This window comes from Lathyrus oleraceus, chromosome 6 (genome assembly GCF_024323335.1).
Source record: "Lathyrus oleraceus cultivar Zhongwan6 chromosome 6, CAAS_Psat_ZW6_1.0, whole genome shotgun sequence".
NCBI lineage: Eukaryota > Viridiplantae > Streptophyta > Magnoliopsida > Fabales > Fabaceae > Lathyrus > Lathyrus oleraceus.
This window is the reverse complement of record NC_066584.1, coordinates 71,918,449-72,062,627: the sequence shown is the minus strand read 5'-3', so window position 1 is coordinate 72,062,627 and position 144,179 is coordinate 71,918,449.

Sequence of the window (144,179 nt, the reverse complement as noted above, 5' to 3'; positions counted from 1 at the left end):
GTAAATGATTTCAATAGTTTTATTAGTATTATTTTTTTAAACACTCTTATTAAATACATTTATTGAAGAAATTAAGTAAAGTGAAATTTAATATATATATATATATATATATATATATATATATATATATACAATAAAAACAAAAAACATTTATATTTATATTTTAAAATTACAGTTATTTTTGGACAAAAAAGTCGACAAATTACAAAGATTGAGGGGTAATTTGAAGATGTATATACACACTCCATATTATACATTGTGATTACACACACTCCATATATATATATATATATATATATATATATATATATATATATATATATATATATATATATATATATATATATATATATATATATATATATATATATATATATATATATATATATATATATATATATATATATATTCATGCATCTTTTTTACGACATAAAACCAAAGAATATACACAACTATAAAATAGATCTTTCGTAACACCTATCTTGCAACGGTCTTTTTATTAACTGTGGTAATAATTGTTTTGACGCATTTTTTTTCTGGTATTTACTAAAAGACATTTCACAACGGTCGTAGTTACCAATCATGGTGAAAATTGGCGCTTGTTCATGAGTTCGAATCCTAGCACCTACTGTTTTATTTTTAAGCCACTTTTCACCACAATTGGAACTTCCAACCGTCATGAAATTTTTTAAGTCACTTTTCACCACAACTGGAACTTCCAACCGTCATGAAATTTTTTAAGTCACTTTTCACCACAATTGGAACGTCCAACCGTCATGAAAACTGGCGTCTGGTCACGAGTTCGAATCCTATCACCTATAGTTTTGTTTTTATTTATTAATTAAAAGACATACAACAACGGTTGTCTAAAGTAACCGTTATGATAGGTACAATTTTTTTTATTAAAGCAAGCGTGTTTATTGAGTTTCTTCACAATTCTCAAACAAATCTTTATCGTCTATTTAGTGAGTATCAATGTTTAAGACACTATCATTAATGATCCCTGTGAAACTTAAAACTTAGATGAACTTCATTCTCTACTTCCAAACATCTTCTTCCAATTACGACTCTCTATTTCTCCACCAAACCAAACTCGAAAACATTATTACTTCTATAAACAAAACTCAAAAACATAATTTCTTTCATTAAGAAATTTCATAACTCTGTCACCTCTTCTCCAACCTGAATGAGACAAAGAAAACAACAAGAAGAAGAACAACAAGAAAAACAATAATAACAACAACAACAATAACAACAACAACAATAACAACAACAACAATAACAACAACAAGAACAACAATAAGAGCAACAACAAGAACAACAAGAGAAACAACAACAAAAAGAAAAATAACAACAATAACAAGAACAAAAACAACTAACATTGCTAACTTGAATCCAAAATATGGTTATTTTAAAAAAAAATCAAATTTTGCAATTCATAAATTTTACGCCAAACTTTATGTTTTTGAGTTTTGTTTATAGAAGTAATAATGTTTTTGAGTTTTGTTTATAGAAGTAATAATTTTACGCCAAACATTGTGATTTGACTATAAAGTTTGGCGTAAAATTTATGAATTGCAAAATTTGATTTTTTTTTAAAATAACCATATTTTGGATTCAAGTTAGCAATGTTAGTTGTTTTTGTTCTTGTTATTATTGTTATTTTTCTTTTTGTTGTTGTTTCTCTTGTTGTTCTTGTTGTTTCTCTTATTGTTGTTCTTGTTGTTGTTATTGTTGTTGTTGTTATTGTTGTTGTTGTTATTGTTGTTGTTGTTATTATTGTTTTTCTTGTTGTTCTTCTTCTTGTTGTTTTTTTTTTGTTTTTTTTCTTGTTGTAGTTCTTGTTGTTCTTGTTTTTGTTCTTGTTGTTGTTGTAGTTATTGTTGTTGTTGTTTTACTGCTTTATTTTTTATTTTATTGAAAGACATACAGCAACGGTTGTTTAAAGTAACTGTTGTGATAGGGTGATACATACAACAATGGTAGTTTAAAGTAACTGTTGTGACAGGTAGCGTGTTATTTGACTTATAATCACGGTCGCACGACCGTGGTGGAAAGCGTCATACATACAATCACACCTTACCTCACAACGGTTGGTCCAACATGGTGGTATCCATTATCCTACCATTTTATAGGTATTTTTCATAGTAGTGATATAAAGAAATTTCTCATCATTTCAACTTTTTTCTATGCATAATCACAACAATTACACATAATAATTTTTGTTTGGTTCCATCTAGATACAAGTTTGATGAGGTCCAATTTAGAATTTCTAAAATCAAATTGGGTTGAGATTATTTTGGCGGTTTCATTGATAAAACCAATTGGGGTTTTTCCTCCAAGATCAATTGTGATTTGGGGGGTTTTGAGCACAAGATTTTGCAACAAGGATTCGGCTGAGGGAAAACTTTGAAGAAAGGAGTTTCTGTCAAATAAGTAGCGGAACCGAAGTGTTCAACATTTTGCAAAAGTTATTGGATATCTCAATTCCATTTGGAATTGGGGGAAGATGTACCCATAATGAGGATAATTGGGGAACCACCTAAACAAATCCCCGTGTTCTCTCTCTCTCTCTCTAATTTTTTTGAACCCATTTAGTGTGCAAATCTTCGCATATTGATAATTCCTTTGGTGTTGAAATATCACAAACTGTTCTTGTTAAGATAATTACAATTTTTAAACTCGCAATTGGATTTTCACATCAACAACACAAAAGGAAAATTCAACTTGATGTTTATTGCACACCAAGTGTTTGACAAATTATCATAGTCAATATTTATTTTCTCATCATTTTGGTACGATAATTTCATTTCATTACGGTTTAATACGCATGTCTGATTCTTCCTATAATGGTTTGGGATAAATAAGCATCGATCCGGAATCGTTTTCTCTTGCCATAGAAAATATTTTAAAAACATATTTTTAATCAAAAAATTTTTTTTTTCAATCTATTCACCCCTAGTCTCTATATCGTTTCCCTCATTTAACAATGTTTCCTTTGTTGATGCTCATACAAGTTACACATGGACCTACATGCTAAAATAGAAAAGTGACGCTCTCAATCCCTTTAAATTGTTCCAAAGTTATGTATCCATACAGTTTAATACACAAATAAAGGACATCCAATCAAGTTATGGAGGTTAATTAAGGCCATTAGTGTTACAACCATGCTACAACTATTGTCTTGAAGGGGGATATTAGTGTTATACATTATGATTATACAAATATGAAAATTAGTTAGGATAATGGGGGTTATAATAGGAAAGTTAGTTAGAAATACTAACTAACTTTAGCTCCAAGTAACCAACTATAGAAGGCGTGCATGATGTATATATAGCCACCTTCATGCATTGTAATAATTCAATGAATCATAATCACAACACAAGGAGATCTTGTGATTACTCTCTTTTTCTCTTTCTCTCTCACTCTTTCTTATTGATTCGTTCAACTCTAATACTCCATGCCTGCAACTTGTGTTAGATTTGCATGATTCAATCATAAAGAAATATATGGTAAGTTGTAAACAAAAAGTAGACAAATCATAAAGAGAGAGGGATAAAAATAAAATTGTGTAGATCATATATATGAATTTGGAAATATCGTTAAGGGTGTTCAAAACCGAACCGACCTAATAGAAAATTGCTAATAGAACTAATTCAAACCAAAAATCACATTTGTTTCGGATGTGTTTGAGTTATTTTCTAACGGAACCACATGGTTCATTTTGGTCTGCGGTTTGTATTTTACAAACCGAACAAAATCAAACCGAACCGCGATATGTTACAAGATCTTACTTTCCATTATATATTTTTTAATTCTTTAAAGAAATCAACAAATACCACTTGTATACTTTATCCTCTTTTTTGTATGATATTTATTTTAATTTATATATATAAAATATATTATTTATTTATAAATAATATTATTTTATTTGTAATGAAATTGCTATATATTTAATTTTATTTTTAAGATTAATTTATTAACGTCGATAATGATAAGATTAAAAGAAAACGGTTAATTTACATTACTTTTGTATCCCTTTATATATAGATTATTGATAATAAAATAGAAATTATTCTATTATTAAGTTACTAAAGTCACCTATATTCTCCTATATTCTATTTTAAATACTATATAATATAATATTTAAAATTTATTTAAGAATGTAATTTCACCTATATTCTCCTTTAAACATAAAATAAAATTGTAACACACAACTCATATTTATTCATCAAATTATAAATTTATTTTGACAATTATAAACTTATTTTAGGATAACGTATGAAATATTAAACAAAAAATTATGTCGTTTTATATATGTGTATGTATGATTCAATAAAAATATTGTACAAAATCGAACTAACTGAACTAATTCAAATCACATTGGTTTGGTTTATTTTGATTTAGTTTATTTTCAAAAACCCAAAACCAAAATAAATTGCACGTTTTTTCTCGTCGATTCAGATAACTTTTAAAGTCTAAAATCACACCGCGAACACCCATGTTCTATACTACTGTGCTAGATTTACTTGATCCAATATGAATGAGTTATTAGAAGATTGATAATGATATTGACCCTGCAATTTGACCACATTAACTTTTCAAATGAAGAAAAGGGGTTTGTTTTCATATGTTGTGCACATTGAACCAGAATTTCTCCTTCATATATGCTATATCACTTTTACTTAGAATTTCAATAAATATTAATTATAACTGTTTTAAAAACTATGTCTGTTTGGTGGTATAGTAAAATGCATAATAATTAAGAAAACATAGATATGACTTTATATTAAAACATCAATCATGCTTGCATGTTTAGTTACTTATCTGATAATACTCGGTTTTCTTTAGCATTAAAAAAAAGATAATACTCGTTTTTATGTTAATTTTTGGTGCCCAATTTACAAGTTTGATTGTTTCAACCTTCAAAGTTCAATAAAACCATACGGAATCAATACTTAGTCAACTTCAAAGAATATCAAATTTTAGCACTTCATGCAGAGATACTTTCTCTATAGTTGGAGTCGATTGTAGACCTTTGCAAGATGATCAGATTTCTCAAGAATTTGATGGACTTTTGCTACAGTTTCTTCGTGGCCCATCGAAGCCTTCAAGTCCCGATCCAATTCAGCCCTAATCAAAGAATATACTACCTATCAACCTTACTAATACAATATAATCTTAGTAAATGTTTATGTTTTAACAGCTCATCCATGTATCTATTTGTTGTTTTTCCTTATAAAGATACTTTTATTCACATTTTTTTACTTATGATTATTATGTAACAAAATTTCAACCAATATAAATATCATTTTCTCTTACAAATTATTCCATGACGTTGGCAGGCAGAGTATGTGGATTTTGCATAGTAGAGAAACGACTTGGATCAATAAACTCCTGATTTGAGACTTGACGACATTGGTTCCACTCTAATATTTAATTGTATTTGTTTTTTGAGTAAAAATCAACTTGAGATTTTCTTTAAGTTTCTTTTTATAAGATTCATTTATAAGGTAAGGGTTCAATAGACGTTTTTCATAAAACTGGTTTCAATTTTTAAAAAAAAATCAGTGTGTTTACAAAAATGGGGCAGAGTTTTATAAAATATATGTTAAATCGATATCACAAATTGCTCTATATTCGGAGGATACAAAGAAATATGAAATGATGAGAATTTTACATCATTAATAAATCAATAAAACAAATTCAATTTATACCGGGTGTTTAAATTGAATTTTACTAAGCGATCAACAATCTAACATTACAAGTTATTATTAAGAAATGTGATTGGATCTAATTCAACCCTACAAAACCGGTTGATAGAGTGAGGATTGTCCCCACTTATAAACACATGTTCAGATCATATATTGTCCAATGTGGGACTCTTAACATACTCCCTCACGCTCAGGACTGGACTTCTCATACCATATTGAAATACAAGAGACTAAGAGATATTTGAATAAACAGTGTGTTTTGAAGAGCACTACGAAGACTTTATTATATATAGAGAGATTACAACTAATTACATGATATAGTCGATGTGAGACTATTCTATATACAACTATTCTTAACACTATATATTTACAAATATCAACAGTTGACACTCGCACGATTGCAGACGTGACGACTAGGTAGAGGTAGCCATGATGATGATGACCTATGCAAAATGGTTTGAATAGGGTTGAGAGTTGTCTTGAAAACGTCATCTCTCTGCCATGTTACAAATATGATCGAAAATGACATTTTTTGGGGGCATTTGTTAGCCTGGGATTTTTGGCTCAGTGTTTCTATATGAATTTGAGATATGAGATGGATATAAATGCTAAGTGCAAATAGTTAAATCCCGATTTTGACATAAAGAGGACTTTCACAAATTCGACAATCAGACTTTTCAACAGAAATGATTATGCAACTTGAAATACGCTTTCAATAGCAGGAACGGTTTGAACCAATTCAAAAGACCAAAGACACGTGGAAACATATCAGAAGACAACAGACGATGTCGCGAGATACATGTCAAATTCGGAAGAGTTAATAGTTGTTGACAGTTATCGATGTACCTACTATATAAGTAGATTTTGATGTTCTAATGAGGGTTCACATTTCATTTTATTCTTTTTAGAACTCACACATCCAGGTCACAGAGATAAAGAATTTGTGAGAAATGTATGAACGTGCGTTCCAATTGCTCTAAATTCAAAGATAAAACCTTACAACACTATCGCACTTTACTTCTTTGAACTTTTACCCAACTATCCTAAATTCAAACATAAAAACTAAATTCAAACATAAAAATTTGCAATGTTATCACACTTTCTTAAACAATCCACACAAACATATAACTTGTTTACTAAAAACACTAGTAAACACGAGCGCAAACATGTTTTGCATGATTAAGTTTTTATCATTTTTGTAAAATCATATGTTGTTAGGTTTTATCTACTTAATGCAATTTATGTTTAAACATAGGTCTGGAATAAATTAAGTCATCTAATTTATCTTTCCGGTGATTATATCTCTTTATAACTGCTAAGAGTCCCACATCGGACAATATATGGCCTGAACATGTGTTTATAAGTGGAGACAATCCTCACTCTACCAACCAGTTTTGTAGGGTTGAGTTAGGTCCAACCACATTTCTTAATATGGCATCAGAGCCTTAATAGGGTTGAGTTCGGAACAGACGATTGGTGTCGGATGTGAGTCTCAATGCCTTTATTACCTCTCAGTGTCATCCCACTCTTTCCAAACTACATAAGTTGGTGCCAAATTGTGAGTCGTGTCAGCTAGGGAAACAAACTCGTGGTCAGTTTCCCAATCGAGTCAATAAACAAGCTTCGTCCCCTTTTGTTTTAGTTCACACCGATGTTTGGGGTCCCTCGCGTACTGTCTCTACTCTTGAGTCTAGGTATTTTGTCACTTATTGATGATTTTTCACGTTGCACGTGGTTATTTTTAATGAAGAATAAATCTGAATTATTTTCTATTTTTGAACAATTCTATCAAGAAATAAGAACTCAATTCCGTGTGTCTATCCGTACCTCAAGAAGTGACAATGCCCGCGAATATTTATCCCAACAATTTCAAAATTTTATGTCAAACAATGGTATTCTCCATCAAACATCTTGCCCTCACACACCTCAACAAAACGGGGTAGCCGAACGCAAAAATCGGCATCTTGTAGAAACCACTCGGACCCTACTTCTCCATGGTAATGTTCCACTTCGATTTTGGGGGGTGTTGTACTAACGACATGTTACCTTATAAATTGCATGCCCTCATCTTTCCTTAAAAATAAAATTCCTCATTCAATCCTTTTTCCTAATTCCCCACTTCATCCAATTCCTCCCCGAGTCTTCGGGTCCACATGTTTTGTACACAATCTCTTTCCTGGTCTTGATAAACTATCAACTCGATCACTAAAGTGTGTCTTTCTTGGTTATCATCGATCCCAAAAAGGTTATCATTGTTATTCACATACTCTACAATGATACCTCGTATCGGCCGATATTACCTTCTTCGAGTCGGTTCCATATTTTGAGTCCAGTCACGTAACTCCAAAACTCATTCAAGAAAGTACTATCACACCTTTCTGGAAGTTATTAATGTCTCTCCTACCATTATCCCCCATCAGTCTAGGGCTCCTGAACCTCCCACTTCTCGACCACTTCAAACATATCAACTTCGACACCCAGTGCATGTCATCCCAGTCCCTGAGGTCATACCTGTCCCTAAGGTCATTGCAGACTCTCCTCTGACGCCTCCACCATCACCGAATCTGATCCTACAACCCGAGTCCAATCTTCCGATTTCCCTTCGAAAAGGTATACGTCAAACACGAAATTCTTCTCCACATTATATTAATTTATGTTATCATCGTCTTTCCCCTTTGTAGTATACTTGTTTGTCTTCTTTGTCTTTTGTTTCTATTCCTAAAACTCCAAGTGAAGCATTATCTCACCCTGAGTGGAGGTAAGCAATAATTGATGAAACGTGTGCTCTTCAAAACAGTGGTACCTGGGAACTGGTTCCTCTACCCCATGGGAAATCTTTAGTAGGTTTTCGTTGGCTTTATACAATGAAGGTTGGTCCATATGATAAGATTGATCGATTTAAAGCTCGCTTGGTAGCCAAAGGATACACTCAGATTTTTGGATTGGATTATGGTGATACCTTCTCGCCTGTAGCCAAGATGACATCTATTATACTTCTTCTAGCCATTGCAGCCATTCAACATAGGCATATTCATCAACTTGACATCAAAAATTCTTTTTTTACATGGTGATCTTAAAGAGGAATTATATATGGAGCAACCACCTGGATTTGTTGCTCAGGGGGAGTCATCGAATATGGTGTGTAGGTTACACAGGTCTCTTTATGGTCTTAAGCAATCTCTGAGAGCTTGGTTCAACAGATTCAACACTGTAGTACAACAGTTTGGTATGGTCCATAGTGAAGCTGACCATTCTATTTTTTATTGTCACTCAGCCCAATGGTGTATTTACCTTATTGTGTATGTAGATGATATTGTCATAACTGGTAGTGATCAGAATGGTATACTCCAATTAAAACAACATCTCTCGAATCAATTTCAGACAAAAGATCTTGGTAAACTTCTCTATTTCTTGGGTATTGAGGTAGCCTAATATAAAGATGGTTTGGTGATTTCTCAGCGGAAATATGCTATGGATATTTTGAAAGATATAGGTTTGTTGAATGCTAAACCAGCTGATACTCCTATGGATCCAACTGTCAAACTACTACCCAATCAGGGGGAACCTCTATCTGACTCAGGAAGGTATAGAAGATTGGTTGGAAAGTTGAATTATATCACAGTCACTCGTCCAAACATTTCTTTTGCAGTTAATATGGTAAGTCAGTTCTTAAATTCCCCTTGTAAGGAACACATGGATGTTGTTATCCGGATTCTGAGATACATCAAATGTGCTCTAGGAAAAGGTATGGTGTATGAAAATAAAGGACGTACTCAGATAGTTGGATACTCCGATGCTGATTGGGCAGGGTCACCCATTGATAGACGATACACCTCTTGGTATTATGTACTTGTTGGAGGAAACCTTATATCCTGGAAAAGTAAGAAACAAAACGTAATTGCAAGATCAAGCACGCAATGGCAACATGTGAACTTATTTGGTTAAAACAGTTGCTCAAGGAACTTCGAATTGAAGAAGCAAGACCAATGACACTTATTTGTGATAATCAAGTTGCATTACACATTTCTTAAAATCCAGTCTTCCATGAGAGGACCAAACTGTAAGACCCCAATTTTGACCCTAAGATCCCTCATGGCATCATACCATTGCATTTGCATCTTGCCTCAAGGATCATAACATCTTGGCTCCTAACCCTAAGGTGGGAAATTTTGTGAGTTGGTTTGAGATCACCAACCATTCTTGAATTGTATATTATTGTTTTTCTTACTTTGTTTACTAACCAAAATCACAAAATATATGTCACTAACATCTTTTGTTTTGAAGCTTGAGCAATCATAAGATCTAAGGCTCCCAGGTGGCCCCATGCTCATTGAAATGGCTAGGAGAAGGTGAAAGCAAGCATGGCAATGGTTCAAAAGGCTCTCATTTATCATATATGCCTCCCAAGTGTCTCAATTCATCATTTTGATCAAAGCAAACCAAAGGGCTTGAGGCTTGTTTCCCAAGGAAACCCTAATTCATCTATTCATCAACTGTGCCTTGCTCATGAAGCAACCTTAACCCATGGTCAAATACAATCAAGGGAAGTGCTTCCATTTATAATTTCATGCATATTTGAGCTTATTTGAGTGTCCTAAATCATTAATTCATCAAGATATGAGGTGTGGACTTGAGAAGTTGATCAGTCAATTCATCTGACTATTTTGAAGTACACTGAGACCTAAATTTTGATGTGTTTGTAAAATGGAGATGACCCCAAGATAAAAAATGTTCTTAAGAACCATATGAACAACTTTCATGTTCATCAAAAATTTATTTGAAGCTTGGAGGGTCATCATCCATTTCAAAACGTTATAGGTCATTTTGACTGAAACCCTAATTTTGGGTCAACTTCCCAAGAGCATAACGCATTCATTTTTCATGATTTTGATGTGGGGTAAAATTAATTGGAAAATTTAAGATGTATACATCATTTGTTATGTTGGACAAAAAATTTCATAATCCTAAAAGAAATACATGTGATAATGCAAAACATTATAGGTCACTTTGGACCAAAGGCATTGAAATGTGAAAAAGTCCAACTTCAAGTGCCCATAAATTTCTCATAAAAAATCCAAATTATGAAAACTTTTGATTCCAAATTGACTGTCTTGAAACTATCTACAACTTTGATGTTGAAGGTTTTGTCATATGGAGCTTGCATCATTGAAACAGAAGGGCTTGAAGTTGACCATTTTTGGAAATTTTCACACACACATGTTTTGCACCTAGCACTTCATGATCAATTTTCACTAATTTCCCAATCCAAATGAAGTTTTGTTCAACATAAAAATTAATCCTCATGTGAAGAGATTTCCAACCATTACCCATAAGGCTATGTTTCATTTTTGGAAATGCCATTTTCAAAGAGAAGAACAATGGGGTGCATTTTTGGAAACCATTTGAAAACACATTGCATGAGCTCAATACACATCATCTGCACGTCCAAAATATATTTGCTGATGATAAGAATTCATTTCCAATTGGAATTGGGCCCTCCATGCGCCTGTACAGGCCCATGCATGGAGGCCCTTTCCATCCATGCACATGCTTTGATCATGCATACCTTCTTCATTTGCTATAAATAATGGTCCAAGGCTTCATAATTTCACAACCTGAAGGCACCTGTTATGCTGCACGAATCCCTCCATAACCACACTCAAAGGAACTCTCTCTTTCTTTCAAAAATTTCAGATCTGAATTTCAATTGCATTCATTGATTTTCTAGATCTATAATTCCTAAACCTTGCTCATCTTGATCCTGAGACTACACTGCAAGCATTAGCAAAGGAGAATTATACTCTCAAGATCCTCATTTCAGAGGTTTATATCCAAACTTGTTTTCTTTGAATCTCTTTGTATATAGCTTATTTCTTGCATTTGCTGGGTTGTTTGAAGTCCTCTCATCAGAGGCAATTGTTTTGTGCTTTGAATTTTAAAATTCCATCAAGTTTCAGTTGAACACCATTTTTTTCAAGCTCTGATTCCTCTCTCCATGGAAGCCTAGAGCGAAAATAGATGGCACGGGGGTGATGTACATCACCCCAGCTTTCCATTGCTGTATAGATTGCCTCATATGGTGAAGTTTTGATCTCTGCAACTTTCACCGGCGCCGGAGGTCTCGCCGGAGAAGACGGTGGTGTACACCCCCGTCTGGTGGCCAGATTAAATCATGACCACACGATCTTGTTTCCAGATCAGATATGAACCATTCCATGTTATGACTTTTTTAAAGGCATCGTGTTTTGCATTGACTTGGGTGTATGGTGGATGCGCGCATGTGGTCCATGTGATATGTCAGCTCAATTAATGAGCTCAATCCAACGCCTCCTGTTTTTTCACATTTTTAATTTCTGATTTCAATTATCAATTTATTTCTTTTATTCCATTTCATTTCAAAAAATCACATCTCACTCATTATTGGTCAAAAAATGTGAGACCAATTGCATTATTTCTCTTTTAATTTCTAGTTTCTAAAAATGATTTTTAATATTTTTTATTTTAATCATTTGATATTTTTTTCTGAATTTTCTCTTTTCTGGTTATTTTTAATTCATTTTAAATAGTTATTGATATTCAAAAAATACAAAAATATTTTGCCAACCTCTTTGAATGATGATGGATCTATGAAAAATATTCTCATCAATTTACTAATCAATTTGAGATTTATTTGAGATTTTAATTCAATTAGGTTATTTTTATGCATTTTTAATTTATTAAAAAATAGTTTCTGGATTCTAAAAATGCTGAAATTTTTTGTCAAACTTTGTTTGACCTCGTTGAACTTAGGATAATTCACTTGAATTTTTCAAAGTTGATTTGAAGAGAATTTGAAGTTTGACCTTTAATTGTTTATTTTAATTCAAGTATTATTTTAATTTTGAAAAATACCAAAAATATTTTATTTGTTTCTTGACCTCTAATCTTTATTTTGCTTTTGTTTACTAATGTTTGACCTTGATTTCATCTATCTTTGGTTAATGCTTGTTGATTATCTCATTTGATTTCCATTAATGCACTTTATTATTCATCTTCTTCTTCTTCTTCTCTTTGTTTTTTTTACCAATGAGTTAAAGATTGGTGGTTAGCCTTGATACATGGGAGGTTTAACCTTCCTTGATTCAAATCTAATTCATTTTGATCATAGATCAAGTGAACGACTTTGCATTAAGGATAGGTTGCTTCCTAATCAAGAAAAGAACCTAAATCAATACAAGATCATTTCTCATCTTCTTTTGGCATGGAAAGTTGTAGGAGCTTGATTCACGCATCAAGATCTCTAACTTGTGTTGTTGCCTACATTTTATTGACCGGCCTCAAATAGGTGCGACTACTACATTAGTCCACTTACGATTACTTAACATAGCGTTAAATTGCCTTATGGCACACTAATACTAACCACTAACCATTAACCATTAACATTTAATTCTTGCACTTTACATTTATGCAATTTACTATTCTTGTACATATTACTCATTTGATTTTGCCCTTTGCTCATTTGAGCACATGTTTATGTTAATGCAATTTTCCTTTTGCTCACTTGAGCACATAATTGTGTATATATTATTGTGCTTGTGTTTTTGTTTTGAGTGTTGTGGACCAAATGCAAAATGGACAAAAAGGACTTAGATTCTAGGATTTTCCCTATGCAAAAAATGGAGTAAAAAGGCCTTAATATTGAAGATGGATTAGAAGGACCAAATCTCTAAACTCACTCTTGTTCATTCTTGGTTTGCTTCATGGAACTTTTTGATGTGTGTGCTCTTTGTGATAGGGATTCCCATTTGAGCCAAAGTGAAGAATCATTGTCATGTGCATCTAAAGTGAGAGATACAAGAGCCATTGGAAGATTCCTAAGAGCTTTGATTGATTGGTTGCTTGAGTATACACTTATTTGCTTGCTTATTCCAAAGGATGGGAGCTACTTGGATCATCAATATGATCTCAAGAAGGGAACTCCATTTGTGGTTTTATTTCTTCTCCTTCATCTTTGTATGTTTAGGACTTAGCCATTCTTCTTCTTCCCTCCACTCTAACCCAAGCCAAAACTTTTGTGTAAACATTAACATTTGTTTTCAAACATTAGAAACCTAAGCATTATGCTTTTGATTTTCAAACTTTCTTTTCATAACACTTATTTTCAATTGAATCTTTAAGTCAACTTTGACCATGTTTTGTAAATACTTTTAATTGGTAAATATAACTCATTCAAATGCTTTTGTGGTTTCAATGGCCACTTTCTTATCAAAACTTTTCATAACCTTTAGCTATTAGGTTTGAGTTATCCTTGAGGTAGATATAATACTCACCTATATCCTTAGTGATGGACAATGAGTCTTCCATGCTTATTCTAGGGTTAACCCCCTCACTAGCATGTTGAAGCTATCCTCACATGGTGGATTTTGTGGTTTTAGGCTGAGTTTTCTCCCTTGGATAACAAAAGACCTTAAGGCTTTTGGACCAATCAATTCACCAATGTCTTTTGAGATTTTTACCCCGAACTACGAGGTTTTGATCCTAATCTTTTTTAAGATGGTACGTTGGCAATGAGTTTATCCATTCAAACACAAAATTGTAAATAATTTGTACATTCTTCTCTCATCTCCCCAATCATGTTTGCACAAACAAATTTTCACAAAATATCAACCTTACAACAATTGTGAAAAGGGCTCCCTAGGAGTACCTAGGATGTTTTGGGTGCTTAAAACCCTCCCATTGCATAACCAACCCCCTTACCCCGATCGCTGACATTTTTATTAGTTTTTGATTTGATAAGACTTCTCGATTTTTGTTCGTTTTCTAACCTTTCCTTTGGATAAATAGAAGTGCGGTGGCGACTCGACTTGTATGTTTTACTTTTGATTTAGTCCATAAATCTAAAGGTAACGAATACCCCGCTACACAAACATATTGAGATAGATTGTCACTTTGTCAGAGAGAAGATCGAGTCAGGTGACATCGTCATAAGCTTTGTCAACTCTAATGATCAATTGGCAGACGTATTTACAAAATTTCTGCGAAGCCCTAGAACTAATTATATATGTAACAATCTTGGTGCATTTGACTTATATGCTCAAGCTTGATGGGGAGTGTTGATATTTATAAATATATAATGTTAAGAATAGTTGTATATAGAATAGTCACACTTCGACTATATCATGTAATTAGTTGTAATTTCTCTATATATAATAAAGTCTCCGTAATGCTCTTCAAAACACACGGTTTATTCAAATGTCTCTTGGTCTCTTGTATTTCAACATCAACCATCATGGATTTGATTTCCAAGACCATTATAGACCACATAAACAAAATGTATTAATAAAAAAACCATTAATTAGTAATGATTTAATTCAAAAATTGAAACGACAATGTTTTAATTTCAAAGGGAAAACTGAAGAGCCTTATTTCAACAACTATATAACTTTTAGAAATATTAAATGTCATACCAAAATTTAAGTAAATACCTAATTTGATTTGGAATTTATATATATATATATATATATATATATATATATATATATATATATATATATATATATATATATATATATATATATATATATATATATATATATATATATATATATATATATATATATATATATATATAAAATTAAAATTTCCGCTAAAATTTAGAAAAGTTCAATTGTAAAATATATTAGGATTTAACGACTATTGCATCTTCTCTCTCAATTCTTCTCTTATTTCTTTTAGGTTTCAATCAAATTAAAATCTATGTTCCCATCTTTTTGCAACACGCCATTATGTCAAGATCCTTGTGGTATGTCTTTGGACTTATAATTATTTTTCTTAAACCCTCACTCTAATTTAGTTAGGTTTGTTTAATTTGTGTTCTTTGTAAATAAAATTTCATATCACTTTGATTCAAAGTTATAACAATATAATTTGATATTGAATATGTTATTTGATACTTGATTTCTAGGTATTGTTTGTTCTGATTAGTTCTTTAGCAAAAATAACATATTTTGATTTTCATAATAATGTGTTTTACTAATTTAAAATCTATTTGTTATTGATTGTGATAATTTTTATTTTGATTTGTTTTTGTAATGCACCTTCATTTTGTTTGTCATATATCTAATGTTTGTAGTATTCTAACAAAACCTAATAAACGATTTGTCAAAACTGAACCAACACGCGAGATATGAAGTTTTAAACATAGTTATGCAAAATTTATTTTCCTTATTAAATCAAATATAATTTATTTTCAATCATTTCATATTTGTAAAAAAAATGTATAGATAAAAAGTTTAGGAAATCTCTCGTCCTGCCATTTTGAGCTTTTAAACATTATTATGCAAAAAGTTTATAAATATTGTATAGAAGTAAGTTCGATAAATTTGTTTGAAATATTATTATAAAAACATTTAAGTTATTAATTAAAATTAAAATAAAATTTTAACATGCAAAATTATTTATTAAATTAAACTTATCAATTCATACAAAAAAAATTTGTCATTCTAAATTTATTTAATATTTAATTAATAATAAAATCAATCAATTTCATCTTTATTGAAATATTTTTTTTGTAAAATAAAATTTAATCAACTTTAATTGTTCTTAAATAACTTTAATTGTAATACAATTAATGGGAAGATAACATATTCTATCAATAGTATTATTCTATCAATATTATTTAAAATTCTTATTAATGAGAATATAATACAATTGTTACTAATAAGCTATCATTTAGATTTTTATTGTTATCAAAATTTGTAACTATGTTTATATCTTCAATTTTACTAATAATTTTATTTTTATTTTTATTTATATATATATTTTCTAATTCCTACACTTTTAACTTATTTATTGGGTAGAAAAATTGTTTAAATTTTTAAATACATATTTACATTTATTTTTGATAAATTTATCTAAAATTCTCTTTTTATAGTTTAACTAAAACTTCAAATATGTTATTTATTTATTTTTTTAGGTTCGAATTTCATATACAAAATTTTGAGTTGATATGATCCATAATAAAAATAAAAATTCATATAATAAATAAAAATTCACAAATAACTTAATTAAACAAATAAAAAGAATTTAAATTAAACTTGTGAGGTTAGATGAATAATATCTATTTGTCTTTTTTTAATAATTAGTTATTTTTTTCATATTTATTTTATATCTAGTTACCTCCAAACAAAATATAGGAGTGTGAAACATTGGACTTACACTCTATTTAATATATCAATGATTAATCTCATATTTAATTAGCCACATATATTTAACCTTAATTATTTCCTCATTGTAAAAGAAATTAAATAGAAACCAAAATAGTAATGATTATAATAAAAATTAAATTTTATTATTTTCTTTAATTTTTTTAGGATATTTAATAATAAATTTGATGACTATATAATGATGAAGCTATGGAAGCACTCATGCAAAATAAGATCTATAGTTAAATATATTTTAGGACCATCTTGTAATATATGTTTACTAAATATAATTAGATTTTTGTTAAATATTTTTTTTTTAATTAGGACTATGAGAGGTTATAACATTCTAAGAGGCTATATTATGAATAAAAAAATCTAATTTTATATCTATTAAGGTAAGTTAATTATCTTGAATTTATTTTACACTTCTTTTTTATAATAATTCATTCTTGAATTCAAATGAACAAATATGAAAAAAAGTTTAACGAAAACTAGAAGTAGTGGAGAGATTTTAACAATAAAATAAAATGAGATAAATGATGAGTTGCAGAATGCTAGAAAATCATTAATCAGTGTAAGATAAGGTTCATATACAACATAATTTTTTCATACAATTATTTCCAAAATTAATTTAATAGATTATATAGTTAAGGAGAGGTTAATGAAATAAACAATTCACATTAGATATAATAAACTGAATTTGTAGGATTTCAATTATTTTTAAACAAAGAAAAGGTAGAGAAATTATATAGTGAGGGATAAATTTGAGTAGATTATATCTGAATCTGTATGTATACACTCCATGCTACTGGTGCTAGATTTTCGTGATCTAATATGGATGAATTATTAGAAGATTGATGATTATATTGACCATGCAATTTGACTTCGTATCACTTTACGAAATAGTTGACTACACGTACTTTTCAAATGAAGAAAGAAAATGGCTTTGTTTTCAAATGTCCTGCATGCACATTGAACCAGAATTTGTCCTTGATATATATCACTTTTACTTAGTATTTCAATATATATCACGCTTGCATGTTTAGTTACCTATCTGACAATACTCGTTTTCACGTTTAGTTTTGTTGCCCAATTAACAAGTTTGATTGTTTCAACCTTCAAGGTTCAAACCAGACGAATTAATACTTAGTCAAATTTAAAGAATTTCAAATTTTAGAACTTAGATGTAGAGGATAGCTAGCAACATAGTCTCTATATATGTATGTCTTTTTGTTCTAAAACATATCATTCCCACCCTCAAATCTATGCACTTATTAGCAAATTAATAAACTTGTACGTCTTTATTAAATATATCAATAGAGGAAAAAGTACGTTAATACAGAAAAAGTGATCAAATACATGGCTTTCTCTTATAATACTAGGAGGATCCTTTTTACCGTTATCGTGATCATTTTTTTCATTATGGTCGTTTGTTCTCAACTTGGAGTCGATTGTAGGCCTTTGCAAGATGAACGGATTTCTCAAGAATTTGATGGACTTTTGTTACAGTTTCTTCGTGGTCCATCCAAACCCTCAAGCCCCGATCCAATTCATCCCTAAACAAAGAATATACTACCTATCAACTTTACTAATACAATATCATAATCTTACTTTCTCTTTGTAAATGTTTAGGTTTTAACAGCTCATCCATGCAGCCATTTGTTGTTTTTCCTTATAAAAGATTCGTTTATTCACATTGTTCTTATGATTAATATGTAACAAAATTTAAACCAATATAAATATTGTTAGAAAATTTATTTGAATCATATGGATGCTTAGAATAGTAAACAAATTACTTTTTTTTTTTTTTAGTATTTCAAACATTTTTTAAATCGCCTTAGAGTTTGTAGGCAGGAATATCCAAGATAATTTAGCATTTTCGAGTTTGCATAAGACAGATCAAAATTCGAATGTAGTGAAGAGAGTCTGAAATTTATTCTAAATGATATGTGTTTTTGTTATTATTTTTCTGAATCAGGAATACTCAATTTATAAGGCAAACTGGTGTTGCTTCATAAGGTTACGACTCTAGATGAAACACACACTTTCAAAAATATTTTTGCTAAATATTACATTATTTCGCCTACAATAACATTTTTCAAATATTGCACTATTTTGCCTATAATAACAGTTTCATCTTATGGTTGCTCCATGTAAATCTCCTCATCGAGATCTCCATTTTGGAATTTCATTTTGACATCCATTTGATGAACTATAAGGCCATGCAAAGAAACTAATGTAAATAATACTTTAATCATCGTCGTCCTTGCTATCGGTGCATATGTGTTAAAATAATAAAAACATTATTTTTTGTTTAAAACACATGGCTATTAATCTAGTCTTGTAGGTGTTTAGTGTATCATCATTATGATACTTCATTCTAAGCAACCACTTGCATTAAATGGTTCTTAATCCTTTAGGTAGATCAACATATTTCCAAGTATGATTTGACATTATTGAATCCATTTCATCTTTAATAGCATCATTCCAAGATAAGTCACTTGAAGTTACTTCTTCCTTCTAAATTTTAGGATCATCTTTCACTTCAAGAATAATAGGAATCTTACGAACAAAATTCTCATTATTTCTGTTGAGATATTAGATATAATCCAAATTGAGTTGTGTGGCTCAAACCTAAAGCTAATTAGGATTTAAGGTTTGAAAAATGGATCTTATTATTTTAATTTTCTAGAGTAGAGGTTGGATTGTATATAAAAGTAATGCCTCTCTAATTTCAATTAACTTTGCATTTTCACAACAGAATATGTTTTGTCAGTGTACTTGGGTACTTGGTACTTACTAATTATATATATGCTTTGTTTTGTTTATATATATATATATATATATTATATATATATATATATATATATATATATATATATATATATATATATATATATATATATATATGATATTTAGTTGGTTGTCATGTAAAGCTGATGTTATGTAAAGCTTTTGTTTTTGCGCCAAAGAAAATTAAAGCATAACATCAATTTTACATGACAACCAACTAAATATCATATATATATATATATATATATATATATATATATATATATATATATATATATATATATATATATATATATATATATATATATATTATATATATATATATATATATATATATATATATATATATATATATATATATATATATATATATATATCAAAAGCTTTGATGAAGGTGGTTTTGAAACGGTTTTCCTCCCAAAGTTTTAATTCCTTATGCCACAGAATCAAGCATATCTAAAAAATTTATTACACAAGGCATTTACTAGACCTCAAATATTTGTGTTTTGTTGGGATGCAAGTAAAGCAATGAATTTTTCTTTTTGTATTTCCCTGTAGTGAAACTAGACAAGCATTTCTCTGTTATTTCCCCTCCATTTGTAGTTCCTCCCAGCTTTCTAATCATTGTTTGTATGACTAACAAATCACATTAATTGATATAGATGGCTAAAAGGAAGAAAAGGCAAAGGATTGTTTTTCATACCTAATATTCTGATATGAAATTTGAATGTCAAAAATATATATATATATATATATATATATATATATATATATATATATATATAATATATATATATATATATATATATATATATATATATATATATATATATATATATATATATATATATATATATATATATATATATATATATATATATATATATATATATATATATATATATATATATATATATATATATATATATCAGTTCTACACCTACATAGAGTTAAAATTCATTGGCTGGATGGAAAACTATTACAGAACATGATGTGGAAGGTATTATTTTGATTATCAGTAGTATTGGTAACATATCGTAGGCTATACATTTTAAGAAGACTATTGATAAAATTGAGGGAAACTATCTTAGCGTCTTTTATTTATGACTTACTTCCTGATTGAGTTGATAAATACATAAAGCAAATACATGTAAAAATTAATGAGCTTGAAATGCACCTGGGAGTGCAACAAAACTTAGAATTTGAGTTTCAACGACTTAAAGCATTATTAAATGCAATAAAGAGCATAAAAAATAATGACGAGGAAGATTGTAAAAAAAAGCTGATGCTTGCATATTGAACTATTAGGGAAGCAAATGTTGAAAGATGAGTTTCAGGAAGTTCGAAGAGCATTTATTGGTGTACATGTTTTTAAAAAATAACTTAATTTTTCAGATTATTATTTTTTAAATCAATTTGAAATGGTATCTGTTTAGGTAGGGGTTGATTTACTGTATGTTGTTCAATTTATGATTCAAAAGGAGGTAAATAAGGTGTCTTTTGTATAATCAAATATCATCATAAATTTCCCGTCGGTTAAAAGTCTCAACCAAGAGGAAAAGTTTGATGTTGTAGTTGTTCAGCGTAATGCGCCATTTAAAAAATGCAAAAATGTTGTGAATCGAACTCATGGCCACATGTTTCACCTATGTTGGCAGGTCTAAATGAGGGGAAAATGACTAACTTTCTAGTTTTTTACCTAGGTCAGTGGTCTCTGTTGAAGAGTAGTGCACTTTTTATGACACCCAATTTTACCTTAGACACCCAACTAGGGTGAAAGTCTTTTTCCAATTGAGATGAAATGTGATTTTTATAGTAGTGAATCTAACATAAAAAATTAGTTTGGATGATTTAAATAATTTAATGAGTATTTAGTGTAATAAAAATCTAATTTTTTTCACAGGTTGAATCCCTCAAAACGCCAAAAGGCACCTTCACAATGCCAAATTATGAGAGGGGTTATATCACCTCGCAAAACACGTCATCACAACTTTTGTGTCAGGGGTTTAACCCCTCACAAAATTGTTGGGGGATTAACCCCTCACAAAAGTTATAGACAAAGTAACCTCCTTATTTATGCCACAGATTAGCACCTTGAACAAGAGTTGGCGCAATTGGGTGATGTCACATATTATTCTAGGGATTAACCCCTTGGAAACAATGTAGAACGTTTTATATGGGTTAACCCCTGGCAAGGTAGCGATATAATTTAAATTTTGTAGGAGGTAACCCCTCGCAACTTTTTAAAATATCTAAAAAATACTAATAGAATTACATTATTATAAAAATTAAAATAAATATATTTATTTTAAATTTTTACAACAATATAACTATAATAAATAAGCATTATTATAATAAATAAAATTTCAATTTGTAAATTTGTAAAAATAAAATTCAAATAAATATATCAAAATTTAAAAATAAATATTTCATAACTAAAATAAATAGTTCAAATATATAATCATTATATAAATAACAAAACAAATATAGTATAACCAACCAACTTATTCATCCTCCTCTCTCTCTCCTTGTGTACATTATGTTGTATTTGCCCACTAACACCTCCAAATTTGCTATCTCCGTCATACCCTCTAAACCTCCATATCTACCACCAGATGTTTGGTTCATCTTTGAGTACATAAATTGTTCAAATTTTTATGTGCGCTCATTTGCAACTCACAATGCTTCCTCTAACTCAAATTGATTTCTCCTTATTTCATCCTCCAACTCTAATTATTTCCTCCTCATTTCATCATCCAACTCTAATTGTTTTTTTCCTTATTTAATTCATTTATGCCTTTTTTGCTGCTTCACCTGGTGCCTCACTCTGTGATAAATTTCTCACAGTTTCTGTCATTTCTAAGGTTAGAATTGTCAGACGAGATGATGTTTCTCCATCATGCTCAATCACCTATCACATGGCTTAAAATTTATGGCCAAATTAAAGGAAAATGTATCAACCTAGCTAATTAAGTAGACAATAGTTAGTTAGAAAAACAATTAGAGGAGGGTATGATATTTTACTTATTTCTAATCTTATCCTTGATATATATATATATATATATATATATATATATATATATATATATATATATATATATATATATATATATATATATATATATATATATATATATATATATATATATATATATATATATATATATATATATATATATATATATATATATATATATATATATATATATATATATATATATATATATATATATATATATATATATATATATATATAGTCCATGTACTTCTTTGTATATCTAAAAAGTAAATTATTCATCAATAATGATAATCCTTTTTCTTTAGTTGAGATGTGATTGTTGCATCAACATGGTATCAGAGCTCAACGAGACCAATATTTCTTCTTCTCCGTTTAGATCTAATCTAAATATACCTCATCATTCACATTCTTGAACTAATTTTTCTTCCATTTTCATGGATCATTGAAGCTTTTCTGATTTTCCAAAAAAAATGCAAATTCCTACTATTTGCATCCGAATGAAAGCCCTTCACTGATTCTTGTTGCTCCTCCATTGGACAACAAGAACTACCACACGTGATCATGCTCAATGCATGTCCCGTTGATTTTTAAGAACAAGGTGAAATTCGTTGACAATACGTTTTCCAAACCAGTTGATTTTTATCCTCTATTTGCTCAATGGACTCGTTGCAACACCGTGGTTCTTTCATGGATTCAGCGATCAATTTCTGATTCGATTGCAAGGTTTGTTCTATGAATTGATATTACATCTGGTGTTTGAAAGAACCTCCGAATTAGGTTTTCACATGGTGATATCTTTCGCATCTCAGACATTCAAGAAGAGTTGCATTGCTTCCACCAAAGTACTCTTGATGTATATGAATACTTTACTCAATTTAAATTGTTTTGGGATGAACTCGACAATTATTTCCCTTTCCCCGTTGTACTTTTTCATTTTATTGTTCTTGTGGTGATGTTGATTCTGCTAAGATTTACCGTGAGCAGTATTATGTGATTCGATTCTTGAAAGGCCTCAATGAAGATTTTGCACACTCTAAGTCTCAGGTTATGATGATAAATTTGCTACCTGATATTGACAAGGTGTTCTCCTTAGTTATTCAACAAGAACGTGAATTGAACATGAGTATCACCATCTAATCTACTGAACCCACTATTGGCGACCTCCATATAAATGCTAATAATCCTTCTTATGGAAAGGGTAATGGTTTTCACAAAGGGAAGAGATCTCAATCTTCTAAAGGGGTTAACAGGGTATTCACTCACTGAAAGAGAACTAATCACACTGTGGAGACTTGTTTCTTGAAGAATAGGTATCCACCGGGCTATAGACAAAGAGAAAAAGCTTCGAATTCAACAATGCTTCAAATAACGACACTGATGATGTAGAAGGTTCATCATGCTTCTTTTCTAGTTTTACATAAGAAGAGATTCAAAGCATTCATGCACTTCTCCAACAGTCGAAATTTGAACCTGCTGCCAACTCAATCAATACCTTTTCCCTCTTCATGATTTTTTCAGTTATATATTCATTTATACAATACCAACAAAAATAAAATGTTGCAACATATTTTATTAAAATAAAAAAAAATTCATTGATATATTCATTCATACTAGCCTGTGAAAAGCCGCATAAATAAATAACTTATAAAAAGAAAACTATTGAATCAGTTTTTTATATTAGAATTGAAAATAAAAAATAGTTTTGTACTTAATTTTAAGAAGACAATGATTTTGGGGAAGAAATGAAGTTGGAAAGCTTTGGATAGAAATGAACTCTAGTAAATTTGGAACAAAATAGATTTTTAGAGTTCAAAGTATGTCAAAGATCTCAGACTTTGGGTTGAGTTTAACTCATCCCTACAAAACTGGCTTGTAAGGTGAAGATTGCTCTCACTTATAAATACAAAACATGACATATCTCTAAGCAATGTGGGACTAAATTCATCCTCAAACCCAACTCAATGAAGGTGTTAGACACTGCAATGAAGGCAAGTCAAATGTCGCAATTAAGGCGACTAGATGCGTACTGCAATTAAGGAAGAAATTCCAACACCCCCCTCACGCTTGAGCCTCATTGAGCCTGAAGCGTAGACGATGCGGGAAACTCAATAATTGATCTAAGATAGGCTCTAATACCATCTCAGAGTTTGTATTGGGCCTAACTCATCCCTACAAAACTGCCTTGTAAGGTGATGATTTCCCAAACCTATAAACACAACATATATCATATATCTAAGCTGTTGGGGATTGCAATGAACGTAAGTCAAAGTGCCACAATTAAAGAGAAAATTCTAACAAGAGATATTTCCTACCTTATTTTATAATGTTCAAAGCATGTTGTAAGACCCTAATTTTGGCCCTAAGATCCCTCATGGCATCATAACATTGCATTTGCATAGCCTCAAGGATCATAAGCATCTTGGCTTCTTCCCTTTGGGTGGGACCCCTTGTGAGTGGTTTGAGATCACCAAGCATGCTTGAATTGTATATTATTGCTTTTCTCATTTTTATTTACTAACCAAAAGCACAAAAATATGTCACTAACATCTCTTGTTTGTAGTTTGAGCAGTCACAAGGTCAAAAGCTTCTAGGAGATCCTTTGTGCAATGATATGGTCAAGAGAAGATGAAAGCAAGCATGGTTATGGTTCCCAAAGCTCTCATCCATCAAATATGACTCCCAAGTATCTCAATTCATCCTTTTTTATCAAAGCAATTCAAGGGGTTTGAGGTTTGTTTCCCAAGGAAGCCCTAATTCATCTAATCATCAACAATGCCTTGCTCATGAAGCAACCTCAACCCATGGTCAAACACAATCAAGGGGAGTTTCCTTAATTCATATTTTCATGCATATTTGAACTTATTTGAGTTCCCTCAATCATCAATTCATCAAGATATGAGTGGTGGACTTGAGAAGTTGGTCAGTCAACTCATCTGACTATTTTGAAATACACTGAGACCTAACTTTTTATGTGTTGGTCCAATGGAGATGGTCCCAAGAGAAAACATGTTCTTAAGGACAATATGAACAACTTTCATGTTCATCAAAATTTTATTTGAAGCTTGGAAGATCATCATACATTCCAAGATATTATAGGTCATTTTGACTAAAACCCTAATTTTGGGTCAACTTCCCAAGAACATAACTCATTCATTTTTCATGATTTTGAGGTGGGACCAAATGCATTGGAAAGATTAAGATGTCTACTTCAAATGTTATGTTGGACAAAATTTCATAATCCAAAAATAAATACATGTGATAATGCAAAACATTATAGGTCACTTTGGACCAAATGCATTGAAAAGTGAAAAAGTCCAACTTCAAGTGCCCATAACTTCTTCATCAAAAATCTAAATGAGGCAAAATTTAAGTCCAAATTGATTGTCTTGAAAAGATATACAACTTTTCATGTTGAAGATTTTATTATTTGGAGCTTGCATCATCAAAACAGAAGGGCTTGAAGGTGGTTCATTTTGACAAAATTCTCAAAGGCATATTTTGTACATTGAACTTCATGGCCCGTTTTCATAAAATTCCACACTCAAAATGAGTTTTTGTCCAACATAACATTTGTTCCTTATGTCAAGACCTTTCCAACCATTACCCACATGCCTATGTTTCCATTTTGCAGAAGGGATTTTCGAAGACTTGAAGTTTTGTGACCATTTATGCATTTCATGATGAATCTTCATGCACAAGCCAATGCCTTTCAATTTACACGTCCAAAGTTGATTCATTTGAGTTCAGCATGCAAAACCATTTGATTTTGGGCCTCACATGCGCCTGTACAGGCCCATGCATGAAGGACCCAATTCTCATGCACACGGTTTTCATCACACTCTCCTTGCAGCTCCAACTATAAATAGAATGCATTGCTTCACTTGAAAGGCAACCTGAAGGCGCCTGAAATGCTGCAAGATTGAATCCCTAGCCATACCTAAAGGAACAAACTCCATTTTTCTCCAAATTTTCAGATCTGAAATTCAATTGCATTTGGTTGAATTTTAAGATCTAAAGTTCCTAGACCTTCATCATTTGATCCATTGAAGCTTCTGTTTCCAAAAGGAACCAAAGAGAGTGACTCAATCCTTCACAATCCAAAGGTTTTGCTCGACTGAAATTTGCTTCGAATCTCATTATACTTTGCTCCATTTGCCTTGATCTTGTGTTGTCTGAAGTCCTCTCTATAGAGGCATCATTATTGTGTGTTTAATTGTTGGAATCGAGCAAGTTCAGTTGAACACCACAAAACTTCCATCTCTGATTTCTCTCTTGATAGGAATCTAGAGTGAAAGTGAGTGGCATAGGAGTGATGTACATCACTTCACCTTTCGAATGGTGCCTGGATCGTTCATTTTAGTTAACATTTGAAACTCTGCATTTTTCGGTCTCCACCGGAGCTCACCGGAGAAGACGGTGGCGCTGGCCACCGTCTGTTTGCCAGATCCAATCTGAGCCACACGATGCATTCTCCAGATTTAATCTCCACGCTCCATTGTTATGACTTTTATTTAATATTCATGTGACTCATTGACTGGAGTGTTTGGTGCGCGCCCATGTCATAGCCGTTTGATGATCCAGCTCAACTAATGAGCTTAGATCCAACGCGTGTGGATTTTCCATATTTTCATTTTCTGATTTTATTTTCTATTTCATTTTTTAATTCCCTTTCATTTTCTAAAATCCATATCTCTTTTATTATTGGTCCAAAAAATATGGGACCAATTGCATTATTTCTCTTTTAATTTCTAGTTTCTAAAAATGATTTTTAATATTTTTTATTTTATCATTTGCTATTTTTTAAATAATTTTCTCTTTTCTAGTTATTTTTAATTCATTTTAAATAGTTTTTGATATTCAAAAAATACAAAAATATTTTTCTAACTTCTTTGAATGATGATAGATCTATGAAAAATATTCTCATCAATTTATTAATTGATTTGAGATTTATTTGAGATTTTAGTTCAATTAGGTTATTTTTCTTCATTTTTAATTGATTAAAAATAGTTTCTGACTTTTAAAAATGCTGAAATTTTTTGTCAAACTTTGTTTGACCTTGTTGAACTTGGGATAATTCACTTGGACTTTTCAAAGTTGATTTGAAGTGAATTTGAAGTTTGACCTTTCTTTAATATTTTAATTCAAGTTTATTTTCAAATATTAAAAATGCCAAAAATATTTTGTTTATTTCTTGACTTCCAATCTTCATCTCACTTCTGTTTTTTATGGTTTGACCTTGATCTTCCCTATCTTTGGTCAACATTTGTGGACTGGTACATTCCATTTCACTTAATGCACTTTATTTTCTTCATTTCCATGATCCATCTTCTTCTTCTTCTTTTCTCTTTGATCAATGAGTTAAAGGTTGATAGTTAGCATTGATTAGGGAGGTTTAATCTTCCTTGATTCAAATCTAATTCATCTTGATCAGTTGATCAAGTGAATGACTTTGCATTAAGGATATATTGCTTCTTAAATTATGCAAAGGACTTAAACCAATACAAGATCATTTCTCATCTTATTTTTGGCATGGCAAGTTGTTGGAACTTGGTTCACTAATCAAGACTTCTAACTTGTGTTGTTGCCTACATTATTATTGACCGGCCTCAGATAGTTGTGACTTCTACATAAGTCCAATTACGATTGCTTAACATAGCGCTAAATTTGCCTTATGGCACACTAACCACTAATACTAATCATTAACTATTAACATTTACTTTTTGCTCTTTACATTAATGCAATTTATTATTCTTGTACATATTATTCATTTGCTTTTCCCTTTGCTCATTTGAGCACATGTTTATGTTAATACAATTTGCCTTTTGCTCACTTGAGCACATAATTATGTATATATTATTGTGCTTGTGTTTTGTTTTGATTGTTGTGGACCAAATACAAAGAAATGAACAATTGGACTTAGATCTTAGGACTTCCCCTATGCAAACTTGGAGTCAAAGAGCAACTAGGCATTGAGCCTTTAGAATGCTATAAAAGTCAAAGAGCAACTAGGCAATTGAGCCTTTAGAATGCTATGAATGTTGAAGAGGACTTTGAAAGGACAAATCTCTAAACTCCTTCTTGTTCGCTATTTGTTTGTTTGATAGAACTTTTTGATATGTGTGTTCTTGTGCTAGGAATTCCAACATTGAGCCAAATTCAGGAACCATTGCCATAAGCTTCTAAGAGAGAGAGATACAAGATGCATTGAGGATCTCTTAAGAGACTTGTTTAATTGTTGCTTGAGCTTACTATTATCTTGCTTGCATATTCCAAAGGATGGGAGCTACTTGGATCATCAATATGATCTCAAGAGAGGAACTCCATTTGTGGTCTTGTTTCTTGTCCCTTATCTCTTGTATGATTAGGACCTTAGCCATTCTTCTTCTTCCCTCCACTCTAACCCAAACCAAAACTTTTGTGCAAACATTTAACACTTGTTTTCAAACATTAGAAACCTAAGCCCTATGCTTTTGATTTTCAAAATTTCTTTTCATAACACTTATTTTGAATTGGACTTTTAAGTCAACTTTGACCATATTTTGTACATACTTTTCATTGATAAATATAACCCATTCAAATGTCTTTTGTGGTTTCAATGGCCACTTTCTTATCAAAACTTTTTCATAACCTTTAGCTATTAGGTTTGAGTTATCCTTGAGGTAGATGTAATACTCACCTATATCCTTAGTGATGGACAATGAGTTTTCCATGCTTATTATAGGGTTACCGCCTCACTAGCATGTTGAAGCTATCCTCACATGGTGGATTTGTGGTTTTAGGTTGAGTTTTCTCCCTTGGATAACAAAATCCCTAAAGGCTTTTGGACCAATCAATTCACCCACTCATTTTGAGATTTTTACCCCGAACTACGAGGTTTTGATCCTAATCTTTTTTAAGATGGTACGTAGGCAATGGATTTATCCATCCAAACACAAATTGTAAATAACTTGTATATTCTCCTCTCACCTCTTCAATCATGTTTTCACAAATAAATTTTCACAAAATACCAACCTTACAACAAATGTGAAAAGGGCTCCCTAGGAGTACCTAGGATGTTTTGGGTGCTTAAAACCTTCCCATTGCATAACCGACCCCCTTACCCCGATCTCTGACATTTTACTAGTTTTTTATTCGATAAAACTTTTAGGTTTTTTTTCGCTTTCTAACCATTCCTTTGGATAAATAGAAGTGCGATGGCGACTCGACTTGTATGGTTTACCTTAGATTTAGTCAATATCTCTAATGGTAACGAATACCCCGCTACACATGTTAGCGGTAATCCCTCACACATTTGTCCCAACATACAAATGTGTAAAGTTGGTAGCTTTTGACAAGTAGATCAGAGATTGATAGATTTGCGGGGGATATGCCTTGAAACAAACTACAATCGTCAAATTCAATTCTTCAAGACATGAGTACCCCTCGCATAATTATGAGATACGTTCTCAAGATTGATGCCTTACTGAGGACGCTCAAAAGGATTGTAGAAGTAATACCCTCTTGTTTCTTTAGGATACCCCACAAATAAGCATTTGTCAGATTTGGGCTCAAGCTTAGTTGAAACTTGTCGTTTCACATAAACTTCGCAACCCCAAATCTTCATGTAAGACATATGTGGTTTCTTACCACTCCATATCTCATATGGCGTCTTCTCAACCTTTTTGGATGGAACACGGTTAAATGTGTAGGCTGCTGTCAATAGCGCATGTCCCCAAAAGGAGTTTGGAAGATCGGCGTGACTCATCATGGATCGGACCATGTCTAACAGGGTTTGATTTCTTCTCTCAGATACACCATTCCATTGGGGTGTTCCAGGAGGAGTAAGTTGGGATATGATCCCACACTCTTTCAGATGGTCATCAAACTCTAGGCTTAAATACTCACCACCTCGATCTGATTGAAGAGTTTTAATATTCTTACCTAGTTGGTTTTGGACTTCATTTTTGAATTCCTTGAACTTTTAAAAGGACTTTGATTTGTGTTTCATTAAATACACATAACCATATCTACTGAAATCATCAGTAAATATGATGAAGTACTGAAAACCTCCTTTGGCTGGTATGTTCAGTGGTCCACATACATCAGTATGTATGAGGCCTAAAAGATCATTAGCTCTTTCACCTTTTCCTATGAATGGAGACTTTTTCATCTTTCCAATTAAATAAGATCTGCATGTCTCATATGATTCATAATCAAAAGAGTCCAAGAGTCCATCTTTATGGAGTTTGGAAATGTGTTTCTCATTTATGTGGCCTAATCGACAATGCCAAAGGTAAGTTGGATTTAACTCGTTAGGTTTCATCCTTTTAGTATTAATGTTATAAATAGGAATTTTGAGATCAAGGACATATAGTCCATTGCTCATTTGTGCAGTAGCATAGAATATATCATTCAAATAAATTGAGCAACAATTGTTCTTTATTATAAATGAAAAACTAAACTTGTCCAAACAAGAAATGGAAATAATATTCCTGCTAATTGCAGGTACATAATAACAGTTCTCTAACTGAATTATTAAACCACTAGGTAAAGTCAATACATAAGTTCCTACGGCTAAAGCAGCAACCTTTGCTCCATTGCCAACTCGTAGGTCAACTTCACTTTTTGCCAAATCTCTACTTCCTTTTAGCCCCTTCACATTTGTACAAATGTGAGAACCGCATCCAGTATCTAATACCCAGGATGCAGAAGTAGATAAATTTATTTCAATAATAAAAATACCTAAAGTTGAATTCTCTACTCCATTCTTCGTATCTTCCAGGTACTTTGGGCAGTTTCTCTTCCAGTGTCCGGTCTTACCGCAATGGAAACAGGTTCCTGCCTTTGCTATGCCTCCACTAGGCTTCAAAGCAGCAATAGTGGGTCTGGGTTTGGCACCTTCCTTGCCTTTCCCTTTATCACCCTGCTTGGTGGGCCTTTTGTTCGGTCTCTTTCCATTTCCGATCATCAGAATGGACTTCCCTTTTGACTTCAGATTCTGCTCAGCAGTTCTTAACATGGCTAGCAGTTCAGGAAGAGATTTGTCCATATCATTCATATTGAAATTTAGGACAAATTGACTGAATCTATCTGGCAACGATTGCAAGATCAAATCAGTCGCAAGTTCCTTCCGAGGGGAAAACCCAACCTTTCAAGGTTTTCCACGTACCCAATCATCTTGAGCACATGGGGACCTACAGGGGCTCCCTCAGCTAACTTGCCTTGAAAAGGGGCTTTTGAAACTTCAAACCTCTCATGCCTTGCTTGCTCTTGATAGAGCATCTTCAGGTGTTCGATCATATCGAACGCTGCCATGTTCTCATGTTGCTTTTGCAACTCTGAGTTCATGGTAGCCAGCATGAGACAAGCAGTTTCATTGGCATCATCGACATGCTTCTTATAAGCATCTCTTTCTGCCTTAGGTGCAGAACTATGAGGTTCCTCTTCAGGAACAGGTTTCTCCAAGACATACAACTTTCTATCATGTTTGAGGACAATCCTCAGATTCGGTGCCAATCCAGAAAATTTGTCCCAGACAATTTTTTCTTGTCAAGGATTGATCGCAAAATGTTGTTATAGGTGTTTGTTGTCATGGTAATCTACATAAGAATTAATGAAAATATAAGTATCAATAACATATTTAATTAGGCCTTTAATTAAATATGCTCCCACTATTTTACTCAAAACAAATGACCCTCATCATTTGATTCGAAAAATCCCGTTGAAAGATTTTCTAGTGGGTCGAGATCCATATTTCACTTTGTTCTAAGTCCGCGTAGGCGGATTACACAAAACTAGGTTATTTAGGTAGGAACTCCTTCCAATTGTATCTAATACAACTCTCGAAAATTTTAGTTGGGTGAATAACTCCTTATTACAATCCATCGTATGGATTATTTCCAACTCTTGCTTTTAAACATATATAATCTTATTATAATTTGTTTAGTTAAGTTTGACCCATTGTTTTAGCATATGGATATTACAATTATCCCATCGCACCTTAGTAATATATTACATTATCTGATACTAGTCTTGATGAGTGCTAAAACTTGGAAAGCATAAACTTAATATTTAATTTGAGGGAAATGCAATTATTCTGATCTCACCGGCTTATTTATCATATAAATCGTCTCTCACATGCAGCAACATACATTCACATGCATCAACATACATTCACATGCATCAACATACATTCACATGCATCAATATACATTCGCATGCATCAACATACATAATGAAACAGTTATGGCCCCTAGCGCAATTGTTCTCCCAAGCCAATGAGAGAACCTAAGCTAACCTAATAACGATCTAAGCTTCTCCAAGCAATATCTTCAAGGTTATCCTCCTTTGATCTTCAAGGTTGTCCTCCTTTGATATTGAATTCTTCTCTTTCTTTATAACATTACATTACATAAAAGAAACTCGTTTTACATACGCGGGATTGAGATGAGAAAAAAAGTTACATTAAGAGATTAAAAGGAGAGGCACGACACGCAGGTCGTATTTTAAAAACCCAAAACAAAATAAAGGAAAACTAAGGTCATGACCGATCACCACAAGACAATAATAATAAACACATTATTATTATTAATTTTAATTCCTTTAATTAATTAAAACCAAATTAAATTTCGGCGACCGATCACACTACGCAGAGTTAGCCGGGGGTCCACTGCCCGGTCAACACAACTCTTGCGCAGTCACAAAATAGAAACCCCTAGAATTCTAACTCTGTGAATGTGACGACCGTCGCAAGCATGTTACGACCGTCACGTCCAGCTTGTTACGACCGTCACAGGCCCATGACGAACGTCACGCGGCCAAAATAACAGAAACGCCTAGAATTCTGGATCTGTGAATGTGATTACCGTCACAAAGCATGTTACGACCGTCACGTCCAGGTTGTTACGATCGTCACAGGCCCATGACGAACGTCACACGACCAAAATCAGCGCTTTTGAAACAGTCAACAGACGTGATCCAACAAGCTCTCAATTCACAACTCCTTGACGGCACAACCCTTGTGCCGTCACTAACCCTAATGCACCAATTTTAGACCGTCAAACACACCTCAATTGTTGATTCAGTATGATTGATCAACAAGTCATTGCTTCACCATACTAATGTCGGATTCCGAAGCAAATGACCATTGATCGCTCAAAGGAAAACAACCATTAAGTGTTTGAATGAGCGAAACAGAAATAGTATATCATATATACCGTATTTTGCATTAGGATTACTTATATCATATATATAACTTGATCGATCTCAATTGCGTAACCTATGGACGATCGATGTATCGCTGCTTCACCATACTAATGTCGGATTCCGAAGCATAGTCAACATCAATCATCCAAATCATACACACATGATGCCAAATTTAACTACTCGTGTATTCTTTGATTCATTCTGTCTTTTAATCATATTATTACAGAAAATAAACAGCTATCTGATGCATGGTTTCGTAAGTGACTCTGATACCACTGAAGGAGATGGGCGATCCAAAACGCAGCGGAAATTAAATTTTTCTCCTTTAGTGATCCTTACGAATGGGCATGATCAGTGATAGAATAGTTACCTCTTGTGACGATTGAAACCTTTGGTGCAGATCTACGGAGCGATCACGAATGTTGAACGACGACAACGCCTCTACTCAGTCCACACGAACGGATTCCTTCAATCTCAGCGTTAGCTGCTACGAGTGAAGGCTTTGAGTGAGAGAAAGAAAGGGAGAGAAAATGAAATTGCAACCGCATTAAATGCTTCTGCAAAGGGTTCTATTTATAGAACCACTTGTGTGGGCTTCAAGATAAAAAGCCCACTTAAGTGTATGTGGCCCATATCTTATAATATGTCAAATTCACTTAAGCGCGTGGTACCTTATCATATTTCGTATTCTACTTAAGTACACTGTACCTTACGATGTTCTACAATTCACTTAAGTGCATCGTACCTTACGGTGTTCCTTAGTTACTCTATCTCTCATCAATCCGTCCTTTGTGTGTGACCCTGTAGGTTTTCACGACATTGACAATTATATTAAATCACGTATTTAACAAAATAAACAGTGAGCGGTATCTAGCAACACATCACTGCTACCCAAGACACGAAAATGTCATGTGATCTGACAAATCCTTTTGTGATAATACTTATGTGTATAATTACCCTTTTGCCCTTATGTCTATATTGAACACAAGGCATAGACCGTGTCATCCTTGTCCAATTCAATATTGGGCCCATAGACATATATCCTGTTACGCAGGATGGGCAAATTCCATCTAGGTCACTCATGTCCCTCAGCATGCTTCGTGGAATATCCATCAATTGTCTTTATGGTTATCCAGTTACGGACAATGTTTGATCAACAATAAAGCACTCGACTCTACATATAGGGTCCATAGTGGTTTCAGGTCGAAGGGTGGTATACACCATTATCACCATGAGAATAACTTATGACACTTTGCATAACATTCTATAGTATTCTCATAGCGGGTCAATCCAGTATAAATATTACTCTTAATATTCATACCTATGTTAAAGACTTGATAACTCCTTATCCATGATCCATGAGATGTGGTCATCAGTCTATATACATAATAGTCTTAATGCTTTAATGTTATTCCACTTCACAATAAAGCTCGACTACGGATACTTTAAGAATAATGTCCTTATGTTTAATGTGATCTCATGATTAAGTCATACTTGATACATTAAATGGACTACCTATTCTAGAGACTTTATTAAATAAATATAATAAAGAAAAAGCCATTTATTATTAATAAATAATTCGATACAAGTACCAAAAGTATTGACCTCTAGGGCTTACACCAACAGATATATGTTGAATACACAACAGGTTCTTGTTTCATTTTAGATTCATGCTATATATGGTGAAAATAAAATTTTAACATGGCCCAAATGGACGACCGAAGCCTCTCTGCCAAGTTTCACATTTATGTACTTATTAACAACTTAACATGGCATTTCGTCTGCAAATTCTCACTTTAAGTATTTGTTTTATTTACAATCTTTATAGAAGTCATGTATTGGTTTGAAAAATGGATCTTGTTATTTTAATTTTCTAGAATAGAGGTTAGATTGTATATAAAAGTAAAAATTAATGGCATAAATTAATGAGCTTGAAGTGCAACAAAACTTAGAATTTGAGTTTCAACGACTTATAGCATTATTAAATGCAATAAAGAGCATAAAAAATAATGACGAGGAAGATTATAAAAAAAACTGATGCTTGCAAAAAAAACTGATGCTTGCATATTGAATTATTAGTGAAGTAAATGTTGAATGATGAGTTTCAGGAAGTTCGAAAAGCATTTATTGGTGTACATGTTTTTAAAAAATAACTTAATTTTTCAGATTATTATTTTTTAAATCAATTTGAAAGGTTATCTGTTTAGTTAGGGGTTGATTTACTGTATGTTGTTCAATTTATGATTCAAAAGGAGGTAAATAAGGTGTATTTTGTATAATCAAATATCATCCTAAATTTCCCCTCGGTTAAAAGTCTCAACCAAGAGAAAAAGTTTGACGTTGTAGTTGTTCAGCGTAATGCGCCATTTAAAAAATGCAAATATGTTATTGCTGTGAATCGAACTCATGGCCACACTTTTCACCTATGTTGGCAGGTGTAAATGAGGGGAAAAATGACTAACTTTCTAGTTTTTTACCTAGGTCAGTGGTCTCTATTGAAGAGTAGTGCACTTTTTATGACACCCAATTTTACCTTAGACACCCAACTAGGGTGAAAGTCTTTTTCCAATTGAGATGAAATGTGATTTTTATAGTAGTGAATCTAACATAAAAAATTAGTTTAGATGATTTAAATAATTTAATGAGTATTTAGTACAATAAAAATCTAATTTTTTTTTACGGGTTGAACCCCTCACAACGCCAAAAGGCACCTTCACAATGCCAAATTCTGAGAGGGGTTATATCACCTCACAAAACACGTCATCACAACTTTTGTGTCAGGGGTTTAACCCCTCACAAAATTGTTGGGGGATTAACCCCTCACAAAAGTTATAGACAAAGTAACCTCCTTATTTATGCCACAGATTAGCACCCAGAACAAGAGTTGGCGCAATTGGGTGATGTCACATATTTTTCTAGGGATTAACCCCTTGGAAACAATGTAGGACGTTTTATATGGGTTAACCCCTGGCAAGATTGCGATATAATTTAAATTTTGTGGGAGGTAACCCCTCGCAACTTTTTAAAATATATAAAAAATACTAATAGAATTACATTATTATAAAAATTAAAATCAATATATTTATTTTAAATTTTTATAATAATATAACTATAATAAATAAGCATTATTATAATAAATAAAATTTCAATTTTAAAATTTGTAAAAATAAAATTCAAATAAATATATCAAAATTTAAAAATAAATATTTCATAACTAAAATAAATAGTTCAAATATATAATCAATATATAAATAACAAAACAAATATAGTATAACCAACCAACTTATTCATCTTCCTCTCTTTCTCCTCGTGTACATTAAGTTGTATTTGCCCACTAACTCCTCCAAATTTGCTATCTCCGTCATACCCTCTAAACCTCCATATCTACCACCAGATGTTTGGTTCATCTTTGAGTACATAAACTGTTCAAATTTTTATGTGCGCTCATTTGCAACTCACAATGCTTCCTCTAACTCAAATTGTTTTCTCCTTATTTCATCCTCCAACTCTAATTATTTCCTCCTCATTTCATCATCCAACTCTAATTGTTTTTTTTCTTATTTAATTCATTTATGCCTTTTTTGCTGCTTCACGTGGTGCCTCACTCTGTGATAAATTTCTCACAGTTTCTGTCATTTCTAAGGTTAGAATTGTCGGACGAGACGATCTTTCTCCATCATGCTCAATCACCTATCAGATGGCTTAAAATTTGTGGCCAAATTAAAGGAACATGTATCAACCTAGCTAATTAATTAGACAATAGTTAGTTAGAAAAACAATTAGAGGAGGTTATGATATTTTACTTATTTCTAATCTTATCCTTGATATGTATATGTATATAGAGTCCCTGTACTTTTTTGTATATATAGAAAGTAAATTATTCATCAATGATAATCCTTTTTCTTTAGTTGAGATGTGATTGTTGCATCAACATGGTATCAGAGCTCAATGAGCTCTAATGACCAATATTTCTTCTTCTCCGTTCAGATCGAAACTAAATATACCACATCATTCACATTCTTGAACTAATTTTTCTTCCATTTTCATGGATCATTGAAGCTTTTCTGATTTTGCAAAAAAAATGCAAATTCCTACTATTTGCATGTGAACGAAAGCCCTGCACTGATTCTTGTTGCTCCTCCATTGGACAACAAGAACTACACACGTGATCATGCTCAATGTATGTCCCGTTGATTTTTAAGAACAAGGTGAAATTCGTTGACAGTATGTTTTCCAAACCAGTTGTTTTTTATCCTCTATTTGCTCAATGGACTCGTTGCAACACCATGGTTCTTTCATGGATTCAGCGATCAATTTCTGATTCGATTGCAAAGTTTGTTCTATGGATTGATATTACATCTGGTGTTTGAAATAACCTCCGAATTAGGTTTTCACATAGTGATATCTTTCGCATCTCAGACATTCAAGAAGAGCTGCATTGCTTCCACCAAAGTACTCTTGATGTATATGAATACTTTACTCAATTTAAATTGTTTTGGGATGAACTCGACAATTATTTCCCTTTCCCCGTTGTACTTTTTAATTTTATTGTTCTTGTGGTGATGTTGATTCTGCTAAGATTTACCGTGAGCAGTATTATGTGATTCGATTCTTGAAAGGCCTCAATGAACATTTTGCACACTCCAAGTCTCAGATCATGATGATGAATTTGCTACCTGATATTGAGAAGGTGTTCTCCTTAGTTATTCAACAAGAACGTGAATTGAAGAGTATCACCATCTAATCCACTGAACCCGCTATTGGCGACCTCCATATAAATGCTAAGAATCCTTCTTATGGAAAGGGTAATGGTTTTCACAGAGGGAAGAGATCTCAATCTTCTAAAGGGATTAATAGGGTATTCACTCACTGCAAGAGAACTAATCACACTGTGGACACTTTTTTCTTGAAGAATAGGTATCCACCGGGCTATATACAAAGAGAAAAAGCTTCGAATCCAACAATGCTTCAAATAACGACACTACTGATGCAAAAGGTTCATCATGCTTCTTTTCTAGTTTTACATAAGAAGAGATTCAAAGCATTCATGCACTTCTTCCACAGTCGAAATTTGAACCTGCTGCCAACTCAATCAATACCTTTTCCCTTTTCATGATTTTTTCAGTTATATATTCATTTATACAATACCAACAAAAATAAAATGTTGCAACATATTTTATTAAAATAAAAAAAAATTATTGATATATTCATTCATACTAGCCTGTGAAAAGTCGCATAAATAAATAACTTATAAAAAGAAAACTATTGAATGAGTTTTTTATATTAGAATTGAAAATAAAAAATATTTGTGTAGTTAATTTTGAGAAGAAAATACTTTTGTGGAAGAAATGAAGTTGGAAAGCTTTGGATAGAAATGAACTCTCGTAAATTTGGAACAAAATAGATTTTTAGAGTTCAAAGTAGGTCAAAGATCTCAGAATTTGGGTTGAGCTTAACTCATCCCTACAAAACTGGCTTGTAAGGTGAAGATTGTTCTCACTTATAAATACAAAAGATGACATATCTCTAAGCAATGTGGGACTAAATTCATCCTCAAACCCAACTCAATGAAGGTGTTGGACACTGCAAAGAACGCAAGTCAAATGCCGCAATTAAGGCGACTAGATGCGCACTGCAATTAAGGAAGAAATTCCAACACATCCCCTCACGCTTGAGTCTCAATGAGCCTGAAGCGTAGACGATGCGGGAAACTCAATAATTGATCTAAGATAGGCTTTAATACTATCTCAGAGTTTGCGTAGGGCCTAACTCATCCCTATAAAACTGTCTTGTAAGGTGATGATTTCCCTAACCTATAAACACAACATATATCATATCTCTAAGGTGTTGAGGATTGCAATGAACGTAAGTCAAAGTGCCACAATTAAGACGGGAATTCTAATGGGAGATATTTCCTACTTTATTTTATAATGTTCAAAGCATGTTAGGGGTAATCCCTCACACATTTGTCCCAACATACAAATGCGTAAAGTTGATAGCTTTTGACAAGTAGATCAAAGATTGATAGATTTGCGGGGGATATGCCTTGAAACAAACTACAATCGTCAAATTCAATTCTTCAAGACATGAGTACCCCTCGCATAATTATGAGATACGTTCTCAAGATTGATGCCTTACTGAAGACTCTCAAAAGTATCTGAGGGGTTACCTCTCGCAAAAAAGAATTTCCAGAATTCAAATTAGACTTGTTCTAAGGTTATTCCTCAAAGTTCCAATTTTGAAATTTACCTCAACAGTTCCAATTTTGAGTTAAAGTTTTAGTTCTTTTTCTTATTTTGTCAGTTTTGTGTGTGTGCATAATTTATCAATTTTTACGATTCACAAATTATACGCTAAACATTTGTCGAAACACATGGTGTTTGGGTAATTTACTATGCGAGTCAAATCACAAACTTTTCCCACTTTTTTCAAGATAAATTTCCTTTGTTGATTCATGCGATGCGATAGCGAACAATCTATTTTACCATGCATTCCTGGATAAAATAACATGTCGTATACAAGAAAGTTGTTAATAGTTTATATCAATGAAGCTCGCATAATAAAATTTTGTTTGCGATCAATAATGTTACAAGTCCATTATTCAATCCATAATCTTTTCAAATTATCAATTAAGGAATATATATATATATATATATATATATATATATATATATATATATATATATATATATATATATATATATATATATATATATATATATATATAAATATATATATATATATATATATATATATAAATATATATATATATATATATATATATATATATATATATATATATATATATATATATATATATATATATATATATATATATATATATATATTACTTCAATAAATATTATTGTAAACTTTTTAAAAACTATGTCTGTTTGGTGGTAGTAAAATCCATAATAATTAAGAAAACATAAATCATGTCTGCATGGTTATGACAATACTCGTTTTGACGTTTAGTTTTGGTCCCCAATCAACAAGTTTGATTGTTTCAACCTTCAAGGCTCATACCATACGTATTAATACTTAGTCAACTTAAAGAAAATTCAAAATTTCGCACTTCATGCAGAGATACTCTCTCTATATATGTCTTCTTCATGTTCCAAACATATCATTCCCACCCTCAAATTTCAGCACCCATTACCAAATTAATAAACTTGTTGTACATCCTAATTAAGTATATCAATAGAGGCAAAAGCAGAAGGATCATATTTTTTAATTATTTTCTCATCGAAGTTAATCACATTAATACAGATTAAAATTATCATTGACATGGCTTTGTCTTATAACATAGGGAGGATCCTTTTTACCATTACCGTAATCATTTTTTTTATTATGGTCGTTTGTTCTCAACTTGGAGTCGATTGTAGACCTTTGCAAGATGAACGGATTTCTCAAGAATTTGATGGACTCTTGTTGCAGTTTCTTCGTGGTCCATCCAAGCCATCAAGTCCCGATCCAATTCATCCCTAAGCAACGAAAATGTATATACAAAAAGTTGTTCAAAATATACTACCTATCAACCTTACCGACACATTATAATCTTACTTTCTATCTGTAAATGTCTAAAATTTAACAGCTTACTCATGTAGCTATTTACTCGTTGTTTTTCCTTATAAAGATTCTTTTATTAACATTTTTTCTTATGATTAATATGTAACGAAATTTCAACCATATAAATATGATTTTCACTTACAAATAATTTCATGTAGCCATCTCATTATTACATGAGGTTTGCAGTCAGAGTATGTCGGTTTTGCATAATAGTAGAGAAACTACTTGGACCAATAAACTCCTGATTTGAGACTTGACTTCATTGGTTGGTTTCCACTCCAATATCTAATAGTCTTTGTGTTTAGAGTAAAGATCAACTTAAGATTTTTCTAAAAAGTTTCTTTTTACCCTTCATTTTGGAGTTTAAGCTTGTTCAAATTAAAATTGTTTGGATGATACTGATATAATTATACGCCAGGTGATTGGGTTGTTCTTGTTTACCCATACAGGCTATTTGTTAGAAAATGTGATGCAGTGATATAATTCAATCCAAAGTCCAAGTTAGTTACTTGGATGGGAAGTTAGCTACTTTTATATATATATATATATATATATATATATATATATATATATATATATATATATATATATATATATATATATATATATATATATATATATATATATATATATATATATATATATATATATATATATATATATATATATATATATATATATATATATATATATATAAAATGTAATTCACAGTATAGCAATAACACTTTTTCAATAACAACTTTTATTCTTTCTTTATTTTCTCTATTTTTCTTCTCAATCCAAATTACATCATCACTAACAAATTGATATTTAGAGTTTATATTTTGCTTTCTTGATCGTAAATTCAAGAAATCTACGTTGGTGGTCGTCTTTTCAGGAATCATGAATCGTATTTGCTGCTAAGATGAATGGTAGCAATGTATTCCCAATTCTCTTTCAATTCTTGATGGAAAAAATTGAATCCAATAGAGAAAACAGATACAATCATTGTTTGATTTTTATAAAATCCTAGAAGTGGTTGCTAATGACGTTCCTCAGCTTGCTGACAACGCAAACGATACTCAGAGAATCACTCACAAGGAATCTAAGATGAAAGATTTCAAGGTTGCATTATGTATTCAATCTGCAGTAGATACGTCGAATTTTTATCGGATTTCTCATGCTGAATCGGAGAAGGAGACATGGGATATTCTTGTCAAGTATTATGAAGAAGGTGAGAAGGTTAAAGTTGTCAAATTTCCAACACTGCGAAGGCAGTATGAGTTACTACAGACGAGAGAAGATGAAAAGATTGCAGACTATGTCTCTAAAGTACAGAATCTTGTTCATCTCATGAAAGGTTGTGGTGAAGTCCTAATTGATAAGATGATAGTTGATAAGGTAATGTGTACATTAAACTCTCACTTTGATCACGTTATCGTAGCCATTCAAGAATCCAACAATTTATAAACCTTGAAATTGGAAGATTTGGTTGGTTCGTTGGAGGCTCATGAGTTAAGGATTGTCGAAAAGAAAAGGGTTCAAGATTCGGTACAAGCACTGCAGGCCCAAACATGGAAGAGGCGTGGTGGTTCCAAGAAGTTCAAGGGCAAAGGAGACAAGACTCGTAGTATTAGGTTGATTATAGGGCTTCTGAATCTTCGAAAAGAGGATAAGGAATCTCATATCAAAAAGACAAACAGGAGAAGAAAAGTGTGCAGTGTTATAACTGTGAAAAGTGGGGTCACTTGGCCAAAAATTATTGGTACAAGAAAGACAAGGGAGCGACAAAAGGCAATGATGGTGAAGGAGAAAACCTTGATGTCGCGGCTGAAAAAATTACATATTCGCCATCATCCTTTATTTGTTCTAGGAACAGTGAAATAATGATAAAACATAATGTTAAGGAAAGACACTAGGGTTCGGGAGTCGGTTAAGTAAGTTGACGGTGTTAGGAACCCCTTACTTCCATTGTACTCAATGGGATCCTACTATAATCCTAGGATTAGTGTGTGTTTCTAAGGGAAGTTTCTTTATACCCTTATCTATTTATTTATGAAGAAAATGCTATTATTTAGAAAGTAATTGATTAACGGAGTTTAGACACAAAAAATATTTTTTGATTATCATACTCGCTAGAATGCTAAGACTTTATGAATACGTACCTCCACATTAGGTGAGGGATCAAAACGTTGTAGTTCTTCTAGAAAATGTTGGTTGGTTATTTGGTTGTTTTTAGATTTTGAAAAGGGTTTCAACGCATTAGAGGCGGAGAAATAATTGATTTTGAAAATGCATCAATGCACAGAGCAGAGGACTTAAATTTTGAATGTGTGGCATTGATTTTAGGTTAATTGATTAGTTTGCAAAAATATTAATTTAATTAGAAATTAAATTAAATGATATAATTGTATACATAATTGATTTTTATTTGAATTTTAAGCATAATTATATAACGAAGGAAAAAAAAGTACGATCTCGATAAAAACCCTGAAGAGCATCGCAATAGCACAATCGCTTCTTCCAGCCATTTCTCGGTGTATAAGCAAACAATGGTTATAAGAATATTGTATTGACAGTTGATTAGTGCATTTTGATGCACATTCTTCTACTATTGTACTTAGGAAAATATATAGTTTATTCTATTATTTTTATAATTTTAGTGTGTTTTTATATTTAAGTTTATTTTTGCCTTTATTTTATTTTCGTACTTTATTTTCAGCATAAATAGTTATTTAATATCTTGTCACTATATAGATCATAACTTGAGCTACGAAAATCGGATTGATGCGTTCTAATAGGCGTTGAAAAGTTGAGAGGTTAAGCTAAATGTTTCATGTTGAAGTCAGAAGTTTATTCAGAGTGAAGAATGATCGAATAATTCGTTTTAGTTCCCGACTTAAGAAAATACTTAGTTTTGGGCCGGTTTTGTATTTTTTTTCGGGTTGGGTGCTATTAGCCTCGAATTCCCTTGATTTATTTAAACAAGTTAGTAGTTTTAGAATGGAATTATTCAGCATTCATGAAATCGAGAATAGGGCATAAGAATACCATGGAGAGCGAATTCGCAAAGAGTTGATCTGTTGTATTCGAATTCCACTTTGAGGTTTTTATTAATTTCAGTTTAATTTATGTTTAATTTCAATTTCTTTTCAATTCTTCCTATAAACTTGTTTGCTTAATTCGATTACTTTCGTTGTCTTAATTCGATTACTTTCGTTTGCTTAATTCGATTTTTCTTATAGGATATAGTTGATTACATTTGATTGTTTCTATGATCCTTAACTATAATCACGTCAGCGTAGATTTTTCGTTATCATGTTTGATTAAGTCGTGTTTGCTTAGTTTGCGTCTGCTTAAATTTGTTTGCTTAATTCGGAAATTAGGAACATACATCATATAATACCAAATGTGCTTGTCAGTGGGTATTGTAATCAAATGGGATCGAATCCGCTAGGGAATTGAAATTATAAGAATCGATGATAAGTTGGAAATCGATATAACAGATTAGCTTATTTATCAATTTTTCTTTTACCTTTAATCGTCTTCGATTTAAATTATGAACTTTAAAAAACTCCTTCTTTTCATTCGTTTGGTTACAACATTCAATAGTCCTTGTGATATGACATTCGAGTGTCGCTTCCGTTTTACTATACTTTTAAACTCGTTTTTGACATGTGTGTGACAGTGGATCAACAGTGTTCAAACACTTATTGCACACTAGGAAATAAAATAATCAGCAAAACCTAGCCGGTTGGACCGATCTACTCTGATACCACTATGTAACACCCTAAATCTTATATAATATATTTTAAATAAAAATAATAAGAATAAGATGTTATTCCATCATAAATACTTCATAAATCATAAAACAACAAATGTTGCACAGCGAAAATTTATTTAGTAACACCATAGAACATGTCTGAATAGAACTGAATCAATACATCATTATCAAAATCGCATAACAATTCATTACAAACAAATCAAAGTAATGCAAACGAACGCCCTTTTCCCAATGTTACAGATTAGAGCATTCTTATTTGAAAACTAGAATATAGGGAAGATAAAATTCTGCTGAGAGGCATCAACCATCTCACTGCAACAACGAACCTCGGTCCTGCTAATCACATATGCAGAGCACACCACAAAACCAAGCAAACAATAAATGGGTGAGAATATACTTACATATACTAATGGTGAAAGTTTCGGCAAACAGTATGATAACCGGGAAACAATAATTCACTCAAAACATGAATGATAATCACGCAATCACAAACACAAAACACAACATCGAAATAACCATTCATCACAAGACACATCAATGTATGCAAGACTAATATTCACCAAATCCATCACCTAAATGCATGTGGTACCAAAGTTTTATGAATATCAGAGGTATGTTATTGATATCGTCCACCATCGTAAAAAGTCTTTGTCCCCTCAACTGAACTGACGATCCCCACCATAGGATCTGAGACATACCTCTAGTCCCTCAAATAGGCTAACGATTCCCACTATAGGATCTAAGGTCATCCAAAAATAGACCGAAGTCTCACCTAACTCCAAAATAGTACGAATGCATGACATATTATAAGGATTCAAACCAACATCCACAGAAAATCATCCAAACATCATCAAAGTTTGTATATTCACCAAAAATTGATATTTCATCATTATCACCATAACATGTTTCAAGTATGAACCCAAATGTCAGTCATAGTCCTCTAGAATAACATCGTAACATCGTTAATTCCCCAAAAGGATTTAATTAAATTAAATATAAGGTTTATACTTAATTTAATTTTATTATGAAAATTTTAAAGTTATCAAAACTAATATCATTAATTTTCCAACAAAAAGACTTATTTCAACTAAGAATAAGGATTTTGTTAGTTTTAGCTTTATTTATAAAGATTATTAGTATTCACTAGAAAGAGTAAACAAAACTCTGAAATTTATTATAATTAAAAGGTTAACCCTTATGGCATTGTCAAATGTCTTTAAATACATAAAACAAAGAAACTCTAATGAGTCTTATGAGATTTTAATCATAAATAAAATAAACAAATTAAATAAAATAAATAAAAATAAAATAAAACATAAATTGCTAAAATTTCAGAAAATAGGAAAACATTGTTTTCTTAACTTAAACGAGCTTAAACAGCTTAAAAATGAATAATCACTATATGGCATCCCTTTCTGAAAAGATACAACACGAGTTATTCTGACATTGGACGCCAAACTTGCGCAAAATTATGCTAAACTACTCTGAAGCGTGACTTCTCATTCGATACGTACAACCCACCCTCCCTCGGATTTTCCAAGTTTCTGCCTCTCAAGGTCGAATTCTTACAGCATACAGTTTCCAATGACAAATTCGCAAAAATTATGATTTTCCCCAAAAGATTAATTTTAGTGTTTTTACATAAAATATTATCAATTAAGTTATTTTCTTATGAAAAAAGGATTACGGTTAACAAAACGATCAAAAAGGACAAAGATTAACTAAATGATATTATTCCATTTTGGTTCAATCACGATCGATACTTGGGGTTTAGACAATACAACATTATAATTTCTTTATAACAAAATCGATCCTTGGGGTTTAGGGAAAACCCCATTGATCTTTATCATATAACACACATGGCATACAATATATCAAATTCATGGATTGTATCCCAACATTTCAAATATAGCTTATACAAACATATGATAAATAAAGGTATATCTACCTTTGGCGTTGGTGAGAGGGTAAGGAACCCTTTTCACATTGCTGCCTAGCCCACCTTATAGTAAGGAATCTCCCCTTACCTTATTGATTGAACTTTCAAGATCTTGATGTTCCTCCCTCTCCAAATCGTTGCCTTATGATCACTCCTAAAATGGTCTGCCCAGACTCAGATGCGCCGATTAGCGATATGCCTCAAATCTTAGTTTTTCCCTAACTCGCACACTCTTCCTTACGATATATATATAATGTTTAATCCAACATTAAGATTAATTCTCAATATTTAATCCCAAATAAAATATTTATTTAATTGATAAATAAAATAAAATAAATCTTAAATTAAATAATTATTCAATTAAGCGTCACACCTTTAATATTTAAACAAAATATTTATTTGATTCTAAAAGGAAATATATTTTTAAAATAAGGTGTTACACTATATTTAAATGATTAAGTAATTATTATTATAAACCTTAAATAATTATTATCGTTATTTTTAAATAATTAAATAAAATCTACCGCTCTCACCCAATTTTTTTAATAATTATTAAATTATTAAAATACACTCGAATACTCTAAAACATCATAAAACACACAAAAACACACCAACATCACATAAATAAATTATCAAATAATTTATAAAATTCTATAATTAAATAAAAACAATTTAAAAGGTTAGAGGCGTTACAGAAACCATCCTTGAACCACCTTGGTTTCCCAGATTAACCGGTGTTCATCTGGGTGATGAACATCAACATAGAAACGCTTTGAACCCAAGAACCCTAACCCTAAATCCTTAGAACCTTAACCCTAATACTATACCCGAATGAACCCTAACTGGGTTCTTATGAACCCTAAACCTGATGAACCTTAACCCAACCTTAACCTTAAATCCAGAAACACCCTTAGGCTACACATATTAAAACAAAATTTACATCAATCAATATTCCGCAATACACCCAATGCAACATCAAAACAACATCATGAATTAAAACCATATTGTCAGTGAACCAGAAAGCAAAAAAAGATACACACAAGCACGCATTGATAAAGGGTTTATGGCATACCTTTCCTGCAGTGTCCAACTTTAAACTGCGTCATCCACTCCCTTCTTTCTTTGTCCATCTTCTTTATTTTTGCTCATGTTCTTTTTCTGACTCTCACTAATCTCGTTCTCTTTCTTTTTGCAGGTAAAAAGATGGAGGGTTAGCTCATATACTTAGGCTTTCAATGTGAAAACCCTAAGTATCAAATTATTTGAAGCTTTAGTTGGGGGTTTGAGGCTATTGCACGTTGTTCTTAAAGTTCCAATTTTTCTTCTTTTTTCCATCCCTATTCTGTTTTTAGATATAGGTATTTATAGAATTAGAATTAGGTTTTGATTTTAATTCTAATTGATGTGTTTTAGGAAATTATGTATTAGATTGTTGTAATTAGGGAAATCTGTAATCTGATTGTTATTAATTTGATTTAGAGACTTTAGGTTTTTGGATTCTGATCATGTACCTAGTCCGGATTGTATCATGTAATGTACTTGTGAATGAAAATAGAAAGTTTTGATTGAAATTATGCTTTGATTTACCCTGTTTTCTCTTTGCGCGTGATTTAGGGTTTTTTTGGGGAACAAAATTGGAAATTAGGGGGATTAGATGAGTAATCCAGGTCATGGAATTGGGTCACCTGACCTAATTGGTTTGGACCTAGGTCTCATGTTGACCCAGTTGGACCTGGGCTTCGGTCAACCCATTTGACCTTCCCATTTAACATACAAACAAAACAAAACTAATTACCTCCAAGACTAATTAACCCATAATAATATTAATCAAATATTCTAATAAAAAATAATTAGTTTTAATTAATAATATAAATAATAAATATTAATCTAAACTAACACCTAATCTAAATTAATTTATAGGTTATAAATAAAACAAAATTTTATTAATTTAATCGTAATTAGCACAAACTAATTGATTTATTAATAATAATATAATCTACAAGTAAATTAATTAAAATTACCTTTATTTATTCTATGAACTAAACATTATCAATTAATCAAGATGGAATCAGAGACTTAAAAAGTCAAAATGGTCCCCCTTTGACTTTTTAGGTAATTGGGGTTGACCAAATGAATTATATGGACTCTGGACGTGTCAATTTCCTAGACCTTAAGTTAAAAGAAAGGAGGTCAAAGTTTGGGGTGCCACACTTGCACGTCAAGATTGAGATGATTATGACGGTATGGTGCTTATCGCTGCAGTTGCAGATGAGCATACAACATTATAACTTTTTTATAACGATCGATCCTTGGGGTTTTAAATAATACAACATTATAATTTCTTTATAACACAATCGATCATTGAGGTTTAGGGAAAACCCCATGAATCTTTATCATATAACACACATGGCATACAATATATCAAATTCATAGATTGTATCATAAACATCTCAAATACAACATATACAAACATATGATAAACAAAGGTATCTTTACCTTTGGCGCTGGTGAGAGGGTAAGGAACCATATTCATACTACTGCCTAGCCCACCCTATAGTAAGGAATTCCCTCCCCCCTTACCTTATCGATTGAGCTTTCAAGGTCTTGATGTTCCTCCCTCTCCAAATCGTTGCCTCACGATCTCCCCCAAAATAGTCTCCCTAAACCCAGATGCGTCGTTTAGCGATATGCCTTAAACCTTAGTTTTTCTCCAACTCTCAAACTCTACCTTACGATATATATAATGTTTAATCCAAGGTTAAGATTAATTTTCAAATATTTAGTCCCAGTTGAAATATATATTTAATTGATAAGTAAAATAAAATAAATCTTAAATTAAATAATTATTCAATTAAGTGTCACACCTTTAATATTTAAACAAAATATTTATTTGATTTTAAAAGAAAAATATTTTTTTAAATTAAGGTGCCCCACTATATTTAAATAATTAAATAATTACTATTATAAACCTCAAATAATTATTATCATTATTTTTAAATAATTAAATAAAATATATCGCTCTCACCCTAATATTTTAATAATTATTAAAATACCATCGAATACTCTAAAACATCATAAAATACCCAAAAACACACTAAAATCACATAAATAAATTATAAAATTATTCATAAAATGCTATAATTAAATAAAAATAATTAAATAAGTTAGGGGCATTACAACTCTCCCTCACTTAAAAATATTTTCGCCCTCGAAAATTACATGGCGAAAACAACTATGGGTAGGATTCCTTCATCCCACTCTCTAGCTCCCAAGTCATGCTACCTCCAGCAGGTCCTTCCCAAATGACCTTCAATAGAGTATTCTTTTTGCCTCACAATTGCTTAACCTCTCGATCAGCGATCTAAGCAGGATTTGCTTCAACGGTCAGGTTGTCACGAACTTGCACATCGTCCATCTAAATTACGTGCGAAGGATCATGAACATACTTCTGAAGCTGCGGCACATGGCAAACATCATGCAGATTTGAAAGAGATGGGGGTAACGCCACATGGTAAGCAACAACTCCTATCTTATGGGTAATCTGATAGGGTCTAATGAGACAGAGAGTCAACTTCTTAGACTTCAGAGTACGACCCACACCGGTCACATGAGTGTCTCTCAAAAAAACATGATCACCTTATCGGAAGAATCTTTCTTCGCTTATCATGATAGCTCTTATGTCTGCTCTATGAAGTCTTTATCTTCTCTTGAATCATTTTAACTTTCTCAGTAGTTTGTCAAACGGTTTCAGGTCTGAGTACATCATTCTCTCCAGATTCATACCAACATAGAGGAGTCATGCATCTTCTTCCATATAATGCCTATAATGGAGTCATACCAATGCTATAATGATAGTTGTTATTATATGTAAAATCAATGAATCGTAGATACTTGCCCCAAGCATCTCCTTGTTCCAAAACACACGCCCTCAATAAGTCCTCAAGAGACTAGACGCTCCTCTCAGTCTATCTGTCTGTCTAAGGGTGATAAGCAGAACTCAACCTCATCCTAGTACCCAAAGCTTCCTGTAAACTCCCCCAAAATCTGGATGTAAACCTTGGGTCTCTGTCAGAAACTATACACGAAGGGATGCCATGCAACTTCGTAATATTATCAATATATATCTTAGCCAACCTCTACAATGAGAAACTGATCTTAACTGGTATGAAGTGAGCCGATTTAGTCAGCCTGTCAATAATCACCCAAATAGTATCACTTCCCTTTGGGGTATTCGAAAAACCAGTCACAAAGTCTATTGAGATGTTGTCCCACTTCCATTCAGGAATCTCTTATGGCTGCATTAGTTCAGACGACTTTTGATGCTCTACCTTTGACTTCTGACAAATCAAAGAAGAATAAACAAATTGTGCAATGTCCTTCTTCATTCCTGGCCACCAGAACATTTTCTTCAGATCCTAATACATTTTGGTAGCTCTAGGATGAATGCCCAAACTGCTTCAATGACTCTCCTCTAAAATCATTTTCTTAAGTTCTGATATATCAGGTATACAAACTTTGTCCCAAAACTTTATAATCACATCTCCATCAATTCGAAAGTCTTCATTATTACTCTATCCAACTAATTATAAGCGATAAACCAATGTCACATCCAATTTCTGCTTCTCTCTAATCTCATCAAAAAAAACTACTAGTTAACTTCAGCATACCCAACATCACGCTATCTGAAGTCACTTCACATACTAAACTCAAGTCTCTGAATTGTTCAATCAAATATAACTCCCTAACCATCAAAGTTGACATGTGCAAAGACTTCCGACTCAAAGCATCTGCTACCATATTGGTTTTACCATGATGGTAATTCAAACCAAAGTCGTAGTCCTTAAAAAACTCTAACCATGTCCTTTATCTCATGATAAGTTCCTTCTAGTTGAAGATATATTTCAAACTGTTATGGTCGCTAAATACTTCAAATTTGGAACCATAAAGATGATATCTCCAAATCTTAAGAGAAAATACTACCGCAACCAATTCTAATTCGTGATTAGGGGGGATCCTTTCATGCACCTTCAACTGTCGAGAAACATATGCAACCACCTGTCCATTCTATATAATACTCCACCTAAATCCATCTTAGATGCATCACAATACACAATAAAAGGTTCAGTAGGATTTGGTAGAATCAAAAATGGTGAAGTTATCAACTTCTTTTTCAATGCTTGGAAGCTCTCTTCACACTGTATATCCCATACAAAAGCTTGACTCTTTCGAGTCAACTGAGTTAAAGGTAAGGCCAATTCTGAGAAACCCTCAATAAACCTCCGATAGTAACCAGCTAGTCCAAGGAAACTCCTGATCTCAGTAACTGTCTTTGGGGTTTCCCACTATAACACTGCATCTGCCTTTGAAGGATCCACCGCTATACCAGCATTGGCAATTACATGCCCCAAAAAACTGACTTCACGCAACCAAAACTCATATTTAGATAGCTTGGCATATAATTTCTTCTCTGTTAAAACTTGAAGCATAATACATAGGTGTTCTTCATGCTCTTCATCTGATTCAGAATAGATAAGTTTGTCATCAATAAAAACCACAACGAATTTATCCAAATACGGTTGAAATGTCATGTTCATATACTCCATGAATACACTAGGTGAATTAGAAACTCCGAATGACATTATCGAGTACTCATAGTGACCGTACCGAGTTCTAAAAGCAGTCTTGACAATATCTTCGTTCTTCACTCTAATCTGATGGTACCTTGATCTCAAGTTTATCTTGTTGAATACACATGCTCCAACCAGTTGGTCCATAAGATCATCAATTTTGGGAAGAGGATATTTATTCTTTATAGTAACCTTGTTGAGCTGACGGTAATCTACACACAATCTCATATTGCCATCCTTCTTTTTCACTAATGACACCGGAGCTCCCCAAGGTGACACACTTGGTCTGATAAACTTCTTCTCAAGTAGGTCTTCTAATTGCTTCTTCAACTCACCCAACTCTGCTAGAACATTTTGTACGGCGCCATAGATATATGTCTAGTATCAGGTGCTATCTCAATACTAAATTCAACTTCTCTTTCTGGTGGAAGATAAATAATATCGTCTGGAAATTGACACACTACTTGTAGCTCATCAATTATTGCTTTACTCTCTAACTTCAAAGATGCAAACATCGTGAATACTTGGGCTTCATCTTTCATTAGCTCCTCTAATTAATTAGCAGATATGAACTTGAAAACTTCCTCTTCCACATACTCAGGAAACAACACAGTCTTGTCATAGCAGTTGATATGAATACAGTTGGATTCCAACAAATTCATTCCCAAAATAACATCAAGATGAGTTAGAGGTAAGCAAACTAAGTCAACACCAAAGTTATTATCGTAAATCGTCAAAGGGCATTGAAAACAAACCAAAGAAGGAGTTACCGGCTCCTTAGCTGGAATATCGATAACCATATTATCATTCATAGAAGATACCATAAGGTTTAATCTTTTCACACAATCAGCAGATATAAAAGAATGGGTAACACCTGTGTCAATAGTAGTGATTAAAGGAACACCATTAATAAAAACATGTACCTCGAATGAGATTATCAATCCTCGAAACATCCCTTCCACTAAGATCAAAGAATTTTCCTCCAGATTTGACCTCCCGAGTCTTCTTAGGTTTCAGACAGTTGGTGCTAATATGCCCAGTCTCACCATAATTGTAACAAACAACTCCAGTAATCTTGCACTCATTAGCATTATGCCCAACTTTCCCACATTTGTAGCATGTCACAGCAGTACACTTTGAAGCACCATGACCAAGTACACTACATTTGAAGCACTTGATCGGATTAGCATCACCTCCCCCACTTTAACTCTTTCCATTGTTTTTGTTATTCTTTTGCTTAAAAATTTTATTGTCCTTACCATCTGGAACAACATAAGTTTTGTTACGACCATGGTTACCATTCTTCTTATCACTGTCACTTTTGTAATAAGTAGATCTTGCACGATTGTCTTCATCATAAATACAACACTTTTTAACCAGAACTAGAAATTGACGGATCTCTTGATAACCAATAAACTGCCTGATCTCTGGGAAAATTCCACTCTCAAACATGATGCATTTGGATTCGTTAGCATCAACGGTGTTGTATTATGGACAAAATATGACCAATTCTTCAAATTTTGCAGCATAGTCCGCCACTGACATATTCCTCTTACTCAAATTTAGAAACTCAATTTCCTTCTTGTTGCGAACATCTGTAGGAAAGTATTTCTCCATGAATGATGCTCTAAATACATCCAAGTTACCACGGTACCTGCAACCAGAAATCTCTGTCGTGCATTATCCCATCAGTACTCTACTTCGTCAGACAACATATGTGACCCATAGAGAACCTGTTGAGCATCAGGACAAGCCATAACTCTGAATATTTTCTCAATTTCCTGTAACCAAGCATGTGCACCCGCTAGATCATATCTACCAGTGAAGGTTGGTAGATTATTCCTTTGGAATCTGCTCAGTCCACAACCCTCACCACCATCAACCTAATTGTTTTGTTGAGCCTGCAAAGCTTGTTGTGCCTGACCCGAACACATGTCGCACACTAGGAAATAAAATAATTATAAAAACCTGGCCGGTTGGACCATCCTGCTTTGATACCACTATGTAACACCCTAAACCCTAGATAGTAGATTTTAAATAAATATAATAGGAATAGGATGTTACTTCGTCATTAATACTTCATAAATCATAAAACAGCAGATGTTGCACGGCAGAAATTTATTTAGTAACACCATAAAACATATCTGAATAGAACTGAATCAATACATCAATATCAAAATCTCATAACAGTTTATTACAAACAAATCAAAGTAATGCAAACAAACGCCCTTATCCCCAATGTTACAGATTAGAGCATTCTTATTTGAAAACTAGAATATATAGAAGATAAAATTCTGCTGAGAGGCATCAACCATCTCACTGCAATAACGAACCTCAGTCCTGCTAATCATATGTGCAAAGCACACCATAAAACCAAGCAAACAATAAATGGGTGAGAATATACTTACATATACTAATGGTGAAAGTTTCGGCAAACAATATGATAAACGAGAAACGATAATTCACTCAAAACATGAATGATAATCATGCAATCACAAACACAAAACACAACATGGAAATAACCATTCATCATAAGACACAATAATGTATGCAAGACAAATGTTCACCAACTCCATCACCTAAATGCATGTGGTACCAAAGTTTTGTGTACATCAGAGGTATGTTACTGATATCGTCCACCACCATAAAAAAGTCTTCGGCACCTTAACTGAGTCGATGATCCCCACCATAGGATCTGAAACATACCTCTAGTTCCCCAAGCAAACTAATGATCCCCACCATAGGATCTGAGGTCACCCAAAAATAGACTGAAGCCTCACCTAACTCCAAAGTAGTACGAATGCATGACATATTATAAGGATTCAAACCGACATCCATAGAAAATCATCAAAACATCATCAAAGATTGTATATCAACAAAAAAAATGATATTTCATCATTATCTCCATAACAGGTTCCATGTATGAACCCAAATGTCAGTCATAGTCCTCTAGAATAACATCGTAACATCGTTAATTCCTCAAAAGGATTTAATTAAATTAAATATAAGGTTTATACTTAATTTAATTTTATTACAAAAAATTTAAATTTATCAAAACTAATATCATTAATTTTCTAACAAAAAGACTTATTTCAACTAAGAATAAAGATTTTGTTAGTTTTAGCTATATTTATAAAAATTATTAGTATTCACCAAAAAGAGTAAACAAAACTCTGAAATTTATTATAATTAAAAGGTTAACCCATATGATATTGTCAAATGTATTTAAATACATAAAACAAAGAAACTCTAATGAGTTTTATGGGATTTTAATCATAAATAAAATAAATAAATAAAACAAATAAAACATAAATTGCTAAAATTTCAGAAAATAGGAAAACGTTGTTTTCGGAACTTAAACGAGCTTAAACAACTTAAAAATGGATAATCACAATATCACAGTGAGTTTGACTCTTGGGACGATTCCCTTTCCAAAAAGATATATTACGAGTGATTCTAGCATCAGACGTTAAACCCGCGCAAAAGTATGTTGTACCGCTCTAAAGCGCGACTTCTCCTTCGATACGTGCAACCATCCCTCCTACCTTAGATTTTCCAAGTTTCTGCCTCCCAAGGTTGAATTCTAACAACATACAGTTCCTAATGACAAATTCGCAAAAATTATGATTTTCCCAAAAAGATTAATTTTAAAGTTTTTATAGAAAAAGTTACCGATTAAGTTATTTTTTATGAAAAAGGGATTACAATTAACAGAACAATCAAAAAGGACAAAGATTGACCAAATGAGATTATCCCATTTTGGTTCAATCACGATTAATCCTTGGGGTTTAGACAATACAACATTATAATTTCTTTATAACACAATCGATCCTTGGGGTTTAGGGAAAACCACATGGATCTTTATCATATAACACACATGGCATACAATATATCAAATTCATGGATTGTATCACAACATCTCAAATATAACATATACAAACATACGATAAACAAAGGTATATCTACCTTTGGCGCTAGTGAGAGGGTAAGGAACCCTCTTCACAGTACTGTTTAACCCACTTTATAGTAAGAAATCCCCCCTCTTACCTTATCAATTGATCTTTCAAAGTCTTGATGTTCCTCCCTCTCTAAATCGATGCCTCACGATCGCTCTCAAAATTGTCTCCCCAGACTCAGATGAATCGTATAGCGATATGCCTCAAACCTTAGTTTTGCCCTAACTCCCACTCTCTCATACGATATATATAAAATTTAATCCAACGTTAAGATTAATTACAAATATTTAGTCCCAAACGAGATATTTATTTAATTGGCAAATAAAGTAAAATAAATGTTAAATTAAATCATTATTCAATTAAGCGTCACATATTTAATATTTAAACAAAATATTTATTTAATTTTAAATAATTAAATAAAATCTACCGCTCTCACCCAAATATTTTAATAATTATTAAATTATTAAAATACTCTCCTATACTCTAAAAATCATAAAACACACAAAAACACATCAACGTCACATAAATAAATCATCAAATAATTCATAAAATGATATAATTAAATAAAAACAATTAAAAAAATTAGGGGAGTTACAGAAACCACCTTGGTTTCCCAGATCAACTAGTATTCATCTGGGTGATAAACACTAACCTAGAAACGCTTCAAACCCAAGAACCATAACCCCCATCCTTGGAACCCTAACCTTAATACTATAACTGAATGAACCCTAATTAGGTTCTTATGAACCCTAACCACGATGAACCTTAACCTAACCCTAACCCTAAATCTAGAAACATCCTTATGTTACACAGATTAGAACGAAATCTACATCAGTCAATATTCCGCAATACACCCAATGCAACATCAGAACAACATCATGAATTAAAACCCTATCGTTAGTGAACTAGAAAGCAAAAAAGATACACGCGAGCACGCATTGATAAAGGGTTTAGGGCCTACCTTTCCTGCAGTGTCTAACTTTAAGCTACGTCATCCACTCCCTTCTTTATTTGTCCGTCTTCTTTATTTTTGCTCGTGTTCTTTTTCTGACTCTCACTAATCTCCTTATCTTTCTTTTTGCAGGTAAAAAGATGGAGGGTTAGCTCATAGACTTAAGGTTTCAATGTGAAAACCCTAAGTATTAAATTCTTTGGAGCTTTAATGCAGGGTTTGAGGCTATTGCACGTTGTTCTTAGGGTTCCAATTTTTCTTCTTTTTTCCATCCCTATTCTGTTTTTAGATTTAGGTATTTATAGAATTAGAATTAGGTTTTGATTTTAATTCTAATTGATGTGTTTTAGGAAATTATGTATTAGATTGTTGTAATTAGAGAAATTTGTAATCTGATTGTTATTTATTTGATTTAGAGACGTTGAGTTTTTGGATTATGATCATGTACCTAGTCCGGATTGTATCGTGTAATGTATTTGTGAATGAAAGTAGAAAGTCATGATTGAAATTATGCTTTGATTTACCTTGTTTTCTCTTTGCGCGTGATTTAGGTTTTTCTTTGGAACAAAATTGCAAATTTGGGGGATTTGAGGAGTAATATAGGTCATGGGTTTGACCTGGTTTACTGATGGATTTGGATCATCTGACCCAATTGGTTTGGACCTAGGTCTCATGTTGACCCAGTTGGACTTGGGCTTCGGTCAGCACATTTGACCTGCCCATTTAACATACAAATAAAACTAAACTAATTACCTCTGAGACTAATTAACCCATGATAATATTAATCAAATATTCTAATAAAAATCAATTAGTTTTAATTAATAATATAATTAATAAATATTAATCTAAACTAACCCCTAATCTAAATTAATTTATAAGTTATAAATTAAACCATATTTTATTAATTTAATCATAAATTAGCACAATCTAATTTATGCAACTAATAATCCTTTGATGAGCTATGGCATTGGTAAAGAAAGTAATGAGCATGAAGAAATTCCAGTTATTGAAATTTTAGTCACAGTCAAAGTCGAAGAAGACAATAGAGAGGGTGTGGATAGCACAAGCTAAAGACCTTAAAGAACCAGAGTTCTCCCACCAAGGCTTCAAGACTATGAAGTGGTCGATGATGATGAAGTCACAACTGATGGAGATTTGGTTCATTTAGCTTTATCTCCATGTGTTGAACTAATAAACTATAGTGAGGCTTTAAATGATAAACAATGGATTCAGTTATGGTCGAAGAGTTACAAACAATAGAAAGAAACAACACGTGGGAGCTAGTCGAATTGCCAGCACACACAAAAGCCATCAAAGTAAAATGGGTGGTCAAGCTAAAACGCAATGTTGATGGGTCGATTACAAGACATAAGGAAATATTAGTATCTCGAGGATTTCTTCAGAGAGCATGACTCGACTACTCTGAAGTCTATGCACTAGCAGCAAGATTAGTGACTGTCAGATTTGTGGTTTCCTTTGCATGCATGCAAGGATGGTCTACATTTAACTTAAATGTGAAATCAACATTTTTGAATGGTCCCCTAGATGATGTTGTGTATGTCACATAACCTCCTAGATTTGTGATACATGAGGAAGCAAGGAAAGTGTACAAGTTGCACAAACCTCTTTATGGTCTCAAACAGGCACCTAGGGCAAGGAACAAGAAAATCGACTCATACCTAGTTGAATTGTGATTCATCAAATGCAGGTCTGAGTATGATGTTTATGTAAAGGTCATGACACAAGATATAACCCACGTCTGCTTATATTTTGATGGCTTACTAGTAATGGGAAACAACGTGAAGAGCTTGTCGAAGTTCAAAGAGCTTATGAAGAAAGAGTTTTAAATGTCGGATATGGGAAGATTTTCTTATTTCTTAGGCATGAAGTTTCAAATGTCGAAGCAAGGTATGGTGTTACATCAAATAAAGTATATCAAAGAAATACTCAAGGATTCATGATGGAAGACTCAAATCATGCATCCTCACCTATCAAACCAAATCTGAAACTAAAGAAACATGGAAAAGATGACAAGGTAGACACTACTTTGTTTAAATAAATTATAGGATCTCTGAGGTATGTATGAAACAGCAGACCAAATGTATGTTTCTCAGTCGTATTGGTAAGAAGATACATGGATGAACCAAATGTGTCACAGATGAAGGTTGCAAGAAGAATCCTAAGATACCTAAAAGGTTCAATAAACTGTGGAATCATGTTTCTTCGAGATTCTGAAAGAAAAGAAATTGTGATTAATTGTTATTCGGATGTTGACTGGCGTGGAGATAAGGAAGATCAAAAAAGTAGAATTGGATATTTCTTTTAAGTATTTGATGCCTCATCTCATGGTGCTCGAGAAAGCGACCTGTGGTGGCATTATCACCCTGTGAGGATGAGTGTATACCAGGATCCTATGCTACTTGTCAAGAAATATGGATAAGATTAATGTTTGAAGAGGTGAAGGTCGAAGTAAAGAAACCTATGGTGTTGCAAGTCGACAACACGTCATCCATTAATGTTGCAAAGAATCTAGTTTTGCATGGAATGAGTAAGCACATTGAGACAAGATTTCATTTCCTAAGGGAAAAGATAAATCAAGGTGAACTTGAAGTGAGACATTGTTCGAGTGAAGCACACTTGACCGACATTTTCACCAAAGGATTGAAGATTGATAGATTTCTGACTTTGAGATGGAAACTAGGAATAATTCAGATCGATTATGATTAGTTTGTGTTTAACGAGTTAGATTATAAGGGGATATGTTGTGATATAATTCAAGCTCAGACCCAAATTAGTCACTTGTATATATGCATATACATAGTGTAATTCCCAATATAGCAATAATAGTTTTTCAATAACAACTTTCATTCTTTCTATATTTTCTATCTCTTCCTTCTCCACTCAAATGGCATCAGAACTAACATTTGACATATCCCTTATAATTTAAATTGGAAAGGACTTTTAATGATAAAAATTATTCTAATTTTATGGGAAGACAATCAGAAACATTTATGGATTCTTTTAAATAAAAACACCCCCTTTTTTAAAATAGAGGAGTTAAATTGAGGTGTTAAAGATATGTTGATGTTTAATTAAATTGTGAGTTAAGGTGTCTAAATAAGATCAAGAGTCGTGGGTGTCACTAAGTGCTATATGTATTCTTCAAGAGCGCATCATCGTATAGTTCAAGAAATAAGAGGTGAAATTCTTACTACGCTTTAACATAAAAGTGCTTATAATAAGACGTTTTTAAAGACTAAATATATCTTAAATAATTAAGTTGGATGATTTCAATAATTTAATTGGTATTATTTTTTTAAACACTCTTATTGAATACATTTAATGAAGTAACTAAATAAATATATATTAAAAATAAAAAGTAAAAAATTATATTTATATTTTAAAATTACAATTATTTTTAAACAAAGAAAAAGTAGACAAATTATAGAGCGTAAGGGTGAAATTAGAGAAATGCTGCTTTGACACTATATTTTACATCCACACCGTACTTTATACACCAAATACATACTCATTATTTTTTTAATAATTTTTTATTTTATTTTGATAAAAAAAAAATGAATACATACGTGTAATTTGGATACGGTGTAGTGAATAGATGTCATATATCTGAATCTATATACACTCCATGCTACTGGTGCTAGATTTGCGTGATTCAATATGAATGGATTATTAGAAGATTGATAATTATATTGACCATGCAATTTGACTTCGTATAACTTTACGAAATAGTTGACTACACGTACTTTTCAAATGAAGAAAGAAAATGGCTTTGTTTTCAGATGTCTTGCATGCACATTGAACCAGAATTTTTCCTTAATATATATCACTTTTACTTAGTATTTCAATAAATTTTAATAGTAATAGTAAAATGCATCATATAATAAAGAAAACATAAATCATGCTTGCATGTTTATTTACTTATCTGACAATACTCGTTTTCATGTTTAGTTTTGGTGCCCAATTAACCAGTTTGATTGTTTCAACCTTCAAGTTTCAAACCAATACTTAGTCAAATTAAAAGAATTTCAAATTTTAGAACTTGATGCAGAGGAAAGCTAGCAACATATTCTCTCTATATATGTATGTCTTCTTGTTCCAAAAACATATCATTCCCACACTCAAATCTCAGCACCTATTAGCAATTTAATAAACTTATACGTCCTAGTTAAATAAATCAATAGAGGAAAAAGCAGAAGGAGCATTTTGTTATAATAAATATCTCATCCAAGTTAATTACGTTAATACAAATTAAAGATATCAAATACATGGCTTTCTCTCGTAACATTTGGAGGATCCTTTTTACCGTTATCGTGATCATTTTTTTCATTATGGTCGTTTCTCCTCAACGAGTTGATTGTAGACCTTTGCAAGATGGACGGATTTCTGAAGAATTTGATGGGCTTTTCTTACAGTTTCTTCGTGGTCCATCCAAACCCTCAAGTCCCGATCCAATTCGTCCCTAAGCAAGGAAAATGTTTATACGAAAAGTGGTTCATAATATACTTCCTATCAACCTTACTGATACAATATAATCTTACTTTCTTTTTGTAAATGTTTAAATTATAACAGCTCACCCATGCAGCTATTTGTTTGTTGTTTTTCAGGATTCTTTGATTCACATTTTTCATTATCATTAATATGTAACGAAATTTCAACCAATAATATCAACATCATTTTCTCCTACAAATTATGTCATTAAGATATATAGTTCGTTACGCGGACAGTCAGACATTGTTGAAAATAAAATCTTTTATATTTAGGAAAGTGTGTGGGAATATTAAAGATTTAAATAGAAATTTGATAGATAATAGAATTCATTATGAAAGAGAGAATTTTTTATTTTTGTTTGATATAAAAACGTAGAATTACATCTCTATTTATAGTATTTTAAAGAGAATTTTAGACACATTAATTCTGTAGAGTTCTCAACTCTAAAAATTCCAAAAGTATTTTAAAAAATATTACAATCCTAAAAAATATCTAAACACTTCAAATACTAAACCCAAAAATTACATAAGGCTAAAATAACTAAATCCAAAAAGTCAAAATACAAAAAATAAGGTTAGGCCTAAATCAAGTTTAATATTTCAACATCCCCCCTTAAATTTGATTTGTGACTCCAAGCATACTTCTTAGCTTCACGAAAGTTTTCAACCTGAGTGACTTGGTGAAAATGCCGGTAACTTGATCTTGAGACATCACATACTTCAACTTCACCTCGTTCTTCTCGATGCATTCTCTTATGAAGTGGAAACGGGTGTCGATGTGCTTACTTCTTTTATAAGAGACAAAATTCTTTTTTAAAACAAGTGTTGATTTATTGTCAACACATGTTTCCATAGGATCTCATTGTGGCATTTTTAACTCTTCCAACAAGTTCTTTAGCCAGATTGCATGACAAATGCATGATGTAGCGCCGACATACTTGGCTTCACAAGTTGACAGTGTGACGATAGATTGCTTCTTTGACATCCAAGTGAAAGCAATATCTCCCATAAAGAACATAAAATCAGTAGTGTTCTTTCTATCAACCAAGTCTCAATTCCAATCGTTATCACTATATCTAACAATCTCATAATTGTTACAAGAGTAATAGTACAATTCAAAGTTTATTGTACCTTTGATGTATCGAATGATTCTCTTTGTTGCCTTGAAGTGAGTTATTGTTGGAGCTTCCATGAAACGAGTTACGACTCCTACGACATAGAGAATGTTTTGCCTTGTACTTGTCAAGTAATGTAATCTTCCAACCAAAATTTTGTAAAGAGTTGGATCCACAATCTCTCAATTTTCATGTTTGCTCAACATACTGCCACATTCCATCAGGGTGCCAACCGGATTGTCATCATCCATCTTGAACTTCTTAAGGACTTCTTTGGCATAGTCTTCTTTGGTGATGAAAAATCCTTTGTCTTCTTGTTTTACTTTAATGTCGAGATAATATGGCATAATCCCAATATTCGTCCTCTCAAATTCATTTAACTCGTCTTTCTAGAACTCTTCGAACATGCTTGGATTATTCCATATGAAGATCAAGTCATCTACATATAAGCATAAAATCAAATTATATCCATTTTTCACTTTAATATAGAGTGCATTCTCATATGGACACTTGATGAAGTTCTTGTCTTGAAAGTACTTGTCGATTCAAACATTCCAAGCTCTTGGTGTTTGCTTGAGCCAGTACAACGCCTTCTTCAACTTCAAGACTTTTTCTTCCTGTCCTTTTACTTCATAGTCTTATGGTTACTCGATATAAACTTCATGTTCGAGAAAACCATTCAAGAAGGCCAATTTCACATGCATTTTATAGATCTTCCATTCATTTTGGGTTGCCAAAGAAATTATTAGTTTTATAGTTTCAAGACGAGAAATTGGAGAAAATACCTCATCATAGTTTATTCCTTGTCTTTGACTATAGCCTTTCGCCACCAATCTTGCTTTGTATCTTTATGCATCTCCTTTTGCATTCTTCTTCGACTTGTACACCCATCTTACTCTAACTGCTTTGTGTCCTCGTTGAAGTGTAGTAAGTTTCCACATATCATTATTTGTGATTGACTTGATATCTTCATCCATTGTATCTCTCCACTTTACGTTTTCAACTGCTTCTTGATAGCTTAGAGTCTCACAATCACCAAAAAGAGAAAAGAAGTTAATGTCGTTTCATTTTTTATTACCTCATAAAGCTCTTAAATGCTCCTTAGTCGTGTTGTCCTCTCACTTGAGCTTGTTTCATCTAACCTTGGTGTAGGTGAGGCAGGTGGTGTAGTATGTTCTTATATCATTGGTTGTTCCATTTCGTATTCTTCTTCAAATTAAGGAAGAAAATTGTACTTGTCTTCTTGAACACTCCAATCTCAACAATCTTCTTCTTCGAACTCCATGTCACAGATTATGACGATTTTTACACTATTTGGATTATAGAGCTTGTACCCTTTTAAGCTTGAGTCGTAACCCACGAACACATCCTTTCACTTTTTTCATCGAGCTTTGTTCTCCTTTCATCTGGAACGTGGGTATAGGAAATGCTTCCAAACACTTTGAGGTGAGAGATCTCGGGATTCCTTCCACTTCATGCTTCTTATGGTATCTTCTCATGCACGCTTATTGTTGGGAAACGGTTTGTCAGGTAAACCTTACATGCCATTGCTTCGGCCCAAAACTCCTTTGGTATCTTATTGCTCTTAAGTATGCTTCACACCATGTTTAGTATGGTCCGATTATTTCTCTCCTTTATTCCATTTTGTTGTGGCGATCTTTGCACTTTTAGTGAGCTGCAGATTCCATGGTCTTCACAATATTTGTTGAACTCATTTGAAGTGAACTCTCCTCCTCGGTTAGATCTCATTACCTTAATGGAAAAACACTTTCTTTCTCTAGGTAGGCTTTGAACTTCTTAAAGTTTTTAAACATTTATGACTTCTCCTTCAAGAAATAAACCCACACTTTTCTAGAATAATCATCAATAAAGAGGAGAAAGTATTTGCTCTTACCAAAAGAGTTTGGTTTGATTGGTCCACAGACATCGGTGTGTATGAGATCTATCGATTTTGTCTCTCTTGACGTTGATTCCTTTGGAAAGATTTTATGGAATTGCTTCACAATTAGACATCCTTCGCAGAGTTTGTCCGTGTAGTTAATGATAGGCAAACCTCTAATCATCTCCTTCTTTGCCAAATGTTCTAGACTATCCAAAGTTGAGGTGTCTGAATCGTAGATGCCATAGCCATGAAGAGTTGGTATAGCAAGCCATGAGACACTTTGCCACATCATCTTGAATGTTTAAAAGGAACATTCTATTCTTTCACATAGGCACCTTAGAAATCAAGTTATGTCTACAATATCTTAAGAAAATACTATGTTCTTCCAAGTGGATGTCATAATATTTCTCTAATAATTGTCCCAAGCTCAAAATATTATTCTTCATTGGATATGAATTGATGACTCCCATTCTTCAAGCGTATGAGAACTTTAACTTTGCGTTTGACCGACATCTTTGAGCCATCTCCAAATGATACAGTTTCGGTTGGTAATTCATTGATCTCTACGAACATGCTTTGATCGCCGCACATGTGGTTGCTTGTGCCAGTGTCAAGGTACCACTTATTTCTTTTTTCTTCAATTTGGTTTTGGCACGTGAGCAGTAAAGTTTATTCTTCTCTGCCTTTTTCTTCTACAAAGTTAGCTTTCTCCACAATCTTCTTCGAGAATCTACATTCAGATGTATAGTGATCGATCTTGTTGTAGTTGAAGCGTTGATTTGTGACTTGTCGCATCTCGAATTTCCTCTTCCACTACCTCTTGTTGCTTGTGGATTCCAACTTCTTTCTCCATTGTTGAAGTTGTTGGAGTAGTTGTTGTAAATGCCTCTTCCTTCTCCTCTATGTACTCGTCCATATCCACGATCTTGGCCACGACCTCGTCCTCCTTACCTCTTGTAATTCGCACAGTTTGCTTCCTTTACGTTGAGTTGTAGTAGTTGCTCCATATCCTCATTTTGTTTAATTTTTCTCTTTTTTGTTTTTCTTCGTATTCTTGTAAGGAACCCATGAGTTGCATAATAGTCATGGTTTTTAATTCTTTGGTTTCTTTAATGTTCGTAAATGAAGTCAAAACTTGGATTTAAGGTGCGAAGTATTTTCTCCATGACTTTCACCTAATCAATATCTTCACAGTTTCTTTTAAGTTGATTGACTATGGCCAATACTCGAGAAAAATAATCAAAAATTTACTCGAACTCTTTCATAAATAAATGTTCAAAGTCACCTCTAAGAGTTTGAAAATGGTTTTTTTTTTCATTTGTTTCACTCCTTTGTTGCAAATTTGAAACTTTCCCCATGCTTCTTTGACCATCGTTACGTTGGAGATCTTCTCAAATGTATCTTCATTCACCAATTGATAAATAAGGAAGAGAGCTTTTTTATCTCTCTTTCTTGACTCATTCAATGTCTCATTTACACTTTGGCTTAGCGAGGCTCCATCTTGCTTCTTGAAGCCTTCTAGTAGCATCTTCGTCTTGATACTTCAGTTGTCATAGTTGTTCTTTGTGAGCATCAACATTTGAAAAAGGAAACCTCAATTCGCCATCTTTTAAGGACCTTAAAGCTTTGGTACCACTTTGTCGTAAATAAGGCCTTTTATGTTTAGGAAAGTGTGTGAGAATATTATAGGCTTGAATAAAAACTTGATAGGTATGAGAATTCTTTGTGGAAGAGAGAACTTTTTATTTTTGATTGATACAAAAGTGTATGATTACATCTCTATTTATAGTAGTCTAAGGAGAACTCTAGACACATTAAATCTAGAGAGTTCTCAAGTCTAGAAATTCCAAGAGTATTCTAGAAAATATTACAACACTAAGAAATATCTAGACACTCCAAACACTACAAGAGTTTTCAATCAATATATCAACATCATTTTCTCTTACAAATTATGTCATATAGTCATCTCATTAGGATATATAGTACATTACGTTGGCGGTTAAAGATTGTTGGTCTTGCGTAGTAGAGAAACGTTTGGATCAATAAACTCATGATTTAGAGATTTTATCCTGTGACAAGCAACTTAACCTGACACACCCACGACCCCTATGCAATGATCATTTTAATCTTGTAAAGTTTTTAAAAGTCATTTCACAAAAGCATTGTTCCATTTCAAAATTTTCTAAAATATTTGCTGATTTTAGGATTTTTCATACATACTATCTGACATTTTAAATTTAGGATTAAATATACTTTACCCCCTTCAATGTTTGCGAGTTTCGGTTTATCCTTGTAACATTTTTTTTTAGATTCCCCCCTTATAATGTCTATATTTTGTGTATTTAGTCCCTAGTTGACTATTTCAACCCATTATCTTTTTTTCAATCCTATGTGGTTGTCCACGTGGTTTTTTTTTAGTTATTTATTAATTTTTTAAAATTTAAGTTTTTAAAAAATAATTGTAACACCTCAAAATTTTCCCTCCTCTCTTGGGACTAGCTTAACATATTGCATATCATTTTAGGTCATTAGGCATTGCATATTGCATATCATGTGGTTACATGGTGCAAGTCATTCTCTCAAGTCTTGGTCAGAAGATGAGGAAGTCAAAGTGCAAGCTAGGGTTTTATTGGACTGGTCAGCAATCATCTGAGGATGTGGAGGTCCAAGTTAGGGTTTCATGATTCTCAAGGATATTAGTCTTCATCTTGATTGAAGTGATACATCATCATCATCATGGTTTGTCATCATCAAGTGTTTGATCAGGATACCTTGAGATTAGGGTTTTGACCACTGGTCAACCCTAATCAGTTGCATTGGGCCAATCAGGGCATAATCAGGAGATGGGGTCTATGATGTATGTGGGGATCATCCCATGGTTTTATTGAGATTATTGAGGCTAGGGTTTCATCCTTGAGCCATTTCATCAGAGGATTGGAGCTCAGATTGATCTATGCATTGCCAAATTCATCTATCAGTTGAAAAAGTCAACTGTGGTCAACTGTGCATGATTTAATGGATTTGGAGGTGGGAGAGAGTTGGATGCACAACATTCATGTTGAAACAAGTGTTATTTGACATGTCAAAGCTCAAGAATGGAGAAAATCAAGTCAGGACAAAAATTGCCAAAAATAGAAAGTGACTTGTAATAGAAGTTTCCAAAAATGGAAAGTTTTTGACCTCAAAATTACATGTCCAAGGAAGCTTCAAATGAAAATTTGTTCAACATGAAAGTTGTAGATCTTGTTCTCAAATTTCCAAAAAGTCCAAGAACTTGAAAATCCCATGTATGGTTGGCAAGTTATGGTCCATTCAATTTCAAAAATGACCCATAATCAGAGGGGCATAACTTCCACATGGAGTGTCCAAATTGAGAGATCTTTTTATGTGCAAACTCCATTTGACATGTACTTTCATGGTGCATAATTGGAATTCATCAAAAATGGTCAATGCAAAAAGTCAATTTTCAAGTGCACAATTAAAGATCCAAGGGCAAAATGGTCCAAGTTGAGAAATAATGAGAATTTTGGAATGGGGATTTTTGTAACACCTCACAAATGCAATTTGGAAATTGTTGGAATGGTCATAACATGTTAAGGTGCATTATTTGAACAACTCACTTTTGAACTTCACTTGAAAAGTATACAATTTACCATGACATAGTGAAAATGCAAATTACACATCCAATGGCCATGGGACAAGTTGCAACAGATCACACATGTCATTTTGAGAGTGTGTGAGCTGTCAAATGAGCTGTCATTGGCCTGTGGTGAAATGGCATTTTTGCCCTTGCTTTGAAAATGACATTTATGCTAATTATCATCCATTTTGGTTAATTCATGATTAAGGATGTAATTAGTTGGAAGTATAAATTCTTAATTGTAACTAACTTTGATCAGAAATCACAATTCACAAAGATTCAACCACTTTTCCCTCCAAATTCTCAAGATTTCTCAAGAAGCTTCAAGAACAAAATTGAATCAATCTCCTTCAATTCTCCATCAAATCACGAATTTCTTTTTGATTCAATCTCCATTCATCTTCTTCTTCAACTGTTTTGGAAGATCAACATCAAAATCTACACGAATCGCCACTGTCCATTCTTGATTCAACCATGGCATTTGAAGATTCCTTCCACTAGAAGCTACATTGGATCAACCTAACACCTCCTGTCAACATCCTAAATCTCATACTCCATCTGTTTTGGACTTTTACGCGCAAAGAACACACGAATCATCACTGCCTTCGAATTAAGGTGCCAAATCGAATCTCATGATTTTGTTAATTGTTGTATGCGTTTTGTAGTGTGTTTGACATAGATTATCATGATGCCTTTAGTTTTGGAAATGGTGAACCATAGGATAAGTTATGTTGATTCAAAGATTTGAGAGCAAAACCTAATTCGATCGATCCGGTTTATACAGTTAGATTTAGGTTGATTAGGTTACATATTTGAGATCCTCACGCTCAGACCTTTCCAATGGATATCCGTTTGTGCATTTTGGTTGAGGAATGAGTGAAACCGCATTTGAGGAAGAAGAACGTATGAATACGCGTGAAGGAGCTGAAAAATTCTGGGCAAATCCCTTGGTTTGATCCTGTTTCGCCGTGCCTCCCATTCGAATGTTGTTTGGCGCGCTAGCAAGCCAATCGCGTGCTGCCAGCTCCTTTAATGGAGCGCAGCGTTTTGGCTGTGGTTAGGGGAATTACAAAATTGCCACGGATAATTAATTATATCATAATTCACTTTAAATAATTATTCAATAATTTAACAAAACTTTAACAAATCACAAAAAAATATTGGCTAATCAGAAAATTATGAGAGTTTTTTTGTTGGATCCTATTTTTCCCCTAGAATTTTATAGGCATGGTTTTAGAAGTTGTGCATGGTGAAATATTGACTTGGCCTATGGATCTTTGACCTATGTCATTTTTGTGCATGTTTTACCATTTTCATTGTGAAATACTCATACATTAAAAGAAATGCTTGAAATTTTTTGTGCTCATTCTAGACATGTTGATGGTGATTTACATGTAAAGTTTGTGATTTTTGGATACCTGTGGAGTGAGATATGATTTTTTGAACTTAGGTGTGACAATTTGTGTCACACCTAGTTAGGTCAACTTTCTGGATTTATTTGCATGGCCTATGATTGTTGGATTGGACTGAAATTTTGCGTGGATGATTATTGATATGTTGAGATAACATGTGAATTGTTCTGGATTTTTCTATGGTATTTTCCAATTGATTGATAATTTTCTTCACTGTTGGTTCATTTGGTAACATTGTGTGACACATGTTTGTGTATCTTGTGTGAAATTCTCATATGGTTTTGGATGAATGTGAAATTTGGTATGCTGGTTGTAGACACATTGTAGGACATCCCTGTTTTGGTCCCATTCATTTATTAATTGATTTCATTGATTTATGAATTTTTGAAGTGAATGCATGTGTTGATGCTATGAATTGGCTTACATAATCTTGTCTGGATTTCTTGATTTTCATTGGCCTAGTTCCTTTTGTCCAATTGAGCTGAAAATTGACATGCTATACCTTGAATAGGTCCTGTTTAGGTGTGAATTATTTGAGGATTTTTGGAATTGTTTTGGTATGCTTTTGATGGAAGTCATTCTGTTTGGACTTTTGATGTTGCATTTAACCTAGTTTGTGATGTTTTGGTCATGAAATGAGATTGGTAAATGATATGAGTATGGGATCAATTTCATTTGCTTTCTATTTGCATTAATTTGGTTTTGGTTGAGAATCCCTTGCTGTTTAGAATTTTTTCTCTCTTTTGGACCCTAGGCTTGGCCTAGTGGTCTAGTTTCTCACATTTGGTGTGGATTTTCAGGATGAAATGCATAATGCTCAAGGAGAATGCTTCAAGTCAATTAAATTGAGATTGTTGGATGTTTTGAACTAACATGACTTTGTTTTGTAGGTTGTGAAGCTTGAGCTTGAGCTTATAGCTTGCACTTATGTGCATTAAATTGTGTTGTCTGTATAGATTAACAATTTGCTATTTACTGTTTGTCTGTCTGAGTACTGATGATACTTGATTGATTTCAGGTACATTAAGTTGCTTACAGTTCTTTAAGAACTTGCTTGCTGCTGCTTGGTTTTTAAACCACTTGAGGTAGGACTTCTATTCTTCATGTAGTCTGGGAGACCCGGCCTGTTACCTGGCCGGGCAATTGTCTGAAGTCCTCCTTAAGAGGCAATGTTTGTGGTTGTTTACATTTGTGCCAAGCAGGTAAAGACCTCTAAGAGGCAATTGGTGGATCAAAGGGATATGCAATCTATCCCCCACTATTCTGTGAGTCGTCCCTCTGCTCACACGACTGTGTGTTGATGCATTGGGACACAAACCCAAGATCTTGTGCTGTTGCACAATCGAGTCAGAGTCTTTGAGCGTAGAAGGGTCCCTCCATTCTGGACCCACGCTCCTTTGTCTGAAGCTCTCCCTGGTCAGGGATAAGAGCTGTGAGGTCTCATCCTCACTTCACCTTTTCATCTGCTTCACCTTAGCCTCGTAATGGCAAGGTTAAGAGCGAATACTACACATGTACAGATGACTTGCTTCGGCAGTCAAACCCATTGTTTGAGCCTCACATGATTGGTTATAGTGTGTGCTATGTGAATATTTGCTTGAAATGCTTGTTTTGATCTGTATGCTTGTATGCTTGCTTTATTCCTGGATAGGATTAGCTTGCAGTTGTGCAAGTAGGTAGAAACCTGAACATAGGGTAATGATGCATGACAACACTAGGCTCGAGTCCAGCTCCCTGGTAGTGTGTCTTCCCTTGGTTTCTGGCTAGGATTTCTTTCCCTTGAGGGGGAACTACATCGCCCTGATCCTCGTGCCAGACGAGGTATGTAGGCAGGAGACCGTGCGAGGTCTCTCCGGGCACTTTTTTTCCTTTTTTGTGTGTGTTTGCTTGTTATCTGATTGTGTGTTTGGTTCGGATGCCGACGTAAGTCCAGTGATTGGCGGTCGGGCTCCACGTTTGCCTTCTTGTGTGCGTTTAGGTTCGGATGCTGATGTAAGCCCAGTGATTGGCATTCAGGCTCCATGTTTGCCTGTGTGTTTGTTTGTTTGTTTGGCGTGCGTGAGCCGAACTACAGTGGCTCTGATTCTCGTTCCAGACGAGATATGTAGGCATAGGATGCGATGTCCTATCGAGCTCCCTTCTGTTAACCCCACCTGCGTTCCCTGTGTGTGTGTGTGATTTTTAGCAACCTTTTCTTTTCTTAGAGCGTGGATCCCGTCGAGTACGACGGACGTGAGGGGTGCTAATACCTTCCCCTTGCGTAACCGACTCCCTTACCCTTTCTCTTTGGTCGCGAGACCATTTCCTTTCCAGGTTTCTCTGAGCGTTTCCTTTCCCTATCTTGGGATAAATAACGCGCAGTGGCGGCTCTGTGTTGTGTTTTTATTTGAGTCCCGCCGGTTGTTTTTTCGCGGATGCGACAATAATTATTATGAGTTAGTAAATCAAAAGTGACTCATATTATAGAGGTTGTTTTGGATAGTAAAATATTGAAAGTATTCTAATTTTTGCTATTCATGGGATTCAAACTCAATACTTAAACTTAATGGGTGAGATTTTTAACCACTAAAGTAATGTTCTTTTTGTTTATAGCATTTACATATTAAATATATACTATATATTACAAACTAGTTTATTTCATAATCATTTATTTTCACTATCCATTCTCTCAAAATTCTAGCTACATCTATCAAAACACAAACAATATCAATTATCTAAGATGGAAGCAGTAGTAGCAGTCATTATAGAAAACAACAATGGAATTTATGATTCTTTCTACTTGACGAATGTGAAAATTAATAACATGAAAGTGAATAGCGTGATCCTTTGAACTAGGACGCGGCAACGGAGGCAATGAAAGTGAGTGTTAAGAAAAATATGCAAGAATTAAATTCCCTTGTGTCAGGGAAAATCTGAGAGAAAAGATAGATTTTGAGGTAATAATTTTCTGCCTTTTTCATTACTTTTTGTGTCCTTAAATAGACTGCAAATAATACAATTGTGCCTTAATTATAGGATCTAGAGACACTTGTCAGCATCTACTACATTTGAAGAAGAGAAAATAAATTATTCTTATCCTAAATATTACCAGGTACTAACGGTAATAAAGGCTGGAGATAGTACTATGACAGCTTACAAGCTTATCACCGCAAGATATTTGTTCACATTCTGAACCTAATGGGCAATTGGGCTGATCTTTTGGGCCTTTCTCTTGGCACAATATTGGAGTTGTTGTTGTCTATTTTATTTTTTCCTTTGTTTGTGTTGTTGGGACCCATTTGGTTTGTAACATTACCGTACCCATTGAGACAAATCTTGTCTTCAAGATTAAAGTGAGGGTACTTTGCTTGAAACAGTGACTTCTATTCCCAAGTTGCTTCAGAAATTGGAATGTCGTCCCATTGAATCAGTACTTCTTTGATTTCATCATGCAGAGGATTGTGAGCTAGCATAGCAATTGGGGTCAGTTCTTGAGGCGAAAAAGCTACCGGATCGGGAAGGGGGGAGACCTGAGTAACTGGTTGGCCGTGACAAAGCTTGAGGAGAGACACGTGGAAAACAGGGTGGATCCGGCAGGAAACGGGAAGCTCCAGCTCATAAGCTACTGGACCAATGTGCCGGCGGATGCGGAAAGGGCCGTAGTATCGCTTTGCTAGCTTCTGTGAGGGTCGATGTTGGACAGAACTTTGTCAGTAAGGTTGTAATTTCAAGAAAACCCATTGATCAACTTCAAATTGTTTGTATTTTCGATGGAGGTTTACTTGTTGAACCATACGATTTCTAGCTTTGGTGAGGTTTTCTTTGAGCAGACGGAGGATGCGAGCTTTGTTGTGAAGTAATTCATCCAAGGTGTTGATTTTGGATTTCCCAGTGGTGTATGGAACCAAGGTGGGTGGTTTGCGACCGTAGAGGGCATCGAACGGAGTCATACCTATTGCAGAGTGAAAAGTTATGTTATACCAAAATTCCGCAAGTGAGAGGAAGCGAACCCAAAGTCGTGGCTCGTCGCTCACAAAACAACCCATGTATGTTTCCAAACAGCGATTTACAACTTCAGTTTGTCCGTTGGTTTGAGGATGGTAAGAGCTACTGAAAGAAAGTGTGGTTCCCAGGTGTTTGAACAAGGAGCGCCAAAACTGACAGACAAATATACGGTCTCTGTCACTAACAATTGTTTTGGGTGCCCCATGGAGTTTGTAGATATCAGAAATGAAAATTGGAGCTAGTGAGGCAGGAGTGAAACTTGCAGGTAGCGAAATAAAATGGGCAAATTTGGTGAGGCGATCAACAATGACCCAGATGGTGGTTTTATGGTACGATTGGGGAAGGTTGGTGATGAAATCCATGGAGATGTCATCCCAAACTTGTTGAGGTAATGGTAACGGTTGGAGTAAACTGTAAGGGGCATGGGTGTTGTATTTATTGTGTTGGCAAGTGGTGCAGCGATTGACGAATTGTTTGACATCTCGGTGCATACCCGGCCAATAGAAGGATGCTGATACACGCGCCAAGGTAGCTTGAATACCGGAGTGGCGGCCTAAAGGTGAAGCATGGAATTCTTGTAGAATTTCCAATCGAAGCCCTGTTTCTTGCGGTATAAACAGTCTATCTTTGAAGTAGAGTAGGTCTGATTTGTGAGAAAAATGTTGCCCCATTTTGGTGTCTTCTTGTGCTTTCCTGATTAGATTCTGACCTGCAGGGTTAGTAGAAAAAAAAAGATTGTAATTGAGAAATTAAAGGGGAAGAAAGGGAACTAATAGCTGCACAGATTTCCTCAATTGGTGGCTCAGTTACTCGAGATAATGCGTCGGCGACAAAATTGTCTTTTCCAGGTTTGTAATGAATTTCATAGTTATAACCCACAAGTTTAGTTAACCACTTTTGTTGCTTTGGGGTTTGGATTGTTTGTGTTATGAGACATTTCAAACTCTTATGACCTGTGAAGATCTTAAAAGTGGATCCTAACAAATATTGTCTCCATTTTTTTATTGCTTCAGTTAGGCCATATAACTCTCGCACATATGTGGATGCGGCAGAAAGACGGGCGTTCAGCTTTTTGCTGAAAAAAGCGATGGGTCGGGAGTTTTGGGACAGAACATCGCCAATTACTGTGGTGGATGCATCAGTCGTGACTTCGAAGGGTTGGGAGAAATCAGGTAAGGTAAGTGTAGGTAGTTTGATCATTGCTTCTTTGAGAGTGTCAAAAGCTACAGCTGTTTTGTCTGTCCATTTGAATGAATTAGCTTTCAGTAAATCTGTGAGAGGGCTGGCAATAGATGCGTAATTCAACACAAAACGACGGTAGAATCCTGTAAGTCCCAAGAAAGCCCTGAGTGCAGTAATGTTTTTAGGTGGAGGCTAAGAGATCATGGCCTGAATTTTGGAAGGATCAGCTTGTACACCATTTGATGAAATCAGGTGTCCTAAATAGTCAATAGAAAGGACCCCAAATTGGCATTTGGATAGTTTAGCATAGAATTGGTGGGTAGCAAGTAAAGCTAGGACTTGGTTGATGTGAGTGAGGTGTAATTCCCATGTGGGGCTGTAGATTAAGATGTCGTCAAAGAAGACGAGGGTGAATTTGCGGAGGTAGGGTCGAAGGAGGTCATTCATGGCGGCTTGGAAGGTTGAAGGGGCGTTAGATAAGCCGAAAGGCATCCCTAGAAATTCATAGTGGCCGTCAAACGTGCGAAAACCAGTTTTGTGGAAATCTTCCGGAACTAAACGAATTTGGTGGTAACCGGACCTTAAATCAATTTTGGAGAAATAGGTTGCTCCATGTAACTCATCTAAGAGCTCATCAATGGTTGGTATGGGGAAACGGTCCTTGATGGTGATGTTGTTAAGAGCCCTATAATCTACGCAAACCGCCAGGAGCCATCTTTTTTTTCACTAGTAGGACGGGTGAGGAATATGGGCTAGTGCTAGGTTGGATTATCCCATCTTGCAACATTTCTTTAATAAGGTTGGTCATGGTTTCTTTTTGATAGTGGGGGTATCGGTATGGTTTGATGTTGATAGGAGTAGCATTGGGTTGGAGGTGAATGTGATGGTTATGATATCTTGAAGGTGGTAAACCTTGTGGTTTTGAGAAAATGGGAAGGTAGTTATTAAGGATAGGTTGTATGTCAGGGTGAAAGGTTTGAATGAGTTGTGCATCTGTTAAAGGATTGGTGCTTTGTGGTGGTGAAATATGTGTGGGATGGGTGGGGACCATGGAAATAGAGTGAGAGGTTGCGATGGCATTAGTTTGTAGCATGCGGTGTAGTTGGTGGGCAGAAGCTTGTGTTAGGGTGTTAGGTTTAGAACCAGTGATGGTGAGGAGAGCATCATTATGATAAAACTGCATAGAAGGAACACTAAAATCAGAGACAAATGGCCCTACAGTTTGCAACGATTGAACCCCAAGAACCACATCATCCCCTTGGATAGGAAGAACGTAAAGGGAAACCATGAAAAGATGTTGGTCAACCATTAAAGGGGTCTCTTTGCAAAGACCTGTGCAATGTAAGTGATCATCGTTACCTACCATCATTGAAAAAGATGACAAGGGTTGGATAGGGAGGTGTAAGAAAGAGGCTACGCGCGGTTGAATGATGTTATGGGAGCTGCCTGAATAGACCAAAACTGTAATGTGGTGGCCATGAATGGATGTCGTGAAGCGTAAGGTGCGGGGGGAGGGATGGCCAGTGGCAGCTTGGAGGGACAATTGGAATAGTGCTGGTTCAATGTTAAGTGGTTCTGTAATGGTGACATTTGTATCTTGTTGAGTAATTTCAGGATCTGTTTGGGATTCGAGTAATGGGACTGGGTCTGTTTGTGTAATGAGAGCACATAAATTAGCATCTGTCGGTGTGGAGTCATCGGTATCCAGGAGTAACAACAATTGTTTGGATTTACAGCGATGGCCAGGATGAAATCGCTCATCACAGTTAAAACACAATCCTTGTGTGCGTCTTTGTTGCATCTCTGTGGGAGTCAATCGTTTAATAGGAAAAGGGGTTTGAGGGAGTGTGTTACGTTAGGGTAATTGATGCGGGGGAGTGGGTAGAAGCGGGGGTTTTGGGTTGGGATATTTAGATGTAGTAGCTTGGAAAGGCCGTGTGACAGAGGTTTTGGATTCAATGAGCTTTGCAAGGCCTATGGCCTGGGAAATGGATGTAGGTTGATGAACAACAAGTTCATTTTGGATATGGAATTTTAAACCTGAGACAAAACAGTCAGTGATAGCCAAAGGTGATAGACCTGTTACCCTATTACAAAGACGTTCAAATCCCGTTGATAGTCAGCAACTGATGTTGTTTGTTTGAGTTTGAAAAGGGCTTGTTGATGGTTGTCGTAAGCAAAGGGTCCAAAACGAACCTCCAAAGCTCGTGTGAAAGCCTCCCATGTTGAAAGGAGGTGATTGTTGAACATCCGTTGGTACCAACCAAGGGCGTCACCAGTCATGTAGCCGGCAACGTGAGCTAATCGTTGGTGGTGGGGAATGGCGTAGTGAGCGAAAAACTGGTTAGCTTGGAAGACCCAATTGAGGGGGTTTGTGCCGTCAAAAGGCAAGAGGCGTAACTTGGGTGGTTTCATCGTGAGATCTGTGTGCGGGGTGCCCTGGATAGGAGAAATTTAGGCTTGGACAGGAATTTGGGATTGTAGAGATTCCATGGAAGCTAAATAATCCTCATGGCGTTGGTCTTGAGTGTTCCGGAAAGAGGAAAAGGCTGCAGTGAGGTTGTTAATGGATTCTTGTAGTTGTTGGAGGGTAGGTGGTTCAGGTGGTTGTTGTCGGGGAGGAATGATATCAAGTAATGAGAGCTCCAAATGTTAAGAAAAATATGCAGGAATTAAATTCCCTTGTGTCAGGGAAAATCTGAGAGAAAAGATAGATTTTGAGGTAATAATTTTCTGCCTTTTTCATTACTTTTTGTGTCCTTAAATAGACTGCAAAGAATACAATTGTGCCTTAATTATAGGATCTAGAGACACTTGTCAGCATCTACTACATTTGAAGAAGAGAAACTAAATTATTCTTATCCTAAATATTGCCAGGTACTAACGGTAATAAAGGCTGGAGATAGTACTATGACATCTTACAAGCTTATCACCGCAAGATATTTGTTCACATTCTGAACCTAATGGGCAATTGGGCTGATCTTTTGGACCTTTCTCTTGGCACAATATTGGAGTTGTTGTTGTCTATTTTATTTTTTTCTTTGTTTGTGTTGTTGGGACCCATTTGGTTTGTAACAGTGAGTTATTGGGATTAGGTGAAATAGTACTTTTTGTGTCATTATTGATTAAAGGAAATAACACTAAGTTGTCCGCGTCACATAAAATAAAAAAGTTTCACATCATCACTATTTAGAATTGCATGGCTTTAACAACGATTCAACAAAATATAAAAAAATATAAAAACAAAAAGAAATTATATATTGAAAATTAATCATAAGCTATATGCTTACATTATCTGAAAACAAAGTAATTTAAAAAAATTCTATAAAATGTGTATGTATTCCTTAAATATCACTAAAGCTTAAAGAAAGAAAGATATGAGTGGTTCATATACATTTTGTTTAGTATTTTGTCCATAACAAAAATTGCATGTGCATAATCATGTCGTATATTGTGGAGTGGGTTGTCCATAGTGTCGAATATTTTCCTCTTGGTTCTCATAATCAAACATTGATATTGTTCCTTCTCTCATCATTGTCATAATATTCATAGGTTTCAAATTAAATTCCTTTCTTATAGAAAAAAACAATTACTCTAAAATTTGTTTCGCACATTGTTGTCATAAGACTATTTACTATGAGATAAATTGATCACGTTGTTTGTTGATGGTTAGGGGTGTGCATTTGGTTATTTTTAGAAACCAAATCATAACCATTTTTAAACTTTTTAAATGGTTTGGATTCATAACTATAATCACATTTCAATCAAAAATGGTTATAAAAGTGGTTGTAAAATTGCTTATGGTTATATACATGTTAAATTGTAATTCCTTGTGTCGAAGCAGGTTGCTCGACAGAGTAAGGAATTGTCAAACCACCTATGCCTATTTAGTAGTGTTAGCTATTTTGGACTTTTATAGTTTTGGGCTTTGGCTTGAGGTCCAAGTTAACATAAATCTATAAATAGAGAGAGTAACCCTTATTTTTGTAATAGAGATGAATAGAGTATTCACAACACTTGTAATTCATAGTATTTTGCAGTTGCAAAGTGAATAAGAAGTTTTCCACAGTTTGTGGGCAAAGAGAAACTCTGCAGAATTATATTACTTTTCTCCTTCACCATTCTATACACTCTCTCTTTCTCCATTGTTCTTATCTTTTCATTGTTATTGTATGGGTAATAACAATCTTGTTCATCAAGATTGATTGAAATTCTCCATAGGTTTTGGGGGATTTCCAACATCTGGTATCAAGAGCTCCGGTTTAACCGATTCGTGGGAAGAAAATCACCATGGCAACGAATCATCCAAACGGACATTTTCCAGCAAATCTTCTAATTCTCAAGAACAACAATTATGAGAATTGGTGCAAGTAGATGAAGGTTGTGTTTTGTTATCAAGATCTTTGGGATCTTGTGAAGGAAGGAGTAGCAACGCTTGCAGAAGCCGCGACGGATCAAGAAAAGGCTGCACATAAAGAATTGAAGAAGAAAGATTATAAAGCCCTCTTTATAATCCATCAATATGTTGATGCAGATAACTTTGAAAAGGTTAGTGATGCAGAGTCAGCGAAAGAAGCATGGGAAATTCTGGAGAAATCGTTTGGAGGCGCGGAGAAGGTGAAAGAGGTGAGGTTATAAACTCACAAAAGAACGTATGAATTGCTTCAGATGGAAGACAATGAAAGCATAACTGATTTCTTCACCAAGGTTACGAAATTGGTGAATCAAATCAAGGTATGTGGAGAAGTGTTGACATCAAGATCTGTTGTTGGAAAGATCTTGAGGTCGTTGGCTCCAAAGTTCAACCATGTGGTAGTAGCCATAGAAGAGTCAAAAGATTTATCAAAATTAACAAAGGGAGAGCTTCAAGGGACGCTTGAATCTCATGAATAAAGAATGGCTGAAAGAGCTGTAGGAAAGTCGAAGAGTGATATCGCTTTGCAGGCTCAATCAGCGAAAGAAAGAAAAGGCAAAGGAAGTTAGAATGGAAACAAAGGCATAGGAGGCTACAACAATTCGGCTGGTCAAAATCAGCAAGAAGGAAACTGGTCGAATAAGAGAAAACCATGGAACCAAGGCAACCAAAGAGGTGGTGTTGCAGGTAGAGGAAGAGGTGGTGGTCAAAAGCCAGACAAGAGTCACATTCAATGTTACAATTGTCAGCATTATGGTCACTATTCTAATGATTGTCCAGAAAATCATAAGAATCAAGAAACTTATGCAAAGCTGGCGAAACATGAAGAAGAAGAGACGTTGCTGATGGTTACAACAAGAGAAGAAGAGAGATTCAAGGACCAGTGGTACTTGGACTCAAGATGCTCATCACACATGTCTGGAAGAAAAGATAGGTTTGTCAACATAAAGCCCTCAATGAAGAACATGGTGAAATTTGCAAATGACAACACTCTAGCAGCTGAAGGTGTTGGTGATGTTCTGATTATGAGGAAAGATGGCAAGAGGTCATTAATTTCAAATGTGTTATACATACCAGACATGAAGAGTAATTTGCTCAGCATTGGGCAGTTGGTCGAAAAAAACTACAATGTGTAGATTGAAGACAAGATGATGAGAGTTCTCGACTCAAATGGAAGGTTGATCTTGAAGGCTCCAATGTCTCAGAATAGAACCTTCAAGATTGAACTAAATGTGATGGAGCATAAGTGCCTTGCAACAGCAGCCAGTAGAGATGAATGGATATGGCATTACAAACTTGGCCATCTCAATTTCAAAGACATCAGAGATTTGAAGAGAAGAAATATGGTTTCAGGATTACCAGAAATCGACATTCCAAATGAAGTGTGTGAACAATATGTGCAGGCAAATCAACATAAGAACAACTTCAGTAAGGATGCAGGAAGTAGGTCGAAGGCAATTCTTGAAGTCATATACTCTGATGTATGTGGTCCTCTCCAGGTGGATTCGATTGGTGGTAATAAATACTTTGTTATATTCATAGATGACTTCAGTCGAAAATTGTGGTCTTACCTGATCCAGAAGAAAAGTGAAGTGATCGAGGTATTTTCCAAGTTTAAATCTATGGTCGAAAGACTGAGGGTTCGAAAGATCAAGATTTTTAGAACTGATGGTGGTGGAGAATATGTGTCGAAAGATTTCGATGCATTATGTGTGAAAGAAGGGATTGTGCATGAGGTGGTGCCACCCTACACTCCACAGCAGAATGGAATTGCAGAAAGGAAGAATAAAACCATTATGAATATGGTTAGAAGTATGTTGAAAGGCAAGCATCTACCCAAAGAATTATGGGGAGAAGTTGTGTCGACTGCGACATATATCCTGAACAGATGTCCGATGAAAAAGCTAGAAGGAATCATGCCAGAAGAATGTTGGTCTGGTGTCAAGCCTAGCTTGAGTCATCTGAGGGTGTTTGGATCTATAGCACATAGACATGTGCCAGATCGGTTGAGAAGAAAACTTGATGACAAGTCCACTCAAATGATCCTGATAGGATATCATTCGACTAGAGGATACAAGTTATCCGACCTAGTGAATAAGCAAGCAATGATCAACAGGGTCGTGATCATAGATGAGCTTAAGGAGTGATCGAGGTATTTTCCAAGTTTAAATCTATGGTCGAAAGACCGAGGGTTCGAAAGATCAAGATTTTGAGAACTGATGGTGGTGGAGAATATGTGTCGAAAGATTTCGATGCATTATGTGTGAAAGAAGGGATTGTGCATGAGGTGGTGCCACCCTACACTCCACAGCAGAATGGAATCGCAGAAAGGAAGAATAAAACCATTATGAATATGGTTAGAAGTATGTTGAAAGGCAAGCATCTACCCAAAGAATTATGGGGAGAAGTTGTGTCGACTGCAACATATATCCTGAACAGATGTCCAATGAAAAAGCTAGAAGGAATCATGCCAGAAGAATGTTGGTCTGGTGTCAAGCCTAGCTTGAGTCATCTGAGGGTGTTTGGATCTATAGCACATAGACATGTGCCAGATCGGCTGAGAAGAAAACTTGATGACAAGTCCAGTCAGATGATCCTGATAGGATATCATTCGACTAGAGGATACAAGTTGTCCGACCTAGTGAATAAGCAAGCAATGATCAACAGGGACATGATCATAGATGAGCTTAAGGAGTGGGATTAGACTGAGAATATCAAGAAAGATTCAGTGAGAATATTTTATGATGAACCAACTAGTGAAGTCGAAAGAGAAGTTAGACAGGAAGAAATCAGAGGTGAAGCAAGCACAAGCAGACTTCAAAGAACAAGACACGTGCCTGCAAGGTTGTAAGAATGTGTGATTACATCAGATGATGTGTTCAATGATGAAGGTGAGTTGGTACATTATGCTTTCTACGCAGATGTCGAACCTGTCAATGCAGCTGAGGCATTGAAAGATTCGAAGTGGATGAAAGCAATGGACGAAGAGCTGAAGTCAATCAAAGTCAACAACAATTGGTCACTTGTCGAATTGCCCCAAAATAAGAAGGCAATCGATGTGAAGTAGGTATACAAGGTGAAGTTGAATCCCAAAGGAGAAGTGACTCGACACAAGGCGATACTTGTGACGAAAGGATTTCTTCAGAAAAAAGAAATCGACTTCGATGAAGTTTTTGCACCTGTTGCAAGGATCGAAACAGTCAGGTTGTTTGTTGGTCTAACAAACATGAACAACTGGCAGATGTGCCAGATGTACGTGAAATATGCATTCCTGAATGGCCCCTTAGAAGAAGAAGTTTATGTTGTGAAACCAGTTGGATTTGTGAAACATGATCGAAGCAAGCACATCGAGATGAGGTTCCATTATCTTCGAGAGAAAGTAGCAGATGGGAAGATAAATATGGAACACTACAGAACTAAGAATCAGATTGCAGACATCCTGACGAAGGGAGTGTAGGTCAAAGTGTTCAGAAGGCTAAGAGCTATGATGAATGTAGATAGCTTAGACACAATGAATTAGGTGGTGTGTTGAATTGTAATTCCTTGTGTCGAAGCAGGTTGCTCGACAGAGTAAGGAAGTGTCAAACCACCTATGCCTATTTAGTAGTGTTAGCTATTTTAGGCTTTTATAATTTTGGGTTTTGGCTTGAGGTCCAAGTTAACCTAAATCTATAAATAGAGGGAGTAACCCTTATTTTTCTAATAGAGGTGAATAGAGTATTCACAACACTTGTAATTCACAGTATTTTGCAGTTGCAAAGTGAATAAGAAGTTTTCCACAGTTTGTGGGCAGAGAGAAACTCTGCAAAATTTTATTACTCTTCTCCTTCATCATTTTTTACTTTCTTTCTTTTTCCACTGTTCTTCTCTTTTCATTGCTATTATATGGATAATAACAATCATATTCATCAAGATTGATTAAAATTCTCCATAGGTTTTGGCGGATTTCCAACATCTGGTATCAAGAGCTCTGGTTGAAACGATTCGTGGGAAGAAAATCACCATGGCAACGAATCATCCAAACGGGCATTTTCCAGCCAATCTTCTGATTCTCAAGAACAACAATTATGAGAATTGGTGCAAGCAGATAAAGGTTGTGTTCTATTATCAAGATCTTTGAGATCTTGCGAAGGAAGGAGTAGCAACGCTTGCAGAAGCCGCGATAGATCAAGAAAAGGTTGCACATAAAGAATTGAAGAAGAAAGATTATAAAGCTCTCTTTATAATCCATCAATGTGTTGATGTAGATAACTTTGAAAAGGTTAGTGATGAAAAGTCAGCGAAAGAAGCATGGGAAATTCTGGAGAAATCGTTTGGAGGTGCGGAGAAGGTGAAAGAGGTGAGGTTATAAACTCACAAAAGAACGTATGAATTGCTTCAGATGGAAGATAATGAAAGCATAATTGATTTCTTCACCAAGGTTACGAAATTGGTGAATCAAATCAAGGTATGTGGAGAAGTGTTGACATCAAGATCTGTTGTTGGAAAGATCTTGAGGTCGTTGGCTCCAAAGTTCGACCATGTGGTAGTAGCCATACAAGAGTCAAAAGATTTGTCAAAATTGACAAAGGAAGAACTTCAAGGGACGCTTGAATCTCATGAACAAAGAATGGCTGAAAGAGCTGTAGGAAAGTCGAAGAGTGATATCGCTTTGTAGGCTCAATCAGCGAAAAAAAGAAAAGGCAAAGGAAGCTAGAATGGCAACAAAGGCATAGGAGGCTACAACAATTCAGCTGGTCAAAATCAGCAAGAAGGAAACTGGTCGAATAAGAGAAAACCATGGAACCAAGGCAACCAAAGAGGTGGTGTTGCAGGTAGAGGAAGAGGTGGTGGTCAAAAGCCAGACAAAAGTCATATTCAATGTTACAATTGTCAGCATTATGGTCACTATTCTAATGATTGTCCAGAAAATCATAAGAATCAAGAAACTTATGCAAAGCTGGCGAAACATGAAGAAGAAGAGATGTTGTTGATGGTTACAACAAGAGAAGAAGAGAGATTCAAGGACCAGTGGTACTTGGACTCAGGATGCTCATCACACATGTCTGGAAGGAAAGATTTGAAGGTGAGAAAAACAAGAAAGGGGGGGTTTGAATTGTTTGAAAAAAATTAAGCGCTTTTCCAAAATGAAAAACACACAATGATTTTATACTGGTTCGCTTATAACACAAAGCTACTCCAGTCCACCCGGCCAAGGTGATTTCGCCTTCAACAAGGACTTAATCCACTAATCTTGAAAGATTACAAACAACCCCTAAGAGAGAAGAAAATCTCTTAGTCCTCTCAAGTCTACAGACTACAAAGAGTCACTTGAGGAAATCAAACAAATAAAAGATACAAGATATGTAATCTAGAGTGCTTCTAAGAAAGCAAGTATTACAAACTTAAGAACAGATTTTTCACTTAATAAGCAAAAGCTTAGTGAAATTCTTTGAGAGCAAAGATGATTTTCTTGAGCGTGAAATAATTCAGTATAGTTTTGGCTAGTTGATTTCTTTCTTACTGAAAGTTGATTTCTTCTCTATTTATATAGGAGTTGAAGTAGTGTTGAAATAGAGTTGAATCTGGTGGATAATGAGATGTAATTACGCCATTCCATAAATAGCTTCTGCAGGAGACTTTTTCTTTTAGAAGTGACTACTTACCACAAGTAGTATCTTCTCTCTTGGAAGAGGAGATTAACGTCTCTTTCTAATTGAGGAAATCCATTTGCAGAACTTTAACTTGGCTTAAACGTTACTTCATCATGATTAACAAATCTGATTAGAGTCTTCATGTATCTGGAGAATCTTGGGATCTGGCTTCTGATGTTATTTCTTGAGAGTTCAGATAGCGCTGATAAATTTCAGAGTTTACAGAAGGCATTTGTTCAGAGTCAGAGCTTCTAGACTTTACTTCATGTTCAGATGCTTCTGATACTTTGCAGTTTTGTCCAGAGTCAGAGCTTCTTGAAACGAGATTCCACTTTAGATGCTTCTGATACTTGATAATTTGTATCTGATCTTGTTGTGCATCTGATGACATCATCAAATTTATTTCTTCTATCTTTAGAACCCTGCACACTTAGAAACTTTTCGTTAGGGTGCCATTTTTGGTTTCATCCTTTGTTATCATCAAAATCAAGGAATCTGTTGTAGAACAATTTTTGTTCTTACAATCTCCCCCTTTTTGATGATGACAAAACAACTTAAAATAGCAGATGAAACATGAATAAAATAAGATCAGATAGACTGAAGCTCCCCCTGAGTTAGTGCTAGGGAGTTCAGAAGTTCTTACCAGAGCTTTTCAAGTAATGAGATTTCTGAAACTTTCTGCAAATTCTTAAATTTAATGTTAGAGCTATTTTTATCAGAGCTATTTTTATCAGAGCTATTTCTACAAATGTTGCAGAGTGCTTAAGGTTTTAGACAAATTTTCATCAGAGCTATTTAATGATTTCTCCCCCTTTTTGTCAGAATCAAAAAGGTAGAAAAAATAAAAAAAAACAAGATAATAAAGAGAAACACATTTCATTTATCAGAAGCACAAAGGCATTCAAAACATCAGATCCAAGAGAATATCAGAGCTAAAGAAGACAGAAGCAAAAACACTAGGCAAGCAAACAAAATAAATCCTAAGTGCCTAAGGGTTTGGAGGTTGAGGAAGTCTCTGAAGCAACATGGCAAACATATTCTGGATGTTTTCATTCAAAGCATCTTGCTTGTCCATCCTGGCACGGAGCTCATTCTGATCTTGCTTGATTTCTTTCTGATCTTGCTTGATCTCTTTCAGAGCATGAAGAATCATAGGGATCGCAGAGGAAGACTCCCCCTGAGTCAGAGCCTGCTGAGCTTCAGCTTCAGCAGCAGCTTGGGCTTCTGCATCCGCCTGAGCCTTGGCTTCAGCTTCCTTAATCCTTAGAAGTTCTGCTTCCTTTGCCAGTCTTTCTTCTTCTAACCTTCTTGCTTCTTCTTCAGCTTCCCTAGCCAATCTTTCCTCCTCTAATCTTCTGGCCTCAGCTTCTCTGGCCAATCTCTCTTGGAGCCGTTCCTCAGCATCTCTGATGTAGCCATTTCTGACTTGTTCAGAGATACTCTTCAGCCTATAAGACTCAGAGGTCATCCAACTAATGACTCTGTTCTAGTGTGTCCTAACAGATTTAGGATCATCACTAACTTCAGAGTTTTTAGCCAGAGACTTGACCTTCTGGACTGAAGCTTCTGCAACCTGTATAATGGCCTCCTCAAGGGTAGGTATGGTAAGATCAGGTTCAGGTTCAGGTGAATGAGGTGGAGAGTTTTGAGGGCTGAGATTTAGAGAGAGAGGTTCAGTTTCTGATTCTGGTTGAGGTTCAGATTCTGCTTGAAGTTCAGAATCTGCTTCTGGTTGAAGACTGGGGGATGAAGCATAGAGTGGGTTTAGGTCTAATGGGTCAGAGTCTGGTCCAGGTACAGCGGGAATAATTGTGGGGCGAATTTTCTAGCATAAATTCCAGCTATTGTTGGGGATTTAGGGTCAGAAGGTTCTGATGATGATGATGAAACACTATTGTATGGGGGTGATTCTGGTGCTGAGGATGATGAAGAGGAAGGGCTGTGGTGATATAGTTGTTTAGGTTCAGAGGGTGGTATGAAATTACGTGCAATTTTTAAAACAGGTGGAGGTTGTGAGGTTCTGATGGTTGAAGGAGGAATGTCAGAGGTTGTAAAGATGGGAGGTGTTGGGAGAGGAGTAGAAGAAGCCATTATAGGTACAGAAGTAGCGGGAGGAAAAGACTTACCAGAAGAGGAAATTTGCAGAGGAGCTGGAGATTTGTTTCCAGAGGTTTCTCCAAGTCTGGCCTTCTTTGCCTTTCTTGCTTCATCAGCTATCTTCCTCTCAGAAAGACCTCTCTTGTATCTGACAAGATCTTCTTCTGAATCCAGACAGTCTTCAATTCTGAAGTCAGAAACATCAATACCTTCATCCAGCAGACGCTGAAGGTAGATAGCAATGGCATCTCTGGGTTCATTCTTGAAGAACCTGTCAAGGCCATGAGGCATCTTCCTCTGATCCTTCAAAGATTCCCAAGATGTAATCAGAGTTAGCTTGACTCTAATCTCTTTGATGATTCCCATGCTCTTGAGGTTTCTGGCATTTAAAGCCTTCCCTACATCGATTGCCAGATCATCCATACATCTGGTCTTCTCCAGATCATCTACCAAGCCATGCTCAATGAAGATGTCAGAAAGCAATCTCCCCAGAGGAATATAAGATCTTGGCTTCAAACTGTTTCTGGTGTCTTTGACAGAATCCCTCAGATATTTGAAAAGAAGAACAGGGAGATTGATCTTGATACCCTTCTGAATGCAATATAAAATGCATTTCTGATCAGCATTTATATAATCAGAGGAGTTGGAGGCTGGGCGATGGTGAATGGTTCCCAGAATTATTTTCAACCATACTCGGAGGTTCTGATGCAATTCCTTGTTCTTAGAAGGGTTTCCCTCAGCGTTTGGCTTGAAGATAGTTGGGTTGATAACCTCAGTGATGCGTTTTGACCTAGGAGGAATGTTGTAAATCCTCTTTCCTCCAGTAGTCTCCATGTTCAGCAGGGAGGCAATTGAAGCTTCAGTGATTACAATCTTCACTCCCAGAACAAAAGAAACAATGAACTGGTCATCTGCATCTGCATGTCTCCAGAATTCTTTGACAAGAAGAGGGTAAATGGGACCATAAAGCCTGTTGAAGTAGTTTTCCCAACCTTGCTTGCGAAGATCTTCAGTAAGATCAACACCGTTTCTTTTCAAGTTTTCAAAATCTACCAGCGATTCACACAGTACATCCAAACTTTCAAAGGGGGTTGCAAGATGAATGTGGCGTTCACGGTCCAAAATGTGAGGTTCTTGATAAACGGGGGTTATAGAAACACCGGTGACGGTTGGAGTTGGAACAGAAGATGTTTGAGCGGTGGAACTTGACTCCATTTGCTGTGAGTAGTTGAACAGTTGTTGTTGTTGAGCATCCATTGAGATGAAGAAGATGAAGATTTGAAAGAGTTGCAGAGAAAACTTCGAGAGAGGGTTTAGGGTTTTAGAGTGAGTGAGAGTGATAAGTGTGAAATGTGAGAGAAAAGTGTTTATATACTCTAAGTAAACACATGCAAAACGACACCTCAGAAAGCGTTAGACACAAAACTCAAAATGGCACGCTTGGGGGGAAAAATGATTACAGCTCATAAATGAATGTCTAATCCCACAGTTTGCACACTGCTCGAGGAAAACTCAAACGTCTGCCTTTTGAATTTCTTGACAGCTGTCTAGAAGTTCTAAGGTTTGACGCTCAGAGCTCCACGTGTTTAATGTATCTGATCTTCAGGAATACCAAGAGATTGGTTCTGAAGATTTCTAACTCAGATATCTTTTTAACAATGTAGAAGTATCAGGGTCAGAGGCAGAATCATATTTGTTTTTTTTTTATCAGAATCTTATTTTATATTTTTCAGAGCCATACTTCATTCAGGACAATTTTTAATGTTCAGATTTTCTAAGATGAAAAGAAATCTATCTTCAGCTAGAGGCTTAGTAAAGATATCTGCCCATTGATGTTCTGTATCAATGAACTTCAGCGTTACTATCCCTTTCTGAACATAGTCTCTAATAAAATGATGTTTAATTTCTATGTGTTTGGCTCTGGAATGTAAAATAGGATTCTTACTCAAACAAATAGCAGCAGTATTATCACAAAGGATAGGAATGTTACTCTCAAATATCTGAAGATCTTCTAGCTGATGCTTCATCCAGAGCATCTGAGTTGTGCACAGTGATGCTGAGATATACTCTGCTTCTGCAGTTGATAGAGCGATAGTTGACTGTCTTTTGCTAGCCCAGGAGATCAAATTGTTTCCCAGAAGCTGGCAATTTCCAGATGTGCTTTTTCGTTCTATTCTATCTCCTGCATAGTCTGCATCACAGTAACCAGAAAGTCTATACTCTGATGTTTTCTCATACATCAGGCCCAGGTTAGGAGTTCCTTTCAGATATTTAAGAATTCTCTTAACAGCTGTTAAATGAGATTCTCTAGGATCTGATTGGAATCTGGCACAAAGACAGACGCTAAAGAGAATATCAGGACGAGTAGCAGTCAGATAGAGAAGAGAGCCTATCATACCTCGATAGAGCTTCTGACAAACCTTGTTGCTTACCTCTTCCTTTTCCAGAATGCAAGTTGGGTGCATAGGAGTTTTTGCAGAGTTGCATTCAGACATATCAAACTTCTTCAGAACGTCTTTAATGTACTTGCTTTGATGAATGTATGTGACTTCTGGAGTTTGATTAATTTGAATTCCTAGAAAGAACTTTAGTTCTTGCATTAAACTCATTTCAAATTCTGCCTGCATTAACTTAGAAAATTCTTGACAAACAGAGATATTAGCAGAACCAAAAATAATGTCATCAACATAAATCTGGCATATCACGAGATCATTTTTATGGTTTTTACAGAAGAGTGTAGAATCAACTTTCCCTCTGATAAAATTTTGTTCCAGAAGAAAATTGCTTAGACGTTCATACCAAGCTCTGGGGGCTTGTTTTAGTCCATATAAAGATTTTTTAAGTTTGAAAACATGTTCTGGAAAGTTTGAATTTTCAAAACCTGGAGGTTGATTTACATACACTTCTTCTGAAATATAACCATTTAGAAATGCACTCTTGACATCCATTTGGTATAATTTGATAGAGTGATTAATAGCAAAAGATACAAGAAGACGAATAGATTCTAACCTCTCGACTGGAGCAAAGGTTTCATTATAATCAATACCTTCTTGTTGACTATAACCTTGAGCTACCAGTCGTGCTTTGTTTCTGACAACTTCTCCTTTCTCGTTCAGTTTGTTTCTGAAAACCCATCTGGTTCCAATGACATGAGTGCCTCTGGGTTTAGGAACGAGATCCCAGACATCATTCTTGGAGAATTGATCTAACTCTTCTTGCATAGCTGCCACCCAATCGTTATCTTGAAGAGCTTCATCACTGGACGTAGGCTCAATCAGAGACACTAGTCCCAGAGGAATATCTTCAGAAGTTCTGAAGGTAGATCTGGTTCTAACAGGTTCATCTTTGTTTCCCAAAATCAAATCTTCAGATACGTTAATACGACTTTTAACTTTCCTTGGAATTTCTGGAGATTTAATTTCTTCAGAGTCTGGAGTGACAGTTGCTTCTGGAGTTTTCTCAGATTCTACCAGAGTGATCTCTAAATCTGCAAACTTTTCAACTAGCTTTGACTTTTCAGGGTCAAGCTTATCATCAAATCTAACATGAATTGATTCCTCCACAATTTTGGTTTCTGTGTTGTATACTCTGTAGCCTTTAGAGCGTTCTGAGTATCCTAACATAATACCTTTCTGTGCTTTGGAATCAAACTTGTTCAGATGTTCTTTAGTATTTAATATAAAGCAAATGCATCCAAAAGGATGAAAATATGAGATGTTGGGTTTTCTTCCCTTACACAGTTCATAGGGAGTCTTTTCTAGAATAGGTCTAATAGAGATTCTATTCTGAATATAACACGCTGTATTTACAGCTTCTGCCCAAAAGTGCTTTGCTACATTTGTTTCATTGATCATGGTTCTGGCCATTTCTTGGAGTGTCCTATTCTTCCTCTCTACAACTCCATTTTGTTGTGGAGTTCTAGGGCAGGAGAAATCATGGGATATTCCATTAGAGTCAAATAATTCTTCAAAATCTTTATTTTCAAATTCTCCACCATGATCACTTCTGACTCTAACAATTTTAGAGTCAAATTCTTTTTGCACTTTAGAACAGAAACTGGTGAATACAGAGTGAGACTCACTCTTGTGCTTTAGGAATTTTACCCATGTCCAGCGGCTGTAATCATCAACGATTACTAGTCCATACTTCTTTCCATTGACTGATGTTGTTTTCACAGGACCAAATAAGTCAATGTGAAGAAGCTCCAGAGGCTTAGAGGTAGAAACAACATTTTTCTTTTTAAAAGATGTTTTTGAAAACTTTCCTTTCTGACAAGCTTCACACAGAGCATCTGAAGAGAACTTCAGTTTAGGTAAGCCTCTGACTAACTCAAGTTTAGTTAGCTGAGAAAGCTTTCTCATGCTAATGTGGCCTAAGCGTCTATGCCATACCCATTGCTCTTTGTGAACTGACATTAAACATTTAACATTTTGATCTTTTAAATCAGAAAGATTTATTTTATAAATGTTGTTTTTCCTCTTGCCTGTGAAAAGGACAGAGCCATCGTTCTGACTAATGGCTTTACACGTTTTTTGATTAAAGATTACATTATAACCGTTATCACTTAATTGACTTATGGATAACAAGTTATGCATTAATCCTTCTACATAAAGAACATCAGATATAGAGGGAAGAGTACCATTACCAATAGTTCCGGAGCCTCTGATCCTTCCTTTCTGATCTCCTCCGAAGCCTACAAATCCAGCGTCTTTAAGTTCCAGGCTTTGGAACATAGACTTTCTTCCCGTCATATGTCGCGAGCATCCAGAGTCCAGGTACCATGACTGGTGTCTGAACTTTGCTGCATAGGATATCTGCAACATAGATAATCTTATCTTTCGGTACCCAGAATCTCTTGGGTCCTTTTAGATTAGTTTTCCCAGAGTTTCTCATAACTTTGGGTCTTCTAGCATTTTTAAACTTGTTTTCTTGTGTATGTGTGTAATGATATGAAAACGGAGATTTAAGCTGGTTACTGGTAGAGGTTTTATTTTCCTCAGAATCATACCCAATTCCCCTTTTATTATTCTGACTTACTCCATAAATCATGGATGCCATAATACTCCTATCTATCCCATTTTTCAGAAATTGTTGAAAGGCTTCTTCATATTTATAAATAATTTCATTTGAAGTTTGTGGTGCTTGAGACAACGTTTCTTCTAATTCTAAGCTTTTTGTTTTAGCTCCATCTCTTTCTATCGTTAGAGATCTGATAGTATCATCTCGTGCTAGAATTGTTGTCTCAAGTCTACTACATACTTCAGATTTTGCTTTAAGAAGGCCTTTAATGTCTTTAACTTTTTGTTTTAATTTCTGAAGAGAGGTAAGAGTTTCTGATAAACATGATTCTAAGTCAGATCTAGAAAGTTCAGAAAATACCTCTTCAGATTCTTCATCTGAGCTGCTGGATGTGGTAGCCATAAGAGCTACGTTGGCCTGTTCATCAGAGTCAGATTCTGATGATTCGGATTCACTATCGTCCCAGGTGGCCATTAATCCCTTCTTTGTTCTGAAGGTATTTTTCTTGAAGCTTTCTTTCTTAGAGTTATCTTTCTTCAGCTTGGGGCATTCATTTCTGTAATGACCTGTTTCTTTACATTCAAAACAGGTAATATCTTTGTTAGGTTTACCTTTTGAAGTTGACTCTGATCGATCCCCTCTGGGTCTTGATCTTCTGAAGTTGTTGTTGTTCCTCCTTTTCCAGAGTTGCTTAACTCTTCTGGTTAGTAGGGACAGTTCTTCTTCATCATCAGAGTCTTCAGATTCAGAGTCATCAGTGTCTGCAGTTTCTGCTTGAAGGGCTTTGGTTCTGTCTGACTTCCGTCTTTCAGGTCTGGACTTCAGCGCCACTGACTTGTTCCTTTTCTGAGGCTCATCCTCCTCTAGTTCTATCTCATGGCTTCTGAGAGAACTAACAAGTTCTTCAAGGCTGATATTGTTCAGATCCTTTGATAACTTCAGAGCAGTAACCATTGGTCTCCATTTCTTTGGCAGACTTCTGACAATCTTCTTAACATGATCTGCAGTCGTGTATCCTTTGTCTAGCACTTTAAGACCTGCAATAAGAGTTTGGAATCTGGAAAACATAGCTTCTATAGCTTCGTCATCTTCCATTTTGAAGGCTTCATATTTCTGGATCAGCGCCAGAGCCTTCGTCTCCTTGACTTGGGAGTTTCCTTCATGGGTCATCTTCAGAGAGTCAAGTATATCTTTAGCCGTCTCTCTGTTGGTGATCTTTTCGTATTCGTTGTATGATATAGCATTTAGAAGTATTGTTCTGGCCTTGTGGTGATTTTTGAAATCACGTTTCTGATCTTCTGACATTTTGCTTCTGGGAACTTCAGCTCCATTTGAGACTGGAGGTTTGTATCCATCTGTGACAATGTCCCAGAGGTCAGCATCATAACCCAGAAAGAAACTTTCGATTCTGTCTTTCCAGTAATCAAATTTTTCTCCATCAAAAACAGGAGGTTTAGCATTGTAAGAATCTCTTTCATTTGAGTGAGCCATTTGTTTTTCTCGCACTGGATCTCTCTACACGGTTAAGTGTTTGATTTGAAAATCAATAACAGAGCCGGTGCTCTGATACCAATTGAAGGTGAGAAAAACAAGAAAGGGGGGGTTTGAATTGTTTGAAAAAAATTAAGCGCTTTTCCAAAATGAAAAACACACAATGATTTTATACTGGTTCGCTTATAACACAAAGCTACTCCAGTCCACCCGGCCAAGGTGATTTCGCCTTCAACAAGGACTTAATCCACTAATCTTGAAAGATTACAAACAACCCCTAAGAGAGAAGAAAATCTCTTAGTCCTCTCAAGTCTACAGACTACAAAGAGTCACTTGAGGAAATCAAACAAATAAAAGATACAAGATATGTAATCTAGAGTGCTTCTAAGAAAGCAAGTATTACAAACTTAAGAACAGATTTTTCACTTAATAAGCAAAAGCTTAGTGAAATTCTTTGAGAGCAAAGATGATTTTCTTGAGCGTGAAATAATTCAGTATAGTTTTGGCTAGTTGATTTCTTTCTTACTGAAAGTTGATTTCTTCTCTATTTATATAGGAGTTGAAGTAGTGTTGAAATAGAGTTGAATCTGGTGGATAATGAGATGTAATTACGCCATTCCATAAATAGCTTCTGCAGGAGACTTTTTCTTTTAGAAGTGACTACTTACCACAAGTAGTATCTTCTCTCTTGGAAGAGGAGATTAACGTCTCTTTCTAATTGAGGAAATCCATTTGCAGAACTTTAACTTGGCTTAAACGTTACTTCATCATGATTAACAAATCTGATTAGAGTCTTCATGTATCTGGAGAATCTTGGGATCTGGCTTCTGATGTTATTTCTTGAGAGTTCAGATAGCGCTGATAAATTTCAGAGTTTACAGAAGGCATTTGTTCAGAGTCAGAGCTTCTAGACTTTACTTCATGTTCAGATGCTTCTGATACTTTGCAGTTTTGTCCAGAGTCAGAGCTTCTTGAAACGAGATTCCACTTTAGATGCTTCTGATACTTGATAATTTGTATCTGATCTTGTTGTGCATCTGATGACATCATCAAATTTATTTCTTCTATCTTTAGAACCCTGCACACTTAGAAACTTTTCGTTAGGGTGCCATTTTTGGTTTCATCCTTTGTTATCATCAAAATCAAGGAATCTGTTGTAGAACAATTTTTGTTCTTACAAGATTGGTTTGTCAACATAAAGCCCTTAATGAAGAACATGATGAAATTTGCAAATGACAACACTCTAACAGCTGAAGGTGTTGGTGATGTTCTGAGTATAAGGAAAGATGGGAAGAGGTCAGTAATTTCAAATGTGTTATACATACCAGGCATGAAGACTAATTTGCTCAGCATAGGACAATTATTCAAAAAGAACTACAAGGTGTCGATCAAAGACAAGATGATGAGAGTTCTCGACTCAAATGGAAGGTTGATCTTGAAGGCTCAAATGTCTCAGAATAGAACCTTCAAGATTGAACTAAATGTGATAGAGCATAAGTGCCTTGCAACAGCAGCCAGCAGAGATGAATGGATATGGCATTACAAACTTGACCATCTCAATTTCAAAGACATCAGATATTTGAAGACAAGAAATATGGTTTCAGGATTACCAGAAATCGATATTCCAAACGAAGTGTGTCAAGAATGCGTGCATGCGAAGCAACATAAGAACAACTTCAGTAAGGATGCAGGAAGCAGGTCAAAGGAAATTCTTGAAGTCATATACTATGACGTATGTGTCCCTCTCCAGGTGGATTCGACTGGATGTAACAAATAATTTGTTACATTCATAGATGATTTCAGTCGAAAACCGTGGTCTTACCAGATCAAGAAGAAAAGTGAAGTGATCGAGGTATTTGCCAAGTTTAAATCTATGGCCGAAAGATAGAGCGGTCGAAAGATCAAGATTTTGAGGACTAATGGTGGTGGAGAATATGTGTCGAAAGATTTCAATGCATTATGTGTGAAAGAAGGGATTGTGCGTGAGGTGGTGCCACTCCACAGCAGAATGGAGTCGCAAAAAGGAAGAATAGAACCATTATGAATGTGGTTAGAAGTATGTTGAAAGGCAAGCATCTATCTAAAGAGTTATGGAGAAAAGATGTGTAGACTGCGACATATATTCTGAATAGATGTTCGACGAAGAAGCTAGAAGGAATCACGCCAGAAGAATGTTGGTCTGGTGTCAAGCCTAGCTTGAGTCATCTTAAGGTGTTTGGACCTATAGCACATAGACATGTGCCAAATCAGTTGAGTAGAAAAATTGATGATAAGTCGAATCAGATGATCCTGATAGGATATCATTCGATTGGAGGATACAAGTTGTTCGGCCCAGTAAATAAGCAGGTGGTGATCAGCAGGGACGTGATCATAGATGAGCTTAGAGAATGGGATTGGACTGAGAATGTCAAGAAAGATTCAGTGAGAATCTTTTATGATGAACCAGTTAGTGAAGTCGAAAGAGAAGTTCGACAGGAAGAAGTCAGAGGTGAAGCAAGACCAAGCAGACCTCAAAGAATTAGACACATGCCTGCAAGGTTGCAAGAATGTGTGATTACATTGGATGATATGGTCAATGAAAAAGGTGAGCTGGTACACTATGCTTTCTACGCAGATGTCGAACATGTCAATGCAATTGAGGCATTGAAATATTCAAAGTGGATGAAAGTAAGGGACGAGGAGCTGAAGTCAATCAAAGTCAACAATACTTGGTCACTTGTCGAATTTCCCCAAGACAAGAAGGCAATCGATGTGAAGTGGGTATACAAGGTGAAGTTGAATCCCAACTTCGACTCCAGCTGAGCCCAAATTACAACTGTCGAAAGATTCAGCTGAAGATGATGTCGACCCAACCCAATATAGAAGACTTATTGGGTCACTTCGATACCTTTGTCACACAAGGTTTGACTTAGCATACATTGTAGGTATGGTGAGTAGATTCATGCAGAAGCCAAAGGTAGCACATCTAACAGCGGCAAAGAGGATATCAAGGTATCTGAAAGGAACTCTCGACTATGGCATTTTGTTTCCTGCAGCTGATGAAGGAAAAGAATGCAAATTAATGGGATACACTGACTCAAGTTGGTGTAGTGATGTTGAGGATCGAAAATCCACAATTGGCTATGTGTTTATGTTAGGTGGTGCACAAGTTGTTTGGGGTTCGAGAAAAGAACCAGTGGTGGCATTATCGTCGTGCGAAGCAAAATACATAGATGTTTTTCTTTGTGCATGTCAAGCAACATGGATGGTGAATCTGGTCGAAGAGATAACATCGAAGAATCATGGAGCAATTACCATAAAGATCGACAGCATGTCAGCTATCAATTTGGCGAAGAATCCGATAGAACATGGTCGAAGCAAGCACATCGAAATAAGGTTCCATTATCTTCGAGAGCAGGTAGCATATGGGAAGATGATTGTGGAACACTGCAGAACTGAGAATCAGATTGCAGACATCATGACAAAGAAAGTGCAAGTCGAAGTGTTCAGAAGATTAAGAGCTATGATGAATGTAGATAGCTTAGACACAATGAATTAGGTGGTGTGTTGAATTGTAATTCCTTGTATCGAACCAGGTTGCTCGATAGAACAAGGATGTGTCGAACCACCTAGTGTATTAAGTTGTGTTAGTGTGTCGAAGTGTCAAAGCACGTTGCTTCACACAGGATTTCGACTTAGGCCTACTTTAGTAGTGTTGGCTATTTTGGGATTTTATAGTTTTTGGATTTGACTTGAGGTCCAAGTTAACCTAAATCTATAAATAGAGAGAGTAAACCTTATTTTGTAATGAAGTGAATCGAGTATTCATAATATTGTATTCACAATATTTTACAGTTGCAAAGTGAATCAGAAGTTTTCCACAGTTTGTGGGCAGAGAGAAACTCTGCAAAATTTTATTACTCTTCTCCTTCATCGTTCTTGAATTTCTTTCTTTCTCCATTGTTCTTCTCTTTTCATTGTTATTATGTGGGTAATAACAATGTTGTTCATCAAGATTGATTGAAATTCTCCATAGGTTTGGGTAGATTTCCACCAAACAGATTATTCTTCGAACATTAAAAAAATCAAAATAAGAATGGACATGAAAAAGAAATAAAGTCAACGTAACAAAGAGCTTGAAGGTTGCATTTTGACATGGATGATGGAACAAAACAAAATAAGACATGCAAAAAGAAGTAAAGTTAAATTCAGATGGAAATGTGTAAAAGAATTTATTTATCGTTCAAAGTTTCAATGTTGTTTTATAATAAACTTAGATGTCAAAAGAACCATATTTTCGTTGAAATCTTCAACGTTAGTAAACCCGGATGAAAACCATATTTTCACAGCCCTTCATGAGGGAAGTTTGAGTGATGTGAGGGAAAGTTGTGAAAGAAGCAATATGAGAGAAAATTGTGGAAATAAAGAAGTGAGAGGAATGACCATACGAGATGAGTAGTGAAGACAGAGAAATGTAAGTGGAAAATGAAAAGGTAAAGAATAAGAAAATCAGTTACAATATTTTAGTATTTAAAAATCAACGTTGAGGGCAAAAAGACGCGAAAAGAATGAAAATATGGATGGGTTGGATTATTACATAAGGTATATATATATATATATATATATATATATATATATATATATATATATATATATATATATATATATATATATATATATATATATATATATATATATAATATATATATATATATATATATTAATATATATAATATAGATAGATAGATAGATATAGATAGGTATAGATAGAGAGAGAGAGAGAGAGAGAGAGAGAGAGAGAGAGAGAGAGAGAGAGAGCAAATGACACCAAGATATCAAACTTAATAACATGACAAATATGGATGGGTTGGATTATTACATAAGGTATATATATATATATATATATATATATATATATATATATATATAATATATATATATATATATATATATATATATATATATATATATAATATCTATATATATATATATATATATATATATATATATATATTATATATATATATATATATATATATATATATATATATATATATATATATATATATATATATATATATATCTATATATATCTATATATATATATATAGAGAGAGAGAGAGAGAGAGAGAAGAGAGGAGAGAGAGAGAGGAGAGAGAGAGAGAGAGAGAGAGAGAGAGAGAGAGAGAGAGAGAGAGAGAGAGAGAGAGAGAGAGAGAGAGAGAGCAAATGACACCAAGATATCAAACTTAATAACATGACACCTCCGATAACTCTTCAATCTATGTCCGTATAAAAAAATCTACCGTTGGATTAAAATTTATTATCATATAGATCATGTCTATAAAATTTCACATCAATCAAAAAATATTTAATATGTTAAAGAGAATCATGAAAATTAACGGTTTTCATTAATTTTGTAAGACGTCCATTATCTTGTTAGCATGTCAAATGATTTTCGATTGATATTAAATTTTATATACATGATCTATATGATAATAGTTTTAAATCAAACTGTAGATTTTGTTATATGAATATGCAGTAAAGAGTTATCGGATGTGTCATGTTACTAAGTGTGAGATATTTGTGTCATTTGATCCTGACTTATATATATATATATATATATATATATATATATATATATATATATATATATATATATATATATATATATATATATATATTCTTTACATATGAGATTAAAATATTGGAATTCATTTATGAGTGGTTAAGTCTTATATCGACTAAAAATGGAGAAAACATTGGATATACAAGAGAAAAGATCCATATCCATAATGCCTTAATATTTTGGATAGATATGTGTTGTCAAAGTCTTTTGGATTCTGAACATTTATCTCATTGACACTTTCGGCGCTCCCCAGACTCCCTGACAGTGGTATCAGAGTCATGCTTAGATTCGATGGGGGTGCGGAAACGAATCCTATTATAGATCAAGGCTAGTGATATCGATGACTCGCACTTCTGTGGAAGATTGTTGGGATTCTAGTGTGAGTGGTTAAATTCCACATCGACTGGATCAAAGCTAGTGATGTGAGTGACTCACACTTGTATGGAAGATTGTTGGGATTCTAGTGTGAGTGGTTAAATTCCACATCGACTAGAAATGGAGAAAATCTTGAATATATAAGAGAAATGACTCATATTCCTAATGTGTTAAGGTTTTTGATGAATATGTGGTTTCAAGATCTCTTGTATCCTGAAAGTTTATAATATTGATGCTTCTAACGCTCCCGAGACTCCCCAACATAAAATAGGCCATTGACACTTCCGACGTTTTTCAGACTCGGCATCATATAATTTATTTATGAATTGTCGGAAGAATAATTGAATTGATTTTAATAAAAAAAAATATTATTTAATAAAATAGTAAAGTGAAACAAAATTTAGGATCCATTTGTTTTAACTTTTAAAAAATTGAATTTTCTTTACATTTTCAAAAATGAGTTTTAGAAAAATGTTTTCAAAATATTAGAATACTTTTAACTAATTTTTTATAAAATTAAAGATTAATTTTGACATCTTATAATATAAATAAACATTATTGAAGATTTAAACATAATGTACGTTTATGTGGTAGGATGTCAAAATTAATATTACAATTTAGAAAAAATAAATAATATTTTAAAAAACAATTTTATAAAATTCATTTTTAAAAATATAAAACAATATATTTTTTTAAAGTAAAAACAAACAAGCCCGTATTAGTCTCTGTAAAATATTGACCATGCATTTTTTTCAGAAAGATAAGACAGCAAACTTTCGAGATATTGACCATGCATTTTGACTTAGTGTCACTTTACAAAATAGTTGACTATATGTACTTTTCAATTGAAGAAAATGGTTTTGTTTTGAATGAGAGTAATACAAACTATATTTAATTTCCATTACTTCCTTCCATTTATACGAATTGGTCTTGAACAACCTTATTGGCCTTGAATAACCTTTATCCTTGTGTGCACTATATGAATATCGTATGTCTTTGACATTGAATTAGAATTTGTCCTTGATATTACTTTTACTCGGTATTTCAATCAATATTAATTGTAATTAACTAAAACTATTTTTTAATGGCAAATAATTATGTATATAAAAAGGAAGGAAATAGTACTAAAAACATTGTAAAGAAATATGAACGGCACAATAAGTGCACTAAAAACTCACACAGGAACTAAATGCGGGAGGAAAACAAAACAAGACAAAATACATCAAAAATTTATTTTGAGTTCAGAAATTATAAGTATTAATTTTTGAATTCTCTTTGAAGAATTATTTGAATTTTTTTTAGTTTGAGAAATTATTATGATTGAGTGATATATTAGATACTACGAGTGGTATTTATACTATATTCAAATGGTATTTGTACCATTATATGGTGTATTTCTAGACTGATTATCTATCGTGCAAGTAGTAATCGTACAATGTAGAACTGGGTTGTTTTATCCTAGAGACGACGCGATAGTTCGACTGTTTTGCATAATTTTGGGCAGTGTCGCGAAACGTCTTAATGAGAACGACCTAGTACGCGGCTCTATCCGATAATTTCTTTTGTGACTAATTTTCAAAAACGTGAAACAACAATTTTAAGACGTTTCGAACTGTCATGCTACGGAAAAAATTAACGGTAAAAAATGTGGATTTAGATGAAACACTTAATAGTATTGACGTTGAATATGTTGCATATATTAAAGCCAACGATTTACAACTCAAGAAAGAAATCACTTTATTAAAAGAGAATGATTACAAAAATCATATTCTGAATGGACTCGTAGATGACTTGTGATTATTATAGTAGTTGTGATACTGCAAACAGATTTGTGATGCTCTGAAAAACAATTGTAACACGAACAAGCTGGAGCAAATGAGTATGCAGGGAGTCGCTATCTCAAGTATCAGACGGTATAGATGAAAGATTCATGGAGACTCAATGTCACGAACTTCAAAAGATTACTTATGAGATCATCCCAAAAGATATGTGTTTAAATGAACCATTTTAAATTTCCTTTATTATTGACAAACTGCCCCATAGTTTGAAAGTATTTAAAATTATGCTTTGCTGCAAAATAAGAGAATTTTTAATTGGGTCTGATTATTTTCCTGAAGAAGAATTTTAGAAACATGATAAAAGAGAAAAAAAATTGGTTATTTCAAACAACAAAAAGAAATTCGGTGTAGTTCTGAAGCCATTTGGCAAATAATTAAATAACCAGAACCGCAATGTTGTAAATTGAATTAAGAATGATAACCCTTCAAGGGCCCCAATTACTCCAATTGATAGGCAACAACCACCACCATAACGAAATGATACTGATGTTTTCTCTTAATTCAATTGTGGAAAACTAGGTCATATGATTAAAAAAAATGTAAGATCAGGCTTGAACCTCGTGATGCCCATAATGCACATGTTAACATGACTGATGAGCAATTTATGGCTTTGATCACCGAAATCAACGTGGTTAGTGATTCTGATGGTTGGTGGTTAGACATTGGCTCCTCTCGTCATGTCTGTTATGATCGTGCAATGTTTAAAACATACACGAATAAAAAAAGTGTTATTGGGAGTTGCTCATACCACTAATGTTGTCGGTATTGGGGAAGTGGAACAGAGTCTACTTCTGAAAAAACTGTAATCTTGAAGGATGTCATGTATACTTTAGAGATTATAAAGAATCTTGTTTCTGGTTTTCTTCTGAATAAGGCATGGTTTAGTCGGTCCATTGGGGTAAATTTGTACACAATCACTAAAAAAGATATTTTTGTGGAACTACTACGTTTAAGACTTTTGCGAATGAAATTGAAATTCAATTTAGTAACAAGATTAAGAGAATTTGTAGTGATAACGGAACTAAATATTATTTCAGTTAATTAATGTATTTTATAAACAACAATGAATTGTACATGAAACGACTGCACCATATTCTCTTGAAATGAATGGTAAAGTAGATAGAAAGAATAGAACTCTTATTAAACTAGTTGTTGCTATTACGTTGAATTCTGGTGTTGCATCTCACTGGTGGGGGAAATTTTGTTGACTGTTTGCTATGTCCTGAATAGAGTTCCCAAGTCAAAAAGTAAGATCTCTCCTTATGATATATTAAAGAAAAGACAACCAAACTTGTATTATTTGAGAACTTGGGGTTGTCTGGCTTATGTCAGAGTTCTGGATCCGAAGCGAGTTAAACTCGTTAGTAGAGCTTATGAATGTTTATTCATTGGGTATGCAACAAACAGTAAAGCATATAGGTGTTATGATCTAAATTCTAAAGTGATCCTAGAATCGAATGATGTTGAATTCTATGAAGAAAAATTTCCTTTCAAATTGAGAAATAGTGGGGACCCTGAATCGAATCACATTCCTGTGATAAGAAGCACTGAAAGCAACAACGAAGCAGAAATAAAACTCCAATTAAGTAAAAAGTAAGAGTTGTTAAAGAGTATGGGCTCGATTATGCGGCTTATAATGTATAAGAAGATCCATTAAATCTTCATGAAGCCTTGTCATCTCCGGATGAAGATTTGTGGCAAGAAGTTATTTATGATAAGATAGATTCTTCTGAATCTAACATGGCCTTGCACTTAGTAGACTTGCCTCATGTTTGTAAACCAATTGCTTGTAAATGTGTTTTAAAAAAGAAACTAAAACCTGATGGAACATTTGATAAGTACAAGGTTCTCCTTGTAGCCAAAGGTTTTAGGCAAAGAGAAAATATAGATTTATTTGATACTTTTTCTCCAAACACATGAATTACATTCATTAGGGTATTTATTTCAACGGATACTATTTATAACTCAATAGTACACCAATTGGATGTTAGAACAACCTTTTTTAAATGGTGACTAAGAAGAAATCTATATGGACCAACTAGAAGGGTTTGTAACTCATGGGCATGAAAACAAGGTCGGTAAGTTAGATAAGTCTATGTATGGTTTAAAACAAGGTCTAATACAATGACATGAAAGTTTTGATAACTTAATGATATCGAATGGGTACAAAGTGAATGAAAGTTACAAATGCGTTTATTACAAATCTAAGAATCGCATTTGCACTATTGTATGTCTCTATGTAGACAATCTACTTATATTTGGATCAAACATTCAGGACGTTAATGATGTGAAATCATTATTGTGCAACAACTTTGATATGAAAGACCTCTGAGAAGCGAGCATGATTCTTGGTATCAAGATCAAGACATCCGAACAAAAAATTTATTTGGATCAATTACACTATTTGGATAAGATCTCAAAGAAATATAATTACTTTGACTGTAAATCTACGTGCACGCCATATAACACAAGTGTGAAACTGTTTAAGAACACTACTGAAAGTGTCAGACAAACAGAATATGTGAGCATCATTGGTAATCTTAGGTATGCCACTGATTGTACTAGACCCGACATTGCATATGTCGTAGGATTGTTGTGCGGGTTTACGAGTAGACTGGGTAACGAGCACTGGAAAGCTATTGAGCGAGTCATGAGGTACCTTAAAAAGACCATGGATCTCGGCCAACATTATCATAAATTTCTAGATGTATTAGAAGGGTACATTGATGCAGATTGGAAAACCTTATCGGATGATTCCAAAGATACAAGTGGATATATATTTACTATAGTTGAAGGAGCAATATCTTGGAAATCAAAGAAACTGACTATTCTAGCTCAGTCCACAATGGAGTCTGAGATGATAACACTATCCATAGCTAGTGAAGAAGCAAGTTGGTTAAGATGTTTGCTAGCTGAGATCCCTTTATGGGAAAAACCTATGCTAGCTGTGTTGATCCACTGTGATAGTACCGCGACTATTGCAAAAATTGAGAACCATTATTATAATGGTAAAAGACGTCAAATAAGAAGAAAGCACAACACTATCAGAGACTGTATCTCTAAAGGAGTTGTAAGAATGGATCATGTACGCTGATCAATCTCCAATTCTACTTGTTTTCTGACACTCATTCGGCACCTTTTCACGAAGTCGGTAACATATTAGTCTACTTGTTTTATTGTTCTGTTTAGTAAATTAGATGTTTTGCATTGTTGTTTCTAGTTGTTAATTACATTTGGTTTGCATCATTATACTCCATTTTATGTCTCTTTGTGGTAGTTCTATTGGTTTCAGGTGTAAGCCAGAGTACCGGAGAGATAGACAAGCAAATCGAACGTTCTGGGCCCGTCGGAAGAGGAAATTAGGCAACACAGTAGTCCTGACACGGCCACCCGTATTGCCCAACACGGGCCGTGTCAGGAGAGGACACCTGGAAGAAGAAAACAGGGAGCTGACACGGGTGCTCGTGTTAGCTGACACGACCCGTGTCAGCCTCCCTGGAGGGGCGTGTCAAGGCTTTTTCATCAGAAGCCCAACACGGCCTGTCGTGTTGCCTGACACGGCCAGTGTTGGCTTGGACACCTTATTTTCCAGTTTTTGCTGTATTTTGGAACGACTAATCTCGGAGGGAATTTTGGACTTTTGCTACATCAAATTCGTCATCAGGAACTATTTAGGGGATTTTTGAAAATCGAGAAGGGACCTTTTCACGATCACAAATTGGAGACGATAAAGATTGAAGCGGTCAAAAGCGGCGAAGAACAGAGATCCTTCAAGAGCGGATGCAATTGAAGATCAACGGAATTCTCATTATTTTGTAATGTCTCATTTTTATTTTGTATCTTATTTGAATAATATGAGAGGCTAAACCCCCCAATGCCAGAGGGATGTCCCTGAATTGATCGTGTAATGACTCTGAAGTTTTAATGTCCTTAATACATGTTATTTGTTGTTAATTTCACTGTGTAATGCTTTCTTTATCAGAAAAATCAAGATTGATGTATGGTTAACGATTAGCAGGATTGCAATTGTTAAGATTTTTATACAGTAAAACCATAGTAGATATCACCTAGGACTAGGGATACCCTATGGTTACCGGGTTATTCTTGTTACAGTAAAATTGCTTGGTTTCATCGTAATCACCTAAGGACTTAGAGGTTAGATTGAATACCAAAGGTTTCCCTTTGAGGTCTTAGGGGGAAACAATCTTAAGATCCGGTAATTGAAACAATTTTCATTATTAAGGAGATATACACTTAAGGGTCATTACAGGAGATTTTCACACACCAACCTTGACATATTATTATAATCTGTGAAAATATTAGTTTTGTTCAATTGAGTAACAATTTACACATATATTGTTGCGCAATCCTCGAGATCGATCTTTGGGAAACATCCTTATTATTACTACATCGGTAAAATAGTACACTTGCTATTTTCCCGATCAAGTTTTTGGCGTCGTTGTCGGGGACGTGACGATTCCGCTTCTGTTTGCTTCCCATTGGAAATTCGCTTCGGCGGCATTATTGATTCTTGCAACAAAATTTATCACCCAAAAAAAATTATGGAAAATGGAAAAACGATTACTGTAGCCTTGTAGAGGATGGAGAGTTGAGCAACTTTTGTGAAGGGTGTCGCCAATTTGGACGGAGTAGAGTGGTAAAGTTAAGAGCTTTTTGGTGGTATGGATATGGAGAAAGTTGAAGAACAATGGAGGAAGGAGAAAGATTCGGTAAAAATGGGAGAGGTAGAGAGTGAGAAAATTATATTTTATTGGTAAATTAAGGGTAGAGTGATTTTAAGTGGTGGAAAATCCGGGTGGGGTCCACGAAATCATAAAATCCAAAATTTGAAAAATTATGGTCGTTGGGCCTGACACGGGCCGTGTCAGCTGACACGGGCGGCCGTGTCAGGCCACTATTTCTTCACTTTCTTCTAGTAGAGCTGACACGGGTCGTGTCAGCTGACACAGACGGCCGTGTCAGCCTACTGTAAAATTTCCTCATCTCAGCTTCTTTCCTGACACGGGTTGTGTCAGGTGACACAGGCACCCGTGTCAGGGCCCTGTTTTTTCAAATATTTGCTGAATTTTTTTTCACTGTTTCCCTGTCATCTGGTATCCAACAATCTTTTATGAGTTTAGCTCAACCCTCTTCTTCTGCATTATGCGGTGTACCTGCGAACCTACAAATAAACTTGGAAACACACCAAACACTGAAATAATTAGAATAAAACTGCGTGGGTTGCCTCCCACGAAGCCCTGCGTTTAACGTCGCATGGCTCGAAGGTCGTCTCTCTCATCCTTAGAGACGAACATTATCGATTAGACCACTTTCCTGCCTTTATAGTAGTGCTTCAACCTTTGTCCGTTCACCTTGAATCTATCCCCATTATTTGGATTTTTAAGTTCTATTGCTCCATGGGGAAACACTTTGTGAACCACAAACGGACCCGACCACCTAGATTTCAACTTTCTTGGAAAAAGCTTTAATCTTGAGTTGAACAAGAGCATCAGTTGTCCCTCGACAAACTCCTTTCTCTGCAGCTTCTGATCGTGTCATTTCTTTGCCTTTTCTTTGTAGAGTTTGGCGTTCTCATATTCTTGATTCTGAAACTCCTCTAACTCGTGGAGCTGAAGGATTCGGGACTCACCTGCTTTAGACAAATCATAATTCAAGAATTTGGATGCCCAAAACGCTTTGTGCTCCAACTCTAGTGGCAAGTGACAAGCTTTACCATAAACCAACTGATAAGGAGACATACCCATGGGCATTTTGAAATATGTTATGTACGCCCATAGTGCATAATATAACTTTAGTGCCCAGTCTTTCCTAGATGCGCAAATAGTCTTTTCTAATATTTGCTTTATCTGTCTGTTGGACACTTCGACCTGGCCACTCGTTTGAGGGTGATACGGAGTGGCGATCTTATGTTTAACATTGTACTTCTTTAGAAGGTTCTCCATCAGTTTGTTCAAAAAGTGAGTACCTTCATCGCTAATAAGTGCTCTCGGCACCCCGAATCTCGAAAAGATATTGTTCTTCAGAAAGGTCACAACCACTTTAGAGTCATTGGTGGGCAATGCCACTGCTTCCACCCATTTTGATACGTAGTCTACTGCTACCAAGATGTAATTCTTCCCAAAGGACGGTGGAAATGGCCCCATGAAGTCTATTCCTCAGACATCAAACAATTCAACCTCCAGCATAGCGTTTTGCGGCATTTGATTTCTCTTAGAAATATTCCCTGTTCTTTGACATCTGTCACATTCTTTGACGATGTCATGGGCATCTTTGAACAATGTGGGCCAATATAGACCTGACTGAAGAACTTTGGTCGTTGTTCGGCCACCACTGAAGTGTTCTCCATAATCCGAATCATGACAAGCTCTAAGTACCTCCCTTTGCTCCCCCTCCGGGACACATCTTCTGACCAGCCCATCCACTCCTCTTTTGTATAGGAATGGGTTATCCCACAAGTAAAACCTGCAATCATGAACAAAAAATTTCTTTTTGTTAGAATCAAAATTGTTGGGGATTCCACCCCCCACCAAATAATTCGCATAGTCTGTGAACCACAGGATACCGATAACATCGAGGATGTGTTCATCAGCGAACTCATCCTTTATCGGTCTCTTTTCTTTTGTTTCTTTAATTGGTGACATGCGGGATAGATGGTATGCCACTATGTTTTCACACCCTTTTTTGTTCCGGATCTCTACATCTAACTCTTGGAGGAGTAAGATCCACCCGAGAAGTCTTAGCTTAGAGTCTTGTTTAGCAAATAGATATTTCAAAGCGGCGTGGTATGTATACACGACAACCTTCGATCCTAACAAATATTGCCTGAACTTGTCAAATGCGTAAACCACGGCCAACAACTCTTTCTCAGTGGTTGCGTAGTTCATCTGTGTATGGTTCAACATATAACTAGCATAGTAAATGACATGTAATAACTTCTCTCTTCGTTGTCCTAAGATTGCCCCTACAGCAATATCACTAGCATCACACATGATCTCAAACGGAAGAGACCAATCGGGGGCAATAACAATGGGTGCTGAAATCAATTTGCTCTTCAATGTCTCAAAGGCCATGGTGTATTCTTTGTCAAACAGAAACGCCTTATCCTTAACCAATAGATTAGTCAGCGGTTTTGTAATTTTTGAGAAATCTCTTATGAACCTGCGGTAAAAACCTATGTATCCTAGGAAACTCCTGATACCCTTCTCATTAACAGGAGGTGGGAATTTAGATATCACTTCCACTTTTGCTTGGTCCACTTCAATTCCCTTGTAGGAAATTTTGTGACCCAATACGATCCCTTCTCGCACCATGAAGTGACATTTCTCCCAGTTCAGAATTAAATTTGTTTTTTGGAACCTGTCTAAAACAAGAGAGAGATTAGTTAAACAGTTATCAAATGAGGGTCCAAAGACCAAGAAGTCATCCATGAAGACTTCCATATGCTTTTCGAGCATGTCGGCGAAAATGGAAGTCATACATCGTTGGAAGGTGGCTGGAGCATTACACAACCCGAATGGCATTCTTCGGTAAGCAAATACACCATACGGGCATGTGAATGTTGTCTTTTTTTGGTTGGGGCGACAACAATCTGATTATACCCTGAGTATCCATCTAGAGAATAGTAGTAGTCATGTCCGACTAACCTTTCCAACATCTGTTCAATAAATGGAAAAGGGAAGGGGTCCTTCCTAGTTGTTATGTTCAATCTTCTGTAGTCAATGCACACGTGCCACCCGGTAATTGTCCGAGTAGGAATTAACTCATTTTTTCATTCCTTATTATGGTGGTCCCCCTTTTCTTAGGGACAACATGCACCGGTCTCACCCAAGAGTTGTCATAAATAGGATATATAAGACACGCGTCTAACAATTTCACCACCTCTTTCCGAACTACTTCCTTCATTGCAGGATTGAGTCTTCTCTACGGTTGGACTACCGGTTTGTGGTTTTCTTCCATGAGAATTTTATGCATGCATACAGTAGGGCTAATACCTTTTAAATCTTCAATTGCCCATCCAATAGCATTTTTGTACTTTTTTAGGACTTGGATGAGCTTTTCTTCTTGGATATTCTGAAGGCTCAAGTTTATGATAGCAAGACATTTTCCTTCAGGATCGAGAAAGACATATTTAAGATTTTCCGGAAGTTGTTTCAACTCCGTTTCCTTCTTTGGCTCTTCATCCTCCTTACTAGATTGAGGTAGGCGTAAATCCTCCCACCAGTGTGGTCGAGATCCTTTCCATGGAGGTTGTGCGTTTAACAAGGCCAACACTTCAGATTCCCCATTATCCACTTCTTTATCACTATCGAAAATGGACAAACTCGACACTCTTTCCAAAGGTGACCGTGGTGCATTCAAAGGACTATCATATGTCATCACCTGATCCAGAACCTCTATAGTATGACTGGTATAAATATCATCCTTGTACCTCATGGTGTTTCGAACATCGATTTTCAATTCCTCATCATAGACCTTCAACGTCATTGTTCATTCTTCTATGTTTATCAAGCACCGTCTCGTTTCTAAAAAGGGTCTCCCAAGAATGAGCGGGATCTCTTCATCTTCCGGCATTTCAAGAATTAAAAAATCCACCAAAAATACAAACTTGTCAATTTTCACAAAAACATCTTCAACAATACCATACAGTTTCTTGACCGAATGATCGGCAAATTGGAGTGTCATCCTGGTGTCTTGCATAGCCCCTATACCAAGCTTCTTGTAAATGGATAACGACATAAGAATCACACTAGCTCCCAGATCAATAAGAGCTTTGTTGAATGAGCTATCTCCAATAGTACAAGGGATGGTAACAGCTCTTCGATCTTTCTTCTTTGTTGGAATCTTCATACCCTACAAAATAGCACTACAAGTTTCTATTAGAATAATCGGGTTGGTGTCGACGGTTCGCCTTTTCGAAATGATGTCCTTCATGAACTTGGCATAAGTAGGCATTTGTTCAAGTGCCTCCAACAGAGGAATGTTTATCTCCAGCTTCTTGAACAACTCTAAGAATTTTTCAAAGTTTTTCTCATGTTGTCCCTTTTTCTTGTTCCTAGTGGGGAAGGGAAGCTTAACAACCGGTTTAGGATCAATGATTGTTTCTTTCACAACAGGTTTCGGTACTACCACTTCTTCACTCACAACTTCATTTTCTTTGATCTCAAGATCCACTTTGATCAATTGATCTTCCTCTTCATCCACCTCCTCGACTACTTCATCAGATTTACCACTCCTTGTTATCACAGCGCTCACATTATTATGCTCTCTAGGATTTGTCACGGTTGCACTCAATAGAACACCTTGTGCTTGAGAACTCGAAGCCAATAGCTGAGCGATTTAACCCATTTGGACTTCAAGATTCTTTATGGACGTTGTGGTGTTTTTCTGATTGTCCCGGGTTTCTTCTTGAAATTGAACACTATGAGCGCATCACTTTAGAATTCTTGAGCACCATTGAGTTCAAGTTGAAAAAAGGTTGGACAGGTACAACGATGTACTTTGGAGGAACGATGACTTTCAGGTTATACAATGTCGACCACGAGTTGACAGTGGAGCAGCTGGGTGAAATTCTCCGTCTACCCCTATATGGCGCCGGAGCAGTACCAGATAGTTTTGATGTTAAGACTTTCTGGTTGGCCATTACGGGACGATCAGATTATGTGGCTAAAGGGGTGAAAGTGTAACAACCCAATTTTAGTAATTATTTATGATATTATTATTATTATATTTTATTTTATTTATTTGGAGTGTTAACAAATTAATGGGTTGTTAGGTAGTATAATAATCGATTATATTAATTAATTTGGTGTGTTAATTAATTATTTAGTTGATATGAGATATAATGAATAATTGAATTAATTAACTTGGTGTGCATATTGAGTTGGTTTAATTTATTTTGAACTAATTAGATATATTTAAATATTAGGTCTTATTGGGCCTATTAATTAAATTAGAGGTATCATGCTTTAAGCCCAAATAGAATACTAGTATATAAGAGGTGAGGGGAGTGAGAATTAGGATTGATTTGATCATTTGAAGGCAATAGAGAAAGAGAAGAGGAAAAGTAAGTAGAAGAGGGGAAGAACAAGAGAGGAGCTAGGGTTTCCAGAAAATTGAAGAGGTAAGGGGGAGAATCCTTATTATTATGGGTTAGTATAATTGGGGCAATGGGTAGAAATATGTTTAGGTTGAAATCCCTAAATTGCATGGTTTTGGAATTGTTAGGTCTTGATGAATATTCTCGATTTGTGGTGATTTGATTGTGTTAAAACTGCAAATTAATGTTATATACTTAGAGTATTGTATGAGTCATAATTTTCTGAACGTTTGGCTTTTTACGGAATCGAAATCGGAGGTCCGAAAGTCCTCCAACGATGAAAAACGCAAAAAAATTTGCATTCTGTTTTATGTTAACCGGTTACCCACCGAGCGTTAACCGGTTACTTGCTTGAAAATCTGCGCAGGAAGTTGATTTTGTTTTTGTGTTAACCGGTTACCCACCGAGCGTTAACCGGTTACTTGCTTGAAAATCTGCGTAGGAAGTTGATTCTGTTTTATGTTAACCGGTTATCCACCGAGCGTTAACCGGTTACTTTCTCTGTTTTGTGTTAACCGGTTACCCACCGAGCGTTAACCGGTTACCACTGTTGAAAAATGAAAAATTGAGATTTTAAAAAGTTGTATTCATTTGCAATGAGATCTAGTGTGCGTAGTTGATAATTAGCCTATATTTGTGAATGATATATTGTTAGGAATGTGTATATGTACCATTTGTGGGTAATTCATAGAGTTGAATTATGGTGATATGTGGAATGTTAAGATGGTAGATATGATCTTAATTGCATATGTGTTGGTATTTGTACATTCATTCATGGCATGGTCGGCTTCATGGTGGAAGCGGTGAAACTGTGGGTTCACATGGTAGCATACGTTGATCCTTAATTGGAAATAGACGTAGTAGATGTTGATCCTTGAATGGAAATAGGCGTAGCATACGTTGATCCTTAATTGGAAATAGGCGTAGTATACGTTGATCCTTAATTGGAAATAGACGTAGTGACTTTGATCTTGTCCGGATTGGAAACGTGGCTTGGATTCTAGATATTGAATCGGAAAGCGGTGAAACGTTGGGTTCACATTGCGGTACCACATGCATAGAGTCACATGTCTTGCATTGAGTCACATTAGAGTTATGTGCTAATTGAATGTATGCATTATTGTGATTGTGATGCGTGTATGGGATATGGTAATTGAATTTGATGATGTTTGGATACATAACTTGGCAAAGTATATGATTATGTGATAATTGTAGTTATGTGTATTTTTGGGAATATAATATTGGATTTGAATATTATACTCCTTGAGTTTTATGTGTGCTTGAAACATGTGAAATAAATGTTGGTTAATATTATTTACATGGTTATATGAAGTGTGATGAATTCCTTTAATTGTTGATTTAATCATTGTGCTTTATTATACTTCTTCATAATGATTTGAATTCTCACCCTTCTGTTGGAATGATGCTTTACACGACATCGTGCAGATACTCCAGAGTAGTATTGCCGAAGCAAGTGGACGGCAGCTCGCTCGAGATTAGGCAGAGAGTTTCCGTATTTTAGTTTGAAGACTAGGTAATGAGTCAATGCTCTGGTCATGTAACACTGGGTAGATTAGTAGTATTGAACTCATATCTTATTTGGATATGCATCATGTTATTACTTGTTTTATTTTATCTTGAGGTGATTATTGAGAGATGATCATGGTATGGGACATGGATCATTTTATGAAATACATGAGTATTCATTATTTTCCGCTGCGAATGCATATTCTTAGATATTCATGATAATTGGAATGTGTTATTTTAAATGACCAGGTGCATTGTATATTGATGATGAATGATGTTTGGTTTTTGAAAGCTTTTAGTTTTGGAATATGTCGATGTGACGCCCTTTTGTTTATATGCGTGCTTATTTACTCTGATTATATGTTAAGTATTTTGGGGTAGAAAAATGGGTGTTACAGAAAGCATCTGGCATTCAGAACCCTTGTTTCAAGTATGCCCAAAAGGTGTTGGCTTTCACGCTTTTTGGTAGGGGTGATAGCACAGATGTAGTTACCCAGAGGGAGCTCTTCTTTTTGTTTGCCATGGAAAACCGGGTAGCTGTGAGCGTTGCAGCATTTGCAACGGATTACCTGGGTCGAGTGGGGAGAGCAGCCCAAGGGGGAATTTCCATAGAGGGCATCATCACACAGATTGCCCATCATTTCGGATATGACCCTACTACACTTAATGAGATGCCGGTGGCAGGTAAGCATAAACTGGATATGAACGCATTGGTTCAGCAAGGTATGATATCACAAATTTCTGATTATTATGCTTTAATGAGTTCTGGTCAGTTTATTATGGCTCTTCCTAATCCTGCACGAATTAGCATTTCCAATAGGGCCAATTGACTATATAAAAGTGTCGTCCAAGATGATATGGACGAGTACAATGCTAACACATTTGCTGCAGGTGACCCACAAGAGGAAGAAGTGCAGGAAGAGATGCATGAGCATGAGCAGTTTGTTATTCCGTAGGAGGACACCATGCACCCAGGTGCCGGGTCGTCATATGTGACGCTGGACCAATGGTCGTGGATGCAAACAGAAATTGTGATCTCCGAGCGGAGCAAACACGCCAAGGCCTAGAGCAAGCCCGTCAAGGGACTCTTAAGGAGGATGTGGGTTCTATGTGTTGGCATCAATTTTGGTAAAACCTAGAGTTTTCACAAGTTGTCACAAGTGTTGTCTTGACATGAGATAACAGGGTCCTGCAGGGTGTTTAAAATGTGAATGTGCATGATTTAGCTGAGATGTCAGACCCGATGTCAAGACATCTGTATACAGAATATTTAGTCTGAATGTTATGTATTGTGTGATTGCTCTTTTTATGCTAATCTATGTGTAATTGATGTGATGATTGAACGCGTTACTCAATCAGTAATTAAAACCAGATTGACTTATTTTCCAACAAGATATGATCAGCTGTCATGAGAATATATGAATGGAAATTAGTTTTAGGGTTTTATGATGTCCAAGCCTAGCCAAATGCTTTTATATAAAGGGCATGGAAAACCTGGTTTTAACACACAAGAAATAACGAACGAAATAGTCATAGAGAATAAGCGTTTTAGTCTTGTGTGGTCGTGTGTATTATGAGCCATTCATTCATCCATAGATGATTGAATTGGACTGACTTTTGAGTTGTAATTTGTCCACTCTAAGCTTTGAAGCATGAGTGTGTGTTTACTTGGTTGAAGCTTTTAAGAAAGATCAAGTATATGTTCTTGAAGAGTGTCTTCTTTCATTGTAATATTCGTTTTTACATCACTGCTGTGATTGAGGGCGAGTGAGTAGGATCTCGTATCTAAGAGTTCTTAGATAGAAGTCACACGGGTAGAGATTAGGTGAAAAGACTGTAACTTGAAGTTGTTTACTGAGAGTCTTTGAACTAATTTTGTTTAGTGGATTTCCTTCCTGGCTTGGTAGCCCCCAGACGTAGGTGAGTTTGCACCGAACTGGGTTAACAATTGCTTGTGTCACTTGTACTATTGTTCTTTATCTTTTATCCTATTTATATTGTTCAGATATTAGTGTCGTGACATTACCTTCGACATCTCATATCTGATACCAGAATTTCAATTGATATCAGAGCAGGCATTCTGCTCTGGTTCTTGGTGAGATCTAGGGATGTTACTTTCTGGTACTATGGATAAAGACGGAGGATCTGTTCACAGACCACCAATTCTGGATGGATCTAACTATGACTACTGGAAACCTCGAATGGTAGCCTTCCTGAAATCTTTGGATAATAAGGCTTGGAAGGTTGTTCTAACAGGCTGGGGACATCCAGTTATTGCTAAGGAATGAGAAGTTACAACTGATAAGAAGGTTGGGGAACAATAGACCAAAGAGGAGGATGAACTATCCCCTGGAAACTCTAAAGTATTGAATGTTATATTCAATGGAGTTGATAAGAACATATTCATACTGGTGAACAACTGTGAGGTGGCTAAAGATGCTTGGAATATTCTCAAAACCACTCATGAAGGTACCTCTAGAGTGAAGATGTCTAGATTACAGCTGCTTACTACCAAGTATGAAAATTTGAGGATGAAAGAAGATGAAAATATTCATGACTTTCATATGAATATCCTTGAAATTGCTAATGCCTCAGAAGCCCTGGGTGAGAAGATGTCAGATGAAAAACTACTGAGGAAAATACTCAGGTCACTTCCCAAGAGATTTGCCATGAAAGTGACAGCCATAGAAGAATCTCAAGACATTTGCAATATGAGAATGGATGAACTAATTGGATCCCTCCAAACATTTGAGTTGGGAATGTGTGATGGATCTGAAAAGAAAGTCAAAAGCATTGCCTTCATGTCAAACACTGAAGAGAAAGAGGAAGAAAGTGGTCAAGATACTGATGAAGATCTGGAAAATGATGTAGCATTACTGGGGAGACAGTTCAACAAACTTCTGAAAAAGATGGATGTAAGGTCTAGGTCTAATGTCAAGAACATATCATCTGACATCAGTCGGTCCAATGATGCTGGAAAAAGAACAAGATCTGATGAAAAGTCCAAACAAGGAAAAGGAGTTCAATGCCATGAATGTGATGGGTATGGACACATTAGAGCTAAATGTGGGACCTACCTCAAGAAATAGAAGAAGAGTCTTGCTGCTACTTGGTCTGATGAAAGTGAAACAGAAGGAGAGTCTTCCAATCTTGTGACTGCCTTGATTGGAAGATGGGGTTCTGATGAAGACTCAAGTGATGATGAAGTAGCCTTTGATGAGTTAGCCACTACCTACATAAAGTTGTGTTACAGAAGTGAAGAAGTGTGTCAACAAGTGGAAAGTCAGAAGAAATTGATAACACAACTGGAGGATGAGAAGACAGAACACTTGAAAACCATCTCTAAGTTGAAGACTGAAGTAGTGTTCTTGAACTCCAAACTGGATGAGATGACAAAGTATATCAGAATGCTAAACAATGGATCTGACACCTTAGACAAAATTCTCCAGACTGGAAAAATTGCAGGAGACAAGTCTGGCCTTGGGTTCAATGAATCCAAACTTGAGTGTAGTCACACTGGTAGCAAACCAAAGATGTCACATCATGTGTCACAACATCATAAGGAAAGACAACATAAAGGAAAACACCAAAGATGGAGATGTCATTACTGTGGAAAATTTGGCCACATAAAACCATTCTGCTTTAAGTTGTATGGCTATCCTAGTCCTTCTCATCATCAACCTAGACCCAAACACCACATGCCTGTCAATAGAAAACAATGGGTTCCTAGGACTGGTGCTACTAACCTGATAGCTCACACTTCCTTTAGAGTTTCAGCCAAAGAAGACTGGTACTTTGACAGTGGATGCTCCAAACACATGACTGGAAACAAAAACCTGCTAATTGACCTTCATCTTCATGCCACCAGCTATGTAACCTTTGGTGATGGAGCAAAGGGTGAAATCAAGGGGATTGGAAAGCTAAACTGCCCTGGAGTCCCTGACCTTGACAATGTGCTACTTGTTAAAGGATTGACTGCAAACTTAATCAGCATCAGTCAATTGTGTGACCAAGGTCTAAATGTAAACTTCACAAAAACTGAATGTCTGATTACTAATAAAGAAAATAAAGTGATCATGAAAGGACAACTGCTATATGTGGAGTTCTCAAGAAACTGGTTATTCATCAATGTGTACTCTAGACAAAGAAGAAGAAGTGAAGCTATGGCATGAAAAATTGGGCCATCTGCATCTTAAAGGAATGAAGAGGATTATATCTATTGAAGCTGTCAGAGGAATCCCAAACTTGAAGATTTATGAAGGAAGAGTTTGTGGGGAGTGTCAGATTGGAAAACAGACAAAGATGTCACATCAGAAGCTCAGACATGACACCACATGGACTTGATGGGACCTATGCAGGTGGAAAGTCTTGGTGGGAAAAAGTATGCTTATGTGGTGGTGGATGACTTCTCTAGATACACATGGGTCAATTTTATAAGGGAAAAATCTGATGTATTTGAGGTATTCAAAGATCTTTGCCTAAGACTTCAAAGAGAAAAAGAAAGTCAGGTTATCAGAATCAGAAGTGATCATGGGAAAGAATTTGAGAACAACAAATTTGCTGGATTCTGTTCATCTGAAGGAATTAGTCTTAAGTTCTCATCTCTCATTACCTCGCAGCAAAATGGTGTGGTAGAAAGGAAAAATAGAACTCTCCAAGAATCTGTCGGAGCTATGATTCATGCTAAGAAATTGTCGTACCACTTCTGGGTTGAAGCTATGAACACAGCCTGCTATGTTCACAACAGAGTAACCTTGAAGAAAGGGACTCCTACTACTTTATATGAAGTCTGGAAAGGAAGAAGACCTACTGTCAAATACTTCCATGTGTTTGGTAGTAAATGTTATCCTGACTGATTGTGAATAAAGAAGGAAGATGGATCCCAAGAGTGATGAAGGAATATTTATGGGTTACTCAACAAACAGCAGAGCATTTAAAATCTTTAATTCCAGAACAAAAGTAATGATGGAATCTATCAATGTTGTGGTTGATGATCAACAAACTGATATCATAGACGATGTTGAGACATCTCTAAATGATGCCTCAGCTGATTTCCCAGACAAAAGTAATGAGAGTGAACTCAGTCAAGCTGAACCTGAAGCTGACAAAATTAATAAGGGACCCTTTATCAAAATTCAGAAGGATAATCCTAAAGATCTCATTATAGGAGACCCAAATAAAGGGGTCACAACTAGATCAAGGGAAGTGATCTCACATGGCTGTTTTGTGTCCAAGATTGAGCCTAAGAATGTCAAGGAGGCCTTGACTGATGAATTCTGGATCAATGCCATGCAGGAAGAGTTAGGCCAATTCAAGAGAAATGAAGTATGGGAACTGGTTCCAAGACCTGAAGGAATAAATGTCATTGGAACAAAGTGGGTTTACAAGAATAAATCTGATGAACAAGGGGTGGTTACTAAAAATAAAGCAAGATTAGTAGCACAAGGATACACTCAAGTTGAAGGAGTTGACTTTGATGAAACATTTGCCCATGTAGCTCGCCTTGAGTCCATTAGACTATTGCTTGGAGTGACATGTATTCTGAAGTTTAAACTGTTCCAAATGGATGTAAAAAGTGCCTTCTTGAATGGTTACTTAAATGAGGAAGTGTATGTTGAACAACCTAAAGGGTTTACAGATCCAAATCTTCCAAAGCATGTGTATAAGTTGAGGAAAGCCCTCTATGGTTTGAAACAAGATCCTAGGGCTTGGTATGATAGACTCACAGTGTTTCTCATTGACAATGGATACAGGAATGGAGGCATTGATAAGACCTTATTTGTGAAAAATGAAGGAGGAAAACTCATGGTGGCTCAGATATATATGGATGATATTGTGTTTAATGGGATGTCAGATAAGATGGTCAAACATTTTGTTAAACAAATGCAGTCTGAATTTGAAATGAGCCTTGTTAGAGAGCTGACCTATTTTCTTGGGCTACAAGTCAAGCAGATGGAAGATTCTATCTTTCTATCTCAAAGCAAATATGCCAAAAAAATTGTTAAGAAGTTTGGCATGGATAATGAAAGTCATAAAAGGACATCTGCTCCTACTCATCTAAAAGTCTCTAAAGATGAAAATGGTGTTAGTGTAGATCAAAGTCTCTACAGAAGCATGATAGAGAGTCTGCTATATCTCACAGCAAGCAGACCTAACATTGCTTTTGTTGTAGGTGTTTGTGCTAGATATCAAGCTGAACCAAAAGTCAGTCACATAAACCAAGTGAAAAGGATACTGAAATATGTCAATGGCACCAGTGACTATGGGATGTTGTACAGTCATGGATCTGGATATGTGCTGACTGGATACTGTGATGCTGATTGGGCTGGAAGTGTTGATGATAGGAAAAGCACATCAGGAGGATGCTTCTTCTTGGGGAACAACTTAATATCATGGTTTAGTAAGAAAAAAAAATTGTGTGTCTCTGTCCACTGCTGAAGTTGAATACATAGCAGCCGGAAGTAGTTGTTCTCAACTGTTTTGGATGAAACAAATGTTGACTGAATACAATGCCACGCAAGATGTCATGACATTGTACTGTGACAACCTGAGTGCTATAAATATTTCTAAGAATCCTATTTAGCACAGCAGGACAAAACATATTGATATTCGTCATCATTTTATTAGAGAACTAGTGGAAGATAAAATCATAGCCCTGGAACATGTTGCTACTGAAATGCAGTTAGCTGATATATTTACAAAGGCTTTGGATACAAATCAATTTGAATCTCTAAGAGGGAAATTAGGGATTTGTATTTATGAGAATTTGTAGCAATTAATTTGGAGTGGAAAATGTAATAAAAATATTGTCTGCCCACTTAAAATAAAGTTCCCCATTTATGGTAAATCATCACCTAGTATTGAAAATTCCATCTATTGCCATTTCACACGCAACCTCTACTCAAACATTTCCAACTTCCTGCGACTTCATCAAACTTCTCTGCTAGGGCAACTGGAACCTTTCCACAAAAACAACAAGATGTCACAACATCCAACACCATCTGGTTCTAAAACTACCAAACCTACTCACAAAGATAGAACGCCTTCTATGGACTTTCTTGATGAAGATATTTTGGACGTGATTCCCCTATCTGTCATTCCAGGCGAAGCTCCTGGCTCATCCGCCACTGCATGCCCTACTCAAGGTAACAATTTTAATATCCCCTCAAGCTCTACATATACTCCTAGTTCTAAGGACGACATGCATCACATTGATCGTGTCATAAGAAACCTAGTCACTAGGATTCTCAATGAAGGACATTTTGTAAAAGGAGTTTCTACTCCTCTATCAAGAAGGGACCCCTCTCCTGAGGTTGGACCTTATAATGAGAAGGATGATGATTCCTCTAGGTCTGGAAAATAAGACTGCTGAAGGTTTGTGCTCCTTAGGGCAAACTTTGTGTGGTAAGAAATCAGTGGCATCACCTACTGTCAATGTTTCACAGTCTAAGAAGCATGATTCTACAAAGAAGGTGATTGACCTAGAAGTTGATAGTTAGGATGATCAAGATGATAGCTTGCTTCATCACTTGAAGCCTAGTGTGGCTAAGAGGATGAAGACCAAAAAGGGTAGGTCTGTGGCTGAAATGCTGTCAGCAAAAACTGCTAAGAAGGCTACTGCTGTAGGCCCCTCAAAGTCTTGGAGCAAAGTGGAGGTGAAGAAGAGAAAAGTGAGAGAAATTTATGATTCAGATGAAGATGTTGAAGAAGATGTCCCTGACATCTCCTCTGTCAAGAGGACAACTGTTAGGAAATCCCCTATAAAAGTTGCTGCTGTACACCTGACAATATTTCTTTCCATCTTGAAGATAGAGCAGCAAAATGGAAGTTTGTAATCCAAAGAAGGGTGGCGGTGGAGAGAGAATTGGGCAAGGATGTTGTGGAGGTCAAAGAGGTCATGGACCTGATTAAAACTGCTGGATTAATGAAAACTGTTGCTGGGTTATCTCAGTGTTATGAAGGACTGGTTAAAGAATTTGTGGTCAACATTCCTGAGGACATTGCTGATAAAAACAACAAAGAATTTTGTAAAGTGTTTGTAAGAGGGAAGTATATCACATTTTTCCAACTGTGATTAATAAGTTTCTAGGAAGAGGAACAGAAGGTGCATGTGAACTGGAAGCCACAGACAATGAGGTATGTAGGGAAATAACTGCAAAACAGGTCAAGGAGTGGCCTAGTAAGAAGCATCTCCCTGTTGGGAAGCTGACTGTGAAATATGCTATTCTGCACAAGATAGGGTCAGCAAATTGGGTGCCAACCAACCACATCTCTACAATTTCAAATGCCCTTGGAAGGTTCATCTTTGCTGTTGGAACCAAGCTGAAATTTGACTATGGCAGATTTATGTTTGAACAAATTGTCAAACATGCTTCTACAAATGCAGTTAAGCTGCCCATAGCTTTTCCCTCAATAATTTGTGGGATTATCTTGAGCCAGCAACCTGGAATTCTGAGCACAAATGATCTTCCTAGTAGAAGAAAACCTCTTATTTCAGTTCATTACAAGTTGTTTGAAGGCAGTCATGTCGAAGACATTGTCATGACATCTGCTGCGAAGAAGCCAACCTCAAAAGGTGGTCTTATTGCTGAACTGAAAGAAACTTGTAGAGAATTAGATGCAGGGATAAGGGTAGCTAAAACCAGGAAGGAAGCTTTGGAGGCTCTAATTGAAAGCTTGGAGCAAGCTGATAGAGAGAATGTTGGATAGGCCAAGGAAATAGAAGCCCAAACCTCTAGTGAGAGGTCTGAATCTAAAGATGAAACAAGTGGCAGTTCCGGTTCTGATGCTGATGAAGATGCAAGCTCCTCTGACTAGTTTTCTGATGGATGTTCTGGTGTTTCTTTTGGTAGTCATGTTCTGCTACCTTGATGTATTTTTTTCTGGGTTCTTTTTGGTTTTTCTGGATTTTTATCTCAGCTTGTATAGCTGTGTGTGTTCTGGGATCTGTAACACTTAACAATCTGCTTTGACATTCTGTGTGACATTCTGTTTGACTAATAGACATTTATTTTGTCTCTTTGGTCTATTTTGGATAAAAAGGGGGAGAAGTAGCTAAAGTAGTTATGCTATACTATAAATAGATGACAAATGATGTTGAAGATGATGTATGTTGGAGATAATCTGTTTAGTACAGGTGATGTTGAAGGTGATGTTATATGGGGAGGTGTAGGTTACAGGTGATGATAAAGAGGAGAACAGGTGATGATAAAAAGGAGAAGTGTTATGTCTGTGTTGAGCAGACTGAGGGGGAGGTGGAGCACAAGCGCATGTGTGTTTAATATGTGTTTACTAGTTGCTATCTTAGCTAGTAATGTGTGTTTTATTACTTCTGCTGCTAAAACTGATACTGTGATTATACTCTTGTGAAACAAATGATCTGATGTATGTTTTAGCCAAAATTTGCCAAAGGGGGAATTTGTTGGTTCTATGTGTTGGCATCAATTTTGGTAAAACCTAGAGTTTTCACAAGTTTTCATAAGTGTTGTCTTGACATGAGATAACAGGGTCCTGCAGGGTGTTTAAAATGTGAACGCGCAGGATTTAGCTGAGATGTCAGATTCGATGTCAAGACATCTGTATACAGAATATTCAGTCTGAATGTTATGTATTGTGTGGTTGCGCTTTTTATGCTAACCTACGTGTAATTGATGTGATGATTGAACGCGCCATTCAATCAGTAATTAAAACCAGATTGACTTATTTTCCAACAAGATATGATCAGCTGTCATGAGAAGATATGAATGGAAAATAGTTTTAGGGTTTTATGATGTTCAAGCCCAGCCAAACACTTTTATATAAAGGGCATGGAAAACCTGGTTTTAACACACAAGAAATAACGAACGAAATAGTGAGAGAGAATAAGGGTTTTAGTCTTGTGTGCTCGTGTGTATTGTGAGCCACTCATTCATCCATAGATGATTGAATTGGACTGACTTTTGAGTTGTAATTTGTCCACTCTAAGCTTTGAAGCATGAGTGTGTGTTTACTTGGTTGAAGCTTTTAAGCAAGATCAAGTATGTGTTCTTGAAGAGTGTCTTCTTTCATTGTAATATTTATTTTTACATCACTGCTGTGATTGAGGGGAAGTGAGTAGGATCTCGTATCTAAGAGTTCTTAGATAGAAGTCACACGTGTAGAGATTAGGTGAAAAGACTGTAACTTGAAGTTGTTTACTGAGAGTCTTTGAACTAATCCTGTTTAGTGGATTTCCTTCCTGGCTTGGTAGCCCCCGGATGTAGGTGAGTTTGCACCGAACTGGGTTAACAATTGCTTGTGTCACTTGTAATACTGTTCTTTATCTTTTATCCTATTTATATTGTTCAGATATTAATGTCGTGACATTACCTTCGATATCTCATATCTAATACCAGAATTTCAGAGGAGATGCACGCGATGATGCAACAACTAATGTTGCAATTTCCGCCACCGAAGTGGACCTGTGTGAGTCCATCTCTATCTTGGATTAAACATTACGGACAATGTTTAGTTCAAGTGTGGGGGGTTTTTATTATTTGTTGTTTTTGTTCTTAGTATTTTTCAGCATTTTATTATGTGTTTTTAAAATAATTAGTTGTGTGGTATTCTGTGTGTTACAGATAGAGGATATTCGTGTCGGATGAATAATGAAGCTTGGAGTGATTGGATGAAAGACACACCCATCTACTTGCTCTTCTGGAAACCCCCGAAAGTTATTACTAGTGACCCGAACAATCGGACGCGACTCTCTGTCACTGGACTTCTTAGGGATACTCTGTAACCGAAGCGAAAATGGAGCTACATCACATTGAGAGGTATCTTGGAAGCCTGCAAGCTATACCAAACATGGTGAGGACTACAAAAATCCAAACACTTGTCATCATGAGAGCTTTCTAGGTATGTCTCTGTCTCTCTGGGTTTGCATAAGAGATACTTGAATTTCATAACACACTTGTACACACTGAGACATTATTTTTATTTTAACCCTGAGCCTTTCCAGCCAACCCGCAATTATTACCCTTCGTTCACCCAATTTGAGCCATATTTCCTTTTGTTTATTATTTAACCACTGTATATAACCATAAGCCCATACACTACCACACCTTGCTTAGATAAGTGTTTTTTACCCCGAATCTGTGGAAAGGCCTAAGTTTGGGGTTTCATCAAAATTTTGGAACACCGATGAAAAGTAAATAAGTGCAGAAAGATGAGAAAATTCAAAGAAAAAAGAGAGAAATAAAAAAAATATTATGAGAAGTATCATGAAGCACTTATCTATAAGTATTAAGGTTGGAAAAAAGCGTGCACAAAAGAGCAATAAAAAGAAAAAAAATATATGAGCCAATGAATCCCAAAAAGAACGATGCCCAAAAGAAATACCCCCTGATTATTAGATTGAACAACAGTTACGAGAGTAACAACACGAACTCTGAGCCTGAACCCTTAGTATTTCCCTTTTTGTTTTGATTCCCCACCTTACACCTTAGCCCCTTTACAACCCAAAAAGCCCTCGAATAGTGTGTGTTGTGTGTTTCTTGTTATGAAGGTATTTGTGTTTCAAACCTAAGAGTTAACTTTGCATGCTCTGTTTTTCTTCAGTGCAAACACTTTGATCCCGAGAGATTTGGTGAGAGTGTGAAAAGCTACAGGCCAAAAGATGCATCAAGGTGAAAGTGTAACTGAAGTCGGAAGTTGGGAAAGAGTAAAACAGTGAATGAAAAGTGAACAGGAGATCGCGAAAGATCACAGTAGCATTGTGGATGCAAAATTTGGGGGAGACCGTCCTGATGTCTCGAGCATCACTTGAGGACAAGCAATGAGATAAGTTTGGGATTGTGATCAGTCTCCAATTCTACTTGTTTTCTGACACTCATTCGACACCTTTTCACGAAGTCGGTAACACATTAGTCTACTTGTTTTATTGTTCTGTTTAGTAAATTAGATGTTTTGCATTGTTGTTTCCAGTTGTTGATTACATTTGTTTTGCATCATTATACTCCATTTTATGTATTTCTATGATAGTTCTATTGGTTTTAGGTGTAAGAAAGAGTACCAGAGGGATAGACAAGCAAATCGAACGTTCCGGGCCCGTCGGAAGAGGAAATTGGGCAACACAGTAGTCCTGACACGGCCACCCGTGTTGTCCAACACGGGTCGTGTCAAGAGAGGATATCTGGAAAAAGAAAATAGGGAGCTGACACGGGTGCCCGTGTCAGCCTCCCTGGAGGGGCGTGTCAAGGCTTTTTCATCAGAAGCCCAACACGGCCTGTCGTGTTGCCTGACACGGCCAGTGTTGACTTGGACACCTCATCTTCCAGTTTTTGCTGTATTTTGGCACGGGTGATCCCGAAGGGCATTTTGGACTTTTGCTACATCAAATTTATCATCAGGAACTATTTAGGGGATTTTTGAATATGGATAAGGGACCTTTTCACGATCACAAATTGGAGACGATAAAGATTGAGGCGGTCAAAAGCAGAGAAGAACGAAGATCCTTCAAGAGCGGATGCAATGGAAGATCAACGGAATTCCCATTCTTTTGTAATGTCTCGTTTTTATTTTATAGCTTATTTGAATAATATGAGAGACTAAACCCCCCAATGCCAGAGGGATGTCCCTGAATTGATCGTGTAATGACTCTGAAGTTTTAATGTCCTTAATACATGTTATTTGTTGTTAATTTCACTATGTAATTTGCGCAATGCTTTCTTTATCCGAAAAATCAAGATTGATGTATGGTTAACGATTAGCAGGATTGCAATTGTTAAGGTTTTTATACAGTGAAACCATAGTAGATATCACCTAGGACTAGGGATACCCTATGGTTACCGGGTTATTCTTGTTAAAGTAAAATTGCTTGGTTTCATCATAATCACCTAAGGACTTAGAGGTTAGATTGAATACCAAAGGTTTCCCTTTGAGGTCTTATAGGGAAACGATCTTAAGATCCGGTAATTGAAACAATTTTCGTTATTAAGGAGATATACACTCAAGGGTCATTATAGGAGATTTTCACATACCAACCTTGGCATATTATTATAATCTGTGAAAATATTTATTCTGTGTTATTTTCTCTTACAGTGATTTTTACAAAACCCTCAACTATTAGTTTTGTTCAATTGAGTAACAATTTACAAATATATTGATGCGCAATCCTCGAGATCGATCTTTGGGAAACATCCCTATTATTACTACATCGGCAAAATAGTACACTTACTATTTTCCCGATCATACGCACTGATGAAAATTTAGCTGATCCTTTGACGATGGGATTAGTTAGAGAAAAAGTCCATAATACATCTAAGACGATGAGACTAATGCCTATAAAGAAATAAGTTGTTCATGTTGGTAACCCGACCTAGATGACTGGAGATCCCAAGAAATAGGTTTAATGGGTAATAGCAAGTTATGAGTAATATAAGATGATCATGCAAGGGAAGCATGAATCCTGAAGTAATAAGAGGATGGGATAATAGAAGCTCTTAATGAGATCTATATTCTGTATGAGGGAGTACCTAGGCTACATAAGTACTTTTTATAGACTCACCTTTGTGATTGTGGAACTTGGGTCGGTTCTTATGGAATTTCGGGGTAGAATTCCTAGATCCTCCACTAAACTGGGATACACGTGCAGGGTCATTAATGTATGGGCTATTAGAATACACCTTAAGAAAAGGTTGTGTGCGGGTCTGATGCCTGAGATAGAGTTCAAGACAATTGTGTCACTCTTGTTGAATCAGAATCATACTTGCTACGCAAAGGTTCAAGTCGTATATACCTTTGCTTATGCACAATCTTAGAAACGTTTGACGTTACTTCTAAAATCACCTTTTTTTAAATTCAAGTGGGGGATTGTTGGAATATTATGTCGATATTAAAATATAGGGAGATGAATTTGAAAAAGTTCCTTAAGTCAAGTCCCACATTGTGTGTTAGTTGAAAAAATTCTTTAGTCCCACATTGCTTAGGTGAGATATATTTCCTTCCTCACTTCATTATATAAGAAAAATCCTTGTTTCATTCCGAAATACACAAAAAACGTATTTTGAGTTTTTTCTTACTCATTCTCATAACACTGTGTCTTTCGAATTGTCGAAGTGCATACTTCTCCCCATTTCTTTCTACTCGTTGAATTTTTCGAGTTTATTTTTGAATTCTCTTTAGAGAATTATGTTAATTTCTCCTCATTTGAGTTGAGAAATTACAAGTATTAATTTTTGAATTCGCTTTGGAGAATTATTTGAATTTCTCTTAGTTTGAGAAATTATTATGACTGATTGTTAGCCTAGATGCTATGAGTGACATTTATACTATATTTGAATGGTCTTTGTACCATTAGAGGATATATTTCTAGACCGATTATCTATTGTGCAAGTAGTAATCGTACAATATAGAACTTGATTGTTTTATTCTGGAGGCGGCGCGGTAGTTTGACTGTTTTGTATAACTTTGATCAGTGTCGCGAAACGTCTTAAAGAGAACAAAGTAATACGCGACTCAATCTGATAATCTTTTTGTGACTAATTTTCAAAACCGTGAAACAACAATATTATATCTATCAACTTTATCAAATACAATATATTAGCCAGCTTTATATTCTTCTGATAAATATTTTAACATTTCAGTCATCCATGCAACTATTTGTTGTTTTTCCTTGCAAAGATTCTTTCATTCACTTTTTTATTTTCTAATCTTAATATGTAATTAAATTTCAACACTATATACTATTTATGTCGTAACCTCTAATTTATTGGGTAGTTGCAAAATGGATATATTGTTCCGTTTCCATTAAATGATAGAGAAGAAAAGACTCTTAATCTTGATTAGAGGAAGGAATTCAATCGTCAAAAACGAATTTTAGAAAGAAAAAAAAATCTGTGTTTAAAATATAAATATTTATTAGTTCTGGATTTTGGTACTATGCCTCATCCCTAAACTATCTTGTACTTAAATTTTTTTTAAGATAGAATCACTCTAACACATAGTTATACACATAGTCAATTATAATTTTTTTATTAATTAAATAATAATAATAATAATAATAATATAACTATCAAAATGTTTATTCGTTATCTTTTATAATTTTATTTTGCAGACGTTTTGTTTTAAAAAAATCTCTAATTTTAACTTTTTATTAAAAAAATATCATTTAAGCCTCTCATTTTTAACTTCAATATTTTTTTGGGGGAATTAAAATTACTTATTTATTTCCAAACAGAAACATACAATACAACCGATCGACTAGATCCAAATATAATCTTACTTCACTCATTTCAAAACATAAACTCCTAATACATAAAGTATTACTATTTATATGTATAGTTAGTGCCCTATATAAAATGCACATAGTAGCTACAATATATTTGATATTGTTTGTCAGTCTAGTATCAATACAGGTTTGAGAGGAGATGATAGGATTTTTTCCCTATCAAATATTATAAACTGTTTCTGCTAACCTATCCATTTTAGGATCTCTATGGTGGTGAACAAAATGATAAAGATAAACAACGGAAATAAGAGAGAAGAGAGAATAATAACAAATTTCTACTATTTTAACAAACGGTTATAACAAAAATGCACGCGCACACACACACATTACAAAAGGAATGATAATGCTCACACCCCTCACTTGCTTAAATACAAGTGGGATTTAAGTAGAAATATCAAAATACCCTCTAACAAACTTTGTTATAAGTTTATGAAAATGAATTACTTGTAACACCATCATTTAATTCATATTCAGTTTAACCAAAACTAACACACCAATTACATCCCTCAAGCGAAGAAATTGATTCGTCTTGATCGCCTTCGTTAAAACATCTGCCATATGCTTCTGGATGCTACAATGCACAACTTCTAGCACTCCATTATGAACCTGATTTCTCAGAAAGTGATACTTAATCTCAATATACTTGCTTCTCCCATGCAGCATTGGGTTCTTGGCAAGATTGATTGCAGACTTGTTATCAATCATTAGCTTCAGAGACTTGTTTACTTTGATCTTCAGATCCTGCAGTAAATTCAGAAGTCGCACAGCGTGACATGCAATCACACCACCTGCAATATATTATGCTTCACAGGTTGACAAAGTAACAACTAGTTACCAAAAAATATGACTTCCTAGAAACTTAAACAAGTATCCAGAAGTACTTCTTCTGTCAACTTTGTCTCCACACCAATCAGAATCTAAGTAACTCAGAAGTTTTGAGTTAGTTTCAGCACCAAAAGGGAATAAAACTCCATACTTTAGAGTTCTCTTTATATACCTCAGTAGCTGAAATCTTTTCAGAAGCTCAAGTCCATATTTCAGCCGATGTAAAATATGTCTTTCTTAGAGTACATAATCTCCATCCCTAGAAAATAAATCATATTTCCTAGATCAATCATCTCAAACTCATTCATCATCTCCTTCTTGAACTTAGCTATCTCATGTTCACAACTTCCTATTAACAATACGTCATCAACATACAAACACACCGAAATCATATTGCCTTCAGAAATATGTTGGACATAGACACCATACTGCATCTGACATTTTTGAAATCCCTGTTTCTAGAAAAATGAATCAATTTTCAGATTCCAAGCTCTAGGGGTTTGCTTTTGTCCATACAAAGTTTTTGGTAATTTGTACACCATCCCTTCCCGATTCTTTTTCTCAAATCCAGGAGGTTGTGACACATAAACCTCTTCCAGTCTCGCTACAGGCGCAAACACTTCAAAGTAATCTAACCCAAATTTCGGTAGAAAACATTGTTGTAATTTATTAAATACAAGAGTGTTCCAAAATGACAAATGGTGGAAGTGAGTTAATGCTAATAAATGCATGAGATAACTCTTCATGAATTTTGAATTTTGAATTTTGAATTTTGAATTCGGAGATTGTAACTCTTCATGAGATGTTGCAAAGGCGAAACCATGCAACTGTTGGTGAAATATGCTGCAGGCCAACCATTATGATTATTGGAAAAGGACATTGCTTCACCAAGGGTCGCTACCTTGTGAAACAATATCAACATGGCCTATAAAAGTATAAATCCGGATTCAGAATATAACACAAAAAATCCGAAAATCCTCTAAATAATTCCAGACGCTCTTCGCGCATTCGGGTTTTCGCCGGTCTTGCGCAAACTCGATAAGGTTGAATTATCCTGGGTATTCCTGCATCAGAACTCTAAGACAATCGAGAGTACTTGAAATACTATAAGAAAAGTGTTACGTTCACGATTCAAGCCTGGATCCCTTTAATCTTTCCGAAATTTCTAACAGTCTTATAGTAGTTTCAAATAATGGTTATCAAGGCTTCAGTTTCAAGCATCAAAAAGAAAAACACAAGAAGAATCGGTATTACGAAATCTGGTATGATTTTATTATTCTTCATATTAATTAGAGCACCGTGAAAATCATGATATCAAGATCTAAATATAAAAGTTTTCTATCAATTAGGATCAGAGTCAGATTATTGATATTGTGATTTTTTTTTTATAATAACTAATTGATATGATTGTGAATTAGATTTCTTTAATAACTATAGTATTACTTAATTTAATGGTTTTCATGATTTTTAATAGAAAAGAAATATCCGTATCATGATTTTCCATTTGTTGGAAAAATTATTACATATTGATGGTTGAATGATATGCATCTGACAATACATGAATAAATCATGATTACGCAATTATATTATACTTAATTATGTAACCTATTTTCCATATGAATAGAAATTGAAGGGTCTTGGACATAATAGGAAGAAATATGTACATTTCCACATTGGTATTGTACATAATAGAAAAGTTTTCATTCCAGTATGGGATATGGAATTCATGATATGTAAATTTGTTCCATGATAGAAGTGCATGACAATATGTTGTTTTACTTTAAGAAATAGAGAAACATGTTATGCCCTTTGAAGGAAACGGAATTATATATACAGTTTTAAAAGGTTTTACAATATAAACATATAACGGGTTCTATGTTGTCTTCTTCCGGCATATCGATTGACATGCGGTGCCTTATTTTGGTGACATATAAATACTACTTATTATATGTATATTATATGCATGTTGCATAACAATTCAAGTTGGTATGAAATTATTTTTTTAAAATACGGGATGTTCCTTTGTTTATTTTTAAAATTAATTTGTATAAAGGATAATTTGTGATTCAACAAGGTATGTAAAGATTATTCAAAGATGAATCATGACTTATATAAACTTTTGAATTTGAAGTCTAATGTGACTATTGAATTCTAATATATGAAATTTTTTAGAACCTTATCACAAAGAATAAGGAATTTGATATTCCTACAATGAAGACCCTTGTAAGGAGGGTTCTCCACATATTGTTGAAACACAAACCAGAATTTCTTCATGGATTGCTGAAACATAATCCTAAATTAGAATAAGAAAGAGAGTCTGAAAGGCTAAGGATCTAGGATCAAACAAAATTGATAATTAATTTATTTCTTTTATCTAATGGAAGGAAATAGTAAAAAAATTGTTCGTAAGATTCTTATTATTCTTCAAGTGGAAGATGATCCTATGACTTAAAAGGAAGGAATCAACAACTTCAAGGGACTCATCTTATTTAGAAGGAAGTATCATATTGTAATGGTACACTAAACACCTACAAGTCTAGATTAATGACCAATGGTGTTTTAAATAAAAAATGTGTTTATCATTTGATACATATGCACTAATAGCAAGCACCGAAACAATGACATCAAAAGTTTGACAATGTCATAGTAAGATTCACCAATTAATTAGGGGAGACACACAACTTAAGAAGAGACAATATTTTGTCATAATCAAAAGGGGGGAGATTGTGAGGAATAAATCGTATATCTAGTTCAATTTTGATGAAGACAAAGGTTATCAAAGGAGAAAAGGTTCAAAAGGTTCATGCACATCAATGATGAAGTTAATTAAGAAAGTTGAACATAGAAATTCAAGTAAAGATTTGAGACAAGTGAACATAACTAAGGTACTCGTTGAAATTTATATTATACTAATTTAAATTGCTCATAATTTCATTTCTCACTTCATCTAAAAACCTTCTTACATCATCATGCATGATTATCTAAAAACATTATTCATCTAATTCTTGTTACAAGTGTTTGTACACAAAGTTGTGTGAGAATATTGTGATATTCACTCGTATTCATATTGATTATATGATTGATCATTAGCAACAAGATGAATGGAATTTTAGAAACAAAGAGGTTTCAAACTTTCATATTCAAGATGAATGATCTTGGAATAGTTGACACATTTTGGGGGATTAAAGTAAAGTGAAATAGTGGGGGTTGTGAACTTAGTCAAACACATTATGTTGAGAAAATGTTGGAAAAGTTCAAACACCTAAACTTTAAGGAAGTAAACACTCCATTCGATCATAGTGTCAAACTTCAAAAGAACAATGGGAGAATTGTGACACAACTGGAATATGCAAGTGCAATTGGATGTCTAATGTGCTTAATGCAATGCACCATACCTGACATAGCTTTTGCAGTTAGTAAGATGAGTAGATTTACTAGCAATCCAAATGATGAACATTGGAAGGCCATAACTAGGATTTTTGGATATTTGGTAAAGATCAAAAATCTTGCCCTTCAATATGGTAAGTTTCCTGCCGTACTAGAAGGATATACTGACGCAAGTTGGATATCAAGTGTTGGAGATTATAAATCTACAACTGGGTGGATATTCACATTAGCTGGAGGTGCGATTTCTTGGAAAAGCAAGAAACAAACATGCATTACTCTCTCAACCATGGAATCAGAGTTTGTGGCTCTTGCGTCTGCTGGACAAGAAGCAGAATGGTTGAGGGACCTCTTATTGGAGGTTCCGTTAGCTAAAGACAATGTTTCAAAAGTATTGATACATTGTGATAGTCAAGCCACCCTGGCTAGAGCGTTCAGTGAAGTGTACAATGGAAAGTCTAGACACATAGGTCTTAGACACTCTCTCGTGAGAAAAATGATAAAGGATGGGATCATTTCACTAACATATATACAAACAAGCTATAATTTGGCTGATCCATTTACTAAACCACTGGCCAGAGATTTAGTAAAGACTACCTCGAAAGGTATGGGATTAAAACTCCTTGAATAAGGGTTCCGACAATGATAGCAACCCAATCTGAAGTTAACACATCTTAACCTAAGATTCAATGGGTAACAACAAGTCGTTGATTCGGAAGGTTATGCAACATTCCGCGATAATGTTGACGATTACAAACTGAGGGTTGAGTTTTCAAAGAAACTCTTAATGAAGTTCTATATCAAGGAGGATACGTATCTCAAGAAATAGATACGAATTGAACTTCACCTATATGAACTTCAAGATGGTGTCGTCTTAAGGTGAGAGTTAGAGTTTCTCTCACGAAAAGTTCATGAAAACAGGAAAAGCACATGACCATAAATAATGCTAGGCGAGATATGTAGGCGAAGAACCTCTAAAAGTGTGTGTATAGCAACGCTGGTCTGATCACATGGGATAATGGTTCAAAGCATAGCTACCTAACGTTTTGATTAGGCTTTGCGTTGTCTTTACTAAGGTTAAGTTCAAATCGAAAGATACCTAACTGTATTAACACTTTTTGCTTTCTATATTCTGGAATTGGATTTGTCATTATTAGAACAAGTGGGGGATTGTTGTAATTTATTAAATACAAGTGTGTTCCAAAATGACAAATGGTGGAAGTGAGTTAATGCTAATAAATGCATGAGATAACTCTTCATGAATTTTGAATTTTGAATTTTGAACTTTGAATTCGGAGATTGTAACTCTTCATGAGATGTTGCAAAGGCGAAATCATGCAACTGTTGGTGAAATATGCTGCAGGTCAACCATTATGATTATTGGAAAAGGACATTGCTTCACCAAGGGTCGCTACCTTGTGAAACAATATCAACATGGCCTATAAAAGCATAAATCCGGATTCAGAATATAACACAAAAAATCCAAAAATCCTCTAAATAATTTCAGACGCTCTTCGCTGCATTCGAGTTTTTGCCGGTCTTGCGCAAACTCGATAAGGCTGAATTATCCTGGGTATTCCTGCATCAGAACTCTAAGACAATCGAGAGTGCTTGAAATACTATAAGGAAAGTGTTGCGTTCACGATTCAAGCATGAATCCCTTTAATCTTTCCGAAATTTCTAACAAACATCTCACAACTAACATTGCTTTGTGTTTGCCAATTGATCCATATGGCTTTAGCTTCACCATATAAACCCATCTCACGCTAATGACTTTCTTGTTCTTTGGAAGTTCTATCAACTTCCAAGTCTTATTTCTCTCTATGGCATCAAGTTTTTTCATGGCTTTCAGCCAGATTTTCTGCTTGAGAGCTTCTTCCGTACTCACGAGTTCAGAAGTCTCTATAGTTTTTCACATAGATCCAATTACACGTCTCTTTATTTTTTCAATTGGTAAAACTTCTCAATTTTTCCATTTCCTTATCTATATTAGAAGTCTCTATTTCTTTAAAAATGAATATCATTTGTTTAAAATCTCATTTGTGTGTTTGTGCAGATTTTGAAGATATATTTGAGAATTTTGTTAGCAAGTTCAATTCTTATCAATTCTTTTAAAATAGGTAGATTCAATTACATTAAAAATTATTTTTTAATGTAAAACTTTAAAATTTGTGTTTTTTTTTCTTTCCTCGTATATATTCTATATTATGTATTTTTATTTTGGATCTTCAGTCTCTTTGTTATTTGTTTTGAAATGGTTTATTTGTAGAAACAAATATGAATATTTTTTCCACTACATATCATTTTATCAACAAGAACAATATTTAGAAGGATCTCTAACTAGGTGTGTACATTTTTCACCTTTCTGTTAATTTTTACTAATTTCTAGTTAGTATTACTAATAATTTGTGTATCTTTAATTGCCATTACAAAAGTTATGTATTAAATTCTTAATTTTTTTTATTTAAAAAAATTAATTATACTACCCCTATTATTACGGTGGATGATAAATCTTTTAATGAATATTTTTTATTTTTTATTTTTTAATCTTTATTATTAACATTATTGATTGCAATATTTTTTCATATATATCTTGCTCGACTATCTCTCCAAACCACTCAAAGTCAAAGATTGTACTGAGTTAATACATTGTTGAGTTTGTTTTCTCATTTCTATAATAAATAAGAAATATAAAAAAGTATGTAATTTTGAATATTTTTCGTTTAATTCTTTCTTTCCCTTTTTCATTTTGATTGTATCATATACGTGACTTCAACACTACAAATTAATTATTTTTTATTTTTTCAGTTTGAATTATATATTTTATTAACAAAAAAAAATTGAATTGGATTTCATAGTAAAATAAAAAAAATTATTGGAAAACTGAAGGGTGAAATGAGTAAGTAAAAATATTTTATTTATGAAAATTTCAACCATTAAACAACACATTCCTAACTTCTTTTTCTTTTTGTTGCTAATACATTCCATATTTTATATACTATTTTTCTCTTTCCATTGATTATATATATATATATATATATATATATATATATATATATATATATATATATATATATATATATATATATATATATATATATATATATATATATATATATATATATATATATATATATATATATATATATATATATATATATATGAATTTTGTGAAATATGTGGTTACTTGTAACAAAGTAACCATAAGTGGTTACTAATAAATATATGTAACATTAATTTTTGTTTTATTCTGTTGTATCATAAGATAACACATCTTTTAATCATAAAGTAATCTTGAAGAATAATTCAACATATTTTTAAATTTTATCAGCACAGTTTAAACATACATTTCATGGTAGCAGATATGTGTTTTGTTTATACTCAAAAAATGTGTGAAAATAAAATAATTCAACTATTCGTTATTGTAAATAATTTTTCAAATCTCAAACAATTTCAATATTTCTTATATAAAAATTATAACTTAAACCTTTCAATTTGTTGATTAATATAATATAATCTTATTTATATTGTGTTATACAAACATTAACTATATATTAATTTAGTATTAATAATCATCAATACTTTATTACACTAATTTTTAAATATTTGTCTTTTTCTATTCCTTAAATATTCTATCACTCACTTAAAATAATATTAATTAATAATAAACTTTAATTAGTAAAAGCCTGAGTTATAACTTTTAATCAAAGTCTTGTCCTATTAATAATCATTATTTTGCATACAAATGTATTATTGATGCATATTTTAGTAATGAATTGTTATAATATTTTTTAATAATCATTATTTTGCATAAAATGTATCATTGATACATATTTTGGTAATTAATGAATTATCATAATATTCAGATCACTAAGATTTTAGTATAATAAGAGTTTGACTCTTAAAATATTAGATGGTAATTAAGTGTTTAAAAACAAAAGTTAATGATAATAATGAAAATAATATTACTAATTAAAAACTATAAATTTTAATATTGAATTTAATAGTTTATAATAGTAAGAGTTCACATAAGATAGTGAATATAAATAAGTTTTAGGTATATATCAATAATAATAATAATTAGAATTTAATTTTCTTTAATTATTATGATTTGAAAATTTGATATTGACCCATTTTTCACTCACTTAATTAGTGCAGAGTTTGTAGGAAAGTTGTTGGCATGACTCACTCCATTTAGGTTTACTTAGGTTGTATATATACATGACAGTAACTAATGAGTATAGCTCGGACTATCATAAATTAAAATGTTTTGGATATTTGTGTTTTCTCTGGATTAAACCATATGCTAACCATAAACTTGCACCAAAGTCTACTACATGTGTTTTTGTAGGTTACTCGGCTGATCAACATGCATACCTATGTCTCAATCCCACAATGGGAAAAATTTACACCTCTCGCCATGCAAAGTTTGTCGAATCGGAATTTCCATTTAGCTCCTTTGCCACTCAAACACAGGCCATCGCTCCAGACTCGACGCTCGCTTCACCAAACCAAAACAAGCTCACTCAAACCATTCAAAAGCCTGCAACATGTTAGATGCCCAAAAGTGCTTAATTGAGCTATCATATGTGGGCATCTTTCACTCTATTTCCCTGCTAAAATTGTCAAAATCACCTTGGTTTTTGATGAAATGCATTACATTGATAAACAAGCTTGGTGCCTTTGATTTGTGTGTTATTGTGCAGAAAGAAGGCATGAAATAATTGAAATTGAAGACACAAGAAAGTTGGCAAAGGAACCAAAGCAAACAAGCATTCATCAGCCTGCTCGCTAGGCGAGGGCTGTGGCGAAGCACTGGTTCGCTAGGCGAGCGCCAAGCGAAAAGCTCCAGTAAATTGTCAATAAATTCGCCAGGCGAGCTGACAGCGAAGGTGGTAGCGAGTTCGTTCTGTTTTGGTGAAAAGCGCAGCCAGCACTCACTCGCTAGGCGAAGCTCTAGCGAGTCCCCAACGAGCATTCCAGTAGCAAAACCTCTCAACCTCGCTGGGGCGAAGGTTGAAGCGTGTCCTTCGCTAGGCGAAGGTATGTTCGCTAGGCGAACATGACAGTTCAGCTGACCCTGTTTCTCTGGGCGCGGGTGCCTTATGTGCCCATATTAGACCCTCGCTAGGCGAGCCATTCTGTTCGCCTAGCGAGCATGACAGCCCAGCAGAGGTCTATAAGTAGCAGGTGCCACTTTTGAGCACCATACCTCATTTTTACCAACTTTTTCCACTTTTGTACTTTGGAGAGATATTTTGCAGCATTGTTCTAGGGGATCTTTTATGCCCTAATTTTCATTTCTCTTCATCTTAGAACCATCTTCTACAAAAAGAAGGTGGATTCCCATCCAACTTCGATTATCCGACTTGGATGTTGATCAACCTTCTTTCCTTACTTGCCGACCAAGCTACCATGAAAATGAGTAGCTAAGTCATCCATTTGTCAAGGTTAGATGTAGGTGATTACTAGCTTTGTGTGTAAATGTAAGGATCCTCATATGTAAACTCTTTAATGGTAAATATATGATGAAAACTTTGTTTCTATTTAAAACTCTTTGTGTTGGTTTATGATCGAGAGATGTTTACCGACTCTTGACCTAGGTTTTCATCCAAACTTGTTTGTTAGCTAGAGATAGTAATGAATGATTTTGTTCACCATAAGGTTGAACCAAAAAGTTGTCATTTTGATAGATTGTGTTCGAGAGAAACAATGGATCAAAATGGCAAAACTCACAATGTGTGTTCGAGAGAAACATATTGAGAGGACTTTGTGAAATGATTTATCATCTAAAGGAGTTTATAAGATTGTTGACCGAGCAAATACATGCAAAGTGATCATTGAAACCTAACTTTGGCAATATTTCTCATTTATTCAAACCAAAACTTTTACCGCAATTTATTACTTTTTATGCAAGATAACTTGATTAAAACCAAAACCCTATTGTTACATTGAGCTAAGATTAATACAACCATCGAACGGCGGTGATATCTTACAATCCCTGTGGATACGATAACAAAAACCCGACACGAAATATACTTTCAACAAAATGGCGCCGTTGCCGGGGATTGTAAATTGATATTGCGAGCATCGCAATGGTTGTTTAAGTTTTAGCTTGTGAATTTTTTACTTGTGCTTGTAATTTGTTTGGTTTAGTGTGCAGCTTATGTTTTATGCGAGGGCAAATCCCTGTGGACGAACTTCTTTTTGATCCTGAGATCGAGAGAACCGCAAGGAGGCTCAATAGCAAAACGAGACGTAGGAGGCAACAGGCTAGACAACGCCAAGAGCAAGGAGAAAGTTCTTCAACCACAAATCCACCACCATTCATACCAAACATGGAGCCACAACCACCACCACCTATTTCTACTCCATGCATCAATAGTCCAAGGAACACCGCTCAGTTTGCCAACCACACCGGAAGGCAAGCTGAGATGAAAACGGGAACTCTAAATCTATTATATGGAAGTCCATTCACCGGAATGGACCATGAAGACCCATTTGCTTTTCTCACAAAATTTTATGAGATAGCATTGGCTGCCGGAGTGGATCAGGCTCAGGAGCTTCCGTTGTTCAGACGATTATTTCCCCACGCTTTGCTTAGTAAAGCAAAGGATTGATACCTAGATCAAACACCAGCCGTAATGACAGACTGGAACGTGTTAGAAGAGAAATTCATCGAAAGATTCTTCTCCCATAACCGGTTCATGGAATCCAAGACGGCCATCTCGGTGTTTTCACAAGGAACCAGTGAATCTTTGAATGAAGCGTGGGAAAGATTCAAGTCCATGCTTCGGAAATGTAAAGGGCATGGATTTGATGAAATGACTCAAATCCATATCTTCAGAAATGGACTTCAACCAAACTGCAAAACGTTGTTGGATGCTACCTCGGGTGGCTCTTTATTGTCAAAAAGTGCCGAAGAAGCCACGAACATTATAAATCGAATGGCTTTGAATGATCTTCAGAGTCAAAGTCGAGGAAATTCTTTGAAGAAGGCGGGAGTGCTTGAGCTAGGGACGAACGATGCCATCCTTGCCCAAAACAAGCTCATCTCACAACAAGTGGAACTCTTAACGCAACAAATCAAAGAGTTAAGAGAACCGTCAAAAGCTAAACAAATAGCTTGTTGTGAACTTTGTAAAGGTGAACATGACACCGAATTTTGTCCACCTCCCGGTTTTGACGAAGTAAACTACATGGCCAATCAACGGGACTATCAACCGAGATAACAACAACAACAACAATAACCTTATCAACCGCACCCTCAAAATCAACAACAACAATTCCAAGGGAACCAAGGGTTCCAACCTAGAAGCAACTATTATCATAACCAAGGTTATGGAGGTGGTTCTTCTAGCCGTCAAAACCCTCCCCAAAATCCTTATCAACCTCAACCTCAACAACCGCCGGTCGTAACTTCTAAATTGGAAGAGACATTGACGCAATTCATGCAAATGTCAATGGCTAACCAAAAAAGCAATGACACGGCCATAAAAAATCTCGAGACTCAAGTTGGGCAACTTGCTAAGCAACTCGCGGAACAACAAACCGGTCCTTCCTTTTCGGCAAACACGCAAACAAATCCTAATGCACATTGTAAGGCGATCATGACGAGAAGTGGGAGGGAGTTGGGTAGTGAGAATGAAAAAAAAGTTGAGAGTGAACAAAGAGAGAAAGAGAAAGAAATTGAGGAGGGAATATTGGAGGAAAATGTTGATGGTGAAGTAGGAGAGTGGAGTGAGGGAGAAGAAGTTGAAAAGAATAAAAATAATGGTGAAGTTGAAAAAGAAAAAGGTGTGGAGATGGGAAAAAATACAAGTGATGAGGTAATAAGGGAGGTAGTGAAAAAGCCTAGATGGAAGAGTGCTAGAATTGCAAAGGGAAAGGAGGTAGTGAGCGCTACTCCTATCCAAAACCTTCCTTATCCTCATGCTCCTTCCAAAAGGGAGAATGAACGGCATTACGCCCGGTTCATGGATATTTTTAAACAGTTGCAAATCAACATTCCGTTTGCCGAAGCCTTGGAACAAATGCCCAAGTATGCCAAATTCATGAAGGACATACTAACCAAAAAGCGGAGGTATACGGAACCGGAGACCATCGTCCTTGATGCGAGCTGTAGTGCCATTATTCAAAGGACACTTCCTAAGAAAGAGGTTGATCCGGGAAGAGTTACATTGCCGGTTAAAATTGGTGACGTTTATGTCGGGAAAGGACTTATTGACTTGGGGTCGAGAATTAATCTTATACCTTTGTCAATTATCAAGAGGCTTGGCAACATTGAGATTAAGTCCATCCGAATGACGCTGCAATTGACGGATAAGTCGACGACCCATCCTCATGGCGTAGCCCAAGATGTTTTGGTGAAGGTCGACAAATTCTTTTTCCCGGTTGATTTTATTGTTATTGATATGGAGGAAGATGATGATGCTCCGCTCATCTTGGGCCGACCGTTCATGAAGACCGCGCGAATGATGATAGATGTTGATGACGGTTTAATGAAGGTGAGAGTTTAAAATGAGGAAGTGACATTCGATCTATTCGAGGCAATGAAGCATTCAAAAGATAGAAATGATAGCTTCCGCATCGATGTGATCGAAGACGCTATTATGGAGGTTTCAAAGCATATTCATGAGATATCTCCTATAGAGTTAGCTCTTGACGACTCATTGGAGGTTTTCACTGTTGAAGAAGAGCTAGCTCTTGAGGAATGCTTAAAGGAACTTGATAGTTTAGACGACCTACAACCATGGGAAGTAGAGGAGGAAAACTTGAAAAAGGAGGTTATTGACGAAAAAGCGCCAATTGAATTGAAAGTGCTACCCTCTACTTTGAAATATGTGTTCCTAGATGAGACCGAGGCAAAGCCGGTCATCATAAGCAACCTCTTGACAAACGAAGAAGAAGCCCGTCTAATCGTTGTGCTAAAAACAAATCAAGACGCCATGGGTTGGACTCTTTCCGATCTAAAAGGAATTAGTCCATCCTATTGTATGCACAAGATTTTGATGGAGGAAGATTTTAAGCCAGTGGCTCAACCACAACGCCGCTTAAATCCTACGATGAAGGAGGTTGTAAGAAAGGAAGTGGTGAAGCTATTGGATGCGGGAATGATTTATCCAATCTCGGATAGTCCATGGGTTAGTCCCGTGCACGTGGTTCCGAAGAAGGGTGGAATGACCGTAATCCGAAATGACAAGGACGAATTGATCCCTACTAAAGTTGCAACGGGGTGGAGAATGTGTATAGATTATAGACGGTTGAATACCGCGACTCGAAAGGACCATTTTCCACTCCCATTTATGGATCAAATGCTCGAAAGACTATCGAGCCAACAATACTATTGTTTTTTGGACGGCTACTCCGGGTACAACCAAATTGCGGTTGACTTGGTTGATCATGAGAAGACGGCTTTCACGTGTCCGTTTGGAGTGTTCGCATACCGAAAAATGCCCTTTGGACTGTGCAATGCACCGACGACCTTCCAACGATGTGTCCAAGCCATTTTTGCCGATCTAATAGAGAAAACAATGGAAGTCTTCATGGATGACTTCTCGGTATTTGGTGGGACGTTTAGTCTATGCTTGGCAAATTTGAAGACGGTGTTGGAAAGATGTGTGAAAACCAATTTGGTGCTTAATTGGGAGAAGTGTCACTTCATGGTGACCGAGGGGATCGTGCTAGGCCACAAAGTCTCTAGAAGGGGGCTTGAAGTGGATAGAGCTAAGGTTGAAGTAATTGAAAAATTACCCCCTCCGGTGAATGTGAAGGGCATCCGTAGCTTTTTGGGGCACGCGGGGTTCTACCGGCGCTTTATCAAGGACTTCTCAAAGGTGGCTAAGCCTTTGAGCAATTTGCTCGCCAAGGACCAGGTATTTCTCTTCACCGAAGATTGTTTGCAAGCTTTTGAGGTTTTAAAAGAAAAATTGGTTACCGCTCCAATAATAGTCGCTCCCGATTGGAATGAAAATTTTGAACTAATGTGTGACGCGAGTGACTATGCTGTTGGAGCGGTACTTGGCCAAAGAAAAGACAAAACTTTCCATGCGATACATTATGCGAGTAAGGTTCTTAACGAGGCTCAAATAAATTATGCCACAACGGAAAAAGAACTACTTGCAATAGTGTATGCGCTAGAAAAGTTTAGGTCTTATCTTATAGGGTCTAAAGTCGTTGTGTATACCGACCACGCGGCGATTAAATATCTGCTAACCAAACCGGATTCGAAGCAAAGGCTCATCCGTTGGATCCTCTTGTTACAAGAATTCGATGTAGAAATCAAAGACAAGAAGGGGTCGGAAAACTTGGTAGCGGATCATTTATCCCGATTAGTGAACGTGGAGGTTACCGCGTCTGAAAAGGAAATCCGGGAAGAATTTCCTGATGAAAAATTGTTTAAGGTTCAAGTTAGGCCGTGGTTTGCAGACTTTGCGAACCACAAGGCTAGTGGTTTTGTGCCTGCCGACCTAACTTCGAACCAAAAAAGGAAGTTCCTTTCGGATGCGAAGTATTATGTTTGGGATGACCCATACTTGTTTAAGTTGGGTAGTGATAACCTATTAAGGAGATGCGTAACTGGTGATGAAGCCCAGAGCATCCTTTGGCATTGTCACAACTCGCCTTATGGCGGACATTATAATGGGGTTAGAACGGCCACTAAAATTCTTCAATCGGGATTTTATTGGCCAACTATTTTCAAAGACGCACATACCCATGCGCAAAGTTGTGACAGTGGCCAAAGAAGCGGTGGGATAGGTAAGAGAGATGAGATGCCTCTCCAAAATATCCAAGAAGTGGAAGTATTTGATTGTTGGGGCATAGATTTTGTAGGACCTTTCCCACCCTCTTATGGGAATGAGTACATGCTTGTCGCTGTTGATTATGTCTCTAAGTGGGTTGAGGCGATCGCCTCACCTCGGGCGGATGCCAAAACGGTGATAAATTTTTTGAAGAAAAACATATTCTCCCGTTTCGGAACCCCCCGAGTGTTGATAAGTGACGGAGGGTCACACTTTTGTAATGCACCTTTGGAAACTATTTTAAAACATTACGGTGTATCGCATAGGGTGACAACTCCGTACCACCCTCAGGCTAACGGGCAAGCTGAGGTCTCTAATCGAGAGATTAAGAGAATCCTCGAAAAAACCGTGTCTAATTCAAAAAAGGAGTGGTCCCAAAA